Genomic DNA, 144179 nt, shown 5'->3' on the forward strand with positions numbered 1-144179 from the left:
TGAATAAAGATTTCCCCTATTATAAAAGACCCAACTGCCAGTTTATAACAATTTGTTATCAGGGTGGTTAAAGAAAAGTTGTCAAAACAGCACCATCATCATTTTTGTTGGTGATATTCACTGAGCATCTACAGCTGTTCTGCCTCCTTTTTGCAGCAGGTTTTGCATCCACGGTTGTTTTCACTCTGAATCAAATTTTAAACACTCTCTGCTTTGCCCAGAAAGGCAAGGGAGCCATTTGCAATAATCACATTTTAATTCAGATGAGGAATGATAATCTAAAATCTGATCAAAGAAACTTACTGAGGGGATTTTATGTGCATATCTTATCATTTTTGGTAGGATTGAGCTCAAGAGTGTGATTCTAATATTGTTACAAGGAATTGGCAGGAGCAGAGTACACAGAGTTGGTGTGGTTATCACCAGGAACATGGATTTGTGTTTTGGCGCGTTTTTTCTTCCTCAAGAAAGAAGATTGTAAACATTTATTATGCTTGCTTACAGGAATAATGGAGGATGAAACATAGGAAGAGAGTTGTTTTAAGCTTTTGCAAAAATAATACTGTTTGACAGAAACAAATCATTTACAGCTTGGCAATGCAGGCAGCAGTGTGGGTAATAAGAGATTAAAAAATTGGAAGCTGCACGCTGGTTTGCATGCAATGAACCTGTTGACTTTGTATGGAAGAGGGAATGAGAAAAAGGTGTGTTATTGCTTGAAGGTGTAGAGCATTTCACTCATGACCATGGAGGCCTCAGCCTTTCAAGACTTTTCTTTCACTTGGGCCTTCAGCCTAGCAAGGGCCTGACCAGACCTGTGTGAATCTGATTCGTGTGATCAAATGAGCCAGGATTCTGCATCATTCTGGGCTCCTCTGAATCTCAGTGGGCAACTTCTAGTGACGGATTCATCATATTCTACATTTGTAATTTTCTAGATATGTTGTTTTCTGCGAGTGAGTAGAGATTATACAAGGAGAAGGTCGGGCCGTGCTCCCAGGAACAGGGACAGGAGCAGAGGGAACGGCCTCAGGCTGGGCCAGGGCAGGCTCAGGGTGGGCACAGCAGGAATTTCCCCATGGAAAGGGGGCTCAGGAACTGCCCTGGCACTGCCCAGGGGGGTCTGGAGTGCCCATCCCTGGAGGTGTCACCTGGAGGTGGCACTCAGAGCCCTGGGCTGGGGACAAGATGAGAATTGGGCCCAGCTGGGACTCCATGGCCTGTGAGGGATTTTCCAACCTAAATTATTCCAGAGTCCTAAGGTCATGCACGGTGTTCCTCAAATGGTGAAAGGAAGACAAATTTTTATCATTCTGTCAAAATGGGCCCTTCTGTAATTTCTTTTTTCTTTTTTGAGTTGAAGGTGAATTGGATGGATTGGGGTGTTGGGTATTTCTATTTTATCTGGTGTTTTAAGTATAACATGTAGGTATCAGAGTAAGCAGGGAAATACTTAGTTGTATTACTTTAATCACATTCAATCTAACATCAATAAACCCTAAGTACAGAATTTTTTAAAGAATTCTAAAACCAGAGAATGGCTGCATGGTTCTTGTCTGGGTCATTTGGGTTAAACCATAACAGCAATAATAAAACATACCATGGATTAATTGCTGTTTAAATTAATTAATTTAAACCTGGATTTGAAGAATTTATCATAAGTCAAAGGAAAAAATCCACCCATCAACACAACTAACATAGACTCTAGTACTTTAAAAATCCAAATATGTAAATCTAACTTTTAAAGATCCACTACAGAGTAAAAGAGACAGTCTGAAATATAAATTTATTTCTGCAAAGTCATTCATGAAAGTAATAAATCCATAACCTTTTTTTGGGTACAAAATTACAATTTAGTTTGTTATTTAATTAGAAAATTGTTATCAAATGGAATCAGGTATAGACATTTTTAATGAAACAAAAAGGAAATATCGAAGGTAGTACAGAGTTCATCACCTTGAAACAATACATTGTGGATGAAAGAAGTGGGCATGGACTGGAAAAGTGACTATATTCACTTGTGAAAGAAAAATCCACCTAATACCTTCCTGTCCTCATTCTGGCATCTGTCAGCAGTGCCTGTGGAGAGGGGAATGGCCTGGGTAATCAAAATTATGCTTTTCTTGTTAATTAAAAATGCTAATTAAGATATAGATACTCATCTGTAAATGGGTCACTGTCATTCAACTGCATTCATTGCTTTGATGATCTTTATGTATCAAAAAAAAAAAAATTAAAAAATAAAGAAAAAACTTTCACTCAGTCTTTATGGAATGGTCATTTTGGGATGTTCCTCAACATAAAATCCATCAGCTGACCCTGGACACACAGTTTCTGTCTCTTGGGAGCTGCATTTGTGGCGAGCTGTAAATTGTTTGTGTTTGGCCAAATGAAGTCTTCTCAAAATTCGTGTAAAATATTTTGACTGTATTTTGTGCTCCTGTTTAGTTAAAATCTGGATAAATTTAGTTAAAAATATGGACAAGATGGTGGAATATAGTTTAAAAGGTGATTGAAACTCCTTAAGCAAGAAATTTTTTGTGGTTTAAATGAAAAAAAAATTCTAACATCTTTTCCATATTTTCATTGTGAAAATGAAATATAGACCAAAATAATGCCAAGTCCTCTTTTATATATATATGTATGTATGTATGTATTATGTATACATATATGAGCAAATTTATTTATTTATTTGTTTGTTTGCTTGTTTATTTATTTTATTTTGTTTATTATTTACCTGAACTAATAATCCAACACTAGTCATTACGCCTGAATATGTAATTTCTAATCAGAGAAAAGTTTTCATCTGGCTGTGGTTTTGCCTTTCAAAGTGCCACATGGTTTCTGTTTTTTCCCAGATTTTGTAGAAAGAGTTTGGGTTAATGCATGGATTCTTAAGAGTTCACAGGACAGAGGAAACTGAAAGAAAATGTGAAAGAAAGTTAGATCAAAGGAAGAAAAAGTGAGCTGCGTGTTAATGTGACACTGTAGAACTAGTATTAGATAAAGTGGCATTTAATTTCTGCCTTCTGTGCTGAGGCAAAAATAAATTAAAATTTCTGAATTAGCTTCATTAGGATGGGTTTAATATTTCCCTGAAAATGCTGTTTCCACCACTCCTTTCATACATGATATTCATGAAAGTTAGGTGCATTCATGTTCTCTGCTTTTTTTTTAAATTTAATTCAGAAATTTAAAGTTTTATTTCCCTTAAATTTTTATTGAAGGCAGTAGGAGGTGTTCATCCATCTCTCATCTCTGCTTTTCCTATGGTTAATTTATCAGGATTATCCAAGTTCCAACATCTCCATCTGGACAGTCAGGTGTGTGGGAATGCTCGACTGCCATCAAACCCAGCAGAATTCCTAAACTCTCATTTCCTTGGAGCAGAAATTCCTGGGTTTGTTTTGGTGAGGTCCGACACCCAGCAATGGTGTTGGCTCTGTCTGAACTCTGCTTTTCCAGCTCAGAGCTACCCTGCCTGGCATGGGCTGAGGGAAATTGCCCTCAAAGAGCTTTTCTAGGCTGTGGCCAAAACATCAACGATCTCTCTGCTGGCCAAACCTGGGCACACCATAATTATGGCATTGCTGGGATCAAAGTCCCAGAGAGATTGGGACACCCTTTATAGTCTGACTTCGGAGAAAATAATAATTTAGCAGCAGCTTTTGACAGGTTACCACGAAAGCTTTAATAAAAAAGTGAAAAAATAATGTACAAAAGAAAACATATAAGGCAGGTAGAACCTCTTCAACCAAAATTTAATCTGCAATAAGAGAATTGTCTTTATAGGCACCATGAAAAGTGTTTGGGTTCAGAGACAGCAGTCCAAAAACAGTTGGACCAAATGAAAGGCAGTCTGGAATAGCTGGAATGTTTCAATGCTATGTGGTAGAGGCATGGAGAGCTACATGATTTTTCTTGTCCCATAAAATTACTGGCCAAAGTCTGGGCTTGAATAACTAAGCAAATACCAACAGATATTTAATCTTGTTTGTTTGTCAGAATGGTTGATCTAGATGAGAGTTTACACTTCTCAACTGAGGGTTTTGTTGTGAATGATGTATCACTAAGGATCTCAAGTGAAGGAGGCAAATTTGAAGCAAATATATGATTACTTTGGGTTTCTGATGAGAAAATACAGTATTTTGAGTAGCTTAGTGTAGAGAGCAGCTGTTTCCAGAGTGAGGATGAAGCACTTGCAGTCCTTTTGAAAGGGAATTGTTTTGGGAGATATTGCAAAAATAATTTGGTGTCCACTGCAGAGCAGGCATAATACCCATTTCACAAATGTAAATATTCTCTTCCCAGAGGTTCTGTGGTGACCTTTCATTTCGAATTTTTGCCCTTTGCCAGGATTTTGAGATAATATGAGCCATGAAGTTTGAAATACAGTGCTGCCTTTATCCACTTCAAAAGCAATACCAGCCACTTTTAACATATAAAAGTCCTCTTGGGACAAAACCTCTCTGCTTATGATAAATTTTGTTTTCTCTCTGTATTCTCTTCTTTCTTAAGAGAAGACTCTTGAAACATTCGCTATGTCTTCATTGGAAATTCAGGTACTAGGAGGATAATATTGGCTCTCAGCTGCAATAATAATAATAATAATAATAATAATAATAATAATAATAAAAATAATAAAAATAATAATAAAGTATAGCAACACTACTGGACATTTTCTGCACTTTACACCCTTTCCTCAGCTGGGGCAGGACATCTGCAGTGCCTCAGCAAGACAAAGAGAACATTTCTGGTGAGGTCTCTGAGGACTTCTTTGGTGGCACTTAGTCTTAATTGAAAACTGCCTTTCATTTCTTCTGAAGGCATCATTCTACACAATGTATTTCTTTATGGGTAGAAATTATAAATGTTATTTCACAAAGCACTTTAAACCATGACAGATAAAAATGTAATATAAAACAGTCACAGCTTCCTGTCCCACCTGATCCAGGCTGAGCAAATAACACTTCTAATGCTTTCCATTCTTTGTTGTCTTGTGCAGTATATTTTTTTTAATGTATGCAGAAAATTTTCATGTCATTATCTGCAAGATAAGGAGCAGTGTAAAATTTCATAAGCATCTCTGAAAGGGAAAGAAATTTACCTCACAGTTGTCTAGGCAAATATTTCATCCTAGGAAGAAATTAAAACATTGATTCTGGCTTTGCTACTTCCTAGGCAAATTATTTGCAGATCAGTATTTGGTCTTTAACACAGAGTTCATGTGGATGATTAGGTTCTTCTATTATAATGCCCTCATTTTCTGAGAGTTGAACACAAAATAATATCACAGAAAAATAAGATTATTTATTTGTTGTCTCCTTATTTCCAGAATTCTTCTAATCCACTCAAGTGTCAGATTTTTATCTGCAACATGTGTATCCAACATTTCAATGCTAAAATAAAAGAGTTTAGGGGTTGATTAGTGTGGGAGTTCTACGCACATGATGGGAACTTGACTCAAAGTAAAAGACAATGGAAAAAAATCTGGTGGATCAGGCCATAAATGCAAATTTAGCAACAGACATCAATTCTTTTTACTACAGGTCAGCAACAATCTGTAAAAAGGGCACAAGGCAAAGATTTCCAGTTTTCTCTGTATGACACTTGTGAATCCTGAGCAAGAAACACTGCTCCTTTTTACCAACATGCACAAGAGGAATGGTGCCTTCCTGAGGCTGTTAAATAACAGGATGGGCTTACTACACTTCTCCTTAGACTAACTTCAGTCTATTTAAAATATCTCAATATATTCTATCTCAATATTTTGAAATAAACTTGAGATCAACTTAAACAACAACAACGACATAAAAACCCAACAAAACAAAATGAACAAAAAACCCCTTGCAGTTTGAATATAAAAGTTTCATGATAAGTCTGTCTGCCATGAAATCCAAGTGATTAAAGAAGGATTGTTATTCAAATAGAGTATCAATAATATTCATGGCAATTTAATTTGATTTAAATTTTTAATATTTCAGCATGAATGTTCACTTTTATATTCATTCTGTTTGCGGGTTTTGTTTAAACATGATGAGGTATCTGAATCACAGAATCCCAGGACATCTGGGGTTGGAAGGGACCTCTGGAGATCACCTTGTCCAACATCCCTGATCAAGGAGGTTCACCTAGAGCAGGATGTACAGGATCAGGCCCAGACAGATTTTGAATATTTCCAGGGAAGGAAGAAACCACAGGGAACCTGGGCAGCCTGTTTCAGTTTTCTGTCACATTCAGAGTTAAGTTTTATCCCTATCCAAATGGAAGTTCCTCTGTACCCTGTTTCCCCATTGCCTCTTGCCCTTCCTCTGCATGGAGATAGAAATGTTTTACTGACTTTTAGCATGGGTTGTAAATCAAGATAAGCCTCTGATCTTCACAAAAGTAAAAAAAAACACACAAAACCCCCAAACAAACAACTAAAAAGCCGCAAACCAGACCAAAACAGACTGTGAATAATTTGGTGACAATCTACCAGAACTTAATTTTACTACATGCAAAAAAAACCCAAAAACAAAAACCCACCAAAACTTAAAAAACCTCTGTGGATATAATAGTGATTATATTATCATATATGATATATATGATCATATATATTATATGATAGTCATTATATGATTCACAAAATGGATGCCTAGAAAATGTGTAGACAGATGTTTGACATAATGTCTTCCTCACTTAAAACAGAGTTTTATTTCAAAGACATCCTGTTTATGTCTAGGCTTTGAATACTTCTAGCTCTAAGTCTTTCTTGTTAGTAAAGGCATTATCTTGAGGTTGCCATCTAAATTAAAATTCATGGGGTTTTAAAGTCTCAAAAACTTATCTATGGCTATTGTGCTTAAAATAGGAATAGGGTTTGCAATATATGTATAATTCAAAGTCGTAATTTTTTGTTTGTTTGTTTTTGGCTGATGAAGACACTGAAATAAAGCCAAACAAAGGGTAAAAAAGTGCAACACTTTCAATACTTTAGCTATTAAGAATGGCATTGTAGTTGTCTGAATTGCAGTGTTCACAAGATCACACAGTTCACAGAAATTATCGCTTCTAAAAATAAAAAAAGAGACAAAAGGAGAAAAAAGAGCTTTACTGAAGGAACTAATTTAAAAGACAGCACATATGCACATATTGTCTCTTCACAGAAAACATGTTTCCATAAATATAAAGTAACTGCTACATGCAAACATTTCAGGCATTTTATTTCTCCTATTAACATGGAGAAAACAAAATCAATTTTTTATTTTCCAAAGAAAAAGAAAAAATCTACTTTGCTTCATGGGAGGAAATTATGAGCTGGACTTATCTTACAACAAACTGTTTTATCAGGATCTGTGGATCCTTAGGGAACAATGACTTCTCTATACTTATCTAGATTTGAAAATTCAGCACATTAAGGAATATCTTCCAACCAGCTTTGCATCAAGGGTGTTTGACACCACAGCAGACAGCAGGAAAGCATGGAAATTGCACCTTGGGAATTGCACTGAGACAACTGTGGCAAAGTCATCTAAGAAAAGACCAGTGGCCAGACATTTAAATAAATCAAAATCCTGTGATTTCCATGGCCCAGAGTTCATAAACTGAGTGAAAACTGACTTGTTGCCTTAAGAAAAAAAAAGTCTGCAGTCTGTAGTACTGTACAAAACCTCTGAGGAGGTAATTCAGGATAATGAAATGCTGATAATCAGTTCTGGGACCCCAGAACTGCCCCTATTACTTTATGAGCATGCATATTGAAAGACAACAATTTGTGTTTTCAAGGTGCAGGTTTAGTAATGTTGTGCCATGTATTTGAGTGCTGTGCTGATGGTGCAGTTGATTTACAACAATTTATCAGAGTCAATTAATTATTTGGATGGATATATGAGTGAAGAGCAATGTCAACACATGAACATTTATGCAGTTAACACATGTAAACATTGATGGGAATAGCAGAACTTTTAGAGGAGAAAGCAAAGTGAAGCAAAAATTCCTTTTTACTCTATTATTTTCACTATCCATTTCAATCATTTTGCCACTATCTTTTCTAGCTGAAGAAAAATGTTCTTTTCAAAATTTAGAGGTTCTCTTTGAAAAAAAAGGGGGAAAAAAAAGCAATTTTCACTTATCTGGAGAAGGGCCTCCAGATTTACACAGGGAACTGAAAGTGTAATTTCTGTAAAGACAAGTGTGGGATGTCAAAACAATGTCTCAGGACAAAGAGTCTTGAATTCAGTATTTCTGATTTGGAAAGAATAAAAAACATTGTTTCAGCAGTTCAGCAGATCTCAAGGTCATGTCCTTAACTGGAATTTCCACTGAACCTGCTGGTCAGTCACGGACCTGGAATTGCTTGAACATATCCACTTCTGAAGAAAATCCAGTCCTTTCTGATGTTAAATTACACTTAATGGTGTGGTAGAAAGTTTTGTCTAGTCTACTTAAGTTTTAGCCTTAAAAGTGTCGAGCAACCACAGCCATGAGTCACTCCGAAGTTTCATTGTGACTTATTTTTTCCCCAAGAACAATCTAGGAAATAATGTTACATTTTGGAATGAGGTCTTAGTATGATTCACTTACAGGATGAGAGGTCTGGATGACAGAGAAACTGTAGTTTTTTTAGTTGAGATAGGAAAGGTGTTAATCAGCTGCATAAATTGCTACTTAATCACTACTGGAAAGGCTATAAATGAAATATATAACATTATGTCCAACATTTAATTACCGTATCCACTTGAATTTCAATAATTTCATTATATGCTTGAATTTCAGTCATCCTGTTTCACTTCATTCATTTGTACTGAACAAGGAAAGCTTTGGGTCATGAGAGAGAAGTGGGCAAAGTGTAATTATTTGAATGCATCTGGACACCTGGTGCCCACCAAAGGTTCTCTCATTCCTCAGCTGGACAGGAGACAAAAAGTACAGCAAAAAGGTGAAGATAAGGGCAGGGAGAGATCCCTCAGCAGTTGCTGTCATTGGCAGAGCAGACTGGACTCTGCCAAACTGGAAACCAGTTTAATTCCTTACCAATCAGATCAGAGTAGAGTAATGAGAAAAAGGCTTGAGCCTTAAAGCACCTTTTTCCCACCACTTCCTTCTTCCCACTGCTGAATTCCCTTTTCCCCTGCCCTGCAGTGGTGCAGTTTTTCAGGGAATGGGGGCAGTTCATGCCGTGGTGTCCCTGCTGCTGCTTCCTCCTGAGGGGCTGGACTCCTCACTGTCTGCCCTGCCCCACTGTGGGGTCCCTCCCATGGGCACAGAGTGCTCCATGAACTTCTCCAACAGGAACTTTGTCCAGGAGCTGCAGCTCTCCAGGAGCAGCGTGGTCTAGCAGTCTTGGGGTTTTCTCTCTGGTTGACATGATCCTGAGGTGTGTCAAAAGTCTTTTTTTTCCAACCCAGCTGTCCAAGAAGAAATCAGAAGTTTTTTGCTGTCGTTCTCAAAGCTGTTTATTATTTTTTATCTAAAACATTTTCTGTCTGGCTTGCCTGTTCTGCAGGTCAGTCCGAGGCACACTGCCCTCCCATGGGGCTGGTGTTGTCTTTTATACTATAAACTACATGTTGATATTTACAGTTGTGTCCCAATACCCATCACCTGTGTTAGACAGTGACTTTCTACTCTAAACCAATCCTAAAGTGCCACCATCACCAAGAGGATGGAGGCTGGGAAGAAGAAGGGAGAAGAACAGGACAACGCCCAGATCCCTCCATCTTGTCCCCTAGACCCCCAGAGTAAAACTCTTCAAAATTCCACCTTGCACCCTGTGACAACCACTGTTATGCTACTGAAAATTTTGTAACTTGTAATGCTTCATATAAAGTTGGCAATTTGCTCCATGGGTTGAGATCGAATTTCCAGGTGTCTTTGGCTTCCTGCCAGGGTCTCCGAGCTCCTGCCAGGATCTTGAGCCATCCAGGGCATCAACAGGGATGCCCTGGGTTCTGACACAACAGGGTTCTCCACAGGGTCAGTCCTTCAGTGTGGGAATCAGAAAAACAGAAACTTCCGCAGACATGGAAGGGTTTGATTTGTAGCCTTGGAAGAAGCTTGGATTGATGTAAAAATATTGCACACAGAAAACAAAAAGGAAAAATTATGTAAATATATGTTTGTATAATTATGCAAAATGATGTAAAAATATAATAGACAGAAAACAAAAAAATATAATGCACAGCAGAAAAACCATAAACTCGTATTTCTATGGTTGTAAGTACGAATATGCCTTACGTATTGGGTAAGATAGTGAAGGGTTTACAATGTAGGGGTGTGGTTGTACAGAATAAGCTAAGAGTTTAGAAATTAGAATAAAAGTATCTGTGTGCATGTGAGACAGAAGCCATTGGACAAAATTACCCACATTGCAGCAGAAGTAAGTAAAGATTAGACAAGTTAGAAAAGCAAAATAAATCCTATGGCAGCTGTCTATTGGGTGAGAAAATTCTATATTCCCTTGTAATGAAGAAACTTGTCACTACTCTTGAGCTGTGGCTGAGTGCTTGCTCCTTTAAAATCTCACAGCCTCTGAGACTGACATTTATCTGAGCAATAAATCATTCTTAGCCTGAAAATAGTCCCAGCCCTTCATTAAAAGCAGCAACAATGGTACTTCAGGAGCTGATTTCTCCAGCATGGATCACTTCCATGTGGTCAGTCCTTCAGAAACTTTCTTTGAGCTCCTCATGTGGGTCCCTCTTATGGGGTCAGTCCTTCAGGGATGGATTTCTCCAGCGTGGATCACTTCCATGGGGTCAGTCCTTCAGGAAAAGGCTGCTGAGTGGTTCTCCCATGGAATCAGTCCTTCAGGCACATCCTGCCCCTCTGTGGGTCCCTTTCTGTGGTGTCACCCCTTCAAGAACTGGCTGCCCCCTCATGGGAGGTCACAAATCCTGAGATCAACCCTGCTCCATCGTGGGTTCCTCTTCCCACCACAAAACAGGATGAAAAGCAGGATGCTCTACCCCAAATAATATTGACAATTCAAATATTCCCTCATTGCAGGACACTGAAGAAAATATCTGCATTCCACTACAGGATCATTTTACTCTCCATGATGAAAAAGACACTATACAGTTTGTGGATAAAAATAATATTTTAAAGTAATGTTAATATTTTGCATCTTAATTCACAGCCTTATAACTATGCAGGAAAAAAAAAATTATTTCCCACAGTTTTGTTGTTTGCTTGTTTGTTTTGTTTTGTTTTGGGGTGTTTTTTTTTTTTTTTTTTCCTGGACCAGTTATCCGAAGGAGACAAATATAAAAGACAATTGAAACTTATTTTATTTTTCTTTTCTATTTTCTATGCTCTATACTTAATAAGAATGGAAATACTGATGTTTTCTTTCGAATCACATAGCTATGAAAGTATTCAAAAAGCAGGAAATCTTATTGGGAGAAAAGAATATTGAAAAGAATATTTCTTTTCAAATCAGCTACATCAGCTGTAAAATGAAATATCTGAGAAACGTCACATTAGTCACTGTGTACAAATTGTAAGTATCATTCTTTTTGTTAAACACATAATTGCAAAGTGCTCAGAACTATGAGATCCATCAAAAAATGTGATTAATTACAGACATTCATGTAGGCTGTTCAAGAAATGCTGTGATTTTGCCAGTTCTTCTTGAAGGCAATGATTTCAGCCTTTGTAGTCTTTCATTGCAGTAATAAACAGGGCAAGAAGAAGACCTGGAAAATAAATATAAAAAAAATTAATAATTAAAAAATCGTTTCAGCAAGGCAACCCAAAACTAATGTGAAGGCACCCTTAAAGGCAATCAAGGATTCTCCTGATGTGGTAATTTCAGGGGCAGAGAGGCCAGTGACAACTTTTACATCTATGACTGTGGTTTGAAAGAGGCATTTTGGAATGGAGGCAAATATCCTGGGCCCCAGATATCTCCAGGAAAAGACCAATTCCAGCCCAATCTCTAATCACTTTTGAAGAGTCCTGAGTTATGTAGGTATCTAAAGGCTTCATGTTCCCAAGAACAGGAAGGGGACAGTAACATATCAACATCTGGTACATTTTCCTCAAAGGGGAAAAAGGTATTTCGGTGTGAGCTCTTGGCATGGAGCAGGCTGTCCAGGGATGTGGCTGAGTCACCACTTCTGGAGGTACCTAAAAAATGTGTAATTTTGGGTTTGTGGTTCCCAGAGATCTCCTTTCTACCCTTTACAACAATGGGTGCATCATTTCCCTTTCTCCAACCACCAAGGACATCACCTGTCTGTCACGACTTCCATGGGGAGTGGCTGGGACACTGCATCATTCCCTCTGGAGTCCAGGATGCACCTTGTTAGGATCCACAGGTTTGTGCATGTCCATGTCCATGTCAAGCCTGACTTTCTCTTGTGATGGGACCAACTTCACTCCTCCAGCCCTGGTCTTGATTTTCAGGGACTTGAGCAATGTGGGAAGGTGGATTGCTGTTGAAAACTGAGGGAAAAAGGTTTGTTGAGCACTTTGGTGATTCCCCATGTTGGCTGTCACCAGCTTTCCTGTCTTATTGACAGGGCACCAGGGGGGACACCTTTTATTTCACACTCATTTTCCCTCCAGTGTTCTCTGTAAAAGCTCTCATTATTCTTCAAATTCCTTCCCAAAATCTGCTCCAGCTGTGCTTTACCTTTCCTGAAACCACCTCTCCACATCCTTGTATTCTTCCCAGGACAGACATCCCTGGTCTCATTACTTGCATATTTCCTTCTTACACTTTATTTTGACCCAAAGTCCTTCCTGAGCCATGCTGGTCTCTGCCTCTGTTGCCCAGTTTTTTACATGTCAGAATCGAGACCTCTTGCACTTACAAAAAATGCCCTTAAAAACTGCTGGTTTGTTTTTTCTCCTTTTTCACCAAGGACAGTGGATTACCAAGGAATGCCATCCACTAGTCAACAAGTTTGCTCCCCTAAAATTCAGGATCCTGACTGTACTCCAGGATCATATCCCTCATTATTTTGTGTTACACCAGGGCACAGCCACTGTAGCAAATGCTGCCACCAGCACTGACATCCCTAATTAATTCTTCCATGTTGGAACAAGCCCAGCAATGCTTCTCAGGTGAATCCCATCACTCCCAAAGGTTTATCCACCACTGTAGGAGGCAAAACCTGGATTGTGTCACTGGGCACACTTTCACCTGCTCCTTCCTAAACCCCTGACTCTGACTGGAAGGGTAGAGGACAGCACCCCCAGTGCTCCACATCCTGTTAAAACTTTACTCAAAGGGACACACAACCTGTTCTAGTTGTGCTAAACTGCCACGTTGTTGGACCCTGTGTGGGATTTTAGGAATTGTAGGAACCATCAAACCCCCTGGCAGGCAGAAAATTCCTCTAGAGAAAATTATCTGCATGGCAAATGAGTGTTTTGGTGCCTCCCAGTAAAAAAATCTCCAATAACTGGTGGTTTCTATGTTTTTTTTTAAATTGCTGGTGGGAGTTTGCAGCAGCTTTGCATGGTTGGCTTCTCCTGGATCCTGTCCATCACTCATGTGCTCCTCATTCACCACCCCCAGAGCACAGACTCTGATATGCAGGAGCAGTTTAGGGGACAGGCTAAAGGTTTTCCTTCCTCCCCAAGCATAAAAGCAACATGGTTTAGGACTTCTCAGCCTCTTTTCACACAACAAAATAGATATTTATAACCAAACTGTCTAAATAATGACATGCAATAGGTTAGTATGATTATCCACAGTACATCCCAAGCTTATCTAACTAATAATGACAAATGCAGAAAGGCTCTGTGGTTTTTATTTTTGTTTTGCTTTCCCTGTGTAAACATGTCTTCCTTTGATAACAGAATTTGACAGTTTCTGTATTATCATTATAAATTTCAAATTTTACTGTGCTTTTAAAAAGCAAATTGCATGGGAAGAAAGCCTGTGACAGAGAAATGCTGACACATATATAGTAAAATAATTATCTTATTTCTTGTAAAATTGCAGAATAATTTTTTACTTTGCACAATATGGCAATCCAGCATGATTTTGAGCATATGCTAATTTAAGGAATTTATCACAAGGAAGGAGACTCTGTTCCTCTTGGCTTTCTACCCAGGATTATTATGGAAACTCAGGGAAGCAGGGAAGGCAGCTGGCTCTTTGTCTGAGGCAGACTTAGCCTTCCTTGTGTCTTGTGATGACTCCAGTGAAAGGAATTGCTCAGCAACTCCCCTTAAGAACTGTCCCAATAACGCCTCCAAATGGCTTTTTTTCCCTATCCTAAGGTGTATATTCCCCAGTACATTCTGATATTTGATCTTTGATTTGTCATGAGGTGCTTGCAGTGATGAGATCTACCTTCCCCCCATGGTTTTACAGCTCAAGTCCAAGTGCTTTCAGTCATGCCCTGTGCATCAATTTATTGCTCTCGTCATCCTTGCTGGATAAATTTATTTAATTTGCATTTATTTAATTTGTCACATTTCAGTTTGGCCCACACACCACACCAAATTGGCCAATAAAGCAGTAGATCCACTTCCAGCAGTCCATATTCCTTTTTCTGTCTCCACATAGTCACTTTTTTATTTTAAAGATGTTAAAAAACTTGACTTTTCTTCTGTATGCAAGATGTTTCTGGGTAAACCTGTTTTTTTTTTTTTTTTTTCTCCAGCTCTCCTGCTCATGATGTGCTGACCATCCTTTATTTCTGCAGTTTCTAAGTACAATACCTCTCAGGGGAAATTATAGCTTTAAATGCTGATTGGGTATATATGCCAAGGGGTAGACATGCAATTATATACATGTATATGGCAAAATACAAAATGCTAATCTCCCCTATTTAAGATTTTAGCACTTGGGAAAATTTTAGAAGCTTAGAGGCATAATATGCTATAATTTTTCCTAAATCTTTTTAATACAGTGACGTGCATGTGAGGCATTGAACACAAGCTGTGTCTCAGGTTATAACTATTTATATATCATTTCTATTTTAGAGCAAGTGCTGTCTTCACATCAGCAGACTTCTTCCCTCACCTGTCCACAGAGCAGACTGCTGACAAGTTGTCCTGATAACGCCCTAAAAGCAGAAGGAACAAAGCATATAAAAATATGGCAATTTCTTTTTTTTTTCCTTTTAGATAACAAAGCTCAAAAAAAGATCTGACATGCTGTTCCAGGACATTAATTCACTTGGTGTGAAACTGTGATGTTGCCAAATACTTTCACATACCTGTGCAAAAAGCAACAGGGATGAATGGAAATAAAGAACTCAAGTGTTAGATTCGAGGTGCTAATAAAATACAGACCTACATTTTTAGACACAAGCAGTTTCAAGAAACTTTTTTTCTTTTGGTCTGAGAGTGAATCAATCTTGCCAAGGGGACAGAATCAAAGTGGTTTCAAAGCCACCTGGAAGGTTGCAATGGGAGATCTGTACAAAGCACAAACTCCATCTTCCAATTTGCCATCTTTTAGAGCAGGGATAATAACACAGGCAGAGGTGGAAGATCCAAACCCCTTCATAAACAGTAAATGGGAAAGAGCTTACCTGCAGTTGGTATGCTGCCATAAATATTAGTAGTTATTATCTGTTTTCTTGAGGTACAACCGTGCATTTATTATTTAACATCTGCGTAAACTGTTCTGCATGTGAATGTCTGATTCAAGATTCTCTGAAGAGTATTTTTTTAATTTGTGAGACTATAAAATATAACTTCTTTTAGGACTTTCATATATGTCACAGTTTAATTTTATTTCAGTTAAGTCATGGTGATTTCACAAGGCTAAAATGCAAAATGCCCCTCCAAATTTCTTGGTTAATTTTTTCCTGAGAGTTCCTCTGTTTGCATCAGTATTGGGTTAAGCCTCATGTACAGAAAGGTAGCATTATTAGAAGCAGAAATGCAACAAATATTGTCACAACAATTCTTTAATTAAGATGGGGAGAAAAGGGTTGTAGTAGTAAATTACACAGAGAGTGGGTGTAGCCCAGAACTGCTTCCTATGTTTGTAATGAATTCTGAAGATGAAGGATGAAAACCCTTTCTTTTTTCCTTTTTTTTTTTCTTTCCCACTTTCATTTAACAATAAAGGATGTCATGAACACCTGATTCTCTTCTGTTTTTTGCTGGGATTTTTTAATAATTCAATACAGTAATGAAAAACAAGTGTTATTTATTTGTGCATCTACTCATTTCCCACAGTTACAACATTTTATTCCTTTGCTCTTAATTAATGCCACTGCTCAAAACACCTGTAAGGGGCACTCATCCTGTGTATCTGGCTGCACAATGGGATGACATGTAAAGATAAATCACAGTTTTATAGGATTTTGCTGTGAATTTCAAAACACAAAACAATGCATCCCATTCTTCGGCTGATGGAATGGGATGAGACAAAACTACAGCCAGGAAAGCTACTATTAAAACAAATTTTCTGTGGCATTTAGAAATAGTGAAAGCAACTCTCTGGCTTTTACAAGAATGCTCTAAAATTTGGTGAGTTTAAGTTTTGCTTCTTGATTTCTTGGAGGAGGAAATGGCTGCGTGACCCACTGCTTCTGAATGTGCCTTTTTTTTTTGTAAAGAAACAACGCAGGATCCTTCAAATATAAAACCCCATGTGGCTAGATCATTGTGCTGCTTTAAATTGCCCATGGCCTAAAATTCTGGGAGAAAACACTTGGGATGCTTCAAGTCAAGCACAGTGCACATGCAGAGCCAGAATTCACAGAACCTTGGAGTCATGGAGTCATTTGTGCTGAAAAAGACCTTAAAGGTCATTGATTCCAATGTTAATTGAGGTTGGATTCACTGATCTGAGGGGTCTTTTCCAATCTAAATGATTCAGATGTTCTGTAGTGATTAAGAGATGAGATCTCACTTGTTGGGGTACACAAAGCAGAGAGTACTTTGGACCTTGTCAATGTAAGAGTTTTGATAACAGGATGCCTTGGCAATAGCAAACAGAACCTTGAGGATTAAATCAAGAGTGCAAGAAGATCAAATCTGACTGGTTTACCAGGGAAAAAGAAAATTACATCAGGCTTCTGCAAGCAACAGAAGTTTAAAATACGTAAATTTGTTTATGTGATGATTAACCCAATCACTGTAGTGAAACATTACTAGTCTTCCTAGAATAAGTATATAAGCAATTGTACTCCACAACAAATTCAGATTCTTTAACCATCTCAAAGTTTTCCCTCTCTCTTTTCATAGCTGATACTCACTTTGGTTTGCTTGTAGCAGATTCCATCTGTGAAAAAATTTCATCTCAAGAAAATTAAATGCTTTGGTTTATATTCTGTAAATCCAGAGGCTACACTAAGAGGAAAATTGCCAGTGAATCCCAGGTTTCTCCCCTAGGAGAAACACTGCACAAGATGCCCCATGCTCTGCTGCTACCCAGATAGACATTGTTCAACTGGAAATTGCAATTTCCCCCTTAACAAGATCCACAAACGTGGTGTGTTCATGCAGTGGGCACTCTCTGCTGGGTTCCACTATCCACAACTGTGACACGCAGTTTTGGGAGTCACCTATGAGCAGAATAAACATTGCTTTTGTGTTGCTGATTTCAGGTCCCTTCCAGCCCAAACCATTCCATGATATCCAGTTTCAAATACTTTGTGCAGACATGCAACATCTAACTATCTCTTGATCCAAAAAGTGAATATCCATCCCCTAAAAAAAGTTTCATACCAGGTGGGTGAGCTGTGCGAGCTTTTTCACAGTCAGCTGGAAGGCCTGAGCTCCACTTGTGCTGTGTCAGAGTTTCAGTCGTGCTGGAGCCAGAGCTCTTCCACCCACCACAGGCCTAAATCTTGGCTTTCACACCTGCTAGCAGCCAGGCAGACAGGCTCAAATTAAATCCTGGGACACAGCCTTGCCCCAGGCCCTGTTGTGTAGGCATCCATGGCAGCCTGTGATCCAGATTTTCAGGTTAGCTGGATTGCCTGCAGTGGGAGATGACTAAATGAGCAGAAGCTGTTCATTAGAAGAGAGAATTTTTGAATAAGTACTGTACCCTTCCTGCTGAGGTGCTGCAAGGAGCTGTGTTCCACCAGAACATCTTGTGAGAGAAAGTTGCTCACTCTTCTGAGAAGAAACAGAGCTGAATTCTCAGGGTTTAATCCAGTGATTGCCTTAAAATATAATACGAATATTCCTAAGACTTGGCATCCTATTTCCTCCATCACAAAGTCCACAAAATCTGTCTGTAAACACAGGATATCTTCACCCTGGGCCCTGTTCCTGAAAGAGAATGGAGCTCTCTCTCTGTGCACAAAACCTGGCTCATATTTGTGGGTTTTAACCTCTGAGTATGACAGTGAACATAAAATGGGAGACAGATCAAGTGTCCTCATGTCAAATCTCGCCACCTGCAAGGGCTTTCTCTAACAAGTGCATCATTATGACCAACAATACCTTCAGATCTCCCTCCATACTCAGCAAAAATGACTCTCCCTCCTTATTGTCATGCCAACAGTGGGTATCTGTCATGTTTTGAATACACCAACACCCACAGGCAGCTGATTTGGGCTTCTGTGCAGCCACCTCAGTTTGCCAGTCACCTACTGACTGGCAAATATAAATAAATAAATAAATGCTTATTTTTGTCCTTCCCCATCTTGGTCTTTGCTTCCAGTTATGCAGAGCTCCAAAGCATCCCTGTTGCAGTTGCATTTTTGGCAAGGAGGAACCCAGATCTTCAGATATTTCACATGGGAATTGGGAAGTACAGCATCATTTAAGTGAAACTGCCCCCACACTTCGTAAGAGCTACACAGTGATGTTAAAGATCTCTTTTTTTGGAATCCCAAATAAATTTCAGGCCTGGGAGACACAAAAGTGATTATCCTCAGCCCAAGATTCTTGTTCTCTAAGAGCAAGCTCTTAACATTGCTTTTTTAATTTTTTCCCCTAAGCCTTATTCACACTTTTATGATCTGAATGACAGAAGTGTGAGGTTCACTTGCTTGTTTTGCAGCTTAAGGAGTAAGAAAGGACAAGCAGCATGTGGGTGTGACACAGAGGAACTCAGACAGAGCTTCAGGGAAAAGGTCACTGGAGCAAATAGTAGAGGAAACTGCTCAAATGAGTGAGAGTTGGTGACAGTTTTTGGTGTGACAGAGGCAGCAGGAAGTCAAGAAAGAGAGCATTGCCTTATGAAAAGAAAGCAGAATGACTCACGTGCCTGTTGGAAATAACCTCTGAAAAGCAGAGAGGCTCCTTTTGGGCCCATGGGTGCAAACAAAAAACAAAACAAACATACCCCAAAAAATCCCCAAAAAAACCCACCACAAAACCAAAACAAAAACCAAAACAAAAAACCAAATCTCACAGCCAGCCAGCCAAGTCATGTGTAGTTTCACTGAATCTGAGCACCATGACACCAAACTTAAGCAGCTGAGACACGGGGAGGACATTTTCCCAGCCCTCAATATGCTTTTAGCTTCCTGGGTTTGACAATCCAAGTGTGAATCAGGGATTACTGAGTATTAGAAGGAAATCTACTTGAGCATGGCAACAGCGCTCGCAATTTCATAAATATTCTAGCCCAGCTTTGGTGGTGAAGAGTGTCTTTTTCAAGTATGTGCACGGCCTGTGAATTGATTATCTCCACCTAATGTTCCTCTTTAGGGCCTCTGCTCAGCTGCAGAGTGGAGAGCAGTTGATCAGAATCAAGTATTTTAGAGCAGCTGAAAGCAGACGCCTGTCTGGGAGATCACGTGCATGTAGATGTCAAACAAAACAACTAACAGGAATTTACCTGCTTTATCACAGAAATCCTTCCTTGCCCAAGAAGCAGGAAGGTGTTGGCTTTGCTGATTTGTCCAATTTTGAAAGAATTTTTAGCAACAGCTTTGTCATCTAGTCCAGAACATACTGATACAGATTACCACAAGGGGCTGAGATGCCATTTTATTTTCTCCAATCATCTTTAGCTTTTCTCTTCACATTCAGAGGGCAAAATATAATAATTTTAGAAGTGGATCTATTGTTACACAGCTGCATAATGGGTTGTTTACAAGCTGCAAAACTGGGCACAACAACAATTTGATAATAATGAAATCACTGGATTTTGTAATAGTTGGATTTTTTAATTACCTGAAGCTGGTTATGTTTCAACCAGGGTACTGGCAGTTTATAATTGTCAATGAACTGAAGTCTGAAGACCACCACAAAATTCTGGAAATTCAGTCTGACATCGTAGTGTTTGATACAAGAGGGGGCAGCCCTTGCACATTACAGGTCAAATTAAAGTATTTTCATAATTTCATCTCAATTTTTGGCATTTTTGAAATGTTAATTTTTGCTGTAAATTTGTTTGCTACAAGAACTTGAGGGGTAACAAAGGGATTTTTTTCAAAAATCTCACAGGTTATATATAGTAGCCCATTAGGTTTATTCTGTTTCTTTTTTATAATTGTGTTTAGATAATCAAGGATTTTAAAGATCTGTAAATATTTGTTTTGTAAGATTTTTATTTATTTATTTATTTATTTTAATTAAAGAATCACTGCTATGCAATCAGGAAAGCTATTTTGAGGAGGATAAATTAGAATGCATGGTACGGATGGAGACATTGCTGAAGTCTGAGAATATCCAAAACATTGAAAAATCATATAATCCTTAACTACTTGTCATTTTTCTGCATTTTAAGGTAATGAGCTTTAATCTGGAGTTACTTGGTGCGGAACAGTTTTCAACAATGCACTATAATGAACTAAATGTTTTGCTCCACAAATTCTTTTTAAACATTGATGCATGCAATATTGGTGGGCTAATTGCACATTTCTGGGAATTATTTTATTTTTTTGCCTTGAATGCTTCAAGGATGACTTTGTCACATGGGACAGGAGTTGCACTGGGAGATCTTTGAGAGGATCCAGCTCCAGAGAGTCTAATGATTAATTCTATCCAACACTGGGGCTAAGTAACCATATTTTATTCTCCTTGTTCAGTGTTTTATCATCAGAGTCTGCAGGGTGTTTATGTATGTATCTTATTTGCATTTCCACCTTTCTTTTCTCCATCTTTCTCCCAGACAGAATGGATTTTGCACCTTGACTGGACAATGGCAGTATCCTGATGTTTAATATTTATAAAACCTGTGTTGTTAGGGAGATCAGAGGTACAAAGGATTTTTGATATCATAAAATCATAGAACCAAATTACCCCAGAATGGTTTGGGTTGGGAAGGACCTTAAATCCCACCCAGTGCCACCCCAGCCACGGCAGGGTCACCTTCCCCTGTGCCAGGCTGCTCCAGCCCCAGTGTCCAGCCTGGCCTTGGGCACTGCCAGGGATCCAGGGGCAGCCCCAGCTGCTCTGGACACCCTGTGCCAGGGCCTCACCATCTTCCTTGTGAGGGTAAAGATGCTCCCTGCAGTATCCAAAGCACAAATATTACAAAATTGTCAGGTTTGGGAGGCATCATGTAGGAGTGTGCCCCCTAATGACAGAGTGGCAAAGCTAGCTTTGTCCCCCAAAACAGGAAAGAAGCCCAGAAGTTTCTCTCAACGATCAGGTGAAAAGCCACCTCATAGGACCTCGGAGACTTCACCAAAAACTCGAGGTCATCTAATTGGATAGAAGCCAAAAAGTCCCACCTGGCCCATCAGGTAGAAAAGAGGAGAACAAAAGAACTAAATTGCTTTTGTGAATGTGTTTATACCAGGGGCAGACCTCTGTACCTGTCTCGGATTTTCTGTTTGTTATTTTGCCTTTTATTAAATCTTTTTTTGTTTCTAACACTGCAGCAGAAGTCATTCTGCTTATTATATGCCCCCAAAGTAATAGCTGTGCTGTCCTTCGGTGTGTTAGGTTTCCTTTCGAGGGCTTATGAGAACTGGCCCAAGAAAAAGAAACCAAACAGCATCACATATTATTATAATAGTAACAGGAAATAGATAATTTGAATGTAAGCAGGAATGCAATTCACATATACCATCAATGACTCAAAACCAAAACGAAACGAAATAAAACAAAACAAAACAAAACAAAACAAAACAAAACAAAACAAAACAAAACAAATCTAACCAATAAAAACCATCAAGAAACCCCTTCAAAAAATTTAAGAACAGAAGAACCAAAACTGCCAAAGAACAAAAGAACCAAATTTAAGAACAAAAGAACCAAAATAACATTTTATTAATGTGGTTTCATGTCCACATTAATAAAATTATTTCTGTCTCTTAAGTCCAGTTTCTAGTAAAGATTTGGTGACTAGCTATGGATAGAATGTGCTGTTGATGCAATCTGATGGACAGCAGATCTGAATTTTAGTCCATAGGATGACAGAATATTTGGGGCTGGGAGAACTGGAGTTTGTGGAAAATATGTGAGCTTATATTAATTACAGAGGTTCTTCTCATAGAATCTTTGTTTATTCTTTAACTTACAAACAGTACTCTTCAGGTCAAACTTCTGACATCTGCAGGCAGACAGCATGATAACCCAGCCAAGATATTATTTATTTTAGACTTCAGCCTTACATTAATTTTTATGCCAGCAGAGACCTTCAGTAGTAGGCTTCACTGAAGTCACTTCAATCCAATACATAATTCAGGAGAGGTTTTGCAGTTTTATATACGTGTTTACTTATACCTGTATGCTTTCCTTTTATATTTATACGTAGCTTATTCACTGCCAAAATACTTTTGCAAAACTTTATTCTGACGGTGTTTATTTGAAATGGTCAATAAATAATGTGTGAGTAAGTGTATGAAATTATTACACATCCCTGCTACAAAAATACATAAATTAGAATCACATAACAGATTTCAGAAAAATCTATACTGGAATGCAAAACAGTTTTTTTTTGACAGGAGACACTTTTAGGCATTTAACACACTCATTTTTACATGTCAGCAAAATAATTCTTGGGGAAAAGAAGTTTTAAAGCAGCTGTCTGTTCTTTTCTTTCTGTAGGATTTCAAGATTTGCTTAATTTATCCAGGGGGAGACTCCAGGTAGACTCCTGATAGTAAGTAGAAGAGAATATGTATTATTCAAAAGATTGACCTATATGCAAATGAACAGAGCATAAACATTTTAATCTGAAAGTGCTTTTGCTTATATCATTGTGAAACCACCAAAACTGCACCTCTGAAGTTCAAAAAATAATATTGGCTTTAATGAATTGGTTCTGAGTGGTGATTTGAGACAACAGAGTCTGATGGATCGAGCTGTGGTCTGAGAGCTGCAAACCCTGGGTTCCTACTCTTGGTCCTGGCATTCTGCCAGAGGAAAATTATAGCCCTTTTGAGTTAAGGTTTCTTTTTCTTATTAAAACTGTAGATTGTATTATTGCAAAATATCTTTGACAATTGTGACTAATGCACTTATGTGTTTAATATACGTATGAGAGTGATTACAGCACGTTTGTCTTCATACATGTGTCTGCTTTTGCCATGTAACACATTCATATTTCTGCAAAGAGATATCATTTCCTTGTAAAACAAATTGGATGTTTCCACTGTGAATGTCCTCTGGTGTGTTTTTACAGACATAAACCACATTTCTGTCTTCTTAATCACTGCAGACCCTTATATGAATCAACTGTTTCCTTGAATAGTGGGATAAAAATAAGGACAAAAGATGAAATATTGTTTCTATTATATTAAATGTAAAAAATTAAGTGGTCCTCTCCAGAATTTGGCTGGGGCTGCATACAAAGAACCACTTCCCCCCCCCCCCCCATTTCTTTAATAATTTCTGAATCTATTAACAGGAAACTATCTCATTTGTCCTCATTTTTGTCGCAACTTTATAGAGGAATTATATTCTTTTTCTTAAGTAATTTTAGCATTCTTTCTTAATAGCTTGTGTAGAATTTTCTCTAACAAAGGACATATTGTAAAAGGTGACTAAATGACTTCTTTCTCACCATAACATCTTGAAAAATGCAGGTAGTCACGTTGTACAACACTGAGCAGTCTAATATTCTGAAGGTCAGAGGATATATATATATATATATATATATACACATATATATATACACACATATCTCACTTGAAATTCAACAGAAAGTACATCTCTCCCCGTCACTTTCATCTCAATAAATCCCAGCCTACTAAAAAGCCAGAAAGTGATAGGCATCTGCAGAGATTGCCTGATCCCAGACCCTGATGAGTAGAAATACAAAAATAAGGAAATGCAAGAACCTAGAAATTTCAAATTACAGCCTTTGAAAAACATTGACACAGATTAGCAGGTTTAGTTTAGGGGGCTATTTTTTTTCCCCCTTGTAATTATCACCCCCATATTGCTTCTATTGATATATTGAAATATTGCTTATCAAAAATTGCTGCTTAAAGAGGTCCACATTTAAAGCTGAAGAAAAAACATTAGGGACAAGCATCTCTTGTTTTTTTGTTCATTTGTGTGTGTGTTTACCCTTTTTTTTTTAGTTGGTTTGTTTGGGTTTTTGTTTGCTTGTTTGTCTTGGCTTTTTTTTGTTGTTTTGGTTTTGGTTTTTTGTTTGTTGGGTTTTGGGTTTTTTGTTTGTTTGTTTGTTTTCTTCTGGTTTGGTTTGGTTTGGTTTGGTTCTCTGGGCCTTTAAATCTCCGAGTGTTCATTTGCTCTGCTCAAGTGAAAGCAGACATTAACCTCTCAGACATTCTTTTTGTGACACATTGCCAGGGAATGTGTTTCTTATGACAGAAATGTAGATCCATACTGAGAAATAAACATGGACTAAAATATCCCATAGGAAACAAAACTGAGGGGAAAGAGGAAAAGTACTTTGTCTAGGTCTTTTATTATATTCCTGGCAATTTGTCTTTCCTCATGTCTGTTTTTATGTTTTTTAGTCTCTATCATGGAGCCATGGGATGGTTTGGCTTGTAAGACACATAAAAGAGCTCTTTTTAACATTTCAGCCTTCCATAACATAAGACAGCAACTCATTTAAGGAATTTTCTGGTAATTTCTTACTTCAATTTGTATACACAAATATGGACATACGCTCCTAACCCAGCAAGCCAAATTCCAAAAGAATTAAAGGAGAAAATCTCAATATATTGAAGCGCAGTGTTTACCCCAAATTGCAGTTGTTAATTTGTACTGGTTTAAAACCCTTACTCTAATTTTTTACTATTGCATGAGGTCTCAGTTGGTCACAAAATCAGTTTCATTTGGTATTTGATTTAACCTGCATGCCCAATTCAGAATACAGCATACAGCAATTGAAATATTTTGATGCAGAAACACTCCTTCATCTCTTTTTTTTTTTTAAAGCTCTTCCATAGAGATTTTTAAAAAACAGCTCTAGACCACTGTAATTCCCATAAGAACCCTATTTAGGAGCCCATCTGGCCATGCCTGAAGTTTTCTGTGACTGTCTTTCCTCCTGGCAATATATACACCACTACCTCTTATACTCAATAAATTATTGGTCTTTAAAGCAGCCATCAGGTTTCTGGTTTTCTGTTGTTGATGAAACACAAGACTGAACAAGCCAACTTCAGTTCCAGATTGCCTACACTTTATGGGATTTTATTGTAATTTTATAAAACTGAACTAAACATCTCTTCATATAAGAAGCAAAATCTGTAGCCTTTCTGCTCAGGGATATTAAATAATGAGTTTCTTATATAAGAAAGTAGAAGATTCAAGACTTAAAATGCCTCCAGAAGCTTCTGCTCTGCTTGCAGACTCGTCCCCCACGCGGCTGCTCTTTAATAAAAAATAATAAATTTTGTAGGCAGCTCTTCCTCCAACAAAAATCCCCAATGGAAAAAGAAACAAATATCAACACAATCCTTCCTGCTGCCCGTTGTTGGGGTGAATACTCTCCACCTGGGGTGAAGCTCTCACAGATTTTTTAGCTTACACTGAAATAAACTATGTTTCTCCCTAAAGCTCCAAGCTACCAGCTTGTTCAAGTCTAAATCCCCAGGAAAAAAAAAAAAGCTTTAAATTCATTCTGGACATTGCAGCTGCTCCTGTTTAACCCTACACCTAAAGGAAGCCCAGCATGGTAATTTTTGCAGTTTCTCTCACAAAATTAGGTGTTCCCACTTTTCATTATGACCAGGGATGCCAGGCATGGTAATTGAATTCTATCCCACCTTTTGGTACCCCTAAAAGCTTTGCATCACTGAGGTGTTGGCTATTCCATGAGTAACAAGAGTCAAAAAAAAACTAAAAAAAACCCACAGCTCATGAGCTGTGTATTTGTCATCCTACAGAAGAAACCCCATAATACCAATCATACAAAGATAAATCTCTGAATATCAATAATACAAAAAGAATTTTCTGAATATTACAGCTTGGTTGTTTTCTGACACATTCTGTGTAATGACTGTACCTAACTGCAAATGCACCTTTTAAAGATAATTTTTAAAAAGAGATGTATTTTATGTAATTTCTAGAAGCCTAGAGGAACAGCAATTATATAACAGAAAAAGAATTAATTAATTCCTATCACAAAATTCCAATGTGGCTTATTAGAAATCTTGCTGAGGGAGGAATTTGAAGTACTGCAATTTTATTTCACACGGGAATACAAATTTCAGGTGCTTCCTCAAACAGTTGCTACATTCAGAAAGTCCAACTTGTCAAATAAATTTCCTGTGATGTCACATCTTGCCTGTAGTTGTTCAAAATCTGCAGCTGGAGTTCAAGAGAACACATGTGGGAAAGAGGTCATAGAGATGAAGGTTCCACCTCATGGAAAATTGAATTTTAAGTCTTTGAGAAAATCTGGTGGGAGATTGGAGGTGATCTTTACAAATTCAAAGTAATTAAACTTCTGGAGGCTACTGTCAGACGAGTTTTCCCTCTCCATTCCCATACCACTTACATGCATTACTTTAGTTTGAAAAATAAATCAAAATCAGGATCTGTATGTTTTATCCCGACTTTCTGCCTTTCCCAGCCCAGAGGCTTATGTTCTATTCTTGTGGAAATCAGATCAAAAAGATGGGACAATGAGCATTGAGGATGTTTGTGAATACAGGAAATGCAGTGGTGTCCTGAGGATCCAGAAACTGAACAGGTCCCAAAGCTCTGGGACAGCTACTGCTGTGGAAATGCAGAAATTTGATATAATTCCACACAAAATCTATTGTCTTTCCCCATCTCTTTCCCTGTACTCCTTCCCAGCCTTCAACCATCCTGTTTTGATGTTTCTTTTAAAAAGAATTTGTAGCTCTGGCACATGGGTTAGGCAATTATTTTGTCCATTTTGAATTTTATTTATGAAAACTGTGTGAACAGAAAGACAAATTTGTTTGCAAGCCTTGTGCTTTCAACAATAAAAGGTCAACCATTAAAAAAAAAGAAATTACAGTATTTCTATGAAAACACTGACATATTAAGCTCTCCTGATTTAGTTATTCAGATATTCTTGTGTGAGAGAGACAGGACTGGAGGAAGCATGAAAATAAATATTATCAAAAATAAATGTTACTGCCCAAAGTGTAAATATACTCAAACCATAAATTTTACAATGTTGTATGCCTGTGTATGAGATACCACTAGGCATTTCTATGTCTTTTTCTTTTTCTTTTTTTAAATTTTATTTTTACTGTGTTAAACTTGAAACTTCTATAACAAGGTCTGCCACTTGTCAGTGGTTCCCATGTTCTCCTCCATCAGTGAAGGAACTCTGGGGTGATTTGGGATTTGTTTCTTCAGGCAGCATCAGGGCATTTATTCCACCAGAAGCTGTGGAAAATATTCAGTAATATTCAGTAAAGGCCACATGAGAAGGTACAGATTCAAACTGGGAGACACTGCTTTAATTTTTTTTTTTTTTAATAAATTGCAGCTCACATGTCTGGAATGATACCTCTTCCATGGCCTACACATATGTACAAAGCAGAACATTGATTATATTGGTGTGGGACAGTAAGAAATCTACAAAAAAGATGAAAAAACAAAGGAAGAAATCTATAATAAAATATTTTACTGGAGCTAGAAATTTTTACATCAGTTTTTAAATTTGTATGTAAATAGGGAGGGAACTAATTTATTGTTCAATTTCAGAAACAGTGAAATTTTTGCAGAGTATTGGTAACATATAGTCATGAGCAATATAAGGAGCAATAGGATTAAAAAAAACAAAAACACAAACAGCAAAGAAGTACCTAAAGAGAAATGTTCCTTCTGCTTTCTGCCCTAGTTTTCTGTACAGGAAATTTCTGGTATTTCAGCAGCAGGGCTGAGGCAAGTTCTGTTTATCTGCAGTTCATGATACACAAAGCATCTGGCTCTAAAAGGGGCTTAAATAATATTTTCCTAGCTGGGGAACTGATGGGAGAAGAGGATGGATTGCACGTGGGAAAAAGGTGAAAGAGAAGATAAGGGCAAGGGAAGGAAGAAGAAGGCAAAGAGGGAAATAATAAGTGCCTTAATATATGTGATGAAAGGTGAAAATACAGGGAGAATGTAGGGGAAATTCACAGAAGGATCTCAAAGCACAGGGGTGCAGTGAGGGAGGCACTCCACGGGAGTCAGCAGATACCTGCCCCTTTCCCATCAGAAAGAATCCACACAATGGCAGCCAGGATACATTCTACTGAATTATCTTCACCTGTCATAACAAATTATCAACTTTGCCAGATTCCTGACTATGAGTTCTTAACAGTAAGCAGGGAAAAATCCTGCCTTTTTTTTTTTTTCCAGTGTAGGACTAGATGCTGAAGTGTTTTCAGAGCTTGCTTCAAGATACTCACCCCAAGGCATCTGGCCATCACATCTGAGAAATTGTCTTTTCCTGCTTTGCACAGTCATGCTGCACAGGTCAGTCTACAGTGCCCTCTGAAAAAAGGTACCTCCTTTCTTCTTACTGTTTATATTAAAAAACCACAAACAAAAATACAAGCTATTTAGATAATTTTGAGGAGAGGTTTTGAAGAGGAAACTCATTATTAGTTTGATCTCTAATGTTAACAACTGTTGGACGTGTGAAAGATTTTAGCAGAAGGGAGCTGAGTGCCTTGAGAGTTTTCCTAGCAGGGAGTTCACACCATTAGACTTAATTCATCCTATGGATGTGAGAATTACATTTTTTTTACTGCTAGTTGGATAATAAGGCAATAAAGCTTTCTAAAATGTTAATGTGTCAGATTGGAATGTGTTGAACTGGGTGATGAAGATGAGTTAAAAAGAGATTTTCCAATAGTGAAGTTGGGCTGCTTGAAACCAGTGGTTTGAAAACACAGTGAGGTAATGGATCATTAATGATGATGGAATGATGTAACTGAACTGATTTAATAGGGTTTTAATAGGGTTTCACAAAAACAGTAGGTTTTGTGAAAGATGGTAATATACTCTAATTTGTACACATTATATTGTTTGAATTTTCAGACCATACTTTCCTTTTTTAAGAGAGGTCCTCATTATTTTTTTAAGATTTTCCAGTTTTCCATCTTCTTATAAATATCAAGACAGTACTCACAGCAAACTACCAAAACATTCCTTTGACTGACTTAGAATTAATTCTAGTCACAAATTTATATTAACCATGAGTACTGATTGCCATAGTTATAAGCCTAAACCTGTTTTCTAACTACTTCCTACAATTAGTCAAAATAACAAACATAAGTCAGACTGCATGAATATAATCTCTGTTCAATCCAACAGTCACTTGGCACTGAAACAACCATATTTTTTATTTAACAAGTTAATTTATTTTACTTCATTTCACTGTGTCACTCCCTTCAGCAATCATTTTCAACAGACAAATATATATATATATATATACACACACATATATACATGAACATATATATATTACATATATATCTCAATATATATTTTTACATATTGTATGTATATCTCATATGTATATATATAAACCTGCACAACAGTTATTTTTAATCCCATTTTTATGCAATTAATTAACATAATTTATGCAATTAATTAATTTACCCAATTAAGAGGAAATGAAATGTTACACTTATAAGGGTATGCCATGGGGAAAAAAAACCAAACCAACTTTAAAATGTACTTTCTTTGATGTTTACTAACTTCTCTCCCCCTCCAGTGCAACTATATTTTCTAGAGAAAAAATAGAGAATAAATAGAGAGCCTTATGTACTCTTTTCTTTAACAGTATTAGGAGATTTGAAGCAGAACTGTCCTGCTGAAGAAATTCAGTCTGGCTCCAGGGGAACTGCCTGAGAGAAAGGGAATGGCTCTGGTGAGCCAGAAACTGTTGTAGTTTTTACAGGAACAAGAGCAACCAACCAACCAAACAGGTGGGAACAGAAGATAGGAAACAAAGCTGTCCCTGAGCCATGAATATCACCAGTGAGGTGTGAGACTCCAATTCTGCAGGAAATTCTATTTGCTTAATTCCCTTGCCATCATGTCTATCATGTTTTACCAAACACAGGCTGATAACTAGAATAATAAAATAGTACCAACATCTAAAAAAAGCTCACTCAGAAGAGAGGGAATGACTAAACCCAGGAAACTTAATGTGGTGTTTAAAGCCTCTCATGTGGGTGGAAAAAACCCCAAGAACGTGGTGGTCCAGACACATAAATTTCAAACATGAAACAGGACTTTAAATGCAACCTCCTTTGAGAAGGGTGTAGAAGTCAAGAGTGTTCATAGTATAACATCTAGGAAATTAGTCCTGAAAACAAACATTGGGATACAGAATCACAGAATCATGGAATGGTTTGGGTTGGAAGGGACATCAAAGCCCACCCAGTGCCATCCCAGCCATGTCAGGGACACCTTCCCCTGTGCCAGGCTGCTCCAGCCCCAGTGTCCAGCCTGGCCTTGGGCACTGCCAGGGATCCAGGGGCAGCCCCAGCTGCTCTGGGCACCCTGTGCCAGCCCTGCCCACCCTGCCAGGGAACAATTCCCATTGCCAAGATGCCAGCCAGCCCTGCCCTCTGGCCCTGGCAGCCATTCCCTGGGTGCTGTCCCTGCAGCCCTTGGCAATTGTCTGTGTCCATCTTCCCTGCAGCCCCTGCAGGCCCTGCAAGGCCGCCCTGAGCTCAGCCCAAAGCTTCTCCTGCCCGGCTGAGCAATGGCAGCTGTGCCAGCCTTTGCTGCCAGCAGAGCTGCTCCGTGCTCTGCCCAGCCTGGAGCCTCCTCCGGCCTGGCTGCAGCAGCTCCAGCTCCTTCCTAAAGGCAGGAAGAAAGACCCTTAGACATTTAAGCAACAGCGGAAAAGTTACATTTGGAGTGTCAGTGCTGTGAGGGTGCTTTTTGCTAAGTGGAATATGTGAGGGAAGATATGTACAGCAAATTTAGCAAGTAACATATACACTTAGAGTCCTGAATTTGAGACCTTTGCATCCCAAAGGCTGCTCTGCCTTGGCAGCCATTGGATTGTGCTTTATTTTATCATATTAGAGGAAGGAGGAAAAACTCAACAATCAACAACGTGTACCTCAATCAAAAATATCACTTGTCTATTCCTGTAAAATCAGGGTAAACTGATCTCTTTTACAAGAAAAAAACACAAAACAAAAAGAAATAGCTGCCTCTCCTCCCCTTTTGAGTGCAGAAATGAGACTTCTCATGCTTTAGAACTTTCTGAGCAGCCACAAGAAGTCCATGGTGGGTTTCCAAGCCCAGCTTTACCAGAAGTCTTGAAAACATTTCTATCGCTGGGTGGATCAGGACTTGGAGAGTGGAAGAAATCAGACTGCAGATTTGAAAGAAAATCGCCTGTGGATTGATCACAAACAAATGTTGAATATTAGCTTCATGAAAAAAGAAATAATCTAAATTTTCTGATGAAAAAGATTAAATATGAGTAAGCAATAGCAGAAATACAAATTCCACAGTGTATTTTGCACAGGGAATATCACGGTCACTAGAAATTTTATCAAGAATTAAAAAAAAATAAATTCTATTTATTTACTACACAAAATGAAAATTAATATAGGCTTAACTATCAGATTATTCCTCTGACATTTGATGATTCTTTGGCATTCCCAGGCATTTTGAAAGAAAAGCCAGTAATACTAAGCTGCAATATCTGATAATATTAAAAAGTGAAGTAAAAGGACACAGATATAAAACCATAAGGGTCTTACAATAAATTCCAATCTTTAGGGATCACTGAAGCTGTGTGTTTACAAATGGTATGCTATATTAACAATCTGAATTAATTAGATAAAGACCACAAAACTACAAACTTCTGGGGCAATATGAACATGTTGAAATAAACTAGCCAATCAACAAGGAAGTAACACTATGAAAACAGCAAACATATTTATAATGGCAGCTATAAGTGCAGAAATGGAGACTGGAGTGTTAATAACATAGCTAATAAAAGATAGACATGTTTATCTGAGCACTGATAATGCAGTTTATGATATACTTTTTCTGTTGGGCACAAAGTGTGAAATGCTGTGGGGGAGTTAATAGTATGAAACATGATTAATCAACACACAGCAAGAAAAGCATCTGCTGTATAAAAAAGTGTCCACTAAAACATTATATAAAGTGTGGTAAAAATTAAAATAAACAGAGCTGATAGTGAGATTGCTAGTGTATGGGAAGTTGAATAAAGATGAAGGAAAAGAAGGCTAATGAATATAGATCAAAGCAAAATTGCATATTTATTGATGAAAATAATCTTAGCAAGAAGCCCAAAGCCACTGTGACAGTGAAAACTGATATTTAGCATAACTGACAGTTTAACACTACTTTTCTATTGCTAGGATGTAATCCATGCACCCTACCAGAGAAAATCAATTACCACTAAACCATGTATTTGTGGCTCAGGAAAGGTGCTGCTTAAAAGAAAAATTGAGTAATCTGAATCCCTCTTACTTTATCATCTGTGCATGGCACAGCAGAAAGATTCCACTGCACAACTAATCATATAAATAATCCCATTACATCAGCTGTGACTATACATAAGTTACATGTATATTATGGCCTATTTTAAAATATATCTACTCTTTGAAATAGGCTGTATGCATCAGAAATTCTGACAGGAATCAGAGAGCCTGTTTCAGTGGTTCTGAGGGATGTAAGCAAGTAAACACACAAACACTTGTTTTCATTCATCCTGCAGCTTTTAGTGAAATATTTTATGTACATAAATACATGCAAGCAATTGGTAATATATTTTAAATTTTATTTAACTGAAATCACAGCTTTTTAAAAAATAACTTGTATTTTTTATTTAATCACACCTCTTTTTAAAGTGTTTTTTTTTTAAAGCAGGTTTTTTAATGACAGAGTAGTTCCTCTGCTTTCAGCAGGAGGGGATTCCAGAGTGTGCTTCCAAACGTGGAAGCTCAAGTTTACACTTGGACAGAGAACAGTGCATGTGAGTTCTCCTCTGGAAATGTCAGGTCTCCCATTGGCAGTTGCTGCAATCCAGGGAATTCATCAGTACTGAGTTCATCCCTGTGCAATTATCAACCTGATGGATGCCATATTATTTAATGAGAGATAACTTTAAAAGTGAGCTTTCAAAGTACCTTTCTGGAGACTTTCCTGGGAAGACCTGCAAGCCCTTAAACCTGGACAACTGACCTCAGACATGGAAGTGCTGCAGAGAAATTTGATACCCAAAGTCTGGTGAAAACACCTGAGTTCAGCTTCTTGGTGGCTCTGTAATTAAAACAAACAAACAAACTTTCCAAAAATCTTTTCCAAATGGAGCTAAAGAAATTAAAATGATCATGCCAACCTACCCACCCAGCAGGGAAAATGATGCTAGTCATCACATCCTGGTGGTAGGTTTGAGGTTAGGAATCTCTAAAGCAGAAAGGAGGAGAAAGGTGAAGTTGCATTTACTCAGATATGGTCACATGAATCTCATTTTAAACAAGAGAATAAGAGCAATTCTATAATTCATGGAGGGAAAGGGGGTTTGGGAAGAAAGAAGCTGGCTGCAAACATCAAGAACTCTCCAGAAAGCAAAGGAGAGAGCAGCAGAACAGCTGTGCCTGTGCTCAGAAAACACCAGGGATGGAAGATGCCACTGACCTGGATTTAAAGAAGCAGAAAAGTCATCAGGGTTAGGTTCACTTACACTTCCTGTAACCCTGCAGATGCAATAAGTTTACATCAAGTAATTAATAACACAGGGATAGAGCTTATGCAGTTGAGATTTATGTTTAGATAACTAAATTTAGGATGACCCAATCTACACACCAGCACACCAAAAAGGACAAGGACACAGCTCAGCTGCTGCTCTGCACTTGTGCTTTTTGACTCACCCTCCCAATAAGTTCCTGGGTACAGGAAAGTCCCATAAAATGGTATAAGCTCAGATAGATTTGGGGAGGAAGGAAATTTTAATTTCATGAATGAAACCTGTGCAGCTTGTCCATTCTGGACAGAATAAAAAGCCTTGATCTATTTTATTTATTGGCAAAGGTAGAGCCAGTAAATCCCTCTAAGAGAGAATTAATGTTCTATAAGAGCTGGGTATAATGAACCCAGCTTTCCTAAGGACAGAGCTACTGTTGGTGATTGATTTTCATGTCTACACAGTGGCTAAGAGCTGTTGAAGTTTTACTCTTGGGCTGTGCAATTATAAATTCTCCTTTTCTCTCCTTTCCAGCATTGCATGAGCTCAGCTTTCTTCACATCCAAGGTATTTGCAGTCCATCTCCTCTCATCTCATTCCTATTTCTGTAAATAATAAAAAAACATAATAACATGTAAGACCTCTATTATCTGTGAAATTGGGAAGAATCAAAAGTTATTACTGAATGGGAGATGCTGATAAACAGACAGCGATTAATAATTATGAAGAAACCAATCCAAATATGAAAAGCAGAAATAAGAAAATAGGGGAGAATGTGGTATATATTGTTCTTTTGACAATATAATAACAGTATAATCTCTGCTTATCACCTCTCTGAAATCCACGTTGCTAAACTTATTTCACAATAGCTACTTTTTGTTTGCAAGTTATTACAGTTTCCAAATACCTCCAATCTCAATTTGAGAGCCTTAAGTAATTTTAACAGTAATAGAGTCTTGAATATTTCTGAAAAACAGCCACAAGAATAATTTAAAAACAACAGCGAGGATGAACACTACAGTTAAATCCCATTTGTATAAATTTATTTGAATTCTAAATAACCATCCTTTGTATAAGGATATTTTAAGTACCTTTCAGGCTACATTCAATCATTTTTGCCAGTTACTCTGGAATACTCAAGGATTTGACTTCAGTGGATTTATATTTATTTTTAAATACACACATATATATATATGAGAAGTGCCCTTCTGACTTTGCAGAAAGGACAAAAAAAGTGAAGGTATATATTTTTCCTAATGATTTTCATGAGTTTTCTAGAAAGTTGCTTTTATTTTAAGCATTATTAGACAAGACTTTTAGAATAATATATTATACATTCTTTCCCAAGCAAAGATGATCATTTTTCTTTCTGTTTATTAAGTTGTTATACGGTTCATGCTACCTTTATGTACTTCATATTAAGACTTCAATAAGTATGAAGGTAGGTCAGAAATAACGACATTTCTGTGCACTGACAGACTTTATTTGTTCATACAAGCACAGTGATGGTATGAAAACATGTGGATCTTCAAAACCACTTCATTTTACAGATTTTTTTTTTTCCTTCAGGTGCTCTTTCAGGACTTTGTTCTTACAAGTCCTGTCCCTGTGACAGGAACTTTAACTTGATTTAAAAAAATCAACTTGATTTAAAAAAATTTAACTTGATTTAAAAAAATCAATACCAAGGCATGTTCCATGGATGTGCTCTCAGCTGGTGAGGTCCCCTGAGCAAGCACAACTTGAAGGTGACAAAAAAATGAAATGGAGGAGCTGGCATGGCAGGCTGGGTTCATCCCAGTGCAAAGTGCATTTGGAATATGACACAGTTCTTTTCCAATCTCCACTTTGATGCTATCCCAACAAGAGCTTCACAAAAGGGTTACTCTTTGCCCAAGTGTGTTGCCCTAATATTAAAAGAATGATGGGACAGAAATATGTTGTAGTTTAAAGCACAGGGAATAGTGTATTGTCTTACTAATCATTATTATTGCAATTCATTATTCTGTGCAGAAATTTTAGCTCTTGCTTCAAGATCTGAATAGTCACACCTTCTCTCAGAAGTGCTGCAGAAGGCCAGTTTTGGTGAAAAATGGTCCTGTATTTTCCATAGGGCTGCAAAATTCTACAGGAAAAACAATTAAAGCGAGCAGGCTTCATTAAATACAGAGGCTGACATTGCAGTCAAATGGCTGCATTTAGTGGCAAATTGTGCCTTAATTTTCCTCCTTCTCTTGCTTGTTGCAGACATAAAAGGAGATCTTGCTCTGGCAGAGTTTCTGTCTGAGAGACTCATTAAGCCTGTTTCTTACCTCTAAGAAAAAAATGGATTAGGCTTACCTCTTTCAGAGGCAATCATAATTTAATATATGTTGCTCTTTCCACTTTTTAAAAATTCTTTTTGTGTCAGCTGGGATCTTTGTTGGACCTCTCTGCTTGTTTCTCATTCAAGGAGTGTAGAGGACTTTGCATGAAGACTGCAGCTCTTTAAACTTGTGTAGGTCAAGACCTTTAGGATTAATAAGGGGATTTAAGGTCTACTCTCTTACTGTGATTATATCTTCCATTTCATTGTGCAACATGAATGAAACATCATGACAGACAAGCTGTAAACTTGCCTCTATATTTAATATTCTCTGTTTTGTGGAGCTGGCTCTGAGATAAACCTGAACTGTGACCAGAGTTGCCAAGCTGTGAGCAGAGATGTGAGAAGAATTCTCATTTTTTCTAACCCTGAGCAAGAATTCATCACTCTTAAAGCTCTTGATGTGAGCTGTCAAGGGGTAGATGAAATAAAATATAATATTATTTACATAAAATGCGAAATTTTAGAAATGTGATCTGTGCAGGAAAGCAGGTGCCTGAATCCACATATTATCAGTTCAGTTTCCACATGCATGAAATACATGAAATCATCAGTAAATGTGCTAAATACTCAGGATATGAATAAAATGCTAAAACATACTGGGAGGAAATATTCCAATTCTTTATAAAAGTTATATTAAAGTAAAATATTTTCATCATCATCATCCTCATTATCATAATCATCATAATCATACTTTCTTCTTCTTCTTCCTCTTATTCTCATCATCATCATCATCATCAAAACTGTAACACATAGATCATGAATACAACAAGAGTTAGGTGTAAGAAAATATTTTGTTTTCAGTGGCAAAAAGGGAATAGAAAATATAAATGAATAGCATGTTCAGTCTTGTTAATGAATGAACTGGAATGGATTCCTGTAAATGTAAGAAAAGTAACTAATCACTCTGTAAAATAAGCCTGTTAAAACACAGTGTCATCATAGCAGAATGCATTTTAAAACTGTTTTGTAGATACACAGGATCCAATCAAAATTAAAAAAAAAAATAGTCTAATTCTTTCAGTTTCACCTCTTTTTAAAAGTAAGTATTTATTACATTGGAAAATTTAATTTTTAGAGTGTTAATTTTTTTACATTTTAATTTTTGAAATATGACCTAAGGTGAAAGCACCCTCTAAACCAAATATCTGATAAATTTATCATTTCATGACAAACAAACAAACAAACAAACAAACAAAAACAAAAAAAACCCAACCCAACAAACAAACAAACAAAAAAAACCCAGAAAAACACCCAGGAAAGTTGAAATACATAATTGTTTTGAAAAGAAAACTGTAGGGAAAAAAGTAGACATTTATTCATATTTTGATAATCATTTGATAATTTCACACTAAATAGTACAGGCATCAAAACCTTTGCTTTTTGCAAGTTTTATTTTGAAGGACTGAACTTTTAAAACCCTTATCTTTCTGTCTGCCCATTTTGCAATTCTTTTGGATATTTGGACATCTAATAACTGAGGATATTATGCTGGGAAAGCCTACACAACCTGTGATCTCCTGGTGGCACAGGCTGGGATTGGTGCAAACTGATTTTATATATATATATAAAATTTAGTTAATGAAAAAGTCTGTAAATTCCAATCTGTTATGTTACTCTGAATTATGAAAACAGCCTTTTCATTACTCATAATCTTGTGAAATTAGCAGTTTAATTTTATGCTAACAAAATGAAATCTATTAATTTCTTCACACAGTGTTGCATTCTACTTCAGAAATGTTTTATTACAGTGTTATTTCTTTTTCTCTTCAAAAGATCTACAATTGTTTGCCATGCCATTAAATCTATTATTCCAGAAAATAATTTATTTAATGATTTTACAGTGTATTACATTTCTTCTTAAAAGACAAGACAGTCTTTTCTTCTTTCCTTGAAACTGAAAATTATTTTACTGACTAAATTATTTGTTGTTATTTAATAAAGAAGTTGAAACTTGGATCAGAAACAAAGAAATCTGATTTGGCTTCAGAACTCTTAATTCCCGTTTTGGCAACATTTAAAATGTGAAGGAATGGGAGGAAAAAACCCAAAACCTAGAATAAGAAATAATTTCTTATTGTGTCTTCATCAAAGTTATTCCCTATCACAGAGAGTGCTTTGAAGTATTATATACCTGAGACTGGGGATTTATCTGTGTTTTGAAGCTCATTTTCATCATGTTAACCTAGTCTAAAATATTAAAATATTCTCAGATTTACAGCTGTTGTTTTTTATAATTAATAGTAAATACAATGTAATTTCATCTGGCTCTACCGGTTTTGTCTTTTTTTTTTTTTTTTTAACATTATGACAATTTATGAGCACTCTGGTTCATCATTTCGATTTTTATTGTAGTGAAAGTATTCTATAACCAATCTGTACTCTTAAGTCTTTCTGTTAAAAGTACAGCTTGACAACACTAACAAAATAAAGAATTGGTGGCTTTGGTTTTTTTTTTTTTTTTAACCATTGTGATAAATCTCTGGAATAAAAGCAAATTGGGAGCAAAGTAAAAATTCACTCTCTCTACCAGGGCACTGGGTTTGCCTTGCTACTTTTGCATGACATTTGGTTGATTTACCTGGTTGTGTTAGCAAATTGTTTTGCTGAACTTCTTATTAATAATCTGGGTGAGTTTTATTCCTCTAAGGCATAATAATGAAAGATGTGATGAAGGCTCTTTTAAGATCAAGATGCTGTGGGGGATCTTTCAATATTGTGATTATAAATTCTCGCTCTAATTGTAACAAGAAATTAAATATTTTCATTTTTTTGCCCTTTCTGGTAAAGGATTTTGCCATGGTTCTGATGTAAGAGATGAAGTTCACCTGAACATATGCAATTTCTTCCTTGTATGTCCCAAATCCCTAAGAAGTTATTGATCTGAAACCTGACAATGAAGTAAACTTAACATGGAAACAAAAACTAAATACACTTTCAGTAATTGAGAAGTTCTTCAACTGAAACATTTTATTGTGATTCATACATCTTACAACTACAAGATATCAAAATTAACTCTTGTACAACACCAGGCCTTTGTATTTTCCCAAACTGAAATAAAGTATTAGCTTTAGAAAGAAAAGACAAATTCAATACATGTTTAAAAATATCCAACAACCCAGAATGCTCTGCAGTTTAGGTGTTCTGTTAAAATAGTAGATTTTGCTGTTAAAATGCATAAAATACAAAAATTATTTCCAATCCATGTTATGTATATTTGACTTCTTGTCATCTGATATTTTTGTACTTAGAGGCGCATCATGGTATTATGGTTTTCCTAGGTATTTTTCGGAGAAAAGATTAAAAATTTACTACCCAGTTGTTTTGAACATTTTGACATTAAATAAAACTCATTGGAGGTAATTCATCACTTGAGGTTAAATGCTGAGACTTATCCTAGAAATGTTGAGACATTTGTAATGTAAATTTTAGGTAAGGAGAGAGAGTTTTTAAGAAATATTTTAGGATTTGGGGACAGTATAAATCTTGACATTTCTAAGTAATTTGTCTTTCATATATAATTACATCATCACAAAAAATCTTCATTGCAAATCTTCAATTCATTTGCCAAAATCCTTTCATCAAACACTTGTTTGGTTGGCATTTGCCCTAAAAATTCCTTATATTGTTTATAAATTGTGCAAAAAATCAAAACACCAGTTTAAAAATATTGTCTCATCTCTCCCCCTTTGCTGGTAATGAGTCATGTATATCATGAATCAAAAAAATCGATTTCTGAATTGTCTATCTAATTCTCTCTTGTAATTTCAGGTTCACTCTTCAAAGTTATTTTCATCTGCCTGAGAGAAGAGGCAACAACATTCTTGTTTTTAGGACATCTTTAAAACAGGATATGAAAGAAAAAATTAACAAGAAATATTGAGGCCACCTCAACAACTCCAGACTTTATTTTTTTAATGGCAGCTTAACCATTAAGTGGCCATTATTCAGATAGATATATTTTCTAAAAAAGATAGATTTCTATATTTCTAGATTTCCAGATTTCTATAGATATTTCCTTTTTCAGGCCTTCTTGCATAAAAAGGACAATAAGCTGAAAACAAGGTGAAAGTACTTAGCACCACCTCAGACTGAGTGGAATAAGAAAAAACCTGCTGAGAAACCAGGAAAGAAGACTGTAAAAATATTCTGTAATACATATCAAACCTGCACTGGCATGACAATCACAGGTCCACCACCTCAGGAAAATACCAGTGTACAATGAATAGGTAAAATAAAGTAATTTATGGCTGGGTTTGAAACAGCAAATATGTGCAAGAGAGATCCTTTTTTTTTTTTTTTTTTTTTTCTTTTTTTTTTTTCCTGGACATGAGGAAAAAACAATCTCCAAGCACAAACTATGCCTCCTTATTCACTTCAGCACTCAAATTTTATTTCAATTAATTGCTCAGGAGAAGAAAAGAATCAAGGAGGAAAATTAAAAGAAAATTACACTTCAGGACCACTGCTTAGCGGTGGCGTAAGGTTCCACACCACAGAAAATAAATGTCTCAGAAAAACAAACTTTGGTAAATGTGATTTTGACTTGTGTCAAAACTAGATAATGTACTGTATGATTTTCAGATATTCCCTATAATCAGTATAGCTATTGATGATGTAAAGAAGGCCAAGAAAATCTGGGAAAATCTGGGTTTTTTAAAGTTGATGTCCTGAATCTTTTAACTGAGCTGTTCTCAACCAAAATGTTCACTTGCTTTACAATTTGAGAGACTGAGACCCAGCAGATAAATATATAAATAAATCAATCTTTCTTATTTTGAAAATAAATATCTGTTATTTTTGTTCAGAAAAGGGCTTCCATTTCTCCAGTCCCATACTGACAGAAATGTTGAAATAATGGCTCTAATGGTAGCAGTTTTTCATAGTCTTTACTTTACAAACCTTTGTATCTTGGTGTTTGAAAAGACTTCAGTGCTTACTTGTAGGAGGATCCCAAAGGAAAAAAAACCCCATAAAATAAACCAAAAAACCCCAAACCAACTAACCAACCAACCAACCAACCAAGAATCACAAAGCCAAAAAGCACAGAACCAAAATTAAAAAAAAGTAGTTATTGATAAAATGGGAATTATTTTCCCTTCCAAGGAAATTATTCCTTTTGCTTATTTTAGTTGTTCAACTTCTTAAATGAAGATAAAAGGTGATTTGAGTGATTTGGGTAACCCCTAGGTCTTTTAGTACCTATTAAAATGCTGCTGACATTGTCTTTGTTTGGATAATTTCTCTGTGTAGCTGTCAGGACCTTAGAAGCCATCACCTAAAAGACAACAGTCCATTACTCAAGACGAAAATTTCTGCAGACAGTAGAAGGAAACAATCCTGAAATAATTTAATCTAATATGATTTTTTTTTTGTTTTGTTGTTTTGGTTTTTTTTTTTTTCCATAAATATGAAAAGAAAGAAAACAAACTAACTTTTCCACTCCAAAAACTGTGTAGTGAAGGTTGCTGCATCCTATCACATCGTAAATCACAGGTTTAACAAACTTTTGGGTCATTTTTGTTTCAGAATTGGCTTTATCTTTTTTCCTAGGAAGTGTTTCATAATTTCCTGGCAAACAATGGACACATTGTTAATTATTTTTAAACTTTCATATAAATTAATACAGATACTTTACCTGCTCCCTTTTAAGGACCACCTGGACTGTATCTGATTAAATTGTCAGGCATATAATTCTTACAGTCTGCCCTAATTATACATCTAAATTTACATCAAATCTTTATGAACATTACTCTATTATGCTGCTACCCTATTTATAGAGTTATTACAGGCTTAACCTTGGCCTACATTGCTAGCTGAAGATTTTATTCCAATAAATAACTCAAATGATTCTGCCACATCCATACCATTATTTTTGTAAGCTCATTATCAATTATGAGTAACAGATTACATAAAATAGCTGTAATTGGTCATTATTATATTGCTGTCAAATATATTTTTAACAGGCAGCTTTCTTAAGGTCCAGTTTATTGATTTCTTAAGTTTTTCCTCTGAAAAATAAAGGCAAGTCTTTAGAAATAAAATTAAGGGTTCTTTAGCCTACACCTCAGCAAATTTTTAGGAAAGTGAGGAAAACAGAGCCTTCTGCTTGTATCAAGGTTAGAAATAGATAACCACAATCTTCTACAAGTTCCTTGTCACAGATGAGCAGGAGAAAAATTTATGTCATTACCTATAGTCTTGCTTATTGAAGAAATACAACGAAAATATATTGTCACAAGCCTTCGAGTCTTGGTTTCCTCCAATAAGTTCCCTTACTGAGGGAAAAATATTTATCTCTGCTATACCCTTAAAGCATTTTCTTTATGAAGAAAGGAAAGAAGAAAATAAAGCCACAAACGACCCCCCCCCATGTGAAATACATGAATTTATTAACTGCAGAGAAGTGTCTGAACTTCATTGGATAACTTCAGAAAAGTTAACTGAAACGTTTTGTAAAGAGTTATTTAAAATAAATACTGGTTCAGTGTAAGCTCCATTTTTAACTCTCAATAAAAAAGAAATTTCCCGTCATGAGATCTCCCATAACTTAGGCAACAGTGATTCATTGGCTTCTTCATTAGAATGCTAGAGAAAACTGACCTAGCTTTTTTTCTTCTCCAGCACTGGTACCAGTTTCCATCCTTAATTTTATTAACTGTTTCTAGCTGAGAGGTTTTTGGGTTTTTTTTCATTCAAAATAATATAACCTCAATTTTAATTTCCCCAGTATTTATATTGATGCTATTCCTGCACAGTAAATATTACATTTTTTCTATAAAAGTTCATAAAGATTAGATCTATAGCACTGTGTCTAGGAAAAATTATTCCATTAGTCTAGTTTCATTTAGCTTTGGAGAACTCCTGTCTTATAAACTCGCATTTCATACCTGCTGCAGCATGAAATGAATTTTAATAGTTCCTCTAGTGATATTAGTCAAAAGTAATTGTTGAGGTAGAAGATAATTTCAGTTGAGTGGAAATGTGCATGAACTGCAACATAATTAATTTTTTTTAATTATTATCTACAAATTGATCATTTAAAAAAAAGGAAAAGAAAATTCTCTGGATGTGTCCTGTTTGTGGTACAAGCTTCCTCCACTTAAGTCCTGGGCCAGTTTGGGGTTAATTGGGTTAATTTGAAGTGTATTCTAGTAGAGTCAATCTCTTCATTCCTCCATCTCTGTTTCCTAGCTGCTGTTTGACCACATCCAGTTGTTGACTGCTGTTGAAGCTGCACAAGGGAATCCCAGAATTTACATAAAGTTTGTTAACCCATGTAGGATTACTGGAATGTTACTGTCTGTGGTCCACAAAGTGATGAAATGAAACAAATAATAGTAAGGGGCCTCCTAGCCACTTTTAAACATTTTTATATTTTCAGGCACTTTTTTTTCTTTTTTTAATCTAACATTCTAAGCTGCAAGTGTTCAATAATGGAGTGAAAGGACTTAGTGGTTGTAAAAAGCTTTCACCCTGTATCTCAGATTTAACATATTTGATACCAGCCCAGCCCAAATTTGGTTGTTTTTTACCTTAGTAGTTCATAAATTACAGAAAGATGAAAACTGCATTACTTAGGCTGCACATTTAAAATATGCATTCCACCACATGAAATGCAGTTAAAAAAAAAAAGAAAAAGGAAAAATAAAAAAATAGGAAAAAAAGACAAAAGGATTAAATATATCAGTTGAAACATGAGACAGAATGTAATTTTTGCTAGGCTGCAATGGAGTATAAGAAAACAAAGAATGAAGGAAAAAAACATGGCAAAATTTAGCTTGGATGAAGAGGAAAGGGAATGTTGTTGGATCCTCTACTGTGCAGTTTCTAGATATGCCTGATGTCGCAATACCTTCCCACCATGAAGGGCTGAGAGGGTTTCTTGAAACAGAACACAAAGCATGGAAAATGCATCCTAATTTTTTTCCAGGTTCATCATCTTTGGGAAACAGCTATGGACTCACATCTCTTTGTGGAGTGTATGAAAGACAATTCACTGTTTTTGTTTCACCTTATTTGACTGTAGGGAATCTATGTGAGTGCAATATAACAGACAGAAGTACAAAATCACAGAAATTAGAGATTCCTATGATGCTTACTCATGGGATACCAATTTCCTTTTTTTATTTCCCTAAGGGAATTTTCCTTAAGATTTACATAAATTCCACGTGTTGAGATGTTTGCCTTGCTTCATAAGCTGAGATTGCTCTGCAGTCTAACAGAATGCTCAGTTAGTCACCTTTTCAAATGCAGACAGGGTGTTTTCCTTGATGCATTTTGCCCCAAATGTACAAACATATAGGACTAGTTGAATACACACTTGGCTGTGTTTGAGGAGCACTTCAAATTCCTCTCATGATTTCTGAATTGTACCTTTTGTTGTTTAAACACCAACAAACCAGAACAATAAAACAAGCTACTAATATCAAAACCATAATTTGCCTCCAAATTCCTTAATTAGAATGAATAAGTAGTGTTTAAAGGATATATAATTATTGCTGGAAAACATTTCTTTTTAACCTTGACAGAAGACACTTTTCATGCAAAAGAAAACTTTACTATCAATCAGAATCTGGATGACTGAGAATTTATTTTGATTAGACCTAATGTATATTCTTAAATGAATGTATGAATGTAACAAGGATTTTTTTAAACTTCACTAAACAAATAGCATTGGACTTATTATAGTGAGGTTTAGGCAAACCATTAATGTCTTCTGCCTTTAAATTTGAAAATCTGATAATTTTTTCCTACTTCCAGACAATTCTCAATCTGTCACCTTTTGTTTGTCCTGTACTTGCCTTTCAATTTTTATTTTTTAAGAGTAATTGAGAGAAAAAACATTCTGTTATTCTGGGAAAATTCTAAAGGTATACGTGATAAACATTTTGCCTAATGGATGGTGCTAAATTACACTTACGTTTTGCTCACCATTATTTCGTATCCTTACTGGATGTTGTGAAAAGAATATTTAAAGCATTTTCAAAGGTTTTCCTGTGGTTTCTCCTGTCCAATTTTATCCCACCATTAGGATGTAACATTATTCAAATATTTTCTGCTGAAATAACTTTTAAAAAAGCTTGAAAAAGACACGACATGTATAAATGGTTTTATTTTATAGTGCCTCTGATTTCTCCTGCTGCACTTTTCAGCCACATCCAGAATATCTCTGAAACATTAATTCTGTTTGATCTCAGAGGTAGTTTCAGAGAATTACAGAAGCATTTAGGTTGGAAAAGACCTCTGAAATCATCAAGCTCAATGCTTGACTTATCACCCCCTTGTCAACTAGACCATGGCACTGTATTTCCAGTAATTTTTTGAACTTTGACCTGGACTTTCCAGAGTAATTTCTTCTGGTTCTGTAATTTTCTCTGGTCCCATCACCTTCCTTTCTTTCTCTCTATTCTATAACAGAATGTTTACTAACCCCATTTAACCTTTTGGCTGTCCTACTGCATGTGTACCTGAATTTACTTAAGAGGGAGGAAAATACAGGTGCAGACTTGCCTCTAGCTGGTTGCACTTTTCTCAGGATGCTCATGAATTCTTATTTAAATTGGGAAACAGATCAAAACCACAAGTTGTTTATGACGCAGTGTTTGCTTTCTAAAAATTAGGAGCCTCCTGCAAAATTAGTGAAATTTAATATGAACAGGACATAAATTGTGCAAAGGTCACTAAATATTTTAAGAAAGGTTCTGTAGTCTCACTGGTTCCAACTGTATCATTAGGTCTGTGCTTGGTTTTGCTTCTATGTTTTGAATGGTTACTATTTTTGGTACAACAAATAGCTGGTGCACATGCATAATTCATTTTATATAGGTTCTCAATAAAGATTTAAATCAGAAATATTTGTTTAATGCGCTTAAATATCAAACGTTAAAAAAATAAAAAAAACCAAAACCAAACAAAGCACAAAAACTCACACAAAGAACCTTAAAGCTCTTTGCTTTAAATAGAAATTGAACTTTGGATACTGTAGGCCATAATCAAAAGCATCCATCTGCAAGACCAACTTGAGCATTTTAGTTATAATTTACAGGTCATTGGCTCCTTCATTACAGGCAGCCCTTGGCAAAAGCAGTTTCTGATACAAAGGCACCTACAGTAACCAAGATGCAGCAGTTCCCCTCTGACTGCAGAGCTGGAATATGCACTTAATAAACATTTACATTCCAACTTGATCTTGCTAAAGAAAAATCAGCTTCTGCTGGGAAAAGGAAGTGAAGGAAGGGACAAATAAAACCAGGCAACGGCCTCAGTGCATTTCAAAGACCCATATTTTGCAACATTAAGCTTTAGTGCCACTGGAGACCCATAGTGTTTTTATGGGCAGAATACTTTTTTGGAACAGCAAATGTATGGAATGGGAAAATTTTCACAGCACCTGACTTCTGAGAGAGTAAGATAAGCAATGTACTTCATGCTCAGTAATTACTTGCATTGATGTAATTCTTTTTACAGTTTCACTGAAAATTCTGAGTATTTTTAGAGATTTTTTTATTTATTTTTTTTCACCTAGCAAAGTCTGCAACTTAAGGCAGCATAAAAGGAAAAGCAAATTACTGCGCAACAGTAGACAAAAGACAATATTTTATTTTATTTTATTTTATTTTATTTTATTTTATTTTATTTTATTTTATTTTATTTTATTTTATTTTATTTTATTTTATTTTATTTTATTTCAGCTTGAAAACAACTTCACCTGCATATGCTCTGTTCTACAGCTTCAGGAAGTAACAGATGTGAAAGGCAAGCAAAGCCACAGTCCTGGTGAGGATGCTCTGTGAGAGGAAGGAAATGATACATCATCAAAAAAAAATCCCTCTGTATTATTCAGCACATTCCAGAGGTCAAAGTACTTATGTTACCACTATGGGGATTAAATTTTAGACAGCAACCAGAGTTTAAGTAATTTTTAACTCTCATTCTTCATTCTCTATCAAATTTCCTCTTTTTGCATGTGTATGTGAAGACTCTGTATAAAAATGTGGTTTCATTTTCCTTTTTTTTTTTTTTTTTTTTTTTTTTTTTTTTTTTTTTTTTTTTTTTTTTTAAGCTAGATCACCCTGGGTCAGGCATATCAGATATTCTATCACATAAACTTACAAACAAGAAGAAAAGTTCTGTGACTCACACAGACCTGTCCACAATATTTCATGTTTATGGAGTGCCAGACATGACCACAGGGTTGGACATAAATGATAAATGAGATTTTTAGTCTCCTTTACTTCATGACTCTTTTTAATTATTAGTGAAATAATACACAAACATCTACTAATACAATTTTTTATCTAAATTTTTGCTACATAGACAGAAATCACCACTTTACCTTACATTTAGAAACAAACTTCAGAATGTGATTATTATGCAGAATAGAAATTATTTTTTTTTAAGATGTTAGATTGTTTCCTTCTAAAATTTACAAATTCCATTGAAATTCAAACAGGAACCAAACTATGAGAAACTTCACAAATTAAAAATTAAAGCTTTCAGCTCCAAAAATATTCTTGTATTGCAGACTCTGTTCCAACAAATATGTTGGATTTTTAGACATTCTTTATCTCACGATGAGTAATACAGATCTGAAAAGTGCATTCAAAATACTCAACTTCATAGCCATAATTCATCTGAGACAGATTCAGATTTTAAGTAAAGTCATAAATTGAAAAAAAAATATTTTAAAAACCTAAATATCTGTTTGTGAAACTTACATTGCAGTGTATAAAAATAGAAAACATGTGCCAAAGATCTTAAATATCTTTAAGTTTGGTTCTTCAATTCACTACACTAGGATTAAAAACATTCCACTCATTTTGTGCCTCAGTGTATTCACCACATTTTAATACATCTGTTTGTGTGTTAACTTTGCACTTTAAATTAAAGGTATTTGCAAAATTTTATTACTTGTTTCGGTAAACATTGCATCTGTCTCTACTCAGCCTTTGGGTGCCTCTGAAGTGCATTTTTTCTTTTTTATTTTTCTTTAATTGTAACATCCATATATACACTTTTCACAGTGTTTTAAATAGCTTCCTTCTGAAGTCCTCCTTCAAGACGTGAAGGAGGTGACCACCCAAGATTTTCCCCTCTGCAGATCACCTTGTCTTCTGACAGCACCCTGGAAAATCTCCTTACATGGCCAATTACCCAAACTTTCCTTTTTTCATCACCTCAAGGCATGCAGCAAATACTGCCAGCATTGTATTGTAAGTCACTCATGAAACAGAATTAATTCTTGCAGGCTCTTTGCCCTAAAGAGGGAAAGTAGCAGGTATCAGGTGAGGCCTAGGTCAAGCATTATTCAATGCAGAAAGTGGTAGATGATGTGGACTAGCTGAGGGTAATTTTTTTCAGACAATCAAGACCCCCTTGCAGCTTCAGGTTTTTCAGACAGAAGAGAACACTTTGCATCTTCAGAATTTTACTCAAGACCATTTTTCGCTGCTCTGGCAAACATGGCTGTGGGGCAGTGAATTGCCCAAGTGTACAAGCTGCGGCCTCAGCACCCATCCCCACGCTTCTGGTCAGGGTTGTGAATGTCTCCAGCTGAACATTTCCTTTTTTTCCAAGAAACCAACTAAAAACCTACCAGGAAGCATGAATATTTAAAATATTAAAGCTGTTGTTGTGGGAGGAAACGGGATGGGGAGTGCTGGGTTAGCTGAGGGCAAGGCAGACCAGGGCCTGGTGGCAGCCAGCCCTGCATGCTCCAGCACGGAGGCCAGAAATTTGTCCTTTGTAGGAAAATTCCAGCTTCTCCCATCTGCTTCAGCTGATCTAATTTCTGGCATGAAGGAATAAGGCTTTTTGTAAGGTGTGACCTGCACCTGGTGAAAAAGGGATCAGTGGCACCGTGACAATGTCTCTTCCTGAAAGGTGGCTGTGCTCAGGTGGGGTTGGTCTCTCCAGGCAGCACGGACAAAACCAGAGGACACAGTCTCAAGCAGCACCAGGGGAAATATAGGTTGGATATCAGGAAAAACTTTTTTACAGAAAGAGTGATGAAGCACTAGATTGGCCTGCACAGGGAGGTGGTGGAGTCATCACCCCTGGGTGGGTTTGACAAAAGCTTGGATGTGGCGCTGGGTGCCATGGTTTGGTTCAGGTGTTGGGGCTGGGTTGGACTGCATGATCTTGAAGGTGTCTGCCAACCCAGTGATTCTGTGAATTCTTTTCTGCCAGGTATTAAGATGTCACTCCTATGTATTCATAGGAAGGGCTGCATTTTTCTGAAGCAATCATGGCAGGCTTTAATTTTCTTCTATGAGTTCAGGAATTCCGGTACATTCCTGTGCTGCTTTGACCTTTCCTTAAGGATAAGCAACTTGACAACCAAAAGGAAGCAACAACTCAAAAATACCCCAAAAAACAAACAAACAAACAAAACCACCCAAACAGACAAAAACATATAAAAAAATCCCAAGCCATCAAACAAAGAGAAAAAACCTCCAACAAAAAAACCCAAACTAACCCTAAACTAAACAAATAGGCAAAGACCCCCAAACAGATTTCTTGGCAAAGGCAACATTTTCTGGGATGATCTTCAGCTGACTGAGCAGCAAAGACGAACTGACCATACTAACTGAGGAAGTTTGTGGGCTAGCAAATAGACTTCAAAAATTATTTTTGTCAGCATCAATAGTGCTGTCCCTCAGCTAACTACATGATAAGCCTCAAGCTGTGTAATTGGACATTATTTTTTTTTTTTTTGCAGATCATGGCCAACTTAGTCATAAAAGAAATGTCTTTAAACTTCACAGTCTGCCGACATTCTTATTTCCCAGAGCTTATATTTTCCACGCTTCCAAAATGAAAAAAATCAATTATATCCAGTAACAACAGGATTCTTAATTGATTAGGACCCCAAAACTTCTCACAGACTTTCTGGAACCTTCAGAAACTGAAGTGTTTGGATATTAAATGATGAATCTGGACCAGATACAGTGTGTTTCTTGCATGAGGGGATTTGTGCATGTTTGAAAATTGGGATGCCTCAATATGAAATACAACAGTGAAATACCCTTGTCAGTTTACAGCCAAGTGTTTGACAGAGTATGGAAGCGAATCATCCAGGAAAAACTGAGTCATTGCCCTTTCCAACTGAGCTGTTATCTATAAACTTTTTCTATATATTTGGTATGCAACTGGGAAAAAAGTAATTGACAGAATTACCTAGGTTTACCTATAAAACCTGGTCTCCAATCAAACACATTGGGTTACTATTGATAATACTTTTGGAAGGTGAGACCTACACCTAGTGAAAAAAGAGATCAAAAAAATCATCACAGTTTGCTTTGTCAATCTTTTGTGTTTTCTGTTGGTTTTAGGTTTTTTCCTAATTATTTTTACTTTCATTTTAAAAAATACAGTTTAAAACACCATCACGAAAAACAAAATACATCTTGTAAAATGCACAGCTTTAAAAACCCTTGAAGTTTTGATCTGTCAGATTATGAAAGTTTTACTTCAAGGTTCTGGTTTAAATAGGTTGTTACAGAGGAAGAACTGGAGAACAGTATGGAGAACATAAGAAAATCTAAGTATAGAACTGACAACTACTTTCATAGCTGGAATGGTTCTGATCAGAGATAACCAGAAGTCATAGATAGATATGATTTGCTACATTATGTGATGCAGAGTAAGGTTTAACTTTTTTGAGGCAGAGCACCGTATAAATTTACTCTATGTTCAGGAAAATTAATAAAAACTTTTTTTTTTTTTTTTACTTCCATTGCAGATTATAGGCATATATATGACGGACATATAAAAAATCCAACAAAAACCCAATCCAAACCAAAAACACAACCCCCCAAAAAACTAACCCCCTTAATAAGCAAAAAAAAGCACACCAAAAACAAACAAAAACCATGCTTAGCAAACAACTTCTCTGCCCACAGCACCTCCCCTACCAAACAACAAAATGAGCAAACAAACAAAAAAATGAAAGACCACCAAATAACCCCACCAAAAAAAGTGCCACACATTGGGAACAGATTGAATTCTGTAGCATAAAGAAGCACTAAAACAAAGTTCAGTTGAAGCCTCCTTGATTAAAAAGAACCCCCAATCAGATGTGAACTTATATAATTTTTCTGCAAAGACCTTTTCTTCTCATAATGTAATAGAGGAATTCACATGAAGACTCATTAGTGTTAATTCATGCAGTTCTTAAAAAAAAATCTGTGATATTTCAGCTCCTCTATAAAACACAGCAAATTAAAAATTTTATAAAGTGTTGGTGTTTTCAGTAAATATTTAGTCCAGTGCAATTATTCCCACGGTTAAATAGTCTTGTATATGTTCAATAAAATGACTGCAAATCTTTTTATATGTTCAGCTTGTACCTCAACCTAACATTTTTGTTTGGATTAAATGAATTGGACAGTTTCTAAAACACAGGATATGAAAGCAGAGGTTACAAAAGAGGAATGAGAAACACCAAAACACCTGCTGAAGATGTAATCTTTGGTGACAATGAAGACTCAGGATGGTGACATTCAGCTGTGACTGATCACAACACATTTCAGAGATGGCTGAAATATAAGTTGTAATTCTCATCATCATGAATACAAGAGGGAAATATATTTGGTAGGCAGCAGGAATGCTTACAGGAAACATACCTTAAACATCACTGATAATGTGGTAGGTGAAATCTTCCAGGAGTTATAAAAGCTGTTGTGGCTGGGGAAAAAAAAATAAAAAGGTTAAACATTTTTGAATTAGTCCTTTTAGAACAAGAACATTATGATTATGGGAAATGCTACCAAGTGGCACCTAGTCCTCTGAGGCACATTTATTTCCACCCTGGAACAGCATTATTGTGCCAGAATTAGATGACATGTTAAGAAAACTTTGAGACTACTTTAGAACTATAAATATTTCCAGGTAAAAATCTGAATCCTATTGTGGATACGAGCCCTAATGTTCGTACTTTAGCCTTTGGGGCTTAATAAACTTCAGGAGCAACATAAACACATCTCAAAATGTCTATCCAGCCTCCCTCATGACAGTGAAGTTCTGATGGTTCCACGTGCATTTGGCTTCTTTTGGGGTTGTAGACTTAAAGAATTGTGCATTGAGGAAGGAGAAAAGTACAGGAAAAGACCTGACAGCAGCACATACACGAAAGCACAGGCAAAATTTTGGATGGATTCTTTTCGCTGACAGAGCTATGAACAGAGTTAAAAAGTGTAGCACTCTGTAGAATGAAAGTAGAGGAACCATGATGTGCACAAATACTAGGAGATAGTCCAGCAACACCCAAGGCTTTGATTTGTGGTCTGCTTTCACATTTGTCTTGCTAGTTTCCTGTCTTTCAGCCTGTGACATGTTACTTACAGCTTCTGTGACTTACTGTGTGAAGTGAGGTCACTGGAACCAGTGATAAAACCTAAATTTATTACCTGAAATAGATATATCCACTTTATGCCAAGGCAAATGACTTTTATTTTTGTTTGATATCAAGCTCAAGAAACAGTTTATTGCTACAGGAGATTTCTGTTGTTTTAAAATGGCATTGTATTTTAAAAATAATCAGAATTAAGGAAATTTGAAGAAAACATAACATGGTCTTCATCTTGATGAACAGCTATTTGGTCCTTAATTTATGCACACAGGTTATTAGATCTATAGTGATCATGATCAAAACCCAACAAATGAAAATGTGTGCTTGTGAAATTGTACCAGAGTGTGCAAGAACTGAGATAAGTTATAGCTGACCAAATTAGACCATATTTTTTCACAGAGATAACAGATGGCTTCCCAGCACAAAACCAACATGTTGGAAAATATTCAGTTCCTCCTGTGAAAACTCAGAATTTTACAAAATCAAACATAAGAGAATGGTTAGAAATGATCTATCAGTTGCTCCATTCTGTGTTTTTTAGATATAGCTCAATGAATCACATTCTAAAATAGTTAGCTCTTGTTATTTGTGTTTATATCATTCAGTACATGTGTAGCATGAACAATCCCTGCTCAACTGAAACTTAGCAAGTTTCTGAAGAAATGGAATAGTATCTTTTAAAAGAAATAAGAACAATGGAAGCTGGTATCGGCAGTGTAGCATCTAAGTTAGAAGAAGAATTAACTCCCACACACAATAAGATGGGATTTATGTTGGTCTGTGGCTTCATTTCTGAGTTGTCTCAAAAATATTTTAGGTTTTTTAATGCAGATGTCCAAAACAAATGAAGAATAGTGAATTCATTTCACTTCAAAGGAGTTAGGATGCAGATGTTACATTCAGTGGAAGTGTACCATATGTGTATATATCTCCACATAATATAAAGTCCCATGTAATATAAAACTGTGACTTATGCAATTCTCAGATAAATATAATATATGCTGTATATGGACATATTCCTTTAGGGCCATGGTCTCCTTTCAGAACACTGCACCATAAATGTGTATTGCCTGCTCAGCACTTGCTCTGCCAGAAATTAACTGTGATAAATGTCCACAAGTAAAAGGAGTCATACTCTGAGAAAGAGAAATGTAGCACTGATTAAAGACAAATGCTCAGAGAGGTGCCTGCATGTGCAAGGAAATGTTTCAATGCCTGGCTTGTTCTATAAATTGACCATCACATTTGACCATTTCGAATGTCCTGACCAAAACAAGACCCTAAACCACACTGCTTCAAGAACAATAGTCAATTGTAAATTAAAGCCTAATTAGTGATCTCAAAGAAAAAACTATTACGTAAACTACCGCAGTCTAATCATAACTTCTTCTTTATTGGAAATCTCACAGAAAGATATGAAGAAAAAAAATATGTCTTTATTTACAAGATTTATAGTTTTTCTCATGAGAGGAACAGATTTTTTTTATTTATTATTTTATTTGCAGGTGATTAAAATTCTTTTAAAAAATTAAAGATAAAGGAGAGCAGCAAGAATGAAATTTCACATTCTGACCTAGCTCTGTAAATTCAAAGAAACGTCTTTGTTCAGAAAAACATCAAGTAGAGAAGGGACAATGGATTTCTTTTCTCCAGCAAAAAGATTTTTCTTGACTCATCAAACTTATTAAATATCTGCATTCTTGATTTATTAGCTTCCTTTAGAAGGGATAATAATACTGAGCAGATACATCATTCAATCAGTCTCTGACTAGCTGAGTGCATGAATTTTCTGTGTTTTAAGTCTTTGCAAACACAGTAAGGTAAGGTAAGGAATATGGTAAATTCAGAAAACCCAACAGGATGTTAGAATAGCTGTCTCATTGAAAGGAAAGGTTGGAATTCCAGCTGAGGGTAACATTGTGCAACAGCCTCTGAAATCATTGTGTGTGTTGGCTGAGAAATGTAAGAAACTGCAGCAGTTTTCCCAGAAACTAGAGTTTTGGGCTTCTGGGTAAAATAATCCAGTGAGTGAGGGAACCATTAATTAATTGAGAACCCAGTACCTACAGGCTAACCGATTCATTAGAAATAAATTAGTCCTTCTGGAAGATTAATCTTGGACTGTTGGTTTCTGAGCTGAAATCATTCAAGTCCCAGCATAAAAGAAGAGTAAAAATAACATTTCCTTTCTGTTTAATACAGCAGTGGGTGAGCAGAGGTCGTGAGGAGTCAGAGAGAAACCTTGATATCCATGACCATGGCTGGAGCAGTTTTCCAGGACAGTAATGGAATTATATCTCTGCACTGCCTGACTTCTAAAACTATCTCAGAGTGTTGTGATGGTTCATTGGGATTCAGCTGTAGTTTGTTAAAATTACATCAACATCAGCTGTTTACCTTTACCAAGGTATAATCTGTTTAAGAGAAAAAAATTCTGCAGGGCTACAGATCAGATCAGAAAGCTGTGGAGTGATCTTTGTGAAATGAACTGGGAATTTTAATTCTTGCTTAAAGTTTAAAAAAAATTACTGGGAAATAAATAATACCATGAAGTTACTATAGTTAAATAATTAGCACTTGAATTGAAAAGACTGCCCATACTCCCTTACAATTAACTTGCTGTCACATCTGCTTAACAAGATGCAATTTTCACCCACACATATATTTTACTTTCAGTCTGTGACTTTTGCTGCACAGACTTTGAAAATAAGGCAGTATGAGATGCAATACTGCATTCAAGAACGCTTAGAAATGACACAGTGACAAAGTCACTTGACAAGAGATTGTAAAAAAGTGTCTCAAACCAAGATATTCCCTTTTATAAGTTAATTTTGCATCTTTGAGTTACGCAACATTTAAATTGCATTGGCTGTCCTCACACACAACTCCTCAATTTAAGCACTGCTTGAGTTTAATGTTCTGCTTTTCATTTTGAGAACTATGAAAGAAAAGGGATAAAGTCTTGTTGAAAAAGAGAATGAAATATATGCATTCAAAGTGTTATTTCCTCTATGATATACACTTGCAAGCAATGTACTGAGTACAGTTATTCTGATTTTTTAACATGACTGATTCTGTAAAGCCTCAAAAGAATTTGTCAGACTATATTCTAAAGGACTCTGGGAATCTAAGTATGTTGTAAATCTAGTAATTTTCTATTTCATAAATCCTGAACATTATAATGAGAGGTGAGAGACTATTTTCAGGTGACTTAGCTTATTAAAATATAATTTCTTGGACTTAAGACTTCTTGCTAAGCATGTTAATAGTTTCTCATAAGAGACACTAGCAATGCTTTCTGGTATCAAAGTAGGAAAAGAAAATTTGAAATGTAATTAAATTAGACTGGATAAGTGTATTATAAGATTATTTAAAAGAAAAAAAAAGTAATATCATGTCATCATGACATGAAATGATAACCAGTAATTGAAATATAAAGATGTAGGTATTGGGAAAAAGAAGATGAAAAGGCTTTTGTGCCTAATTGAAAAGCATAGACAATTTCATGGCAAAGATAGGAAAGAAAAAAAATGTAATGATTGGAAGAAACAATCTTTGCTGAGTTTTATCAGGGAGACACTGACTTTATAGGAATCTTTACTGATTATGATAGGAATTAAATCTAGTTCTTTAAGAGCAGTTGCTTAGCTAGAAGAGGTGAAAGTAATGACCAAAAAGTAGAAACACAGAAAGAATGAAAGCATAGCTATAGACATTAATAAATTATATATACTTTCACAGTAGAGAACCTGCAGTACAAGCTTTCATGAACAAAAAGAAAAATAATAAAGAGATGAAGGATGACATAGGAAAGCAGTTGAAGAAATGTTTATAACCAAACAAAACTCCAAAATGTGTGCAACTTTTAACTTTTTCTTCCACTTAGCTCTATCAGAGATGTATTGTGTTAAAATAACTCAGATTTATCATAGCCCAAAGCTACAATAAAAAAAAGTTACTACCAATAATTCCCATCATGAGCTAATGCATTGACTGAGGTTGTATCCTAGCTGTGGAAACCATATCTTCATCATTTTTTGCCATTTTTGCTCCTGAGGAGACCTGTTAATTGCACATATATTATGCTGGAGTATTGATTGTTCTATTCTGTGAGCACAGGAGAAGAAATCAAGATCAACTGGGTCCTCTGGGAACAGGTAATGAGGCTTGACTTTTCAGAGTTGTGTTCCTGCTGCAGTCATCAATATGCACACAAGGCACAGGATACTCTGCCTCTGCTCTGCTGGGAGAACAGGAAAAAAGACATGGCAAAAATATTATTTATCAGTATTCAAGAGTTAATTTTCATGTGGACAACATAGATCAAAGCTGTAAATCAGTGAAAAGACTTTAACTCCTCCTTATGTTCAAACTGACAGCTACTTTAGATTTGGTGTTAGGGGGAAATTTTTCCCTGTGAGGGTGGAGAAGGAGCTGGAATGGAATTCCCAGAGAAGCTGTCCCCTGGGTCCTTGGAAGTGTCCAAGGCCAGGTTAGACGGGGCTTGGAGCACCCTGGAGTATTGGAAAATGTCCCTGTCCATGTCAGGGGGTGGAATTAGATGAGCTGTAAGGTCCTTTTCAACCCAAACCATTCTGTGGCTCCATGATTTTAACCATATAAAACATGGTATGGAATGCTCTAATGCCTGGAAATGCTGACCAGAGAACCATTTAACCAGAGCCTACTCTAAAGTCTACACCCAAAAGGAGATAAAATTTATAGAAACATAAAATAAATGTTCTTAACACAGTTGTTTGCGTGTCCCAACAACCATAACTCAATTTTTAACACTTTCCACTTCGTGAGGAAAGGTGAGCTCAGGCAACTGCTTTGTTATGAAGACCCTGTTTTCTAACAACCACACTTTTCACTTTAGGTTGCAGGCACACCTCCAAACCCGTCTTATTTTATCAACACTTCTTCAATGGGAAGTGTCATGACCTTCATGACCCTTTTTAAGAGCTTATCTTTGAGTTGTTGAAATCACTTTATTGTTTTATCTCATTTTACCACACGTTGTTTCTCTCATTCAGTGTTGGGAGATGCATCAAGATTACCAATATGAATAGTGAAGAAAAAATTATTACGTTTTTTGAATAATAGAATTTTTAGCTCTTCAGATGGAGGACCTCAGCAGCTGCTGCCCAAAACTAGCAATTTAAAATACATAAAGGCAACCCAAGAGTCAGAAATAAACAGAGAACAGAACAAATTTAAAGGCATTTCTTACCGGGTTAGGTTAGCACTGCAATCTTTTAAAATCAGAACTTTGCCATTAATGCTGCCAACTAATTAGTAACCAGTCATCCAAAGTCAGTCTTACTATAATTCTCTTAAGGGCAATAAAAATGCACCAGATATTAATTTGTGTCATTATGTTCTCCTTTGGGATCATCTGAGGTCTCACATTTTTATTGCAATACATGAAATTTTAACAAGTGTAGCCTTAGAAAGCTACTATGACCTTTCTAGCCTACTTTTGAGTATTTAAAACTCAAAAGTATTGTTTTTGCATTTGATTTTTCAGAGACTGAATTGGGAAAGGAATGAATCAGTGGCTATGTTGTTCTTCCTAATTTTGATTGGACAAGCTGATCTAGAAATATGCCCAATTTCCAAATGAAGAAGGGGTTTTTAGGTATTTTATATTCTTCAGGGCTTTTTTCTTGTCAGCACTATCAGTCTCTTGCACAGGCACCTTCTGAGTGCTCCACATTGGAAGGGGAAATAAAAAACAGAAATGGGAACAGGGGAATCAACAGCTCTGCAGAAAACGTTCTGAAGCTCAAAGTGGGTGATGAATGACATTTAAAAAGTCAAGAGGGTGACATTTTAAGTGAGTAAAAGTTATGTTGGTGCACTGAAAGATAAGGTTTCATATAACAGGAGTATTCATCTCTGCTCCACTCTGGACTCATCTGGGATGGAATTTTACCTTTGTAAACTCCATTATAAGACAGATGTGCTCAAATTGAAGATAATCCATAGCACTGCAACTGCAGTGCTAAAAGATTTCACTATCCAACACATGGGGGAAGCTGAAGCAGCTGCCCTGTTGTAATCTAAAGAAAAGAAAACTCAACTGTGGGGGGAACATTACAGTTTTTGTAGTAGCTCTTGATTTATTATAAGAAAACATTAATCAGCACTTTTTTTTCATGTGGAGATTTTTAAACATCAGGAAATGTTTCTTCAGAAAAGCTCTGCATTTTTTGGGGATTACTTCCAGAAATTTAGAGTTCTTGCTTCTCTCACTCAGTGGAATAATTTTCAGTGAAATTTTACTTAATGCAATTACATACCTACTGTTAGAAAAATAAGCTGAAATTAAACGATGGAGCATAATACATCCTTCAAAGACTGATTTGTATTGGCAAATATGCACTTAATGGAAGTTTCAAAAACATTTACAAACATTTAAAATTTTATGGAAAGCAGTTCTGATGGCCTTTTACATAAAAAGAAATAAATATGAACATATATATAGGGTTAGGCATTCTACAGTGTTCTGTTCTATTCTGACCTTGTTATTCTTAACAAAAATATTAGAGAAATCAAACTAAACTAAAGGAAACAAGAAATCTCAAAAACTTTTTTCCTTTTTTTTTTTTCCTTTCACCTTTATTTTTCCTGGTCAAAATTCTTCTACCTGTCCAGTTATCTGTCTCTGTGCCAAATTTATTCATATGCACATCAGGCAGGACCAATATTTACTGTTTAGGGGACATGAATTTCATTTTAATGTTTGTTTCTGTGCATTGCTTCAAAGGCCCATGCCTTTGAGAATTTGGATCAAGGAATAATATCTGAATCACTGATGAGTTAGCACGCTCTGCTGTGTGTAATTTCATTCGTACTCGGTTTGATTCCCTAAATCCCACTGTGTGAGGGTATGTAAGTGCCTTCTTTCCCAGATGACAAATTATCATCTCACTATAAAAACATATGATGCCTGAAATTCAAAGGAGCAGCCAAGACTTACTTTAATCATACAAGCACCATGACTTGCCCGGAATAAAAATCAGAGCTGACTAAACTCTGAGTTACAATTCCCTGTCAATCCATCACCTGGGATTAGTAAACTCATAGCAGTGTAAAGATTGTCTTGTAGGAAACACATTTCTGAGGGATGAGATGCTCTGAAAATGCAGTGGTTGTCAGAAAAAAAAAATCTAATTTATGATGACAGCTTTCTCTAGAACAGGTAACCTTCAAACCAGCAGAGATATTCACCCAAGATAGAATTTCTTTTAGAAATTCTGCCTCAAATCCACAATGATAGGTGTTGTTTTTGGTGGGGTTTTTGTTGTTGTTGTTGCTTGTTCGTTTTTTAAATGTTTTTTGGTAGTTAAAGAATTTGCTGTCAATTCAACCAATATTGTCAGGATGAAGAAAATCTCTCAGGAGCATCTCCATTCTAATCATACTTATTAGTGCAATTTTTGTTTTAATTTCTGTCTTGTATTAGTCATGCATATTTTGAGGACTGACACAACAGAGGTTTACAAGTGAAAGCTCAGCCTAGTTCTTTGTTCAATCACGTAAATATTGAAACAATTTTTGAGATTCTTTTTGCTGCAGACAGCACAGGAATACTTTTTATGATATTCTTATGCCTCTCACATTCCATGGTTGTCCATCTGTACAGAAATTGCTACAACTTCTGCCAAATGTTATACTGCTCCATCATCTGCCTTGCTGCTATAATAACCAACTGAGTGTTTAAATCAAAGAACAACTGAAGGGTAATATTTCTTTGGGCATGTCCAATGTGCCTCAGTCTCTTTAATGCCAAAGAAGTGGTGTATGACAGCAGAGAATTCCCCAAAACCCAGCACCTTTACAGGCCATAATTCCAGCTACTCCCTTAGCCAGTCCTGTAAAAGCTCTCTGGACCTGAGGAGAGATGTGAAAATCCATTGCATTTAGGATGTGGAAAACCAAACCATTAAAGGGCATTTCCACAATATGTAGGTTGTCTGTTTCGTTTGTTTGTTTATTTCCATTCTTTATATTTCATTACACCTCTTTATAGTCTCTTTTTCCTTCTCAGCATTGTTCATGATTTTTTCCATGACGTTTATGTCATACCTCCAATATAGAAATTAAAGCAACCCCCAAGGAGAAAAATATATTAATATATTTGTATGTGTACATTTATTTGTCAGTATTTCTACAACATTTCAATAAAAAAGAAGAAAAAGACAAATTTTTACAAAGACAAAAACAAGTTAACTCCAACAACTTGGAGACATCCCTGTAAAATACCACCTTGACTCAGATAATGATTCACTGCCTTAATGTTGAACATCACATGTTACTGTAGCCATGAAACTGCATTGAATTAATAAAGAAATTATTCTGCTGCTTTCACCATAAAATGTGCAATATTTATCCAAGTGTAGCTTGTATTCTGATCTAACTTATTCCAGTCTAGATGAACAGATTTTACTTTTAAGTTGCTGCAACTATGCAGATTTTGAACTATCTGATCTGGTTTCATCTGATCTAAAAAATCCAGCTCAGTTTTTCTTTACTGAGAAGCATCTAAACACAACTATAAATCTAAGCAGAAAAGGTCATTCTTAACATGTTTCCTGATTTAAACATCCAGTGGATTAAAGAAGCAGATGGGCAGACTGAAAATGTTTGTTGATATGCCAGAACAAAATGGATGCCACCTGAGCTCTAAAATAAATCTACTGCTATTCCCAAGATCAGTTCCCTCTGGCCTCAAAAATGTAAAAGCTAAAAAGATCAATATCAAATTTTCAGTGATGTAGTTTTTCATATTGAAGAACATGCTCCATCTGTTGGAATCTAATTTTCAAGGGACTGGAAAAGACTGGCAGAAATTCAGCTTCCTTTAAAGAGCCCTATGTCAGTGCATTAAGAACAGGTAAATCAGGCATGGAGTTCCCTTAAATACATGAAATTGCTAATCTCCTGCTTTGTGTCTTCCCTTGGTAGCTAGATTTCCTCCTTGGAGGTGCTCGGATGTCCCAGCAACATTCATCACAGTGATGCCTTTTTAAGTGTATATCCATCACCTTAAAATTAAAATGACAAATGGTATTTAGTTGCTGCCTTAGGATTTTAAATTGGTTTAGCAAATTAGCAATGGAGATGGAGAGGATGCTTCTTACAGAGATTTATCTGGTACAGTTTGAGAGAAAGTAATTTCTCCTGCTCGCTCAGTCAAAATACTCAAAGATGAAATCATTACACTGCATTTAGCATGCGGCCCAAAGTTTTAATTGGACTTTTATCATTGCCTTGGAACAGAAAACAGAAGGGAGAGCAAAGAGGCTCCACATCACCAAGGTCCCACAGTCAACCTGCCACAGACATGATGGACATGACACCTAAAGTTTTTGTAGCTTTTTAATATAGTTTTTCATGTATTTGTAGCCTGGTAGACCGTTAATACATAGTTATAACTTCCAGTGTTTTTCCTGCACTTTCCCATAGTTTAACAAACTTAATAATACAAGCTTGAAATTGTGCTTAGTCTTGCTTTTAGACTAACAAGGACACTTGGTTTTGCATCATATATCAAAGTCACAATAAACTGCAGAGCTCAAAGACTGGGGGGGACTCCAGTGGTGCAGAACATGGGTGGAAATTACCAAACCAACTGCTCTTCTAATAGGACAATATTTGTTAGATATACTAATTAAGTAACCTTATAAAAATTGTAGAAATACTGTATCATGTGTGCATATCCCCATATGGTGCACTTGCAAACTTTCAACTAAAAATTTGCATTTATATTACAATTTTCACACTGTTTGGAAAAGTTTTGTCCTTTATCCCAGGCAACAGATGCCTGGCCTAAGAGAAGCCTGATAGGAAAAGATCCTGTTTAAGATTTTCTGGAGAAATGAAAATTAATTAAAAAAAAAAAAAACAAACAAAAAAAAAAAAAACAAACAAACAAAAAAAAAAAAACCAAAACCCACAAACAAAAAATATCAACCAAAAAACTCCAGAAAAGTAAAAGAGAACTAGTTAGAGTTTAAAGGAGAAGTTCTGGAATCTGGAGTTTAAAATATACCTTAGCCTTGCCTTGCCTTGACTTGCCTACACTCTAATTTTTTTTGCAGCTTGTGATGCTTGTGCATATTTCCCCCAGGGTCGTTCTCCCTCCGAGGAAAGGCTTTTGTCCCCATCAGGAGCTGTGAATGTGCTGCCCACCTTGTTGTCTGACCTGAGGAAGCATGCTGAAATAGGGTCCAGTCGAAAAAAAACACCTGAATTCACACCAAGTGCGATCAGATCCTCCTCTAGGTTGAGGGATTTTCTCTGGAAATGTGTCCCTTGCCTTCATGGAGGGAGTGGGCAAATGGAGCTTTGATCTTACTAGAAGGATGTCTTTGATCTCTACAAAAAAACTACTTAAGACTTATCTAATAAAATCAGCAATATATTAAAATACTTAAAAAAGATGAGGTTAGCAGAATGGAGACAAGTGTTTGGAATAAGATCATGATAATTTCTTTGCACTATGTCTTGAATCACTGTTTTTTGTGACAGAAACACAGCTGATATCTCTGCTTTTTTTTTTTTTTTCCCCAGTATTTTCCTACCCTGGCACAACTGTTAGAAATTCACTGTGAATGTTTTCATGAAATTTGATCTTCAAGGGCAGTTTTCATGTTGTGTCGCCCCACAGCTTTGACAGAAAATGGAATGCCTCACAGAATGAATTTTCTCAAGAATGAGCAGATGTGGTATATTTTTTACATTTTTTTCATCTCTGTCATAAGCATACTTATGAGTAATTTAGTATTTAGTGGCATTTTCTAAAAAACAAGGATGGGATGTAACCTAAATCAGTTTGGGCTCAAGGGTCTGAAAGCTACTTAAATCTGAATAAAATAATTTAGTCTACCTAAACTTTTCAAGGAAATATCCTATATGTAGTGAGGTAGAGAGTCTTACCCATTTCTAAAGGAATAATATAGGTAACAATAACCATAAATAAAATTCCTAATTCTGGAAGAGAGGAGGGGGGAGAGAGAGAGATGGATTTCAATACAACATTTCAGTTTCTTATTTGATAAATAATTTTTATTTTAGTAATGATTGAAATATTCAACATAGAATAAAACAAATTATATCACATTGAACTCTTTCTGCTTTTAAGCCAATTATAATTTTCAATGAGTTCTGATTGTGGCCAGCTTTCCAAAGAAAAGTCACTATTAACTTCTATTTATAATAGGTAAAAGAATCTTTAAGAAAGGTGTGTAGCCTTCTTTTCTTTTGAAAATTCTGAAAGTTACTGAAAGTAACTTAATAACTTTACTTTCTAAATGTATTTAGAAATTTTCTAAATTTCTAATATTTTGTTAGAAATTTTTTTTTAAATTCTCACAATTCTAATCTATGCATGGAACAGCAAACTCAATAATTGCAGTTCTATAAAGATAAAGCACAGGTCTTTCAGACCTTGGAAAATAAAGGTGTTTTTACTTCCCCCCCCCGCCCAATGTGACCTTCAGAGCTTCTTTACAAATTATTTGAGAAACAGAAAATTATCTTAATTTTTATGACAAATTGAGAGCAAGGGTCACAAAGCCAGACTGAAAACAGTATTTCAGGTAGCATACCAATCAACAGAAGTTGTTTCATCTGGAAAAATTTCTGTGGGAATAAGAATTTCAATAGGTGATAGCATCAGTGAAAACAGATAATTTATAGTAAATTAAATATGAGGCTACCTGTGAGGTAATAGCAAAGAAAAAAAAATCAAAACAAAAATAAACACAAAAAGAGTAACTGAAAGTAGATCAATTATTCAGGCATGGTTATGCTAATCCATAATTCATTATTATCTCAGTTTAAGTAAAAAAAAACCTTTCCTATAGATGATGTGACTGTCATGGCACAGAAGAAGGAAAAACTGTGGGAGATTCAATTGAAATGGTGGAATTCTGGTGGGAGGAGGGGAAAGAGGAAAGTAGGGCTTGCTGTGAAACACACCCCAGGTTAGGACAATGGTGAATATCCATGTGTGAGAAAAATTATTTTGGGGCAAGATGGAATGAAAGGAAAGGGAAAAGGTTGGAGAAGCAACAGTTAAGGTGTGGAGTTTGGCAGATTGGACAGGAAACCCTTAGGGATGTTTATTTGAGTCTCAGTTGTTTCACATCAGGAAACAGCTGTGAAAATTGCAGCTCTGTCCCCTGCTCACCTGGTTCCCAGGGTTGGGCCATTAAAAATAAGTAATTTACAAATGGAGTTTTATGCAATGAGGTAAAACGTTTCACTCTCATTGGCAGGTTATTCGTGTGGACACACTTTTTGCTGTAGTTGCTGTAGATAAAATTAATTTGTTTTATAACATCTACAAACTATATGCAAAAACTAAAATCAGCCCCATTCCAAAAGGATGGAATTTTTATTCCATTCTTTTTAAAATGTACATTTTTTGGGGAGCAATCTCAGCTTTATCCTTCTATTGACATGCTTTATGAGAGAGTGTATGATCACAAAGTCATACAAATAACTTTTTTCACACATGACATTCTGATAAAATAACCTGACACTGGAATGAACCTGGGTCATCCACTTACAGACATTGCTGCCTGTAAATTCACTGCAGATAAAAGAAGAAACAGAATGATTGAAGGACATTTCTATAAAGAGAGGAGTGAAAAAATAATGTTTGACTATGGCAGAATAAAGTTTTCTTAGGTGCATGTATGATTCTTTCTCTACAGGTCCCATGAGAGACTAGGTAACCTGTATAAATTAACTTTGTTTTCTGAAAATTCCTTTTATTCCTGGTGAAAGTATCTGGATGGAGAAGAGATTTGTACAACACAAGGATTTTAAATAATTTGTGTGACCATTAATTCCAAAAGCATCTCATGGCACATTAACAAAAAAAACCAACCAAACAAAAAAAACCAACAAAAAACCAAAACCAAAACAAAAACACCAAAAAACCCCCCAAAACAAACAAAAAACAACAACAACAAAAACAAACAAAAACCAAAACAAAAAAAAATAACCAAACCACACCAAAACAAAACAAAAAAAACAACAAAAAACCCCCCACAAAACCAAAAAACCCAACAGGACAAAACAGAAAAGCCATTATTTCTCTGTGTGCAACTATTACACTCTCACTGAAATCTACAACAAATTTCTGTCTCTTGCTTGCTGTGCAAGCAAGCTCCACATGTATTTGACAGAAGGAATAGATATTTGACAGGGCCAGGAGGTAATTCTGAGTGAAATGTTGAGGTACATAGTCCCAGAGGTCTTCTTATGAAATTAGTTACATGGGAAATCAAAATGAAACTAAATGAGACATGGAAAGTGAACAAAACCCAGGGGACAGTGGAGATGCTGTTGCTGGCTTTTGCTACTTACCCTTTACTTCCCTCCTGGAGAAAATCAGGTTACAACCTGATGATACACAAGTTCTAAAAGGAGATTCACCACAATAATCAGGTGTACCCTTCCCTGTGTGTTTGTGGGTGCACATTCACAAGCACTCATCATTTTAGGGATATAAATTGGGGGCAGGAATGAGGAATCAGGGATATTTGTTCAGTGGTGGCATTTCCCCAAGCATGATGGGGCCTGGGGATGGCCTGCCCATGGGAAGTGGAGAAAGGATTTATTGTACTTGCAGGGACCCTCGTGGCAGGAAGGAATGATGAATCTGACTCCATGTTCTCAGAAGGCTAATTTATTATTTTATGATACCGTGTTATATTAAAGAATACTATACCAAACTATACTAAGGAATACAGAAAGGATACTTACAGAAGGTTAAAAAGATAATAATGAAAACTCATGACTCTCTCCAGAGTCAGCTTGACCTCAGCTGGCCAAAGAGTCAAAACAACTCACACCAGAATCCAATGACACAATCACCTGTGGATAAACAATCTCTGAACACATTCCAAAGGAGCAAAACACTGGAGAAGCAAATGAGGTAGGAATTGTTTCCCTTTTTCTCTGAGGCTTCTCAGCTTCCCAGGAGAAAAATCCTGGGTGAAGGGATTTTTCAGAAAATGTGAACGTTACGTGTATTCCTTGTTTTGCTTGCAGACACAGCTTTTGGTTTATTTATTAAACTGTTTTTAGCTCAAGCCATGAGCTTTTGTGTTTCTGATTCTCTCCCTCATCCCAGTGAGGAAGGGTGACCAAGCTGCTTCCTGGTAGTTATCAGCCTACTGGGATTAAAACATAAAAAAATCAAATAATAGCAGATTTACAGAAGGAAAGGATGAGAGAATATGGATTGTTTAGCCCAGAGAGGAGAAGCTTTGGGCTGAGCTCAGGGCGGCCTTGCAGGGCCTGCAGGGGCTGCAGGGAAGATGGACACAGACAATTGCCAAGGGCTGCAGGGACAGCACCCAGGGAATGGCTGCCAGGGCCAGAGGGCAGGGCTGGCTGGCATCTTGGCAATGGGAATTGTTCCCTGGCAGGGTGGGCAGGGCTGGCACAGGGTGCCCAGAGCAGCTGGGGCTGCCCCTGGATCCCTGGCAGTGCCCAAGGCCAGGCTGGACACTGGGGCTGGAGCAGCCTGGCACAGGGGAAGGTGACCCTGCCGTGGCTGGGGTGGCACTGGGTGGGATTTGGGGTCCCATCTGACCTTAAATCACCTTTCTGCTTTTCTGTGATTCTTTGATTCTTTGATTTACTGTGCATTAACATGGATTTTGAATATATTCCTATCATAATGCACTTCTACATAACTGTACTGATCAGTCTTGAGTAGAAACTATGACAAACAAGAGGTTTCAGATATCTTCCCTGAAAGCAATTTAAAGACAAATGGAGGAAGAGTTGAGATTTTTAAAAGATTGTTATTTGTATCCAAGAAGTAAAACTGCTGTTCAGAAGGAATCTTCCTCCATGGGCCTGGTAAAGGGGTTTAATACATTATGATCACAGAATAATCTCTCTGTATAAGATCAGTGGTATCTGAGTGGAAAAAAAAAATTTTTTTTGAGTGTTTAGCACACTGTACTTAAAGGTAATATGAATTATTGTCATGCCTCCATTAGTATTGATTTGTAGTCCACTAATGTCTAAACCAGAATGGAGGATCTTCAAAGGGCAATAAAATCTAAAAAGCTTTCAGCATGAGGTGCAAAGTCATTAAGTGATTCAAAGGGCAATACAGATCATTTATCATTTTACTTACCTGTGCAACTATGATACTGTCCTAATTTAGAGTTTAATTCATTATCCTGAAGCATGGGGATATTATCATTGCATAACTTATTTAAGATTTGAGGGTTTAGGTAAAGATTTTAAAATATTTTCAGTCTGTCATGCATATGAATATGGTAACAGAGGATCTTATCCATTTTTGTCCTGTAGCATTGTGGGGAATATTATTGTAATCCTGTATCAGTTTCAGTACAGGGAGAAGTATTTAAGCACCATCAAAATGCGGGATTTTTATTTATTCCATTTGCAAGACTGTATGTATCCCTTTGGGTTGTTTTTCTCTCTTTAATATAAATAAATATATAAATATATATATATAAATATATATATGTAAACACCAGGAAAAAAGTGTGTTTAAAAGGACAATACTTTAAGAAGTATTTCAAATATATAGAAAGTACAGGAAAGTTGATAAGGTTATTTGGTTATTTTTTTCTTCCTTACGGCATACCTTAATTAATGATTGATAAGATTTATTATTTCCTTTACAGGCTTTGGATTAAAGCTTCAAAGAGTGAATACAGGGCACAAGCTTTATTGAATATTCATTATTTGTTGCTGATTTAGTTTGGTTTGGTTTGGTTTGGGTTTTTTTGAGTTATTTGTTATTGAAAGCAATAGCATTTTCCCAGATGCCTGTACCATGAACTAATTAAGTCTGATATTTTATTTTACAGAGAACACCACAAACTATTAAGACATCTCCATCTGTAAAGAGGGCTAAGTGAAACAGCCTGGAACACCTTTACAGAAAAACATTCTCTTGCATTATTCTGAATATAAAGTAATAAAATTCAGTCAGGCTTTTATCCTGTCTTCTGCACCATGAGGAGCCAGTGTCTTCATCAAGGTAGCAGATAAATATGAAATATATTAAAAGAGAAAACTTATGGGATCAAATATATCTGATATTTCATTTTGTGATCCTACCCTGAGTTTTTTGCTATTGTTCATCATTGGGTTTTTAAGAAAACTATTCAAGTAAAAAAAAAAAATCATTAGGTCCTTGCCACAAAGCAAAAGGAAACTGGAACATAGAACACAAGGCATAAAAGCTTCCCTCTTTAACTTCATAGAAAGGAAATAATTTTGGTAAAATTCTGGCAAAATTTTTTTTGACAAAATTTTCTCCAACTTCCAGTAGTCTTTACACTAAATAAAAGTTTCAAGGACTATTGTTGCACAATATGATTCTAGCATGAATTATTGTCCAACTTGTCTTTCTAAGTTCTTTAAAAGGGTCTCAAAGAATTTTATGTTGTTAGTGCTTTCCCCCCTTCCCCAAATATTGTCCCTCTGGAATTAATGAGTGGTATAGATTACTCTTGGTGTTTTTTGTTTGTTTGTTTGTTTTGGTTTGGTTTTGTTTGTTTGGGTTTTTCTGGGTTTTTTTTGTTTGTTTGTGGGGTTTTTTTTTTTGTTTTGTTTTGGTTTGTTTTGTTTTGGGTTTTTTTTTTCCCTGGTTTTTGGGGGGTTTTGGGTTTTGGTTTGGTTTGGTTTTTTAGGTGTGTGTTTTTCTTGTTTGTTTTGTTTTCGTTTTTATCTTTTTATATCACTCCTTTTCAGGATGGTAATGGAACTGAAGAAAAAAAACCCCTTTGAATACATAAAGAAAATTCCTAACAGTCTTATGGTGATGCAAAAAGCAATTTTGATCTAGATTATTCTGCAGTACAATTGAAAATATGGTCCTTCTATGTATCAACATTGTTTTTATATGCTTTTATGCCATGTATATTTTCAAGTATCATATTATTCCCCCTTCAAACTGAAATACTGGAGGCTAAATATTTCTATGTTCCAGACTGAAGAAGTAAAAAAAATATTTCTACTAGACCTGCTTTTCTGCTTCTATAAGATTCCTGGATCACTTCTTTTATTAGGAAATATGTATAGAGATTTAAAGAGTTTAAAGAGGGTTTCAGCTAAATGGAACCACTGCAGCGTAAATTATGTTCAAAATGAGGAAATCCATACTCTTTCCCAAAGTTTCGTTAAAAGATTTTGAGCCATGGAGAGGAAATGACTGAATGAGCCCTGTGGCAGTTTCAAATAATTCCTTTATTCATGGGAAATATTCTGCCTTGAAAAATAGATGGGAAATTGAAAGAATATAAACACACACAATTGAGACAAAGCTGTGGAAATGACTGCATTTTCAGCTTGCTAAACAAACAAGAAAAACTCACTTTAGACCTAAAAAATTACATTGTTTACTTTTCTCAGCAAAATCAAATACTGAAACAAATTAACCTCAATTATATTTTATTTTAAAAAACACCTCTGTTTACAATTAATTTCTACACTGACAAAACTTCCCAGAAATGGAAAAAAAAGATAGTAAGTTAGCTTTCCTCAGTTTAAAAGAGGATTTTCTTATAGCCCCATATAAGTCCATGTTTTCATTACAGAATATGATAAAAGTCTTTTATCTGAAATCCTTATTTATTAGTAGCTGTACTGAAGTGTACTGAAAAGTGTGGTGGACAAAAAAAAAAGCCCTGAACAGTGGGAGTTCAGGGGTTTGGAGGATATTAATAGATAGCAGGCTCAGATCTAGACTTCTTTCTCCTGGCACAGAGGTGAGGAAAGATCATGGAGACATTTTTGCCCACAGTTGTGTGTAGTACAGCATAATAATTAGATTACTCAGTGCTTAACCTTTCTATTTTAAAATAACTGCTCTCTAATAGCTGGAGAGACAGCAGAAACCTGTCCTGAAAACCCCTTTTCAGCATCCTCCTCCTCACAGTAAACCATATTTCTTCATCTCTCCTCAGTTAAAGAATATTGCCTGTGTCTTTCATAGCAGTCCTTGTCATGTACTTTTCAATTAATACCTTGCCCAGCTGTCATTTTAATGCAATGCTACAAACTTTGTCTTATTTTTTCAGGCAGATTGACACACACACGCACACATATTAAGAAACCATACTCTTCTACTCACTACTGCTAAAAAAAAAATTCACCCTATTTTCTTTTTTGTTGTGCTTAGGGAGATTACAGGTTGAAAAATCTCATGGTGTCTTCCTAGATTTCTGATTATTCAGGCCTTACAATTTAATTTTAATTGGTGCTTGTAAAAATTCAGAATTGAAAAAGTGTCCCTTAAAATTCCTTATCCTATGTAAATGCAAAGATGCTAATTAGCTTACTTTATATGAAGTCTCCATATCTCTATCACCTTCCCCTTTTCAAGAACATGGATTGAATTATGACCATGATATTAATGTTGCCTGATTAGCATTGAATTTTATTGGCTCTGCCTTGTTGTCCTCATGCACTCTGTGGCAGAATTCAAGGAGAATCACTTAGAAAAACTGCATGCTGTTTTGTTTTTTTTTAAAGTGACTCAAGGCAAGAGTATTAAAAATCATTCATTAGCATTGTACTTTTTATATTTGTGAAGAATCCCTTGAAATGAAATCTTTCTGTGAGATCTGCCAGTGAAATTGTAAACCTGGCAGGATTTGGTTTCTTTAGCTTTAAATCTGGAGGCTGATCTCAGTGCTGCCAGACACAGTTTTTCACCTCCCATTCTACTTTAATTTTCTGCAACAACCTGACTGAATTTGGAGGGGCTTCTGACAAAAACTTACAAAAAAAAAAAAAAAAGAAAAATTCTACTCATTATGATACTCTCTAAAGATTGAAATTTGAAATATTGAATATTGACAGACAATATGATTTTGGTGGCTGCAAACATGTTTGTTTGTTTCTTTGTTTGTTTCTTTGTTTTTAAATTAAGCTTTCTTCTCATGTTAGCTCTAATTCCATTCTACAGATTGATACCCATGGAGATATATAGATCAAAAGAGTAAAAATGGAAGTCACAAGCCAAAACTAAATAAGAAATCATGAAAATTCCACTTCTCTGTTTTTCTTTCGGTTTTTGGAAAGTTACTAGGATTAGAATGCTGATTTAGCACCTTGTTGCATTTTGATTCTGCTATTCCCCTGCTTAATATCAATCAGAATTTTGAAAAGTAACATTAAGTGTATTGAAAGATCATCTTGATTTCTCAATCAGAGGTATATTTCTGAAGAGAGCAAATGAGATAGAAACTGATCATTCCTGAAGATAAGGTTAATCAAGGAAACTGTCATCAATACAGTAAAAATTACCTCTGTAATTTTTTTTAACTCCTGTAAGAAAAAGAAAACAATGGCAGAAGCATTTTGTTTATATTATTTTATTAGTCAAATTATTTTTCCATTTGAATTTTGCTAAAACACAGTTTTTCTCAGAGGACAGAAGTTGTGTTTTGTGTCACTGAGGTCAGAGGTGGTGTGACAAAAACCATGAATATTCTGATCAGTGTGACGTGTTTCCCAGAGAGATGTGGATCCTCCACCCTTGAAGTTTTCTCTAAAAGTCTTGGGATATGGTCCTGGTCAGAGCCTGGCCTGCTACAGGTCTCCAGCAAGATGGCTGGACAAAATGTCTTCCATAGGGACTTTCAATTCCCAAGAGTTCTGTGATTTTTAGTGTATTAGGGGCTAAAATTTAATGTTTCTCTAGTTCAGGGTGTTTTGGTTTAATGGCGCTTAGTTATCAGAACTCCTCTCCCTTGGTAAATCACCTAGATGTGATTAATCTCAATAATTTAATTTTTCAGAACCTGAGCCACTAATTCAGTTTATTTTCAAAGTTCTTTCAGTCCTAATGTCACAAAAAAGTGATTGATGAGGTCCTACCCACGCTGTTGTTTTGCTGTCTGATCACAACACCTTTACCATGGAATTATGATCTGAACATGGTGTAACTGCCCACGACACAGTGTCAGAGCCAGGACCTGGGATATTTTATCAAAAAGTGGCTCAAAGAAGCCTTTTGTGAGAAAGTTTTCCTGGAATAAAAGGCAATTTTGCAGATTTCAAGACTCCCTTCTGTTAATAAGGTCTGCTGCCCCAGTTTTGGATGTTGGCATGGGTCACTGAGGGAGGTGCACACCTTACACTCCTCCCCAGGTGAAACATTCACTGTCCAGGTGAAATCTGGCTGCTCAAAAGTGGGAATTTCCAGCCCTTCAGGCCCAGCTCTCAGATTTTGTAATGAATTAAAAAAAAAAAAAATGGTGTGATTTTGTGTCACAGCAGAGAATAAAATCAGTTTAGATTAAAAATTAGAAAGATGTTCTTCCCTGTGAGGGTTGTGCGGATGTGGAATGGGTGAATATTCACATTATTTGTATTGGAATTAAAAACATAGACAGCAGTCTTTGAAGAGTAGCTATTTATAAATTAATTTAATTAGGGACAAAAAATAGTACCTTCCTCCAAAAATGGTTTTAAGCTTAATTGCTAAGTGGCTGACCTTTTATTTTGTATGAGATTCTGCTTCAAGTCAATTAGCAATAATGGCCAGTTGTACTTAAAGTGAGGAATATGACATTTAGTTTGAATGTGCATTTTTAAGTGTTAATAATTGCAGGCAACAAGATGCTTTAGAAAGTATAATTTTACTGTAGTGACAAAAATATATGATTATACTTTTCAAAAAGCAAGGTCCTTGGTTAGAGAGGAGAGTACAAGAGAATTTGAATTACAGCTTACAAAGCTGCAGAACTCTTTTATTAAAAAGAGTTCTCAACTCTAGAGTTATATTGCTGCAGTGCAGACACACAAACCCTTGCTTACAGTTACAGCCTCACTGAACTCAGAGGTGTTAGATATTCCTTCATTATAGTCATAATTTCTTTACCATTTTCAGGGTTTTAAAAAAATATATTATTTAGATTTTTATTATTATATTTTTTTCTGTTATTACCAGCCAAAAAACTGCATCCAGCCTCATAATGTGCCATTTGAACAGCAAATGTTTGCTTTATAATTTGTAAGCACATGCTGATGAAAAAAAAAAACCAAACTGATGGAATATACAATTTCAGGCCCTCTGAGCATTATACAGTTAAGAGATATGTGCACACTTTTTCTAAATCTGTATTTAAGTGTTCAGATGTCAACAGACTTCTTAGGAATGAGATGTCATGGTGTTCAACTTTAGCACTTTACACATAAAATCTTAAATATCCCTACAGTCATTGGACAGTGTTCTCAGATAGCATCATATTGTAACACACTTTAGACACCTGGGGATTTATATCTCAGTAATAAGACCACTGTCCATGAAGTCTATTTTCATTTATTTTTATTGTATCTTAGGAAAAAAAAAAATCTGCAATTCACTCTGAAAAAAACCTTTGACCATGACAAAAATATTCCTAATTTAAATAAATGCATTGTGCCCATGCAGCAGGAATGCATCTGGGTGCCGCTGAACTTTGGTGAGAATTAGCTGTTTGTCTTCATTTCAAAAAATTTATGTTCCCATAATGCTAAAAAAGGAAAAGAGAAAAATAATTGGCTTTTTTTTTCCATGGAAATCACAAGATTTTATGTGGGTCATATATATTGTCTTGTAAGTTAAATTTAGAGGACATTTAGAAATATTTTTTCTCTTCCCTAGAGCTGGAGATCACCTGCTGGAATCTCCTTATTGCTCATAATTAGTAACAATACTCATGATTAGTAATAACCAATAATAGATAATTGTTATTTATCATTAGTTCTTTGCCATTAGTGACAGTGACATCAGTTCCTTTAGTTCAGTTTACCTTCCTCAGTTTGGAGCTTCTCTTTTCCTTATTTCTCCCTCTCTCTCCCCAAAAGCTACTTCAAAACTTCAGCCATTGCTAAAGAGAAAGAAAAATAATTAAGAAAACATATGAAAGAGAAATAACTAAGTAAACATTTTAATGACCACTCCTGTGCCTTTATATTTGTAGTTATTTATATAATAAATATAACTATAATTTATAGTTATTTATAGTTGTAATTATAGTTATAGTTACAATTACAGCTCCATTTATATATTATTGATACTTGTATTTTCATGCAGTTTCTTCCACTGCTGTATTGCCATTGACATATGCAAATCCAGAATAATATGCAAGAAAGAAACAGAAATGCATGTTTATGGAGTTCTAGTGAACTTCATGTTTTGGTTTTTTTGTTTGTTTGTTTTTTTTTTTTTGGTTTTTTTTTGTATTGGGTTTTTTTTGTTTGTTTTTTTTTTGTTTGTTTTTTTTTGTTTTGTTTTGTTTTGTTTTGTTTTGTTTTGTTTGGGGTTTTTTGTTTTGGTTTTTTTTTTGTTGTTGTTTTGTTTTGGGGGTTTTTTTGTGGGTTTTTTTTTGTTTTGTTTTGTTTGTTTTTGTTTTTTGTTTTTTTAATAATTAAAGAGTTTGCTTTCTCCAGCCAAAGAGGAAGAATATGAGCACAACAGTTGCAGGCTGTGAGGGAGTATCCAGAACAACAGAAAAAAAGCTGCATTGGCTAAAAACTTTCCATTTTCTCCAGGCTTATGACTAAATTACAGCAAAACACACATTGCTTGGATATGTGCCAGTGTAAGTGGCCAAAATAAATCCTTTTAAACACCCAGTTCAGAGTCTCTCAGCCAAACTGATGCTCTACATGCTCAGTAAAGGACTATTTTTTGGCTCTGCAATATGGGGGAATGTCTTAAAGTCTGATTCTTGAGAAATAACTGGCAATTCCAACTGTTTTATTCAAACATTTGCAACTTATGCCTTTGTTTTTCCCAGAGTTTTTGTTTTAGAGATTTTTTTAAGGGTTTTGTGACATTTCCAATGTACAGCAGATGCAAAGTGTAGAGATGAAAAAGGCTACAAATTCCAAACAACAACAAAAAAAACCCCTTGGCATGTGGAAAGTAAATCCATGTAAATAATAGATAGAAATGCATAAATAAAACTTAGCATTGATTTCAAGCAACTGCTTTGCCATGCTCATCTTCTTCAAATTAGGAAAAATTTATGTTTTACAATAAAATTATTGGAATTGTTGGAATTCATAGTCCGTGGCAGTTTAGATTTCCACATACTCTTAGTGGCTAACCTGAATTAGTATATGTGTTCTTGTTTTGCATTGATTCATGTGGACTGAATGAAATACAAAAACTGTAAAGAGAGGAAAAAAATAAAAAAGAAGACATTTAGAAAATCTTTATTATCACGGATATTTGAGCTATTGTAAAAGCACTACTTAATTCTACTTGTAAAGATATGATACCCCATTGAAGGTTTATTGTTATAAATGTATGTGATAACTGAATTTCAAGCAGCACTGTTGGAGTTAGTCACATTCTATGAATGAATTGACATTATCAGTCAAATGAACAGAATTTGTACTAACAATTTGTTTTATGCTGTTGTTTAGATATAGGCAGAATACAAAAAACATCAGGGGACGCAGCCAAATAATGTTCCGTGCAACTGAAGTGAAGGAAATTAAACTGAGGTTAGGTAAATTAAACTGAGTCATTGATGTTTGAGTTTTTTGATAGTTTTCAGAGAGAAATCACTGAGTGAGTCAGGGAGCTTAGCCGTGTGTCAGGTGCCAAGCTTTCATCAAAGAAGAGGGATCTACCAGAAAGGTCATCAGCTAAATTGAGTCTTTGGGTTGTGGGCTGCTTTGCTGTTGCTCTTTGCAGCCTGAACTTTGTAGATCTTGCCTTGAGCAGCAGTTTGAAATTCCTGTAAACCGTTTATGAGCATGCTTAAATGTCAGCCTTCCTGGGAAACTGCGTGGGCATGCATGGGTGAGAGAGGGGAGGCATGGAAACAAAATCCCTGCGCCGACAAGAGGGGCTTTGGTCAACAGTTTCCATCAGATTCTGTGTTTTCACTGAGTTGTTTTTATGGAGAAGCAGTCTGTTTAACTTTCTCAGTGCCTCATTTCGAAGAAGGACATCTCTGCACTCACAGAGCATCAAGGCAGAAGAGGTGAGCTCTCAGGAAATGGGGGTGTGCTCTGTGCTACTCTGCAACAGCTTCCTTCCAAATTGTGGCTGTGTGTTCCTGAGAAGCTGCTACTCCTTTCACTATTCATTTCTTAGGAATCTAATTATTTGATCCTTTTAAAAAATCCAGATATTAATTCCTGGGTAACTGAGTCCCAAAAAAAAATGCAAAGCGAAAACCACAAAACGAGTCAAAAAACCTTAACAGATTTACCCACAAAGGTTCCACCTCCTACCCCTTCCAAAAAGGTGAAACAATCCACACATAACTCAGAACCAATTTTGACAGAGAAGCTGCCTTTCCACACAGCTACTCCTGAAGAAACTGGGAGTTAACTGGGAGCTCCATCCAAAGCTTGTGCACAGGGAGTACAATGCTGCAGAGGTTGCTGCCACCCTGCTGTGTGAGGACAGACAAAGCACGACACAAACAACACAATTCCAGCCCCACAGCACTCACCTGCAGCCTTCTAGGTCCCACAAAAAACAGCAGAAGGGAAGCCCTCAATAAAAGGACAGAAAAAGGGAAAAAGGGACCAAAAAAAAAAAAAGAAAAAAAAAAAAAAGAAAAGAAAAAAATCAAATTTTCCTCTTCTTCCCTAGCACAACACAGAACTGAAAGCCAGGTTCACTCTGTGAAATATACGAGTAATGTCACACAAAACAACCCTTGCAAAGAATGGGAAATTGAAACATCATATCACAGATTTAATCACTGAATTCTAGAAATTATTTGAATACTTCATTCTCTGCAAGACTCTGTCCCTGATTGTTATCCCAACAATAGATGATGTGGAAAACTTATTTCCTCAGTACCAAAAGCAAGAGGTTCCTTAACCTGAAACTACTTTTCTGCACTTAGCTGGAGTATGATTAAATCTTTATGCTCTGTTAAACAGTGAACAAATCTCTTCATGTCTTTTAAGGAATCTCTACAACTGAAAAGATATCAAAGAGATGGGGCAGCATATTTGAGAAGAGTCATTAAAAGATGAATATGTCTTTCTGGTGTATTAAAATATTGTAATTTAAATAATAAATTGCATTATATTATATAAACTATTAAAACTATGTCTATATTTAATGTGTGAGAATGTTATCAAATTTGTGCATAAATCCCTTTTTTTTGTATATGATTTTGCATATAAAAACCAGTAGCTCATGTAAACAGGTGGTTTTGTGCTAATTCTGGTTGATGGCATAATTTCAGTTTCCCTTATCTCATTCAAACCTAATTTGATATTGAAACTATTGAGAGAAGAAATTGTTTATTATCAAGATGCTACTTCAAACTAAAAGCACACCATGAAGAAGTGCTACTATCATCTACTCAACTCATTTTGTAATACAAATTTAATCCTTCCAGAAAGCTGACAAAAGGTGACATTAGCGTTTAGGATGGTGGATATTTGTTAAAATCTGAGAGTGATATGTTTTTATAATTGTTATTTATCAATAATTTATAATTAATTCTCTCCAACATTTATGACAGGAAAAGTAACTGTTTCTCCTTTCTTTATGAGAAGCCACTCCTGCGGAATATCTGAAGATATATTTTTCAGCAAAATTCTTATGCTTTTAGGTAATAATCTTAAAAAGCAGATATGATACATGTTTTTACTAACACTGCAAATCCAATCATATTTCTAAGGCCAAACCCTACACTCACACTAAATATGGACAGACATTCCTGTGTAGGCTAATTGCTTCCATTACTCCATTGCTTGCTTTATGTTCACAAAAAACCACAAGACTGTTAACAAATATGCCTTGTTCATGAGGCTGGGAAGTGAAAAGAGCAAGAAGTAGCTGTGACAGAAGTAATTAAATGATGCCTGGAGATGACAGTCTCACACCAAGTGTTTGGACACATGCAAAGTGCCTGGATGTTTCACTGAATTTCTCCTGAGGCTGCTCTTGTGGTGTCACTGAAAACCCAAAAATTGTCCTATTTTCGCAACGCTTTCTCTGCAAAATCCAGCTGAATAAACTGGGGTATTTTGAGCACCATCCCAGGTGTTGGGACTATTACAGAATCCCTGAGGTTGGAAAAGATCTCCAAGATCACCCTCCTGTGCCCAATGTCCACCTTGTCCCCAGCCCAGGGCTCTGAGTGCCACTGCCAGGTGACACCTCCAGGGATGGGCACTCCAGACCCCCCTGGGCAGTGCCAGGGCAGTTCCTGAGCCCCCTTTCCATGGGGAAATTCCTGCTGTGCCCACCCTGAGCCTGCCCTGGCCCAGCCTGAGGCCGTTCCCTCTGCTCCTGTCCCTGTTCCTGGGAGCACAGCCCGACCCCCCGGCTGTCCCCTCCTGGCAGGAGCTGTGCAGAGCCACAAGGGCCCCCTGAGCCTCCTTTGCTCCAGGCTCAGCCCCTTCCCAGCTCCCTCAGCCTCTCCTGGGGCTCCATTCCCTTCCCAGCTCCCTCAGCCTCTCCTGGGGCTCCATTCCCTTCCCAGCTCCCTCAGGAATTCTCCATTCCCTTCCCAGCTCCCTCAGCCTCTCCTGGGGCTCCATTCCCTTCCCAGCTCCCTCAGCCTCTCCTGGGGCTCCATTCCCTTCCCAGCTCCGTTCCGAACTCCATTCTGCATGAAATTTCCATTTCAAATATCCATTCTCCATTCTCTGAATCAAATACAAAATACTTTTCCTTATGTGAAAACTGTGCCCAATAAGTCAGATTCAAAATTTATCTGAGGCTGAATTTCCTTCAGAATGGCAGGGTATATGGGGCTGCAAATTACTTATGTCAGGCAATTTGTAACAAACCGAACAATGCAAAAGATTTCTTTTTTTATTGTGAGTTGCACATGCAATCCAGCTAAGATAAATGATTGTGTTTAGCTCAATGGATTCCTTGGCTCTGGCTCACCAGCACTCCCAAGACTATTTATTGCAGCAGTTTAAAATATTATCCATTTTTATAGTTCTCTAAATCATTTTCTTATCAGAAGATGGTCTCTGAATTGGAAAAAAATATTGCAGTTGTGTAGTTCATGAAAAAGTCATTAGAAAAAGCAGAGGATGGTGAAACTAGGAGCAGGAATGCTACATAACAATCCTCAAAGTAACAAGTTTATAGACTCTGTGTGACAGATATTTACTGGTGATGAGAACTGACAGTTCCCCACAAATTCACAGGGCATCAAGGGTGATCAGCAGTGATTGAAATGAAATCACAGTTATTTTGCTGATCCTGAAAATCATAGAATATTTAAAGGAAAAAAAAAAAAAGAAAAGAAAAAAGATATTTTCCTTTTTTTTTTTTAACTGAAGAAGATTCTCAATAACAGTTTTCCAGAGCAAAAGATGTTTATGTAGTAAGGAATATGTGGGATAGATGTTCTCACTGAACCTCTAATCAGGACATAATGTTCAGTAAGAAGAAAATAATTTGTCGTATTTTAGTTTTAATAGCCATTTAACATTATGTTAAAAAATTATACGATCAGGAGTGTTGTTGAAGTACAAATATACTGCAATTTTTTAAACATAGACACAAAAAAATCAGCTTTTTAATTTTCCTAGTTTCCTACAATCTGCTGTGAGTTTTAGTAGCCTCTAAACTTCTGCAGACTCAAGGAAAATAAAGTCTCATACTAGTTGTTTTGTCAGACACAGCTGATCATACGTAGTCATTGCTTGAACTGCTATTCTTTGTTTTGGAACTGCTATTCTCTGTTTTTACACAGAGAAATTAAAATCTTATAATATCACTTTTCATTTCACATGCAAATAGAGGTACTGAGTCTTTCAGGAGAAGAAAAACCCCCACAAAAAATCAGCAGGTTTTTGGTTAACCAAAGAACATATTTCTGCCTCTAATAATGAAATTTCATTCTAAAAGTTCATATTTCACATATCAGAAGTAGATATAAATATGCTAATAGTTCTTCTTAATGTCATGTTCACAGGAGCTTTTACATTGTGAAATCAGTTAAATATGTGAGATTCTAACACCTAACACTTAAATCCTGTTTCTTTTCAATAGTTATAGTAACCTGATTTATATCAAAATTAATATTCAAATAGGGTGAAATGCTGGGATTTTTTTTTTCCTTTTTTTTAAGAGTGCTTCACAGCTTTAATTTTAGAAATATTGAATCAGTAAACAGACACATTGATAAAAAATCCAATTTTTTATAATTTGGAACTTAAGGCAGCAGCACAGAAGAACAGGCATAAAGACAAGAGTTCAAAGTAAATCCACAGCAATTTCAGATTTTAGACATTGAAGCAGAACAAATTAGAAAGTGCAAACAAAAATCTTCCACAAAGCTATTTATTTTCTCCAAGTACAGAATTTCCCTCACCCCTCCTCCTCTGCACACTAAAATCAGAGAGGCTGAAAAAACATAGAGAAACACCTCTCCTTTGAATTGTTTAAAATATTAAAATCCAGTTTTTCTGTAGCTGTTCCTCATGTAAAAGTACTTAATAAACTTAATCTTTCTTTACAATGCTTTTCAAAACCAAATTTAGTTCTCTGCAAAGTTGTGAGAATTTTCACTAGCAATTGTTCCATTCTTGTTTGAATTGCCTTACCTTTATAACTTGTTTTTTAGTAATGGACCACGAACACAGTGTGGGGGCTTGCATATTTTCATTTGTTGCTCTTAGCTTATTTTTATTTTTGATATTTAAAAAAAATCTGACTCTAAATCCTAGAGATTCTTCAGACAGTATGAGAGAGAAACCAGTGAGTTACAGTGAAGGCAAATTACCTTTTATATTTATTTGTTGAACCCATCAGACTCCTAAACAATTGTCCAGTTGTCCTAATGGGATTGGAATAATAGATTTGTGTGGTGAGGATGAGAAGTTTGGACTTCTAAATGCATTTTATCAGGAAAATAAAAATAGGAACAAAAAAAGATTAAAAAATCCTTAAATATAAGAAATCAAATATTTCTATGACTTAGGATACCTCTGTAAGTGCCAGGATCAAGTCTTCTGGGCTCTGGCAGCCCCACCGTGCTCCTAAAAGCACTCAAAAAGAGCTGAGGCCCACAAAACATGACAGTGTTCCTAATCTTGAAATAGAAAAGCCAAGGTGTTATATGCCAACCTGTTCTACCCAGCTGAAATGCAAGGAATTTTAATAAATATCACCACATGATCACCTCAGCCCTGAGCAAGGACAGAGGGAATGTCAGGTGCACGGGAGTGTGTTCACACATCCCGCTCCGAGTGCATTTTTTAATCTTAACTCGTGCTCACAGGACCATTTAGGTTGGAAAAGACCTCCAAGGTCATCCAGTCCAACCTCTGAGTAAGGGTTTATGCAGGTGTGAAGGACGAGGCTCAGCTGGAAGAAACTGGAAAGCTGATGGCTACAGAGAAAATACCAATTTACACCTTCCTCAGCACCTTCACTTTTCTCCTCATTGCTTGACCATCAGAATAGCCCAAGCATTAAAATCAAAGAATCACAAAATCCTTGTGGTTGGAAAAGACCTCCAAGACCTCCCTGTGCCCAATGTCCACCTTGTCCCCAGCCCAGGGCTCTGAGTGCCACCTCCAGGTGACACCTCCAGGGATGGGCACTCCAGACCCCCTGGGCAGTGCCAGGGCAGTTCCTGAGCCCCCTTTCCACGGGGAAATTCCTGCTGTGCCCACCCTGAGCCTGCCCTGGTCCAGCCTGAGGCCGTTCCCTCTGCTCCTGTCCCTGTTCCTGGGAGCACAGCCCGACCCCCCAGCTGTCCCCTCCTGGCAGGAGCTGTGCAGAGCCACAAGGGCCCCCCTGAGCCTCCTTTGCTCCAGGCTCAGCCCCTTCCCAGCTCCCTCAGCCTCTCCCGGGGCTCCATTCCCTTCCCAGCTCCCTCAGCCTCTCCTGGGGCTCCAGCCCCTTCCCAGCTCCATTCCCCTCTCTGGCCACGCTCCAGCCCCCCAGTCTCCTGTCAGGAGGGGCCTTTCCCAGCTTTCCAGCCCCTTTATCCCAGCCTGTGTGTTCTCATCACTGTCCTCTTCCAAAAGAAACCATTTCATCTGTTCCTGGGGTGTTTGCTGCTTGTGCAACATCTCTACAACCTCTTCAGCCAGCTGTGGAACACAAGAAATGGCAAGGCACACAAAACGTGGCCAAAGTATGTCTTGAACCATTTTAATCTCAACCTAAAGATGAGCACATCACCCACGCCAGGTATTCAACACTCATGGCAGGCTGTCACTATATGGTTTTGTATTTATGTTTGTGTTCTGGGTTGAGTTTTTTTGTTGACTTGCTTGGGTTTTTTTTGTGGTTTGTTGTTGTTGTTGTTGTTGAAGAGTTTGTTGCTTTTGTTTTGTTTTGTTTAACATGACAAATGTAATTTTGAAGTGAAATTCTTTTATAGAGACAACAGCCATATCAGTAGAAAGAGTTATTATGCAGGGAAAAGTTTTTGTTTTGTTTTGTTACGTTCAAAATCACAGGTTATGCTGTTTCTCAAACCATTTCCACTGTCATACCTACTGTCCAGAAATTAAAAACACATGGAAAGAACTTGTATCAAAAAAGACACCAATCAGAATGAAAATCTTCTAGTAAAGAAGTTCCAAAGCTCTTTCATGTGACAATAGGAGTCACCTACTAGTGAAATAAATAAATAAAATCTGAGCTTAACTTTCAGATCCTTTTGGTTGATATACAAAACAGAGAGCTGCTGCCAGAAAGGAGGAGAAATCCTGCATAATGTGCAATTCTGACCTTCAGTTATTTGGAGAAAATAAATGTGGACCCCCACTGTGATGTTTTTAGGGAGATGCATCTTTAGGACAGAAAAAAAAAATCTTTAAGAAGCACCTTTGAGTGATATAACTAATCATGTTAGATTGAGCTGAGTTTAAGTGCTGTGCTGGTAGCTCTCTGATTGCACTGCTTCTGCTCTTACCTATCCAACAGATGTAATTTTATGTCAGCAGGAGACTTTTCCACATCCTCTGGCCAATTTACTGGTACCAATTCACAGTTGCCACTGGGCAAGGCAATTTGCAAACATTTGGTGAGCTTTCATTGATGAGCTCCTGAAGCTCTGTATTCTCAGTCACTAGAGCTTCATATTGGTTCAGCTGGGACCTGGTCAGATGTGTAATGGCTACAAAACAACTAATTTTCAAAACAAAAGCATTAAAAGCAGACAGGAAAGGGGAAGTCTGAATGCCTCCAAGTTTTTGTTTCCCTGTTGAGTTACATTGTTCTGACTAGAAAATTAATACTTATTGCTTTTGGTGTGTTCTGGGAATATGAATGTCAGCATGCATTCAGGAGGCAATATTATTAATATTTCTTTTATGCTCACACAAAATGTTGTTATAATTTCTCAGGAAGTGAATCATTTGATGTGTGACTCTTCTGGTGGGCCACCGACTACAGCAATGCTTTGTGGAGACATTAAAATTTTCTCTGTTCATCCAATGCTCAGCTCCTCAACTATGGGCAAAACCTGAACTAAATAGCCCCAAATTGCTGTAATCCCTCTTCTCTGGCTGTCAGTTTATCACAGGATGGATTTCTCCTGCAGGCACCTCTCCTCAGTGGCATTCTGCTGAGTTGTGAGCACGAGGGTTGCATTGGATGCTCTTCTTAGGGACCAAAAAAAACTGAGGCTGCATTCACAGTGAGACACTTCAGCAGGAAATGTTTTTTTCATTTCTGGGCTGATTTTGTTTCGTGTGACAAGCGCCATGGATTGATTTGCTTTAATTGTTTATTGTGCAATCCTTACCAAAGTCATTCCACTGGGAAACCTTTCAGACATATAAATAAATAAATTATCCCTTTCCCAATCGCCTCTGAAGCACACACCTTCTATTGACATTTTCTTGGTTTCTTTTAAATGCTTCCTAATATTTGGGTCTTCAGGGACCCTCTGAACCTTTCAGTCTGTCACGACATCCTTCTTTAGTCCTTGACCCATATGCAGCTCATGCTCTAAGGGCTGTATTCAACACCTACTTTTCTTGTCCCCTCTCCTTTCTGCAGAGTTTTATCCTTTCCAGTTTTTTACAGGGATGTTTTTGCATTGAGTACAACTGTGAAATATTAATTAAACACTAATTACAAATATTTTATGCTTTGAAATTATTTAAACAGGTATTAAGAAGCCTAGAAAAGTCATGGTTGTTGCAATGTCTCCTCCCTCCTCCATCTCATATTGTGGAGCTGTTCATAACATGTCTGTAACAGTATAAATCACAAAATAAGAGTAATGTGCAATTGAGAATTTGAAAAAAACAGCAAGAAACCTGAGTTTCAGGACTCTGTTAGTTTTTTTATGGGTTTTTTGTTGTTTTGTTGTTTTTTGTTGTTTTGGTTTGTTTTTTTTAACTTTTGGTTTTGTTTTGTTGGTGTTTTGGTGATTGTGGGTTTTTTTTGTTGGTTTTGGTTGGGGTTTTTTGTTGTTTGCTTTGCTATTTGTGTGAGTTTTTGTTGTTTGGTGTGCTTAGGTTTTTTTCGGCGGGAGAGTTTGGTTTTTTTTGGTTGGTTGGTTGGTTGGTTCGTTGGTGTTTTTTAGTTTTTTGTTGGTTGGTTGACTGATTGGTTGTTTTGGGGGTGTTATTTTGTTTGGTTTGCAGTCCCTGGCTCAATTTCTGAGGATATACATCATCACAGGAAGATTGTACAGTTCAGTGAGATATTCCTTACTTACAGCTGTAGTTTGATCAACACAGTTAGGAAGGAGAAACAGTACTAGAGAAATTTGGCCTAAAATGATCAGTTACGAGTCTAACTTTTTGTCCTGGTTCTGTTCAGAGTTACAAACTTCAATATTTAGAGTTTCCTGACATCGGAGTGATTGCTCTGGTACACCGGTGGAGGCACAGGCAAACCTGTCTGTATTTGGTTGTGTAATTTTCAAATTATCTATTTTATAAATTATTTGGCTACTGCAGCGCACTCTGGTTACCACTTCAGTTTGCAAGCACTCAAAACCAAAAACAAACAAAAAAAAAATTCTTTAAAATTACATTTATTCCCACTGACAGAATGTTTTTGTTGTCCATTACTGTCTTCTGACTTTCTTGGTCTACAAAAGCAACTCTATGTCTTCAATATTTTTGAGATACTTGCCATATTTTCTTCCAAGATTTTAGTCAGCTTATATGATAATTCTCATTTGCCTACATCCAAAGAGAAGTGTTGTCAGGAGGAGAAGCTCACATTCACCAGATCCTTGTTGCATTGATATATTTTGATATATTTTCCTCTAACCATTTTAGTAAATGATTTTGAAAAAGCTCATAAGTAAACAACTTTTGTCCAAATCTCATAATACTCAGATCTGACCAAACAGATCTTCAAGATTTTTTTTTCTCTACCCAATTCTGGAAACAACGAACGATTTCTAGACAATTTCCCAAAATGAGCGATATTTTTGGAAAGACACAACTTCCAGTGAACTTTAAAATTTCAAACTTGTTTGGATAAAACAGAATAGAATTCCATTTTCTTATAATGAAAACATTAATTTTTTTTAATCTGTTTCATAACAAAAAAAAGAAACATTATGCATTTTTGAGTGTCTTAAAGTACAAAAAAAAAAATCTTTCCAGTGATATTATATTTTTACTATATCCCTGGGTTTTTGTTTTACTTTCATTACAGAAACCTGCAACTTTGGACCCTCGGGAAAAAAACAACCCCTTGACTGCACTCAGGTTAAGTTTTTATATTAAAGAGTGTTCTGACTGTTCATTCTGAATATTCTTCTCATTGTAAATTATGTGACAGCATTTCTCAAACTCAAGAAATTTTGATACTTTAGAAGGTTTAGAAGAATTTATCATGTTCTCACTTTGCTTATTGTACATTCCTGAATCATAGTTAGGCTTGTGAGAAGGGTGAGGAAAAGGTTGTGAAGACTGTGACAGAAGGACATGAAGTTCTCAATAAAATGTGAGAAACAAAATGTTAATATTATTAAAATAAGATCCTTGACCCATTGGACTTACAATGAAAGATGAACAGCTTTGTTAATTTACAGACTTGTTCAAATTTTAAATCACATGTGGTAAAACCAGAAATTTAATTCCTTTCATTAATATTTCATTAAAAATTAAATGCAGTAAAGCCATTTAGATATTTGGATATTTGTAATGACATTTTAAAATAAACATTGTCATTTCCTACACCAACATATCTAAAATTAAATGCCTACTGCCACATACTGTCACTGTTACATAAATCCTAATGCTGCACTCTATATAAAGCTATTTACAGTAGTGGTTTATTAATGATCTATTAAATATTTCCACCTAAGTAAGTGTTGGAAACATACTTAAGATGGCACATGAAATACCACTACACAGTTAATTAATGAGCATTTATACTTGTATGGTTTAATACAATGAAGTTAAAACCAGCTGTTTTACTAAACCTTTTGTGATCACTGTTTGCAGGTGATGACACACATTCTCTACTCCTAAACACTTGAAATATGTAAGATAAGACTGTGTAGAATTTCATAGTCTAAATTGCAATATATAAACTATTTATGCCCTCAAGTCAATGTGACATGAGCATTAGTTAGAGAAACAATGATTTGCATCTGCTTTGGCATTTTGAAGTATTTAAAAACTCACAGAACAACTGTATTTTGTACCATCACCAATTATTTTTATAATACAGTAAATACTGCCTGAAAATTTCAGTTTTGTTCCAAGACAAGAAAGTGGAAAAGTTAAAAGTATAAAACACAGGTCATATTGTCGAGTTCTTCCTTGTTCACTCTTTTAATCATTCTCTGTTGCAGATAGGCCGCAGCTGTGTCTGCTTGTTGAATGATTTGCAGCTGTGACCCCCTTGTCTTTTCCTCCTCTCTGAGAAATCCACAGCAGCATTAACCAAAGCTCCATTGAAAACAAACTGCTTCTGCAGGGGAATATCATCATGAGAGGTTGTTGTGACACCCCTGAGGGATGGGATGGCATCCAGAGGGACCTGGACACCCGTAGGGGATCCCGTGGGGATCTCAGGAGGTTGAACCAGGCCAGGGCTGGTGCTGGCCCCGGGTCAGGGCAGCCTTGGGATGGATCCAGGCTGGGCTGAGCAGAGGGAGCAGCCCTGGAGGAGCCCTGGGGGTGCTGTGGGGCAGGGCTGGGACCCCAAAGCTGGGCTGTGCTGGGACCCCAAAGCTGGGCTGGGCTGTGCTGGGACCCCAAAGCTGGGCTGGGCTGGGCTGGGACCCCAAAGCTGGGCTGGGCTGGGACCCCAAAGCTGGGCTGGGCTGGGACCCCAAAGCTGGGCTGTGCTGGGCTGGGACCCCAAAGCTGGGCTGGGCTGGGACCCCAAAGCTGGGCTGGCCGAGCCCAGAGCCCAGAGGCCTGTGCTGGGCCCAGCCCCGCGGGGGCAGCAGGGCAGGGGGGATTCTGCCCCTCTCCCCTCAGCCAGAGCCCACCTGCAGAGCTGCCCCAGCCCTGGGCCAGCCCAGCAAGGAGCTGGAGCTGCTGCAGCCAGGCCGGAGGAGGCTCCAGGCTGGGCAGAGCACGGAGCAGCTCTGCTGGCAGCAAAGGCTGGCACAGCTGCCATTGCTCAGCCGGGCAGGAGAAGCTTTGGGCTGAGCTCAGGGCGGCCTTGCAGGGCCTGCAGGGGCTGCAGGGAAGATGGACACAGACAATTGCCAAGGGCTGCAGGGACAGCACCCAGGGAATGGCTGCCAGGGCCAGAGGGCAGGGCTGGCTGGGATCTTGGCAATGGGAATTGTTCCCTGGCAGGGTGGGCAGGGCTGGCACAGGGTGCCCAGAGCAGCTGGGGCTGCCCCTGGATCCCTGGCAGTGCCCAAGGCCAGGCTTGGAACAGCCTGGGACAGGAGAAGGTGTCCCTGCCATGGCTGGGGAGGAATGAGATGAGCTTCAAAGTCTTTTTGAACATAAACCCTTCTATGGCCCTGTGATTTCATTGTCTTTATTAATGGATACCTAATAAAGCCTAATATGCCTAGTAGCTCTTTCCCCTTTAATCATGCTTTAGCAACAGCAGAGTTCCTTTTTGCAAGTACCTGGAGCAGCTGCTGTGTCCTCTACCACTTTCCAAGTGTTTGAGAAAGTGACTCTATTAACCAGCCAAAGCACACTGCAGCAAGGCTTAATGCTTCTTCCAAATGAATAATTTTCCTTTTTTGAAGATAATGAAAATATCTATTTTCTATTAGGATCTATTAGGAGACTTGTAAATTGTACATGCTTAAATATGGAACTATACAGAATGCCTGCTTTTGTTCTCCCTTGAGACATCTGAAATAGTTACATATACATTTATTCATAGTTATGAAATATGTTTCCAAATGTAATCCATAATATTTATTTTGAAATAAATTTGATATCAGACACCTAGATATAAGCTAGCAGACACAGACAAACACCTGCACACCAGCATAAAATAATTTTATTTGAAGCAATGTGAGGACCTTTTGCTTAGGATGTTTGTCTGTTTGAATAATTGGCAGAGCTACATGTGACAAGCTTTGCATTCAGGACATCAAAGTGCATGTTTCAATCAGTTCAAGCTGCAGAAAGCAAGGATAAATGACATGAAAAACATGGCTTCCAAAGTGCTTTTAATTGTCAGGAAAAAGACAGGCAGACATGAGTCTCTGGGGGCTAAACACTTTCTTCTGGCTTGTTGAAGCATGCAAATAAATAGATGCAATTTTTTTTTCTTTCTTTCTTAAAGAAGATATAAATAAATAAAAAGTTATATTGAATGCCCCTTGCCAAAACCATAACAGACATGAGAAATAGGAGGACACTTTCAAAGCAGTGTTCAAGTCTATCAGTGCAAAGCACTAGTCTCAGTCTCCACACACAACTTTGAAATATTTCCCAGAGGTTTTGTCTGGTGTTCTGTCATTCCTAAAAAAAAAAAAAAAAACCCACCAAAAAAACCCCCACAAAACAAAAAACAAGAAAAAAAAACCAAAACAACAAAACAAAACAAAAAAAACCCAACAAAACATTTCATGGCAAAAATGAAAGAAAAAAACATCAAAGGCTGAAAGAAAATGGTCTGTGCAAAACAAGACAGTGAGCAAAGTACCTCTGGCTGGACAAACAGATTTTGGTGCAGTAAAGAAAAAAAATATACCTCATAAATATTTTGTTTCTGAGAGTAACCTGACCTCATTCTACTCCAAGGTGACCCACTGAGTGCATGAGGGAGAAGCTGTGGATGATGTCTTTCTGACCTTGAGGACTTCAGGAAGGACTTGGACACTGTGTCCCACAGTTTTTTCCTGGGAAAACCATGAGAGGGGTTTTCCTCTCATGCCTTGGACAGCTGTGCTGTTCCCTGTTTAAAACAACACTTCCTGGATGGATGGTCCTAATGACCAGTTGCAAGTGGAATTCACTAGTGGTAGTCCCCAGTACAGGGCCCTGTGGTATTTAACATCTTTATTTATGATCTGGGCAGGCTGCATGGATGGGCTGAGGCCAGTGGGGTGAAGTAAAAGCAGGCCAAGTGCCAGGTCCTGCCTTGTGTCACACCGACCCCATGGAGCACTCCAGGCTGGGCAGAGGGGCTGGGAAGCTGGGACAGGCCCTGGGGGGCTGTGACAGCAGCTGGACAGAGCCCAGGGGTGCCCAGGCGGCCAAGAGCCGATGGCCCCTGGGCTGTGCCAGCCGTGGGTGGCAGCGGGAGCGGGGCAGTGCCCGGCCCTGTGCTGGCCCTGCTGAGGCCACAGCTCCAGTGCTGGGTCACCTCTGGGCCCTCACACGGGGAATGGAGGGGCTGGAGCGGGGCCAGGGAAGGGAACGGAGCTGGGAAGGGAATGGAGCCCCGGGAGAGGCTGAGGGAGCTGGGAAGGGGCTGGAGCCCCAGAAGAGGCTGAGGGAGCTGGGAAGGGGCTGAGCCTGGAGCAAAGGAGGCTCAGGGGGGCCCTTGTGGCTCTGCACAGCTCCTGCCAGGAGGGGACAGCCGGGGGGTCGGGCTGTGCTCCCAGGAACAGGGACAGGAGCAGAGGGAACGGCCTCAGGCTGGGCCAGGGCAGGCTCAGGGTGGAATCAGGAAAAACTCCTTCAGTCCCATTCCTTCCTCCTGTTCAGCCTGGGAGGTTTGGAGTGCCCATCCGCGGATGGATTTAAAAGTCATGAAGATGAGGCACTTGGGACAAGGGTTGGTGGCAGTGGTGGATTAATGGTTGGCCTCAGTCGTATTAGAGGTCATTTCCAACTTAAACAATTTTATGGTTCCATGATTAGCTGAAAAAGTTTGGAGCCAGTCTGCCATGAACAGCTGCTACAGAAGTTCCTGTGCTCTGTAGACAGAGGACAATTTTACGAGAAATAAGGAGTGCTAGGAGGGGTTTTCCTCTCATAACTGCTGAGCTCATCCTTTCAAGATGCAGATACAAGGAATGAACAAGCTCAAGGACTCTGGGAAGACCGATCCACAATGTGGAGGACTTCCACATCTCACAGAATATTCCATCCTGTAAGTCAGCAGCCCAGAAATTTCTCAGCAACACAAACGTTATTGGTTTGTTTGGCACAGAATGACAATAACACTTGTGAAAGGAACGTGATTTATTCCACTTCTGAGAAGAAGCAACACCCTTGACCAAGTGCTGCCTGAACCAGCATCTCCACGGCTTGCTGCAAAATAAAGCAGGAAAGCTCTCAGATTTAGTTTCAGAGGTAAATCACTCACTGCACTCTGATATTTATGGCCTAAATACAGAAAGAGGAGTAAAACAGAAGGATTGTGGTCCTCCATGAATGGGAGAAAATTATTGTTTTTATAACTCTGCAGTGAAATAATGCTTTTCTGCAACAGGTTTATAACTGCTTTCATTTTAAAAATCCAAAGTTTTATCATGTTACCTTACTCAATAGTGAAATTTTAGGGTACTACTCAAAAATATAATATCATTAATATAATATAATTAATATAATTAATATAATATAATATAATATACTATAATATAATATCATATAAATTATTAATTATGTGAAAGTTTAGGGGCATAAAATTGTTCTTCAGCTGAGACTCATATTCCTTAAATGTGTGTGACATAATGAAAACATTCTATATATTTGATAAAAACACAGGAAATCTTATTCAATAGAAAGCAAAAAAAACCCAGAATAAAACAAACCTGCTTTTTTTAGACATTTTCTTCTCTTCAGGCTTATTTTGATCATAATTTACATTTTCAATACTTTAGTTGCAAGTTCTGAGGGTGACTTGCTAATTATTTTTCTGAAATCCTTTTAAAATTTTATTTTATTCATCTCAATTTCATGCATAAGTTTGGTCTTCAGTGAAAAGCGATGCAGGATTATTTTAAAATATACAGAAATACCTATAAGCACAATTTTTAATGTCTGAAGATCACAAAAGAGTTGTAGAATGATACTTTATTCTCAAGCTGAACCTGTTAAATGGGAGGTCACCCTTATTTTCAGTAGGCAAAAGGGGAAGTAAAACACCCTGATTCTGCAGTGAGCATTGGTTTCTATGAAGTTATATCTACCAGAAGAGGAAATAAAGCAGAGAGGATACTCTCCAGATGCTTTTTAAGCCAAAAGAGGTATTTTATTGACTGTATTCCTTTAGCTGTTATCACCATTTTGTGTCACTCACTGTTATTTTGGTATTATAAGAATTCATTGCACACACTTTAACTGTGGTCATACTCATTGCAACAATGAGCTGCCATAAAATAATACGTAATATACTATATTATAATTTTAACAATTGCCAGCAGGCATACAAGAACAGTCATATGCATTTTTATTAATGAATCGCATTAATTTAGAATGGTTTATTCTGTTTATGCATCAACAGAGAGATCATACAACTCAGTTGCCACATTTTATGTGTGAACAGCTTTCCAACCTCCTCAAAAGCGTTCAACAGCCACCTGATTGGAAGAAGAAAGGCAGCAGAGCAGTCCACAGCTGAGAAATGAGGCAGGATTCTGCTAATTTACTCATTCCAGGAAGCTCACCCTGCACAAGCAGTGCCATTTGAACAAATTGTGCTGCTTGTTAGTAAGGATCAGGAACCTGAAGAAATGTAATAAATTTAAACCTGCACAGGGGTTGTAGGGCTAGACTTAAACGTACCTGTTGTCAAAGTCACTTCATCAAGGAGGCTGAACATGGGCTGTGGAAGAAGAAGTGTGTTATTTTCTAAAAAACTTTTTATTTTCTAAAAATATTTTCTTTTCTAAAAAAAAAAAATTATAAAAAGTAGAACTAACATGTAGCAGCTTTATGCTGTCTTTGAGCTTCTTTGTATTCTGTAAAGACATTCATAGAATCAAAGAATGGTTTGGTTTTTTTTTAAGGGACATTTCAAGGCCATCATGTCCAACCCCTGTAATGAGCAGGGACATCTTCAACAAGGTCAGGCTGCTCACAGCCCTGTCCAACCCAACCTTGAAGGGATGATGCACCCACCACCTCTCTGAAGAGCCTGTTCCAGTGTCTCACCACCTTCATCATAGAAAATGTCTTCCCTTCATCTAGTTTTAGCTCTTCCCTCTTTGAGTTTAAAAGCAGCATCTCTTGTCCTTTTATTACAGCCCCTGATAAAAATTCTGTCCCCATCTTTCTTGTCAGCTCCCTTTAGGCAGTGGAAGGGGCTCTAAGGTCTCCCCAGAGCCTTCTTTTCTCCAAGCTGAACACCCCAAGCTCTCACAGACTTTCAAGTAATTCATCCGTACTTTAAAATCAGTTAAAATATTGTTCTGCAGAGAACGTGGCAAGAAGGGTTTTTTTTCCTTTGAGGTATTAAAAAAGTTGTAAGATGGTTTCCACAGCAACTCTGACATTACACACCAATATAATTTTCAGGCCTCCTGAAATTTATTTATTTATTTGTGCCTGCAGCTTTGCCTCTGGCATAAACCTTTGCTACTGAGCTGAAGCTTATGATACGTGTCATGATTTTTTTCCACTGCCAAATCTAGATCTGACCAGCTAGTTTAAAAGGGAGAATTCTCATAGCTGAAAGAAGAGGGAGGATTAAAAGAAAAAAATAAACCCAAAAACTTACTGTCAAGCTTGCATCTACAAAGAGATGGATGCAGAAGTGAGTATCCAGTTTTCAGAGTAGAGATTTTTAGCTTGGAGGCCAGGCTTAGGAAGAATCCACAGTGGCTTAGTTTAAACTTCATGTACTGCATGGCTTGTTTTACAGGTGAGTGAAGGTTGTTACAAAATGACTGCTTCAGGACCTGAATTATTCTGGAATGTAGAAAATATAGAAGCAGCAAAATATGGCCAAAAAGAAAGGCTGAGGAGAGCAGCTGCTGCAAATCTTGCTAAGGTCTGAAGCACCTGAGAAATCAGCTCTTATTATTTGCTCTGTTTCCTGTAGAGATAAATCTGTGTGGAGTTGAATGAGGTAGAAATTATAAACTATGGTTTTTGGTGGAAGGGTGATTTTTGTCTTCTTCTGAGTTCATGAGGTAAGAAGAAGGAGTCAAGGAAGAACCATGGTTCCTTTGCATGAAGCTGTGTAAGAAAAACCTTTCTGAAAAGTAAAAACAGAACTCAGCTGTGTGCTGAAACTAAAATTGCACAGACATAAAACTTAACTTTCTTTTTATTTTTTCTTTTTTTTTTTTAATCATAAGTACTGCAAAACAGTTTTTCATGCAGGTGGTGAGAGACAATTGTCAATAGAATAAACAGCTCATACAGTAGGCCAGAAACCCCCAAAAACCTTATGCCTAGGCTACATAAGCTTTTCCTAAAAATTACAGTTATTCTATTCTTCTTGAATTTTTATATCTACCTACCTAATACTCTGTCTCTCTACTCTTTTCTCTTGTTTGTAAACTTCATCTTGAGTTACTGGCACAGTTCAGATGACACAAACCTCAGCATATTCTTTTATCTTGAGCAGCAAGATGCTGAAATTATTTGCATATATTCTAAAACACTGATTCTGAAGGCAGCATAACACCAAACCTGTGTAAGGCCTGCCCTTCCAAACTGCACACACTCATCTGTGACATGGTGGAATCTGGGAAATAAAAGTGGAAAATCTGAGGATAAAATGGCCCAGAGGAATCCAAATAAAAATAGATGTGTATTTAGTAGTTTTGACTTTGGAGAATGGGAAAAATCTCAACCAATACAATGTGAAATTAATACAATGAGGATTTTATTGAGGAGGAAGTTACCTGGTTGGGTAAGGTGAAATAGTGACCTGTCCTTTTTTTGAAGAGGCAGCAACGAGGATTAGGGCTCCAGTCACTGCTGTTTGTGATTTATCTTTATATCTTCTGCCTTTTTCTTTTCTAAGAGTCGTGAAGTATGAGGTAGGTTTTTAGACTTACACCAAAGGACAGATCTTGGTTTGCTTCTCATTTTCTTTCAACTAAAGGAAGAGAAAACTTAAGATTGTTAAAAAACCAGAAGGCTATTTATTTATCTATATGAAATGCTTGGTTGTCACAATGTGAGGATTTTGCTCAAACTGATCCTTCAAAAGACACTTTATGCATTTTGCTTTTTTTAGAAGGAGCTGGTTTTTCGGGGAGGGTCCAAGAAATCCTTCCTGAGTATTATGCAGACAACACACCCTGAAAATTTTGCTACAAATTTCTGTGGTAGCCAGGCTTTCATGACTTGTAGCATCAGCACTGCTGTGCAAATACAAGGGAAAGCAGATGAAGCATCCTCTTTGTCTTTTCTTGTGGAATGTCCCTTAAATGTATCATGGTGATTCAGTATTAGAAACTCTAGCTGAAATAATTTCTCTTGGATGCATGGTTATTATACAAATATAATACAAATATATAATACAAATATGTAAATATATAATAGCAATATAATACAAATTATATTGAGTTAGACTCTCTTTTCCCTCCTTCCTCCCCCCGTAGCTGTTTGCTAACTTTTAACCTTTTGAAAGTTCTTTCTGCCTCACAAAGTAGGCTGCAGGAGCGCTCCAAATAGGCTCTTGTAAAATAAGGGTGCACAAATCCAATTTTGCACTTCAATATTCATTTCCCGGCTGTGAAATGTTAAGGTCAAAGCAAGGTCAGGATTGATTTTTAACATGTCAATGAAGGTATAGAGTTATAAATGCCTCTTTAACTGTGTGTCAAATAAATTTTGGAATATAGATTATCCACTTATAAACACACATATTAATATGTAAGCTGCTTTATCAGGCAGAAATTTAAATAACTAATTGTTTTCAGGCATTCAAAATAAATTCAGCTTTACAGGGTGAGGCTGAGTGTTAAGTACAGATTTAACTTTTTGATAAATGGTGACTTTAATGTAAATGACATAAAATGGTTTCAGCCTCACAGGGAGCTTTAGTCCTCAAGTAATATCTGCAGAAATGTCACCATTATTGAAAGAAGTGAGGCTTTAGGTAAACTTACCCTAAAATAAAACTTCTCTCCTCTGCCCAAGTTCATGACCACAGGCCTGCTTGGATCAATGGAGAATGGAGAAACACAAGAAGAATTAGGAAGAAATCTAACAAGAAGCAGGATCTAAACAGAATCCTCTTAACTTTATAGAATGCTGTGGGCTGATGATGGAGAATGGCATCTGAGATCAGTGACTGAAAAAAACCTCCTAAAATTAAATCGTGTATCAGCCAACTGACTGAGAGTGGGATTGAAAAAAATGCATGTTGGGTTTTTTTTTCTTTTTTTTTTTCCTCTTAAAAACTGAAATTATTTTATATTCCTGCCTCAATGTCACTAGCATATGATTATTGTGTTTTGCTACAGATTTTTTTTTTTTCTGGGAAAATTGCCTAATGTCTGTCACCATCTACATCTGGCTGATGTTCTTAGGCACCTGTATAATTCCCTGGTTTTGGAGTTTCCTTGGCAGTACTGTGTATTTCTCTATAACCAATACATCTCTCTCCCTTAGCAAGGTACAAACATGCTGGATTTTTGCCAGAATGAACATGGAATTAAAAATCACAGTACTCATAGGCTGAAATGAACTGTAATAAGTGTAATTAGAGCAATTTTTGTGTGTTATTCTTCTGTATGTTTGAAATAAATTATTTCATTATACCTTTTCTTTCGAGAACTTTTTTAAAATAAAAAGGTAGTCCAATCCTCTTTTGCAATGAACAAGAACTGCAGAATAGCTGTAGATAACTGGTCCTTGCTCTAATTCCTTATAAAGGTCTGTGTGATTTCGATTGTATATTCTGCATTCATAAGTGCCAAGAGCAAACTTTTTTTAAAGATTAATTCAGCACTCCTGCCCCTGAAAAAGTATTCTTCTTTCCTTGCAAAGGAGTATGAGGAAAAAAGCATAGTTATGACACACAGAATAGTAAAGAAAATGACAATTTATTGATTAATATTGATATTTCTATTGGCACTGATGTGTCACAAGTAACAAATACAGCTATAAGCTACGCAGAGAATATACAGAAAAATGGGAAGCTGTGACACCAGCTCTGCAAGGCTGGACAACATGTGCTAACAGGTCATCTTATGCACATTCTAGGGAAAGGTAAATTTAAAAAGTTTTCTTTGCAGGGGGATAAAAAACAGTATCAAACCCCTGATGGAAACACCTAAAATAATGAAACCTGGTAAATAATATGAGAATATATGTAATTCCATTAAGAATGGCAGACTGGAGCAAGAAAAAGATTATGGCAAGAGGACAAAAATTGAGAAAATTGCAAAATTAAATGTTAAGAGAGGATTATCTAATAATACATGTTTATTGACAATTCCTGATAACAATTATGTAAAATTTCTTACTAGCTCAGTCATTTCTCAGTGGAAATGCTGAGAACCAGGAAATGAACTGGATAGTGGTAAAAAGAGGAAGAAATTAAAGCTGTTCCATAGACATGTATACACTCCTAATTAATAAATAAATATGGACAAATGCCAGGACTGGGGATAAAATGTTTATAATGTTCATCATATCAGGCACACCCAGTGAGGAAGGCTGAGTCCAGAAAAACACAGGATATTATCCACATTTGTCTAATGTGAAGATAAAATAATATTTTCATATTGCCAGTTATGAAATAAGTGCAATTCTCTTTTTTTTTTTTTTGTTTTGGGGTTTTGGGGGTTTTTTTTGTGTTTGTTTTTTTTTTTTTTCTTTTCTTTTTTTTCTTTTTCTTTTGAGTTGTAGAAACATGGAGTCCAACACAACTGAATTTCACAGAATCCCAGAATGGTTTGGGTTGGAAGGGACTTTAAAGTTAATCTTGTTCCATGCCCTGCCATTCTTCTTTATTCTGTATGCCCAAATGTTAAAAAGTATACAAAAATCAGATCTAGTAGAAAGAGAGGGACTGTCTACCCTAAAAAATCATGCACAATATGTATTCATGGAAATTAAAGCTTTGGCTCTGTAGTGTCTTTTTACCAGGCACTGGCACTGTATTTGAAAGTATTAATCTCAGGACTAAAACCTGAGATTTAAACACAGGAAAAAATCCTAAAAAACCCATAAATGCACTGTGGATGAAGTCATACTCCACAATAAAAGGTTTTGTCCCCAGTGAAAAGAAGAAAATAAAGCTAAAGTGCAGTTCTTATCAAAAAGTCATAAATTATACTGAGAATAGTGACCTATTGAATACTCTGCTCAGATTACTTAAATAGCAACAGTGTGAGGAAGCTGGGGCAAGGATGATTTGCCATTCTGATCAGCTTCTTTTCAAAAGATCACATTTCTGGATGGGACCCTCACACACAGGGAACAGTACTGCAAGGGAGTGGTTGAGCAGAGGGATTTTTTTGTCAGTCAGCTTGTAATACAAATTTTGGGTAGAGCTACTTCACAGTGCACACAGTTCCATTCTGAAAACATACCTTATTTCTCTTTGAAAGCCCATTTTTTATTGTTTACATGATTTCTGGAAATGGATTTGCTAGATCCAGGTTGCCCAGGATCTTCTGAAATTTTGTTATGAGTGACTTGACTACAGAAAAATGGAAAACATTTGTCCAAGCAGAGAACTGGGGTCAATTCTCCAAATTTGTGGCCATTCACACAAAAAAACACCCTTTCCCCCTACAAACCTGCTATTGTCATTACTTAATGGGACCAGATGCTATTGAATTAATTTGCCATATTTGAAAACACAAAGCCACTTACACATGTAAAATTAAGAGGATTTGGAAAGAATATTTCTGCCTACATGGTAATCTTTTCTGTGGCTGGTTGTGCCATGCTAATCCAGAAATGTTTTTCTTAACAAAATGTTAATGTATGAAATGAAATGTTTTTCTTAAACCTTCAGAGAAATATTTGATCATATAAAATCAATAAATAACTAAGAATGCTGCTCAATAGCAGCACAACTCATGAGAAACTTTGGTCTATAAGCGTGCCACTGATTTTCTTCATGGGTGTCTCATGGGTGTTATAAGACACAAATTGGTGAATTAATATAGAGAAGGTAAAAAGAATTTTACAGGGATATTTTCTAGAGATGTCTTAAAAGTATGAGAAAACAGAAAGATGTTCTTGACTTCTTGACACCAGAATAACTACTGTCAAAGATGGAGAGAAGAAAAAAAATGGAAAAAAAAAAAAAAAAGAGAAATTATGATTCACTTAGTACAAAAGGTCCAGGGAAAAATAAAAATTTATGAATCAGTAAAGGCCAAAAGGAGAAGTTGGGAGAAACAGCAAAGCAGCCCTCCCTGAAAACAGCAGCCAAGTCACATTTTGGCAGCTCTGTGCAGACCCTCAGCTGCCTACCAGAGTGACAGAGCACTTAAAAGGGCCTCAGCTCCTTCCCTCATCTGCCCTTTCCTCATCTGCCCTCCACACACTTCTGTCGAAAATCACTGAAGGTTTTCACATGACGATTTCCATGGCTGGTTTATGATGTCTCTGAAGTCTCTAAGGAGAGAGTTTAACTGTTCTCAGCAAATGACCTCAGCACTTCCAACTGTGAAAAATATTTTCAGATTGCACTGATGTGTGTATTAATTTTTTATTTTTCTGTGCTGCAAATCCACTTGGTAACAGGAAGCTCACTGCTGGCTTTGTCATCTGAACCGCCATTTCCCATCATTTTAAAAAAATGCAACTAAAATCCTTGCTCTTTGCCAGCAATCCCAGAGCCTGACAGACTGCAAATGAGCCCTCTGGTTTTCCAAGCACATCTGTTGCCTTTGTCATGTAAAAACTAATTCCAATTCATGCCTGTAAATTAAGTAAAATGATAGTCCTAAGGACAACAATTTAGCAGAGCTCAACAACCAGATATTATCAGTATGGTGTAACTGTGCCATGTTCACCAGGGCTTTATCTCTTTCACAACCTGCATGTGTTGATCTAGAACAAACAATAAATTGCAGTAATTTAATTGATGCCAATTGTACCATGCCTTAGCTCCTCACCATGTTTTCTACCTACCTTCCAAAGAACAGGAAATAAAATAAGATTGAAGAAATTCTAGGTGCAACTAAATTGCCTGGGTTTTTGTATTTCTTTTTTTATTGCTTCCTTGTTTAACTGGGGATCTTTTCGGATGTTCTTGTTTTCTTTTGGTTTGTTTTTTCATACCTCTTTGTTTATGAGTATATGTCACAATGAATTGTATTAGTTCAAACATGACTGTGATTTACTTTGTTTTTTGTTTGTGGTTTTGTTGTTGTTGGTTTTTTGTTGTTTTTTTGTTGTTGTTGTTTTGGGTTGTTTTTTGGTTTTTTGTGGTTTTTTTTTTAGTAGTAACTCTTTTACTCTGTGTTAATGTAAGCTTTAGCTGAGCAGATTAGAAAATGTTTGCCTGGGAATGAAATTGAAACATATCTAAGTATGCATACGTGCATAAACTTGCATAAACATTTGTATAAACTTACTACTTTTGTGTTTGGCTTGGAAAACATGTTCAACTTCTACTGAAGTCAGCAATAAACTCCAAATATCCAAAGGCCATATTTAAAGTTAGCATGAAATGCATGCTAAATGATTGAGTGCAAACTACCTACTACTGGTTCTATATAGACCTGCTGCAAAAAAGTAGCTGTTTCCAGAGAGAAAAATATATATTTCATTTGGATTTTGCAGGGAAAGTGTCTAAGGGTTGTAGCAGAATGATTTTTGTCAGTCTAAAATTTTATAGTTTAAAAAAATAGTGAGGTGTTAGGTACTGAGATTTCATTATTTTCTGTAAAATGTGTTAGATTGTCTAGTCTAGAAAAATCTTAAACTGATGATTTCTGAAGCTCTACTATTAAAGTGGATATCTCAGATCATTATTTGAAGCTGGCATTTCTCTGCATCTGGAATAGTTGTGCTAGAGTTGTGCTTCTTCTAGAGACAAACATGCAGGTGGACATTTTGCCTCACATTGTTCAGAACTTCACGGGACTATAAGAGGCATTTTAATGTAAATAATACCAGAAGCCACACAGATATTTGGGCAAAAAAATTGCTTAGCAAGGAACTAATGAAAATATGACCTGGAAACAGAGAAAGTTTTACTTGTTCAGAGCCTAAATTAGTGTCAACCAAACCTCATGAGAAATTGACACATTCTAAAAAGTTGATGTCTCCAACCCTTTTGAATTTATACTCCCAAACTGACTATAATATGCGTTTCCTGGTCTAACTTTTCCTGCCTCTTCTTCTGATATCCCAGAATTCAGATTTTATATAATCACAGCTAAAATCTTCAGTGACTCCTGTAGATAGCTTCTAAACCCTCTTTAATCCTCTTTTTTGGTCAACTTTTTTGTTCTTTACTCATCTGTCAAGGTTCAAAGCATAATATCCTTCTCACAATCATGTACCTCCATGTATCTACTTTATAGTTTCTGTAGTCATCTTCTTTCACTAATATTTTTTGTCAGTCCAACAAAGAAATTCACCTTACCTACTATAACGAAACTTCTATTACTTTTCAGAACCCAAGATAGAAAAAGAATACGCTGTGCAATTCATCCTACCAACAACTGGAAATCTAGTGAGTAATAATTCTAGCACATTTATCATATTTCCAGGAAAGCTGATGCTTAAAAAAATGTTATAGGATGATTAGGAAGGTAATTTTTTTACCAGGGTAATTTAGTCAAGACTGTCAAAATAATGGATTATAAAAAAATTAAATTAAATAAACCTCTGGATCATAAAATCCTAGATTAAATTTTACATGGACAGTTTTGAACATACATAAAAGTCCAAGAAATCAAGCACACACATGCATGAGACTAATCTCAAACACAAATAAATTTCATCAAATACATGACAATTCAAAAAGGAATTTTCAAACTGTCTTAGCAAAAAAATAAAAGGCAAAAAAAAAGTAGAAAACAGGGAAAACATAAAAAAGAAGATATGTAGTCAAAGGCAAGAATTATGATTATAGGTGGTCGGTTTTGAAAACAAACAGAAATTAAGGTCCCAAAGTCCTTACAAAGGGTAGCACACACTGTATTTTGCACAGCAGAATAACAAGGTAATTTAACTTGGATAACAACTGAGTAAATTGGAATATAAATGAGGTTAATTTTTAGGACAATATGAGTAGGGCTTGTCAACCCTACTGAAATTAGTAGGAATTATTAACCTTACTTAAAGGCAAATAAGGAATGAGCTATTTACTGGAATAAAAGTGAGAAATTATCAAATAAAAGTTTTCTTCTCAGCTTTATCTTTCTTGACTGTCTTAAATGTACTAGACCAGGAAATGTCTTCATGCTCTCCTGAAACTACACCACACAAACCTGCTGAATAATGCATCAGTCCTTGGTCATCTTGGGTCAATAAAACTGTTTTGGGGCTGGAATAATATTCACTGTGAGAATTGGACTGTTTGCAATATACACATCTGGGGACTTTGTTTTAGTCTGAATTATAAAGTGAAGCTTTTGTTGTAAGGTGAAGCATAGGCTTACACAGTGCCCTAGAGAATTTAATATAGGAGTATTAATATTTATCTAGTCCTACTAATATTGTCCCAAAAATTAAAAGTACCCTCTGGAATAAAGCTATTTCAGGATTCACCAGAGTGCTCAGAAATTCCTTTTATCTTACCCTACTTTTCCCTGAGAAAGAGTTATGCATAGTTAAAATATTGACAAGGCAAGAGGCTCTCAAATTGCATTTATTTTACTATCACAGGTGCCACTCATACCTATGGTCTAATATTGATATCCTGTGTATGATTCTGTAAAGATTAATTTTACATGAATGTAAACCTACAGCAAGATTCAGACACTGAGACTGCAATAAACTGATTTTAAACTGAAACCAGGGAGAAAGGCAGTTTTGGAAACCATCAGAAAAGTTAAAAAAAACCCCAAACCAAAGCACACTTCAGTGCTTGACATGAGCCTGACATAGAAATATTTATGTACATCAAGGATTCTCTGCTCCCCTCCTCCACTGCCAGCACTGCTGCTCTTCACCCAATTCCTTCATTTTCACCTCTTCAAGTGACAGCAGTGCATATTAAAAAAAAAAAAAAAAATTTCTGCTTAGTTCACACTGTGACAGTACACAAGTATTTAGAATGTCATTTGAGTGTACATTGGTCTCTATAATAATTCTTGGGGTTTTTTTTACTATAAAACCTTTGCTGTTTACCTGCTGTAATATTTATAGATTGCTCCATTTAACCAAAGTGAAATGGCTGCGTTGCTTTTTGGTGGAGAAGCACCATCAAAATCAGTGATAAAATGGAAGAATTTAAAATGGATTGGTGCATTTCCTCGGTGTAAAATATCAAACAGACTAAGGCCATCAGTGCAAATGCTGTCTTTAAATTCTTTATGTAAAGAATTTATGTTTGTAATTTTGCCATTGCATGCCACTGTGGACTTAAGTGCATGACTTGAAGCAGCAAAGAACCATATCTTGTTATTCTAACAGAAATGACTCTTTTGTTTTAAAGTAAAAATTTAGTTTTGTAACTTTGACTATTAAGTTGCTGCAGGAAAAATATAAAAAAAAATCTGTGTCAGAAATTCTGAAGGACAAAAGCTCTGCTCAAAGAAATCTGTTCTCAATGAATTTGAGATTACATAATCCAGATTATTTTGGTTTAACTGGAAAATCTGACATTCCAGGGCAGGTAATTTATAAAACATTCAGCATTAACAATATGACTCTTTATTCTGTCAGCCTGGTATAATTTTCTGCCTCTGCTTTTCGGCTACATATGGTCTGTCCAAGCTCAGTTAAAATATATATATATATACCTTCCAATTCCTTATTTGAGAGAGAAAAATTGCACTTTAATTTTATATACTTTCTTTTCTTATTTTTTCATTTTTTTCCTGCAGCTACAATATAAATATTTACTCTTTGGAAAAAAAAATAACCTGCATGCTTACACACCTTGAAAATGAATGACATTGTAAAGTGGCAACCCAAAGCTGGTAAAAGTATGGATGTGATGAAAATGGTGTGAGCTGTAGAAAAGGAGTTTAGAAGTTTTTAAAACCTGTTGAAGCAGTCAGTTCCTCAGTATATTTCCAGCCCCAAGCAGTAAAATCATGGGTCACAGTGTGTTAACACCATGGCTTTTACCAGACACTCACTTGCCAAACCCACCACTGCTGAGAGAAGGCTGCAGCATTTGGGAAACCAAGGAAAACCTTGAAGTCCAAGCTCTGATTTTACAAACCATGAGAAGCACACAGAGACGAGCAGGAATCTTCTTCGTTTGGTGCTTTGCACTGATTGCACTTTCCCTTTTAAAGTGATATTCAAAGAAGGACAGCTCGATAACCTTCCAACGCCTTCCCCTTGTAAACACCATGTGGTGACACTGTGTCTGCTCACAGTCTGTCTTGCAGGAGGAGGTGGTGTGCTAAGAAAGATATGAAAGCAACTCTCCGAGAGCTGAGGAATGTGTTAACAAAAATAATTGCTTTTTTTTTTTTTTTAATTTCCCCATCAAGACACTGAGAAATTATTATCAGCTCTGATTTTCAACAAACTTATCCCCTTAATATAATATATTAATACCATGTTTTAATATAGCTATAAATATCTTCAGGAATGATGAGGAAGGAGAAATTATATTTCAAATATTTTTTTAAAATGGGCTAAGAGTAGGTAAGATAAAAATTTGTGCCTTTAGTGAAAGTGAGTTGAGCAGCACAGAACAGAGCTCTGAGGCTGCAGCTGTCTACCCACAGTCCTTTCACATTTACCTGTTGCACAAAATAATGGACAGCTGTGTCTCAATATGTTCACTAAAATGCATCAGGAGGTCTGGTTTCTTCAAGCAGAATTTCAGGGCTCTGAGCTTGAACAGAATATTGTTCCTTCTTCTTAGGGGGAAATGGACATCACTTTATTGAAACCTTTGTATTTGTGGTATACTCTGCAAAAGTAGCAAGGGCATGAAATTAGAATATATGAGCTGTAGCCATCAGAATAAAGCAAGCAAAAGACCCCAGTCTATATCAATCACATCCAGTGAAACACCAAAGAAAACAACAAAAAAATGTGTTAGGAAAAGGCTATATCCTATTCATCAGCTCATCATTCTAACTTTAATAGCTTTGATGTCAAGAAAATGCTGTCAGCAAACTTGTGTTTGCCAGGTATTGAAAGGGCAAAACAACAGGGGACAGAAATTTTCCTACCATGCACAGGAGAATGATTTTCATATCATGGGGGACTCAAATGTGGAATAATCATGAAATGACTGAGGGTTTTTTTTACTGTTTTGAACTCAATGGGATCAAACTTTGTTGTTAGAGAAGTCTGGGAAGTTACACAAACAAACACCACTTTTAAGGTCATCAAATATTACAGCCTAGAACTGCAGGTGATAAAAGTGCTTCACAATTTTATTTTAACAAAAGTAGTAGCAAAGTTAAAGACAGTGTCTTGATTGTTAACAAGATTAAAAATTCAGACAATGAGCTGGTGCCTAGAAGTTAAAAAAAAGGGCAAATGTTTTTTCCCATTGGACATCTACATTACCTAGTATATCTAACATTCCTCTACCTAGACCTGATGGCATTCCATGATCATTAAAATTCTCTAAACATTTAGAACTATTTTTTTGCTTATATTCAAAATTTTCATATTTGAAAGTGCCCATACAATCAAAAGGTTGAGGAAATGCTGAATCCAGGTACACTGTTTTTTTTTTTTCTTTCTACTCAAATCCTTATGATACATGGTTTCATCTGAGGGTTCCCCTTCATTTCACACACAGAAAAATGAGCAACTGCTCTCATTCATGGTGTAAAGAAGATCTGATTTTTTTTTTAAGTCTCTGGACTAGTTCTGTACCATCCCAGGGAATTAACTACCCCTAACAATCTTCACTATGACCCTGTAAGTATTCCATTAAACATCACCTGGGCACGGTGGAAGAATCAGGGAGCTGCTGAAGTATATCCTTAATAAATTGTGTCCCTGAAAAGTTACTCAAGTGTTACTGTCAACCAAGCTTCACATCCTTCATCACCCTGATAATCAGCTGGCTGCTGAAGATCATATATAACACAGGTCTGCCATTTGCAGGGCTTCTCTTGAAAGACTGATGCCCCCAGTGACATAAATTGTGACCAGGAATCTCAGGCAGTGAGGCTCGTGAAGAAATATGTGCTGACATCACATTTCCACACTTTACTGTAGCACTGACATTTATGCCGTTTATTGCCAAGTGAGGGATGAAGAGAAAATAAAAGGCTAATGAAAGATGTCATTTAATTTCCATGGGATGCAAGGCATGAATTCAAATGGGAGTGTAAAAGAGATCTGCCAGAAATGCAGCACTGAGCCACCCCAAAACCTCCAATGTGAGAGTCCTGTAGAGATGCACCCCTGAAATTCTCTGTCAAGTACATAAACACAAGCAGAGATCATATAAACATGCTGGACACACAGACCACTCTTTCTGGGATCTGTGGCACCAGCCAAATTTCACAGATCAGTAAGTAAATTTTTGTAAATTTTTTTTTTCCTCCAATATACAGGGAAAAGAGGCTTTTTTTATGTGTGGGGAAAATCTGAATGGGTGAGGGGGAGACATCCAAAGAACGGGACAATGGAAGAAATCTTTTGGCCTTCAGCAAGGGAATTTGACTTCTGCAACAGAATTAAGATAAAAATAAATTAAAACACTTTCAGTATTTCAATTTGTAATTTTGGAATGTACAGGTGGCTAATCCCCAGATTTTTTTCCTATAGAACACATTCTGATTTTCTGAAAATGGCATACCAACAGAACAAAAAAACCCAAACAGCAAAATGGGAATATAAAATCTCTTTCTTCCTGCCATACTCCCACACACAACACAGGTTGATTTTTGAGACATTACAAAGAAATAGTTTTTCTTACATGAGGGATGTCAGGTTTATTGCACCCTTGAAACACTTTTCATAATGCCTGTATCTCACATCTTATCAGAGTGGAGTAGGATATGTGCTGCCTGACTGCCTCCCCCCCAGTCACTCTCAGAAATAATCTCACAAACATCACACACAACAAAGCTGACATGGACGCACTTATTTTAGCCAGACACAGCCTTCACACCTTTTCATTATCCCAATACATTAAGAAAATGAGAGAATTTCTTGTGTAGCCTTGTGACATTTGTGAGAGGCTGTTCATGCAAACTGTAATAGATTTTGTAATGCAGGTGTGGCTGCCTGGACCAGAATTTCCATTCTGAAAGACCAAGAATACACTTTCTTTTCCATGTGCATGTGTAAAAATCATGGTTAAATAGAGTTTTCAATCAGTTTGCCAAGCAGTTACACACTGAAAGAAGGTTGCCTGCTCAATATTTCCTTCAGTCTAAACTTTTGGCTTCTATTAACTGAATAAAAGCTCTGACAGCTTAACAGTCTCTGCTACAGGTATGAAGTGCTCTTCTGGCCTGGTACACAACAATGTTACAACAGATTTTTTTTGAAGGCTTTTAATCATTCAGCACGAATTGAAATTTTCTTGTTAAATGGTAGGAAGCTGTCTTTGTTAAGAAAAATATGTTTTAGGCAATAGTGAAAAGGTTTTAAAATGTGAGTGTACATAGATACATATATACACATACATATATAAATATATAAAATATCACAGGTAGAAGCTGAGAAGACAAAGGTAGAAAAAACTATATCAGCATTAGATCAGCATTATCATAGGTGATCTGCTGGATTAGAAACCACGTACAGAAACTGTGCTCAGAATTCACGGGAGCAGGTGGATTTCACCTCTGAGTGCTGAAAGAGCAAGGAGAGTATGGCACTACAAATACCATGTAGTGATAGCTGAAGGGAACATCTTTAAGGAGAGCAAGCACAAAAAGTCTTCAAAGCACATAAACTATTTTTTTTTGTTTGTTTTTTTTTTAAATCCCTTCATGGTTTAATATGACAAATGGTAGCACTTGGTCCAGAGTAGCTTTGAGAACTCTACTACTAATCTTGAATTTCAACAAACAGAAGTGCAGTTGTACATCTGAGGCAGAATGACTTTGTGAAGGGGACCAGAGGTCCAGGCAGGTAAGGGACAGGCTGACTGGTTGGGTGGATGCTCTGATGAAAAGGGCTTGGAGGCTGTGTGGTCACCAGGATGAAAATGACCAACATCCAGGTTTTCATGTAGAATAAGGAAAACCTTACAACCAGCAGGTCAGGGGAAGGCATTCTCTACCTCTGGACTGCAGTAACGGGGCCATAACTGAAACATTCTGCTCCATTTTTGAGACATTTTGAGAGCAGTCAAAGATTTGTTCAGCAGTGGGTTAACAAATGGTTAGGGAAAGAAATCTGCCCTATGAGGAGAAGTTAAAAGAGCTGTTAAATATCTTGTTTATTCTGACACAGTGCAGGCTTAGGAGTACAATGATCTGGCAGGCACCTACAACTAAATGTCGGAATGATGATGAAGGGACACTTTTCTGGGTAGTGCCACACAATAAAAACAGGGATGGTAACAACGTGTTGTAGCTTAGGAGGTTCAAAGTAGACAAAAACCTTCGACCGAGGGGAGTACACTAATAGGAGAGCTTAGCAGGAGAGGTTGTGAAATCCTAAAAAACACCAAGTCATAGAACAACTGAGTTGGAAAAAACTTTTAAGAGCTTTGGGTCCAACCATAAACCTCATACCCCTCGTTGGAGCTTCTCAAGATTTAAATGGACAACCATAAATATAAACATAGCAACAGTACTAGATCTTACTAGATTTGAAAAGAAGCCTTCAAAACTGCTCCCCAGATGCCCCTCCTCAGCAATCTCCCCAGTTATTTCCATCCATAAAGCAGTTTCTTCCTTTTGGGATGGTGTGTCTGTAATCTCTAACACCTTGTAAGCCAATTGTGCACTCTGTGAGGGTTTTGGTGAACTGTCAAAGTGCAACATACTATAGAAAGTTCTGCCTTTTTCTGTTTTGGTTTTTTTTATTTGGGTTTATTTGGGGGTTTTTTGTTTTGCTTTTTTTTTGTAACACCTATAGTTTTTAAGCTTTTTAACTGATTTGCCTCTACTGACCTGAGATTTTTGCAGTCAATCATTTTACATTAATCTGCATTTTATTTCATCTCCATTTTTCTTATCAGATATTCAAAACCAAGGACCTGCTGGAACTCTTTGCAAATGTATCTTTTTTTCCACTAAAAAAAATGTCTTAATCAAAAACGGCATGAACGTCTACATGACCAGGTAGTACACCATAAATGCTGTTTTGTGTAAATGTGAATCTCTACAGTTGACTTACCTACTTTGAAATTCAAATCGATTCATCTTTTTCTTAAAGAAGACATTGTTTATCCATGTGAGACTCTTGCCCTTCCATGATCCTGTAATTCTGATTCTATCCAATGGTGTGTTATCTTTTTCAAGATGTTTTGACAAAGATTGTAGCTGAATTAACTTTTGAAAATGCTAAGTATGTTCAGATCAGCTGGATATTATTCTTGTCCAAACTCTCATTATTGGCCCAAAGAACTCTGTAAGTTTTGCACAACACAGAAGAGGACAAAATGGTTTTTTTTCAAAATAATGTTCCTGTAACTATGAGTTAAATTATATGATTTACACTGTAGTCTATGCTTCAACAATTTTATCCTTTATGCATGCAGATAAATAGGATAGGACACTGAAAGCTGAAAATGTTTCTTTTGCTCATAAAGCTTATCTACTATACACAGGTCTCACTAATAAAATGAAGAAAATTAGTATTAGATGAACTAACTCAAATAATTTTTGTTCCCAGAGCTCACAGGGTTTTAGTTGTGGACTAAAAATTTATTTTGCCTTAAAAGAAAAACAGAGAGAAAAAGATAGACAAAAACACAGAAGAAAAAAGGAAAAGTGTTGTGGTGTTTTTTTTGTTTTATTAGTACGTTTACTGTTTGATTTGTAGTGTCCTTATGCTGTTTCCTTTTGTCCCTGCCCTTTTCCCAGAGCTTTCCTCACTTCTCCTGTTATTAGATGCCAGTTTCTATTTCTTCAGACTTTAGTAATTCACTGAAAATATTCTCTTCCACTGAAATTTTGTATTGGTTTGTACATTGTATTCCCCACCTTATTTTTCACTCCCAATCTTCCTGATTTGTTAAAGATTGTACCCTCCCCTGAGACCTGCCCCCATATATACATCACTGTCTGCTCTCAGTTCCGGGTCTCAGGACGAGGAAGAGGGGAAGCTTTACCATCAAATAAAGTTACCCTGGGACCCGTGTGCTTCTCTTTGTTTATGCTGCACCAACACTGGTAGCTGGCATTCAATGGAGCTCGGGAGAGGGGGATTGTTGCCCCCCTGTCACCATCTATCCATGCCCAACCAGCGGAAAAGGAAAAGGATACATAAGGACAAAAACTTCTCCCCTCTGTGCATGCCAATGCGTCCCGTTGACGCCCTCCATCAGCTGTCCTTGGTGCTCGGGGTCCCCCAGAACATGGAGCTCAGCACAGGGACAGACACTGGGGCCAGGGGAACACCTGGGGCCCTGCCCTGGCTGGGGGAAGTTTGAGGCAGTCTCTTGCAGCACATTCTGCATTGCTGCATGGCTTTGCATCCCGTGCAGTGCTGTGCTGCAAGGCCTCAGCACTGAGCCTGGGGAGAGCTTTGGGGCTCTCAGAGGGACTATGAGTCATCCTCACTGTCTCTGCTTCTTGTTCTTCTTGCATTTCTTGTTCTTGCTCTTCTCCTACTTCTTATTCTTCCTTGTCCTTCTTTCTATTCTTATTCTGCTTCATTTGCTTTTTCATTTTCTTCTGGTTTTTCTTAGCTTTTCTTAAGCTTTTTCTTACTCCTTTCCTTATTCTAACCCCTTTTTGAATTTTCTTTATTCTTAATCTTATGTTGATCCTTATCATCATTCCTTATTCCCAATCCTTTACCTTACTCTTTTTATTCTTATGGTTCTTCTTATTCACATTAGTATGATTTTTCTTATTCTTAAGCAATTTCTGACGAATTTTCTTATTCTTTTTCTTATTTCTACTCTTATTCTCATAATTTTCTGTTCTACTTCTTTTTCTTCTTCTTCTCATTCATATTAATTTGGTTTTGATTTCTCTTATGATTTATTTTATGCTTTTTGTCTTTTACTATTTCTTACATTTTCTTTATTTTTTCCTTATTTCTACTCTTACTTTGATTTTTTCTTCTTATTATTCTCATTCTTATTCTTATTAATTTTCTATTCTTATTCTTATTCTCATTCTTATTCTTATTCTTATTCTTATTCTTATTCGAATATCTTATTTCTTTTTCTCAAGGTTTTTCCTTCACTTTTTCTTGTGCTTTTTGTTATTAATTTCCTAATTTCTACTCCTATTCTCATTATTTTCCTACTGTTAATCTCATTCAAATTTTCATTGCTTGTCTTATTCTCACTTCTATTTAGTACTACTACTTCTGTGCTTCAACTTCTGTTTTTGTTAATACTCTTATTCTTTACCTTTTTGTGGTTTGGGGGGGGGTTTGTGATTTTTTTTGTGTGGGTTTTTGGGTATTGGATTTTTTTCTTTACTACTACTATTTCCTAAACCCAATTTCCTTTTGTTTTCTAAGAGTTGTGTGTGTCGCAGTCTGGCAATGTGAACTCGTTCCTGGAAGCAACACCTCCTTTCTGTGCCCAATCGGCATGGATAAAATGCCAAAGGACCAGCATGGAATCCTTTCTGGATGAGAGGAAATGGCCTTGGATCCCAGCAGGGAAGGAGCACATTCAGATTGGGATACAATTGTTCCCTGACAAGGTGGTCAGGCCTTGGAAGAAGTTGCCGCGGGGAGGTGCTGGAGTCAGTGTCCCTGGAAGGGGCAAGAGCCGTGTGGATGTGGCCCCTGGGGACACGGCTCAGGGGTGCCGATGGCGGTGCCAGGCTGGCAGCGGGAGCGGGTGACTCTGACGGTGCCTCGGCAGTGGAGCATGGGCTGGGAGGCAGCGCTGAGCCCCTGGCAGCAAGTGTCCCCATGGCCGCGGCTCTGGGGCTGGCACAGGGCGCCCTTTGGCCTCGGGGAGCCGCCCGGGGGTGCTGGGGAGCAGCCGGGGCCGGCCGGGCCCGCAGGGACACGCGCAGGCCGAGGCGGCCCGTGCGGCTCCCTCAGGGCGCCGGGCAGGCCGCGGGCCGGCCGCCATCGGCAGGCCCGGTGCTGCTGGCAGCGGGCGCTGATCCTCGGGCCGTGCCGCCAGGCAGGGGCAGCGGAACAGCCCCCGCAGCGCCCGCAGCGCCCGCCCCGAGAGCCAGCGGCGTTTCCTGCGGGGCAGCCCCTGCCCAGGGCTCGGCTCCAGGGCCTGGCGCTCCACACAAGCCTCCCGTGGGACGGGCACGGAGAACCCATCTTGGGTTAACGCTGCCAGTCTCTGCTGCTTGGCCTCTTCGTCCTCTTTGCGTAGTTCCAAGATGCCCACCTCATCCTACTCGTCCTCTTTCTGCAGCCAAGCCTTAAGCTGCAGGCTCTGGATGATATCCTGTTCCCACGTGTCCTGCGCCAGCTCTTAGTCGCTGTCGTCTTCCCAGATGGAGTGCACAGAAGGTGCCCTAGCATTATTTGCCTTCGGACACCTCTGGCCAGTGTAGTCTTGCTTTCAGGAAGTTTTGGCCAATGCACTCTTCTCAGTGCGTGTGTTCTTTAGAACTACTGGCCTCTCTGGGAATCATCTCTTGTGGGCTCTGTTCTTCCCAGTGCAACATTTTTGCGGAGTTAGGCCACTCTCCTTTAAAAAGCCCTTCCTCCAAAAAGCCTTCTTCCCAGTCAGAAACCTCTTGTTGGCTTCTTCCTGGCACAGCTGATGCCTCCTGCAAACTTCCAACTCCAAGAGTGCCCTTTGGCTTATGCCTTCTCCTGGGGACAGCGGCTGCTCAGGAGATTCTTCCCAGTCCGAGAATTCCTGGCAGAGGTCCTTGTCTCCCAGGGACAGCTCTTGCTCCCTGCACTCGTCCCAGTCCGAGACTGCTGGGGAGCACTTGACCCCTTGTTGCCTGCCTTCTCCCCAGACTGAGAAGTCCCAGTAGCTCCCGGATTCCCCTTGGCACAGCTCTGGCTCAAGGCCTTCATCCCAGTCCAAGAGCTCCAGGGAGCTACGGGCACCTCCTGGGGACAGCTGGCGATTGCAGCTGTTCTGGGTGTAATCTGAGGTGACTGGCTCACAGTTAAGGGGTGAGTGCTGTGTGCTGTGAGGAGAAACTCTATCATGCACAGTTACTGCAGCCCAGGTGCCCTCTGCTCTCCCCACAGCTCCCTGCTCCCCTCTGCGCTGGGCCCATCCCGCAGCCTGGGCTGCCACGCCGGGCAGAAGGAAGAGGCCACAGGGCTTGTTGCTGAGGGGGTGGAGCACAGCAACCCCTGACCCTCCAATCACATTGCAAGAGAGCATTCTCCACCAATCAACAGCAGGGAAGAGTTGAGTGACAGATGGTGGGAGGGGCCAGGGTTGGCTGGTACAACCCCCACCTGGGGTATAAAAGGGAAGCATTTCTCTGAAGGGAGCCATGAGGGAGGCTGTTTCTTGTTATTTAGTCCTTTTTGTTTGTATTTCTGTTAACCTTTTGTTTTATTGAACTTTGTGTTAAGGTTTAATAAGCCTGTTAAAAGTTTTAAAGCGAGCAGTCGTTTCTCACACAGCCCCTGTTGTGAGCTGTTCAATGGAATGGTCAGGAAGGGCTGGGCCTGAGGGAAGGGGCAAAGGAGACCTTGTGTCAGAGCAGTGGTGTGGGGTTTATTGAAATGGGCATGGCAGAGACAAGGGGAGAGAAAGAGAAAGGAAGTGGCGGAAGGAAGGAGGGGGGAGGGAGGAAGTGGTGGAAGGAAGGAAGGGAGTGGCGGAAGGAAGGAGGGAGGGAGGAAGGAAGAGGGAGGGAGGAAGTGGCGGAAGGAAGGAAGTGGCGGAAGGAAGGAAGTGGCGGAAGGAAGGAAGGAAGTGGCGGAAGGAAGGAAGTGGCGGAAGGAAGGAAGTGGCGGAAGGAAGGAAGGAAGTGGCGGAAGGAAGGAAGGAAGTGGCGGAAGGAAGGAAGTGGCGGAAGGAAGGAAGTGGCGGAAGGAAGGAAGGAAGTGGCGGAAGGAAGGAAGGAAGGAAGGGGCGGAAGGAAGGAAGTGGCGGAAGGAAGTGGCGGAAGGAAGGAAGGAAGTAGTGGAAGGAAGGAAGGAAGGAAGGAAGGAAGGAAGGAAGGAAGGAAGGAAGGAAGGAAGGAAGGAAGGAAGGAAGGAAGGAAGGAAGGAAGGAAGGAAGGAAGGAAGGAAGGAAGGAAGGAAGGAAGGAAGGAAGGAAGGAAGGAAGGAAGGAAGGAAGGAAGGAAGGAAGGAAGGAAGGAAGGAAGGAAGGAATAGAAAAATCCTTCTTTCACAATTATCCCTGTGGTGACATGGATAAATAAAATTTTTAAATTTCATAGAAATAATTCCTAGTATTGATTGGGAGGCGAAATGGTAATGTGAACTTTTTAATCTTAAAAGTGACTGTGTAAAAAGTGAAATTATTGAGACATAGTATATATCAAGAACGAAGAACCATCAAGAACGAAGAACCTCAAAAATACAGGAAAGCTTTCATGGTTATTTGACTTGCTGTTGCGGAGGAAAAGTGTGTAAAACTTTGTCAAACATAATGATCTGTTAAAAATCAAACTCAGTCTGTTCCTGACCTTTAAAAAAAGATTGTTATGTGACATTGATGAAGCTGAGAACAATTCTTTTTTGCAACCATCATCATGCCATACAACACCTGGGTTATTTTCCTGCCTTATGAATTTTATGCCTCTTTTGACACTCTCAATTTATGAGTTATTGTCCTTCAAGTGAATCATATGAATTTAATATGAAATATTAAAATTAAAGCAGCATGTGCATGTCATTGTACCCTCACACAGTCAATAATTTAATCTATTTTGTTCACAAAGGTTTTGTAGAACGTTTTCCTAAGATGAACAAATGTATCCATGCACATCTTTGTTTTGTGCACTTAACAGTGTTTAATAGCCACGTTTTCTTTGTACATTCAGCCTAGCACTTGTATTTAAAATTGATGCTGCTGTAACAATTATTTGTACTCACAAAAATGAAAGTAAGATCGGTGTGTTTTCATATTAGTTCTTGTGCTTGAAAGTAAAAGTTTGTGTTCCTTTTTCGTGTTATATACAAAATTATAAAATGCTGACATTTCCTCCTTTTGGTAAAATTTAGAGATCTAAGACATGAGTTTAGGTGAGGTCATATCTTGGAGAAAACCTTTTGACTTTGAGACACTAAGAAATATTCCAGAAAGATTCAATTAAATAAAAAATAATCGGTAAGGTCATGAATTGTGTTGATGTTGAAGTTCTCCCAATGTATGTTTAACTGGTAAAACAGAGAATGAGGAGATAAACTCCTGTGGTTTTAATTGACCAAATTCAGATTTGTCAGATATAATCTCCGTGTTCTTTCTAGAAATCAAACACCAGGAGAACAAGTAAATTTGCTACCACAGAGGACATATCTGTCATTAAAGAGGACAGAAATTTTGCATGAAAGATGGTCATTGAAAGCAAAATTTTTGTGGTGCAGTGGCAATGACAAAAGACAGATTTTCAACACAGCGTGCTCCATTTTAATATGGAAGTCCTAAAATTCAGGTTCCCAGGAATCATGCAGCTTGCAACACCTGTAAGATAGTTTTCAGGTTGTGCAGACAAAATGGGACTTTAAACTTGGAAGGTTTTTTCCTGGTAAACACTTAAATACCGTTGTCAGATGGGTAGTCTCTATTTTGACTAAAATGGTTCAGGTTTGGGGCCTGTGGGTTTAATTTCTTTTAACAGAAGCCCTTTGTTCCACTTAGTGACCAACTACACCATGAATTTAACATCTATTTGATTAGGATTTATATACCTGTGTAAATAAACTAAATATCTATATAGATATATAGAGATATATATATAGATATATACAGATATATATAGATATATATATGTAAAGTGTAAATATGGGGGACTTCTTGCACAAGTCACAGTTCTGTAAGATACAAAAATTCCTTGGTTCCTAGGATTTCACAGAAATAAGAAACTTCTCATGTTTCTTATTTCTCTGCAGGTCAGATCTCTTAACATTTTGATTCACTCACTCTGCTTATACATTATTCAGGGTCAGATCCTCAAAACCTGCTCAACTTGCATGTATCTTATACTCAAATATTAATGTGCATCATTTTACAAAATGAAAAGGCTTTTCAAGCAGAAATTGCCTGTTGTTGCAGATTCACACTGCTTTCATTAGTCAGTAGTCAGGTGTGTTTTGCAAAGACATGACATGATTGTGTCACAGAATGACAGAATGTTTGGGTATTTTTAATTTTTTATACTTGCTATACTTTTTATCTTTTTTTTTTTTTGTTTAATTCTAGTGGAGCATAACTTGTACATTGGAAAGTAATATTCTGCTTTTTTGATCTGCCTTGAACAGTCTAAAATTCCAAGTCTCAGACAAAGTATTCTTCTTTGTACTGGGGTATAGTGGATAAATACTGGAGGACAATAAAAAAAGTGAAAAGTCACGCATTCCAATAATAAAGCACTATATTCTCTCAGGGAAAAAAAAAATAAAAAAAAGAAAAAACCCAGCAGAATTTGAAAATATCTTTCTATGCACTCTTCCTTCTGCAGTGATTTCATGTATGTGTAAGTAACAGACTTGAATATAACTCTCTCTACATTTTCCAAGAAGAAAGATGAACTTGGTGACTTTCACAATATCTGATGATTATCTAGCCTTTAGTATTTTAGGGTAGCATCAACCTTTTTAGCAAACCTGCTTTCAATGCTCCAGTTAGTACCAGGGGTAATCTCAGAACAGATAACTTAAGTTCTTTCTGAATGAAATTGTGCATTTTCAGTCACTTCTGGGTATTAAGTCCACAGGGGTAGTTGGAGCTGAAATAAACCTTCTCATCACAAATACAGATATCAGCACCAACCTTCTCTATCTACAGACCTTCTCCTATGCTACAACAATTTGGTAAAATAGACCTGTTTTTTTGCTACTGAAACTGAATTTACACCAAATATAGTGATGTGTGTGCATATGTGTCCACAAGAGAATGAGAAGGGAAGGTTTCAGCTTCAAAATCTCCACTTTTGCAGGATAGAAACCAAAACAGCATTATCCCAGCTGCATGGTTTCAAAATTTTCAGTTTTACATATTTATGTGGGCAACAAAACCTTCATCAGCTCTATAGATTATTGATTTGCAAATCAATATATATTTAAGATGGGTACAATACACTTACATTTAAGAAAGCGGGGTACCATACACTTATTACAGGTCTTTTTTTTGTGAGAATGATTTCTAAAAAGAGCCCCTTCTGTGCTGCAACAATTCTTGTGCAACAGAAAAACAAAGAGCAAATTCTAACACACTAGGAGAAAGAAAAAAAAATCGAAGTAATAATGGGTTTTGGGATGCTCATTACTTCTATTTTCGTGATGGGTTTTCAGATGGAGATTTTGGCAGAGCCAGCCGTGTATTTTGATTCTTTAACCATATATTTGAAGCAGGTTAGTCTTGCTTACTACTCACCTTGAGGAGCAAAAGACATAGAAGGTTTTAATGTGTTATATTTCCAAACAATATATATCTATATATATATTTGTGCCTTTAAGAATTATCTCCAAATGAAAACAGACTTCCCTTGGGGAACATTGTGAACTGCTTCCATGTCAGTTCACAAGGCGGGTTGGGAAGGTCCCAATAAAATATCTGCTTATTCTTCCAAATCTATTCCTCCAAAAAGCATTGACATCTTTCTTACACAGCATGGAACAAGCTGGTTGGGTGACACACTTCAAGACTCAAACATTTATGTATCAAACAGCTGGAAGTTAACATTCTCACAATAACTATTTCCTGAGATACAAGAGAAAAAAAAAGCTTTTGATTTATTTTTCCCCTTCAGGGCTTATTGCTTTGGATTTCTTCTGATGTGTTAGTGCATCTGTGCATTAAACCCAACAGATTCGAGCACAAAGAAACACAAAATTATATTTTTTGTCTGTTTTTTCCTCTGTCCCACGTGGTTTTTATGTTTTTCCTCATCCACATGTATAAGGGCAGTTGAATTTGAGTCATGGAGTGTTTAGGGAAAGTGTGGTTGCTCTCCTGTTACATTTTATCTTAAAAAAATCAGATGCATTCATTTGTTTTAAGGCTTAAAAAAATTAATAATTCACAAAGCATACTGGAGTTCAAGATATTAGTGAGTGCTGGCATCCAGCTATGCTTTTTAGCAGAAGGAAAAAATAGAGGTGATTCCCAAGGCATAAATATTAACCCAGGACAGAGGACAAAAATGGAGGAAATTCCGGTTATTTTCTCCAAAGCAGTAAACAACATGACTAATATACCTTAAAATAATGTCTTATAAAGCAATATGAGATTCCATATTAATTGAAAAATATGTATATGTTTCCACAAAAGAAAAACCACCATATAGGCTTGAAGAAGTAGTTATTTCAGTTGAACAGATGAAGTCTCTGCCCACTTAAATAATGAAGCAGAAATAAAGATTCATCTCAAGGCCAAAAGAAATTTGGAAAATGTACAGGAAGATGTCCTTTCAAATCACATCCTTGATTTTCTCATACTTTGTATGCAGAACACTTGACATTATTTCTTCCTGTTTTTGAAATTCCACTGAATATAATGAAATCCACATTATCAAATTTTGAAGGTTCACTTTACTGTACCTCTATTTGGTATTAAACTGGCCACATTGTCTTGGGCACTAGAAGAAGAAATAACATGACAGAAATATCATCAGAGTAGTCAACAGATGAATTAAATTATATCAGGGAATAATCCAGTAATACACATTCAAATAAATGAAGTTCTTAAACTATTTGTGTCTGGTAGAGGCCTATCCTCAATTATCATTGGCACATCCCTTCTCTTACCTCCAATCTGTTTATGTAAGAAGGTTTTGAATAGCACAGATTTTCTCCTCAGAATGTGACAAACAAGACAAAAAAAAAAGAGTTTAAACCTCTTTTCTCTAGTAAATTATAAGATACTTATGATTATCCCTGCAGTACTTTCTGAAATTTCCCATTCATATGCTGCTTGCAAAATCACTCCGGTGAGAAAACAGATTGCTAAAATAAATAAATAATATTCTCCAAATAAATGCAGAGAATAAGATCTTGCTGTCTTAAGAAAATATTAATTTAACTGCTTGATTAATTTACTTAATGTGGAAGTTAAAAATAAATGCATGAATAAGAAAAAATATTTCAATATAATCTATTGGCACACTCCTAGTGTTGAAAAATTACATGGTGTGAAGACCACAACAAAATTCCCAAAATTAAAAATAATTTAAAGTAATAAAAAGTACTATCAAATTCTTAAGAGAAATAACATATCACAAAATATAAAGAGATATATAATTTCTAATAACGGAAGAAGACTTTTTAGAAACAATTATGTGTATAGCTTTCAAATAACAGCTAAGAGAGAAGGTCCACAAAATACAGATATTAACTTATTAAAGGAAATATAACCCAGGAGCTAAAGTTGAAGAACAAACATTGTTTCTTCGGCATGCATGATATGATTCCAGAAACAAAAATAGGCAGATGAAAACCAAAATAATATATAAATTACCCCTATAAACTTAAGTAGCTGCACGGGACTAGGAGGAGGACAAGGAATTAATTTTATACTTATCAAGTTAACCAAAAGAAGTCTCAAGCATTTGAGTGGATAGAGGAGTCATCTGTCAACTTCTCTACCATTCACAAGTGGGTATCTATTGCTAGAGATGAAAGTTATCTATTAATTGTTTACTGATGCTCCATTTCAGGGAAATTAAAACATACGTACATAATTACTTTGATAAGACACAATAAGATGCAACAAATAATTGCCTTTGAGTTTGTCTACTATTTTCTACAGCTAAATAACACATAACATGTAATCTTTTTTTTTCCTCTATTAACAAACATGAAGAGCTGTAAAGTTAGAAATCTCTGTACTTTCCATCAAACTACAACCAGATCGAATGAACAAAATCTCTGGAAGGAGAGCCAACTGTGTTCTAATTTCAAGTGGGAATAGAATTTCATACAAATCATGAATTACTTTTTCAAGTTGAACTGAGCTTACTCCAAGCCATTTCCTGGCTAATTTATTTATCCAGAGTTCACAACATCTGAACTCCCCCGAAGAATTGCTCCTGTGAAGCTTTATATCTTGCCTACACTTCAAAATGCTGGCTTCATCATGAATTACTAATATCTGCTCAGATGCTGTGGATTTTTCTTCCCCTTGGAGTGTGACAACATCTCCATTTGAAGCAGATTCTGCCAATAGCTATATGAGAATCCCCTCCAAATGTGATTATAAATGATCCTTAAATGCTGACTTTGCTAATAGTGATCAGCTTATACAAGTGGAGGAATTTGTGCTCCCTTCCTGCATCCTCTCAGGATCTTTCAAGGTCAAAATATGTCAAGGCTGTGCCATAGAGATACTCTCAAAGCAAACAAGAGACAAAAATGCTCATTAGGGGGCTTCAAAATCAAATTATGGGAAAAAACCCCTTTGAACCAATTGGAGCCAGCATATTGTCAGAGTGATGCTGGTAAGAGATACAAAAGAGCAGCTGTTTGGTGGTACCACAGAGATTTACCAGCATATGTTTTGGTGTTTTTTCTCAGAATTCTGCTTTCCTGTTCTGCAACACATAGAAACTCCTCTGCCTCAAAAAGCACTTTGAATTCTTCATGAGCAGTTGGCCTGATGCGAAAGTTGTTATTTCTAGAAGCACAAACAGCATGAAAGTACATTAGTTAAGAATGTAGTTCTCTACAACAACCTAACACAAAAAATTTATACATACTAGTAGCACAAAAGTCCAGGCAGTTCACAGAGAAGTAACAAATTGTTTAAAATATTTCAGCTGTTATTTTGGAGGAAGATTGAAAAAGAAAATTACACATACAAACATCAACACAGGGCCCATCAAGCTCTGTCTATATCTTTTAATGTCCAGTTTCTAAACACACATTAAAACAATTTTATGAATGTTTGCTGTTCTAGCTAGATTCTATTCTTGTAATAGGTTGGTGAGGCCGTCAAGGCTCCATAAAACATCCCAACACAAAATTTTGGGTATCAGCACTGTTTGTTTCAAGGTCTGATATTTCTTCCTGGATTACTCACAAAAGGAGTGAAATCTAAATCATAGGTCCTTATTAAAATGAGACTGTTTTATTTTGGATACTTATTTAGTGAGGATAATATTTAACACTGCATTGTGGACTATAAAAACCCCTTCTGAACAATAAAGAAACAGTAAATGTCCACTTAAAATAAGCTATTGCTGGAACACTGGTGATGAGACATTTACTTTCTACAAACAGAATATGGCACCAACCAGTAATATATTTATGTGAAATTGAAAAATTAAAGACCAGGACAGGAGATACGTGCTAATAACAATGTGGTAAACTCAGAGATATCACTCTGCCTGCTTCAAAAAGCATTTTTGAGAATAAAATAGAGTAATTTGGGCTGAAAAGGACATTTGAGAGCACAAATAAAAAAATTGCAAACAATGCAATACTCATTTATTAGCAATTTAACTATCCTAAAACTTTGTATTTCAGCAACTCTCAAGTCTAAAATGTCAAAACTACCAACATCAAATACAAATGAACAGGATCAGGTAGTTTTACAAGCTGGTTAAAAATTAAATTAAACCAAATATATATATAAAAAATGCCTGTTATTTGCCTGTGAAATGAGAAAGATAACTAAAATTTGTAGGGGAATATGTTGTATCATGACTTTGCAAGTGATCAACTCCAACTTATTACAGCAGGGATGGATATGCTAAGACTGAAATATTCTGGAAAATTAAGAGCCTTGGAAATTTGATCTTGAGGTAAGAAATTTGGCCTATCTAAGAGACTAAAAGTACAGGAAATACATATCAGTCCATGGTTTAGTTTTCTTTTTGAAAAAATTGACAATTTGAATGTTGCTGACGTATATCCGCAGGAGATATCCCTTTTCCCAAGGGAATTATGTATAATCATGTTCCTCATGATAGATTTCCCTAAGTTTACATTTAACTGAATAAAAATAAAAACAGTTGTTCATTAAACGGTTTAATAATTGGTTTGGCAGTAACTGATGTTACCAGGGCAGTGACATGAAGTGTCTCTGAGCAGAAGCAGTTCTAAACATTTCTGCAGAAATGGCTTGATGGTTGAACAACAATACAACAAAAATCAAACCAAACAAAACCGAACCAGAACACCTCCTTCAAAAAAACACCCCAACAAAAAACTCCCCAAAAACCAAACCAACAAACCAACAAAAACCTCCAAAAATAAACACCCCCCAAAAAGAAAAACTCGTGAAAACAAAAACAATAAAAAAAAAAACCAAGAAACCAACCAACTGTCCAACAACCAACCAACAAACAAAAAAAACCACCAAGAATCCCACAACCAACCAAAACCCCAAACTCAAATCTACAGCCCTCAAAAACAGATGAAACCAAATCAGGGAAAACCAACCAACCAACCAACCAAACAAACAAACAAAAAAAAGCCCACAACCCCAAAAACCCAGAAGAAAATCCCAAAAAAATCCAACAAAAACTCCCCAAATCCAAGCCAACAAACAATCCCAAAATAAACCCTCTTAAACATCCCCAAAACCCACAAACATGGAAATGAAAGAAAAAAACTAACCAACAATCAATCAAGCCAACAAGCAACAAAAAAATTCCACCAAACATTCCACAATCAAAACTCCCAAACCCCAACCAACACCACCCTGAAAAACCAAATCACATCAAACTAAGCCAAACCAAACCAAGTAAAGCCAATCACCCCTCCAACCCATACTAACACAAAAGAAGAATGTTTGCATGGCAAATTTAGGTGACCAGAATTTTTTTCCCTGAAGTGTGACAGACCATTTAGAGGGGCCAGAACAGAAGGGTTGATTTGTCTGCTTCTTTTGGAAGGTGACCACTTCTTACAGGATGGTGTTAGGGTAATAGATGGTGTTAGGGCATTGAAAGAGAACAGAAACTTCAGATTTATCCTGTGCAAAACATCAAGTTGTCACACAAAACCCAAAGTAAATTGTATATTTGCATTATATATACAGATTGTTCATAACCCCTGAATGTATAAAAATAATATTTTAAAATAAATGTATAAAGAGAATGTTTTATAAATACCGGGAAGTTGCATAGTTACCTCACAATGCTGAAATTGCCTTATAATCTATTACCCTAACACCTTATTTTTATTTTTTGCTCTGTAGCATAAAATATTATCAGCTATAGAGTTGCTTATAAAACACACCACTACAAGAATTTGTTTTTCAGTGCTATCTTGTTACCTCCTGCTTTCTGTCTGTGGAGTATATTCAGATTTTTAAGACCATGTTCCTTACTCTAAGGCAGATATTTTAGGCCCAACAAATGGAAATGAAATAGTGACCCATTATACACTATAAGCTGTACATTCTGGCCTCAGGTGCTATAAACTCTTAAATTTTCAAGGGGACTAAGGTAATTGCTGACAGCCATGACCTCCATCACTACAAGGTTTGTAAAAACACTGAATTCCCACTTGCAATTTTTTCTGACCATGATTGGAACCATCAAAAGCATTCAAAGACAACAAAAAAAATCTGATAGGAGGAGGATGTTTTGTATAAAACTCTTTTGCCTGGGGGTGCTACTATTTTTTTTAAAGCGATTTCAAATTAAATATAACTGTTTGCAATACCTAATTATTTCTTAGGTAGTTCTCCAGAAGTGCCTCTTCAAAGGGTTTCAGAATTAACCTCTCAGGTCGATTTATGCCCCATCTGAGACAAATACAAAATCCCGTTTCCACTAAAAAGGAAAAATGGTCATACTCAACTAAAACTGCCTGACAAAAACTATTTCATACGTTCAATTTGCTCTCATAATTTTGCCATATTCATCTAGGGAGCACCTTGGGAGAAAACAAACTGTTGGAACTGGATTTTATTTGAAAAGCAAAGTGACCTCTTAAGAAGATTGCTGTTGGAATGGGACAGACAGGAAGAGAGTTATTCTCTTCTATGTCTTAATAGATGACTCTTTCAAATTCTGGGGGAAAATGTGGATACTTGCTTATGAAGGGAAGATTGATGTTGAATGTGGTCCAGAGAAGACAGAAGCTCAAACCACACATAAAAGTCTACAGTGTAGGTTATTCTAATTTATATTGCATTTAAAATTTGGCAGCATAGGTTTCTTAAAGGCCAATACTACATTTATTAAAAAAGTTTTTAATGTTCTAATACAGTGGTAAGGAAAGGTGGATCCAGAACTTTGATGAAGTTTTCTACATCTCCTTCTACATCTTATACACTCACTACTTCTGATTTTTAGAAGTTCTCTGAATACAGATCCCAGCCCAGAGGACAAAAAAATTATTTTACCAGGCAAACAGAAGTTGAAGAATGAGAGGTACAACACTTCAGTTTTATCTGTTTGACAGCATACCCAATTTGTGAATGTAATTCAGCAGAATTTACTAAGATTCAAATGGATATTTTTAGAAAAATATTCTTGAAAGAGTAATCACAAACTAATATTTGAGTAAATAGAGTTTGAAAGTACTTTAATGAATACCATTCTGAATTTTATTTTAATCAGCATTGTCATTGACCAATAAAGATATTTGTATTAATAAACTTAAAGATTTTGATAGTCATTATTGTCATCATCATCATCATCATCTCCAGAGGTTTTAATTTAAAATTTCCTTTTCGTTAATTTCAAAGGTTAAACTTACTCCATGGAATACTAACAGGAGTCTAAGAAATAAACCCTGGTTTTTGTCCGTATATAATTTACCTTATTAATGTTTCCATTTGTATCAGTACCTTTTTCAGCTATTCTCAGGCATTTACCTAAAAAGAGTGCAGGAATTTCTTTAGGAAGTTGGATTATTACTAAAGCTGTAAGAATGAATCACCTTATAGGTGAGAAAGAAAATTCAATCTACATTGTCTCCTGTCCCCATAACAACAAGATAAGTCTTATAATTTAATTTAGTTTCTGCTTGGTTGAATGTTATACATTTAATTCGAGTCAAAAATTGAAAATCTAAACATAATCTTATTCTGAAAAAAAGTAGGTAGTACAAATTATAAATTAAATAATCTCTTTCTGTAATAGCAAAAATATTAATTGCAATTTTAAAAAAAAAAGCCCTTCCATTTAAAAGACCATCTTTATCTCAGATTCTTTGGCTTTTCCAAAAGTCTTTATTTTTCAACTTTTAAAACAGAAATTAAATTTGAGTATGTAAACTTAAATATACCAATTCAGCATCTTCCTGATTTTTCCCTTTCACCCTATATAAACTTTATTGTCGAAGTTAACATGAAATGGAACTTCAAAGAGTTTCTTAAGAAAGTTATATTCATCCATTCAAATATCTGTAAATTCAGTTTTCTTATGCATGGGAAATGTGTTATGCAGAAATACATTTTTAAAACCAAAATAAAGAATACTAGAGACGGAGGGGAGCAAAAAGGGAAAACAGAGAAATAATTACAAACAAGGAACCTACAACATATTTTATTTTCAAAACAAATAGAAACCACAGGCAGAAGGCTGTATTTGATTAAATTTCTATAGAGAACAAGACATTTTATTATGCTGTGCATTGTACGAGTCGTTTCAATAATAAAATGCAATTTAGTTTTACTACCACTGGCCTGTACAGTCTCCTAACGAATGGACATGATGAAAATAATACATATTGTTTATCATGGTGAGTTTGCAAGCCGTGAAAGAAATTTTAACCACTGGTCATCATTGCTCAGCCACAAGAAAACACAGCTGGAAATTGAAAGAGCCGCAGTGAAGATGAGGAGAACAAAGAGTTTCTGGATTTTGTTATTCACATTTAAGGGAAGTGCTGCAATAGCTACTTCATTTGTGTGCTGAAAATTATTTGGTAGACAGTTTTGGATTTAAGATGCCTCACTTCTACAATGAAATAGTTCAGCTTCTCAAAACTGTTATATTGGTCACCTTACATTGCTGAGTTATTTACATGAGACTGAAGAAAATGTATTATGAGAAGGGAAAACCTAAAAAAGCCCCCCAAACAGACCAAGCTTCTGAATTTGAGAGGAAAACAGATGTTGCTTTCATTTAAATGACATTTTGACCAAAACAATTAGTACCTTGGGAAGGGAGGGAGGTCTTTAATATGTATCAGTGTGGGCATTTTCAGCATCTGGATAAACTACACTACATCTGCTGAACAGATGCAGCAATGGGATAATTCTGAAATTCAGCAATAGTTAATCTTAAGGTGCCTTCTCCAATTTATTCCATGTTCCCTTTGGAATGTGAATGCCATTTGTTGGCATGCTGAGTAATTATGAAGTGGTATGAAGTTTAATTTTTCTGTCATTCTTAACTCACTTTCCCTGCATCCAGAAAATAAATCTCCCTGTGTTCAATCCTTGCCAAAGATTCGCATGGCACTGGAAACAAATGGAATGACATGAGGTCAAACACAGAGTGAGTGCTGAACAGCAAATCTCAGCAGTTAAGGAAGCTGGGAGATCTTCCTAATGTGGAACTGGGCAGAAGTTTCTGGTTTCTGCATTCACACAGCCAAGATGAGTCTGAAATAAGTATTTTTACATTCCTAGGCAGTGTATCTGCCCCAGTTGTTTTAGAAAAACTATAAACTATCTTCAGAAAAAAAAAATCACCAAGAATTTCAGGGAAGCATCTTGAAAGTAACTCCTGTGAGGAGCAGCTGAGGGAGCTGGGAAGGGGCTGAGCCTGGAGCAAAGGAGGCTCAGGGGGCCCTTGTGGCTCTGCACAGCTCCTGCCAGGAGGGGACAGCCGGGGGGTCGGGCTGTGCTCCCAGGAACAGGGACAGGAGCAGAGGGAACGGCCTCAGGCTGGGCCAGGGCAGGCTCAGGGTGGGCACAGCAGGAATTTCCCCATGGAAAGGGGGCTCAGGAACTGCCCTGGCACTGCCCAGGGGGGTCTGGAGTGCCCATCCCTGGAGGTGTCCCAGGAAGGGCTGGGGACAAGGTGGGGGATTGAGCGGAGGTTGGTCTTGGAAGCATTTTCCAGCCTCAAGGATTCCATGATTTTGTGATTCTGTGGTTAGGAATACACTGATAGTTAGCCACTCTGGAGAAAAGAATGAGAGGTGATGAGCTCAATGGAAATTATAATTTCTTACCAGCTTTCCAATTTCTTCTTTTTGAGCCTGGTCCTTTGCGCTTGGATTAAGGCCTACCCCACTCTGATGATGCTTCTTTTGGCTAGTAATAATTAAGAACATCGTATTAAAAGAAATCCAGTCAGTCTTGGAGATCCTGCACAGAATGGATGACAGCAGCTGCCCAGGATCCTCATGCCAAGCAGCCAACACCCCTCACAAAACAATTCTGCTCACAGAACAGTTCTGCTCACAGATGCATTGCTATTACCTGTGGTTGCTTTATAAATCATCGAGATAACTTTGACAGTGATAACAACTTGCTTTGCCACCTCTGTGGACCCTGATCCAAAATGTCATTCCAAGCCCAAAGAGTTAATTGAAAAGTTTTTTCATTTTTCAGTAGAAAAGGTGTCATAACAGATCATGCACAGCATGATTTCAGATAATTCACATTTTTATTTCATTCTTTAGTGCCTGCTGTAAGCAAGAATTTAATACACCCACACATGAGAAATACGTCTAGAATTTTTTTTTAATTCTTTCCTTTGTTCTGTGTGTTTGTGTGTTTGTGTTTTGGAGTGGCAGAAGGAGCCAGAAAGATTTACAGACTTTATTTTCTGATAAGTCTCAGAATGTAAAAGGTCAGAATTTTCATCCACCTGGAATCTAAAAAGCAATACAATGTACATATAATTCTCTCTTAAAATTAATACAATTTGTTATTATTTTCATGACTATCTCTTAATATTACCTTATTTTTTAAATTCCTTTTCCTCCCACCACTATTACACTGAATAATTTTAGCCCCACTATTTTCAGTATTTTTAATTTGAGCACACTCTTGGATCAGGAAGGTAAACAGAATTTCTTATCTACCTGTTGCATCATTTTCATCCCTTTTGTTTCCACTAAGTAAAGTTAGTTTTGCAACATCATAGCTTAAATTTGCCCTATGAGAATTCCAAGGAAAAAGAGAGAAAGATAAATTTTTTCACAATGTGAAGATGCCAAAGGGAATACAGGAAAAAAAAATCCCCCCAAACAGAAAAAAACCCAGCCCAACCCAATAAAAACAATTTACCCCATCCCCCCACCCTGAAAAAAAAAAAAACAACCAGAAAACCAGATAAAATTAAATTATTTCCATATAATGAGTGAAATAAATTCAATTAATATGTAAGCTCTATCAAAATACTTTAGTAATTATAGCAGAATTCTATAGGTTTTCATCCAGTTGAACTTTTTCTATCAGCAATACAGAAAGATGAAAGAGAGATAAAGTTCCAATTTCCCATGAAAGCTTTCTCAAAAAAACTGTGGCACTGTGGGTATTAAAGCAGGAAATAAATACCAAGACAAATTAGCATGCAAGTCTGCCTACAGCTGTGCAACTAAACTTCTTGGTGGAAAATTTAAATCAGTTTTAGACAGGCAATCCATGTTTATTTGTTCAAATAAACATGGATTGCCTGTCTAAAACTGATTGTTCAAATAAACACAGAACTATTCAGAAAGCAATACTGAAAATGAAAACACAATGAAACAAAGAACTACTAAAAGGATTGAATGGAACTTATAGGGAAAAAAAAAGCCCTAAAAAACAATGAAGATAAAAACTTAAGTAAGCAAAACTGAGAAAAGATGACTTGGAAATTATATGGAAATAACAAATATTTAAGTATTTTTGACATTTGCAGAAGTTTAAGTGCTGTTTACTCCAACAATCTCTTATTTATTTACAATTTATATAGGGAGCATCCAAATTACTTGCAGTTGATTTTACTAGGTTAGGCAATCTATTCCACAATATTTGTTGCAATGGAAGCTTTTGGATGTTACTGGAAGGCCAGTCAGGTGCACTTTACCTCACAATTGTTCTAACACTGTTTAAAAATAAACTTGAATCATGTAAACTTGAATCACAGAGTATCCAGATTTGGAAGGGGCTCATAAGAACCATCAAGTCCAACTCCTGTCCCTGCACAGGACAAAACATTAAAAAGGACTAAGTTTATCTCTCAGAATGTGCACTCACTTCACATTTGCATTTTTTAAATGCAAAAATACATTATTATGGAAGTTATTTTTGCTTCCCATTATGCTAATTTTTTTCTGCTGACCAGTATTGTATCTATATCTTCTTTATTAGATAGACAATTTATACATTGCATGCATCACATAAAGTTGATCAATTGGTTTTTCAGTAAGTTGCAGACTTGGCCATGAATTAACCACTAAGTAGTATGAAATAGTATTCTTCTTCTCAGCCTGGATTAAATGCCAGCTACTTTGATCAAACATGTAAAAAAAAAAAAAATCTATTACTTCCTAATGAACATAATGTTCTACAATCAACTTGATTGGTGTTATGCAGGGAATTACAATTTTACTCATTGTTGTTGGGAATGATATATTCCACTGCAGCATCAACCAGGCCACAGAGATAAGAGGCTTTAAGAGTTTAATTAGAAAGGTTTTTAGTCTTAAAGATATGCAAAGAAGATTAATACTAGTGGGCTTGAAAGCTACATGGGATCTCTGATGACAACTCCAGCTTTGAGGCAAATGCTTGTTTTCTAATTAAAACCCACAGTACTAAAAATGCTTTGAAGAGATCTGTGCAGACATTCTTATTCTCCAGCTGCTGTGACAATCAAAATATTGACATTAATCTAGATCTCTGCTCCCAGAGGTGCTGAGGGCAACAACTGGGATTTGTTCCTTTTGCCCGTGGAAATTTCCCCCAGAGGAGCTGGAGCTGTCTGTCAGTCACAGCCATCACCATCATCCTCCCATGGTCATTACACACATGAGCTACCACTAAGAGAAAAACACATGCACCAGATGATTCTGATAGAAAATTCTTGACATTTTCTGCCATCTTGACAAAATTCTGCCATTTCCTCTGCTTGTGTTGAAGATGGCAGACTGAAATGATCATATTCTATGATAGGAGCCATTGTGAAACTGTGGAAACATGATGTTAGTAATTAATGAAATATTTTTTTCACTTATGAGCTTTAAAAAAATACCAAATAAACAATGACACAAAGCTTTTGTGAACTACAAAAATAGGACAGCAGGACTAACACACCAAAAATAAAAACAAACATGCAGGTACTGAAGAGTGAATACAAGCTTTCTTAGACAGAAGCAGTGAGATAAATCTGAGAAGTATTAGGGAGGGAGAATAAGAGTGACCCAGTCTAACATCTCTGAAGATTAGTTTTCTAAATGAATTCTGTACTTCTGTGTGACAGAACAGAGCGACGCAGCTTCACATTCTAATTCTGGAGCCTTCTCATAGGGAGAATGGTTGTGGCAGATACACCTTGTTCATACTAGACGTTAAATAGAAACCTTTAACAGATGTCTCTCTGGCACTGTGAGCACTGCAAGTGCTGGAATAGCCTTGGCAGATAAACACTCATAATTACATGTCAAACAAGGAGTCCCATTTGAATAAACAAAACTTTTTTATGCCACCGAGGGCTCCAAATATTGCACCGTGGTATGTACAGAATGTGCACCAAAAATGCCTGCTCTGAAAGGAAACAGGATGACAAAGATTTTCATTATGAAAAATGGTTATGTTTTCCCTATGAAAACTGTTAAGTTTGTTTCTGGAAAGTCTAGACAGCCGTGGAAGAAGCAACAGCTCACAAGGAACATATGTCTTTTTTACCTAGGGCAGCTGATATCAGCATAGTTTAAAAAATAACACTCCCAAACAAGACCTGTTTCTGTGGTGGGGGAAAAAAAAGCATGAAAACCTAAAGAACTTAATCCTAGGCAAAGACAGAAGAATTACATTTTCTTTTAAAATCAATGAGCCCATGATATTCATTCATGTGAAGACTAATGTGTTTGAAGGCAGAGAATTCAGCTACAAGGCAGAGGAGAAAGTAGCATAACCCATCAAAATGACTTAAAAATGAGCTTAAAGTAATAGCAAAGCAGGATGTTTGAAGGCTTTTAGCTAGAACTGGTGCCACAGGGATACCCACCCCTGGGATTACACTGAGTCCAAATGGAAAAATAAACTGCCTGGCAGAAATTGACCATTTATGCCTGTTATCTCTGATGAGAGAACTAGATACATGCAAACATTCATATTCTGATGCCTTTTAATCCAAATTTCTGGTTTTACCCTGCAGGGAAGGAGAAGCTGCACACAGCAAGAGCATGAGGCTTATTTAAAATCTGCCAAATTCTGCTAGCATTTGTAGCAATGTTTTCCCAAAGCAACAACTTAGCATCAAATGGAGGAGAAGTATTGATTTGCACAAGACTGGGGCTGGGTTTTGCAGTGGTTTCAGTGGAGTGGCACCTTAGGGGAGCTGGAGCACAGGGCTGGGCCACAAGCAGTATTTGAGCAACTGTAATTGATGCTGAACTCCTGCTAATCCTTCCCCTCCAAGTGTCTGTCACTCCCTACTTCCTTTGCAAGCCAGAGGCACATATTTTTTCTTACTGGATAAAGCACTGGACTATAAATTAATAAATTTATGGAGGAGTGTCTTAGCAAATGGTGTTCATTTTGTGGACATTATGAAAGATGTGGGGAAAATGAAAGCAATGGCATCACTGAACTTCAGAATAACAGGCAGGGTGCCCTGGGCAGGGGCCCAGCCCCGTGCCCAGCTGGGGCTGCCATGGCCCCACACAGGGACACTCCAGGCCCTGCCTGGGCAGCTGCTCCAGGCCTCTGCCCCTCCACGGACACAAGTTCTTCCTCCTGCTGCTGCCCCTGCCTGCCCTGCCTGGGATGGCCACTGCTGCTGCTGCTGCCCCTGGCAGCCCTGAGCAGAGCCTGGCCGTGCTCTGGCAGCCCTGGCTCTCACTCACCCCCACTCTCTTCCTGATGCTCCCCAGGATACCAGGATATATATGTATATATATAAAAAGAAAGATATTAGATAGAGATCAGATAGAGAGAGATGGGTGTAGATAGATATTGGTATATCTTGGCTTGCACAAAGTAGGCCGTGAAATCTCAGGCCCTTCCTATCTCTGGCATCATTTTGAAGCCTGATTATCTTTCATCTGCTTGTAACTATACCATGCTCAAAACACATTCCAAGTCTCTTCTTAATTCATAATGAGCTTGGTGTTTTCATTTCATTTCACTATGAAATCAAAAAGGAGGATCCACATCCCGGAGAGCATCACCAGGTCTGCAGGCTCCCCCAGCACTGCCAAACCCTTGTCCTCTTGGCCAGGTGACTGAGCTAGGAATGTTGTTGCTGTTCACAGCACCGCAGTATTAAATCAAAAGGCACAGAAGTTATAAGAAAACAATTTTTTTTTTTTTTTTTTTTTTTTTTTTTTTTTTTTTTTTTTTTTTTTTTTTTACTGTAATGTTATCTCTGTGCAGTAAACTGCATCAGTTTACTCTCTCATGAATGGAAATAATTTTCTTGTTAAGTCCAAGCTGCTATGAAATGGAAGTTTCTGTGTGTAGAAAACTGTCATACACATAAATCGTGACATCATGCCCACCATTGCTTGGATCTGTCCCTCTTACCCATCATTCATTACCATGTCCAGATGCCTCTTGAACCTTTCAAGAGATTGAAAACTCGTAGTATTTCTGTTACAGTTCTTGGTCACTGTCACAATGCAAAAGTGTTTTATTTAATTGTTTGTTAATTGAATTACTCTTTGGGTTTTAACAAAACAGTTTTTATTCCTGCATAAGTTGGTACTTGCACTCTGAGCAGTGAATATTTAGTGTCCTTACTGCCATTCAGAAATAATAATAACTAAAAAAAAGTAATATAAAACCGAAGAGGAAAACCAGAGAGGAAACGGGGGAAGGGGAGAAAAGGACAAAGAGAGAAAAAGACTATCGAAACATTCACTGAAGTTATTAAAGACCCAGAAAAAAAAGCAGATTTTCTACTAGTTGAGCTTGTTTCAAGTACCTGAAAAGCGGGGAAGACCATGAAAGGAAAGTCTGAGTAACCCTAAGCAAACATATCCCTGAAGATTTGTTTCTCTCTGTGACAACATGTACCTGCAAAAGATTTATTCCCAGTCTTTATTCCCCCAGGATGCTGGGCTCTGATCCTCCCTGCTTCCCCCTGGTTTGCCGAACGTGTCACTTTTGGCTGACTACCCACCGAGATGCAATTTAACCCAGTGTCCTGAGGCAGCCCTGCACTGAATAAAGAGGAATTCTTGGTAGTGCTCTGTTTCTGGTTGGTTTAGTACAGAAATAAAGGAAAAGTGGAAATGTGGCAGTGGAAAGGAGAAAGAGAAAAATAAAATAGAAAAAAAATTCAGGACAGTTTGCTTCAAGTGTGGGGCAAAGATGAAAGAAATCCATCAGAGATTAGGTTAGACTCTGGAATTATTATTATTTCATATAAACTAAAAAAATTAATTACCAGTGGAATGAGCTATACCTAAGGTTATAGAAAATTCCTAAATCATGTTAAAATACTCTTAAATATGTTTGAAATAAGAAGATGGAGTAAACTTCAGAAGCCAAGTTTTGTGTGTGTGGTACAGTTCTGTAATTTTTGCATTATCTTTTTTAAAATTACTTTTTATCTTAAACCCAAAAATTTTAGTATGAACCTTAGAAGTTCTAACAAGGAAAAGTAAAAACCTAAATTAATAGAGCAATACTCAAAAATTACTTAGGTCTTATTAAGTGATATTATGATTAAATAAAACATTGTTTAAATACAAATAAAATATTTGTATTTATATAGTTTAGAAATATTTATATAGGCCTTTGGTGACAGAAATATTATAAACATTGTGTAAGAAGCTTTCAGCCTGACAAGACCTGCAAGCTAAATATTTATTTCCATGTTGGATGCTTTTGTGAATTTCTTATACCTTCTCAAAGTAACACAAACAACTGATATTCCAGTATACATAATATATAACAGAAGTGTAAGTTATACTTAATAACTTTATTTTTACAAATAATTTATTAGCTGGAGTGAGTTAGAATGGTTATTTGGGTTTTGAATTCTGAAAATTTCAATTAAAAAAACTAAAAAATTAAAATCATGGTGCCTAATTAACAATCTACAAGTTATTTATTAACTAGATATTTAAAATAGAATGCAATTAATTCTGGTGAAGTCCTAAGAGCAGGACTTGACAAGAGTTATTATGAATCAAAATGAAAGAAGGCTATTTGACATTTTCATATGGTTTGAAAAAAAATCGTCTGGGCAAATTGGTTTCTTGTGTTGCTGCAGGAAGATTTTTCTGATTTTTTTTTTCCCTAAGCTCAGAGAAGAGGGCATTTTTGTTAAGAGAAGTGGTAGAAATTAGTAAAATCTCAAATTATTCATTCATGTGTGAAGGGACAGAGACGGATCAGGCAGGGCCTGCAATTAAACTCTCAATATTTTGAAAAAGCACAAATTTCAGTGAGTATATAAACGGGTATTTCCCTCTGATTCAGTCAAATTCCCACAAATTTCAGAAGATGGAGGGGAAAAAAAATAAACGAAAAGAGGATAAGAAATATTGGGAGAGTCACTCCCTAAAACTGCCGGGGCTCTTGTACCAGTGATTCCCTTGATGTTAAGATGATAATTTATTTTATGCACCACCATGAATCCAATGGGATTATAGGGGATTAACCTGTAAAAAAGAGAGTGCCAAATTGGCTATTTCTCAAATTCAATAGAAAAAGTATTTTAGGAAAAGGAATCTAGAGTTCCAATCCAAAATTAGCAGTAATTAAAACTGTGGAGTGCTTACATGGGTGATGCAAGTTTATGAGACCGATCTAAATATTTCCACTGAATTGATTTCCAGGGAAAAGATATTCCTTAAATATGAAGTTCTCAAATTTCTGTCATGCCTACAAAATTCCTGCAGTTTAAAATGTTCCAGTTTGTGGCAACCTGATTATTCTCCAACAGAAGGCCTATGGACTTTACATGTCTGGTTTCAGAAAACATGAAACAAATCCAGACATTTGCCATGTAGTCTAATTATGAGGAAACATATTGAAGAATAACTATTTTTTTCCCAAGACTTTCTGATATTTTCACTGTAAGAGAAATATTAGTCTAGGTGCAAAATGAAACATCTTTTATGTAAGAACAATCCAAATAAATACCCTAAGTTTTTAGATTTTTCCAGAGGGAGTAACTTTCGTATAATCAGAAGTCTTTTTGTCCACCACGATCACAGGCAAATTTATTAATTAAAATGTTCACATTTACTAGGAATATTCAATTTAAACCCCACAACCAAAGAAATAAACAAGATTTACAACACAGTCCACATTGCAAAAGATAAACTAATACAGTATGTCATAATGCCACAAAGATTTTGGGAAAGCTCTAGATTTTAGGAGTGTTGCTAATGAAACCTGACTGCTGCAGGAAAAGTGGAGTTCAAAAACCATCCTGTGTATATGATAGAAACTCACAAGCATAAATTATGCATTTCTTTTATATATATAATTCAAGTTTCAGTTAGACTTTATAATTCATCTCTGTAAATGATATATATATTTCATATATAACACAGCACCAGAGTGTTATCTTCCAGAAATATAGTCTCACAAACAGCAGCAAGTGCACAGTCAAAAGACCAAGAAAAAGCTATTACTATTAGATTCAGTGTAATTAAACTTGGCACAGCTGCTTAACAATATGCATACCATAAAATAAAGGAGTGGGAAAAGCAGCAGTAAAAGCACATTTTTAGGAGCACTTTGGTGGCATTTTCAACTCTTCAGGCTCCACTGAAAAATATTTTGGGTTCCCAGTCTAAGAAAGATGTAGATAAATGGGTGTGCATTCAGCAAAATGCTTGGGTAATCAGGAACTTGCTCTGTGAGGAGAGGCTGAAGGAAGTAGATTTTGTTTTGAAATGGGGGGAAAAAGGGAGAAGACTTAGCATCAACTTTGTACTGCCTATGAGAAAAAAGAGGGTTTTTTTACTGGCATGATTTCTGATGGGAAATACAGAAAAGGGGGAAAAAACTGTATAAGGGCAATCAGTGTTGCCAAGACAGGTTGTTTCGTGACTCTGTTAGTCAAACCCCAGGGGAAATAGGTGAGAATTTTGTGTTGAGCCTGCTTTGATGGGGTTTGGGTCTAAAATACCTCCTGAGGTCCATTCCATCCATGATCCGTAATACTGAGAAAAGTGGTGAGGAAGATGAGGAGGATTTATTACAAACTGCATCAGTGACAGAGTTTAGGCATTGGCACAGTTTTGTCAAAAATCCTGAGTACGAAACACTGAGAAGTGTGTGTAGTTGAGTAAGGAAAGGCACTCTATTTTCATCTGGTGACTGATGATGATATTGGTTAGGGCTCATTTTGCAACATTTAAAGCCATGGTCACAAGTGAAAAGTTCAGATAATGACCAGAAGAACTTTAAAGAAACATCAAGAAAAGTCAATCCTAGGTCTGCTGTTTCTAAATGGCTGGAATAAAAACAGCTTACTAGGGAAGAATTAAACTTAACTTATATCCTCCCTACAAATAAGGCTTGAGATACATTAAAATTTAACTTTTTAGATAGATTCACTGCATTGAGAATGGTCTTTTGTTCAGCTGGAAAGCAAAATCCACTAATGATTTTTTTTAAAAAATACTCTTTTTTCACTGGATCTAAGCCAAGATACAAGAACTCTCCTTTGAGGCACCAAAATTCTATTTCCTTGTAGACATAAATCCTAGCAGTGCTGTATAATCTAGAATGAGCAAGTGTTTTTGTTTTGCAATACAAGCTTGTCTCTAGGTTAAATCTCAATTCATTTTCTGAACTAGGCTGTAAACACAAATATGTTATCTTAAGTTTTTATTTGAGGCATAGATGGACTGAATTAATTCAGACTGCATTTGCAATACTGAGGTCCTCCTTCACTCATTAGAAAACCCTAAATAAATGACTCTTTCTCTTAATTAAGTGGTTAAACATCTGTGTAGGTGAACTCTAGTGCAGTTATCTCAAAATGAGATCCTGCACTCCCTGTGCTGTATTTTTTTTTTTTTTCTGGTAGCTTTGAGTCCTGCTTTACAAACCCAAGATCCTTATACACAGCATTGTACAAAATATGCTCTGCAATTAGGCAGCATATGGCATCAAAGAAAAATTATATCTTTTACTTCAACTAACAGCAAATAAAAAAAAAATTAAAGAACAAACTGGTAGAGCATGGTTGTTTTCTAGCAGTTTAAGAATTTGGAGAAAATTACAAAGAAATATCAATAAACCCAGGGTACTGTAACATCTTGTCACTTCCAAATTTGAGACTGCATTTTTTGCCTAGAACTGATTGTTTCAATTAAGCAGTGTTCCCATTCCTGCATAATTATCTCCATATAAGCTGTCATTTTACTTTCAAGCAGCAGACTGGAGACTACTTAGTTCCTAACTAGAAAGAACAGTTGTGTTTTTAAGTAAACAAAGACATTGAGGACAGAAAACATTCTTATGCTGCCTGCCAAAAATATTATAAATGTGCTGGGATTTTTAACAGCCATTCTATTGCAATCACTGATTAAGTGTGCTATCAAATATCACAGACTTACATATTTTAGGCAAATTTGGAGGATTTCTGATGCTGACAACTGTAAAGGAGATAAATGAAGAAAGATTATACATTGTAATTACACTATTTCACTGTGTTAATGACATACTAAAGGACTCAGTCACATTTTCTGAATATGTAATCCCCACTAAAACTAAATTAACTGCTCCTACATGGGTCTTCACAGATATTTAGAATTCATATGTCAATCAGTGAAATGAACACACTTTTTTTCTTTCTGTATCAGAAACTGCAGGCCACACAAGATGCTATCTTTGTAATTATTTTCGTTTTTGTAGTGCCATATGGCCAAAGATTACACGAAGTTATTTTGCAAACTACTGTGCTCTCCTTGAAGATAAAAAAAAAAAAAAACCAAAAAAACCCCAAACAATCAAACAAAAAAAAAACCAAAACAAAACAAAAAAACCCCAACCAACCAACAACAACAAAAAAAAGAAAAAAACCCAAAAAACCAAACAGATATAAGAGTAGAAAATGGGTATAGAATGAATCACAAAATCAGAAATTAATAATGTTCATTTATTGCTCAGTGTTTCCAGCTGGGAGGGTCAAATTTAAACACACTTCCAAAAAAGGCAAAACCTCTTAGGTTAAGCAGAGAAAATGTCAATATTGTACCTAAACATTGATGCACACATAGCGACTCACAGCTTTCCAGAAACTGCAAAACTTTGGTCTGGGGTCATGCTTCAGAAACTTTTATAGTCTCATGGTGAGGGCAGCAGGGATATGAATATTGCAACACAAGACAAAGCCAAGAAAAATGCTTAATTTTGTCATAGAAGGATGACTCACTCTGTTTAAGATCACGTTTTCTTGCTAAATAGACAAATTTTAAAAGTGTGGAGAGTAAAGCAAGAGAGCCAAATGAAATGTGACTCATCTACCAGAGTTCTGAGAAATTATCAGCTTTTTAGCAACCTACATAAGTTGTTAAAAAGTGTTTAACACTTACATAAGTGTTTGAGACATAATAAGAAAAAAAAACACTGTCTCCTAAAATTGTAATACAACAATTATAATACAATGTTTGAAAATGCTTTCCTAAGTCAGTCTGGCCTCAAAATGTTCAGGTGTTTATCACCTTGATAAATAAGGGGATGTAAATAAACTCTGAAGTTGTCAGAGGAGAAATTTTGGTAAAATTGGGATAGAAACTCTTCATTTTCAGCAGCCCATGGTGCTGGCTTCAGACTAATTGTCAGGCCCTCACCATGTCAAATTGCTCAAAGAATAGGAAAAAATTGCTTCAAACAAATGGGTGCACCAGGGATGAGGCTCCAGCCTTTTTAGCTCTCCTGGTAAATCTGCACCTGACACTGCAGACAGCTGGCAGGGCTTCAGTGCACATCTCCTGAACCTCTCAGGGGGACAGGATAACATTGCTGCCGGGTTGATCCTGACAAAACCACCTCGAGTGGGAAGATCAAGCAGCTTTAAAGGGAAAAAATGTGATTTTCTGGCTGATCCTCAGCATTGGAATAGTTTTGGCTGCACCCTGAGTCCCTTTCTGAGCAGTAAATCTCCTTAGGGAGAAGGCATGCATCAAACAGGGCTAATAATCATATTTTTACTGACTTGGGGACTGATTTCATGGGTGGGGAGAGCTTAGTTTAGTAAGACCCTAGTCCCAGCAAAGCTCTTAAGTTTTTTCTTAACCCCAGCCACATCAACATTTATATTAAAACCTCAGAACAACTCATACTTAAAATTAACACATGCTTAAGATATTCAGTCAGTCAAATCTCAAGAAGAGAAAAATTGGTATTATCATTATATTAGCCCAAATGAAACAAATTATCAAGCTTGTGTCACATGGTGAAAGCCATGACAAACCAATGTGCTGGATGCAGTCTGAAAACACAAATTTTCCAATTTCTCTGCTGAGATTCTTGCTGAGGAAATGAAAGTTGCAATCCTGCAAGCACTAGCACAGGCTGAATGTGGGCATGCATGAATGTTTGCATGTGGGTAATAGCAGATGCGTGAGCAAGTCAGGAATTTGGGCTTCTATACTTTTGATTTTCACTAAAGAATATTGTGGTTTGTATTCTGTGTAAGAAGCTCAGATTCACACAAAGAAGTACAGATTTATTTGTATGGATTAGGATGTCAAACACGAAGTTTAAGTGTCTTATTAGCCAGCAGATTGACACTCCTTCAGCATCAAAACTTGGGGTGGGACATTCACAGTTATATTTTCAGAATTGTTTAAAAGTATTGTGCCAATTTTGGATCACTTTTCCTGTCAATCTTTAGAGTATTGATAGGGATAATAGTGTGATTTTTGTATATATATGTATTTCCACAACATTTCCCTCTTTTAATATTCTAAAGGGTCCCTATGCCCATGAATAAACAAAGTTAGAGACTTAGAACTGTAATTTTATAGTCCTACACTGATGCTGAAACAATATGTTCTAATCTAGGAAGCATATCCATTTTCATAAGAGATAATATATATCTCCAAGGGTTTTTCTAATTACATTAAGCCCATTTAAATCTCTGATTACTGCAGTGAAAATGTGTATTCTTTAATGGATCAGACAGAGCAGCTTCCAGAAGCAGATGAAGGTACTTAATTTAGTTTGCAGTTTCATTAATGCAGACTTCAAAATAATTTAGAGACATAATCAACAGTGGCAATTCCCCTATGGTTTTATTAGATATATCTTTAACTTTTTTTGTTTGTTTGTTTGTTTTAATTACCATTATTTATTGCTTGTTCAAAGGTTAAAAAAATGCATTAGTTTGAAACATCATATGGAATTCTTCTGATACACAGTATTTGTAATGTAGCATATATTTGGAATCTGGAATCTGTTCTGTTTGCAAAATTAGTGACAAGTAACAGATAAAAATATGAATTCTGTCATACATCTCTGCCTTATGCTGCTGTAGGAAAATAATTGCTTGTTAGCTTCCTCCTTCTCATGTAGGTGTTCTGCCTAATTACTTGAGATCTGTTAATATTTATCCTGGGCTCCACTTAGATCCTTTACAACCCTGAAAACATCCAGCAGTTATAAAGACCCTGGGACAGCTCCTGCCATTGCTGAATCCCTCACTGAAGAGAACTTTTTACCTTAACTGTGAGGTAGCTTGGATTTAATCATCTAGAAAATGCAATAACCCTGTAGTTAGGGAAGATTTCATGTTCATACATGCTTCACAATAGCATTCCCACCCATAAAACCCCATAAAAGTGGAGGGAAAACCCTCAAATTTATATTCTGACCCAGCACAAAAGTTTAAGAATTGAATTCATTGTCAGGACTGGAGAAATTGTGAGGAGAGGGGAAGGGCCATGAGTTTAAAAGCAGCTGGGGGCACTCTCACCTCCAAACTCATCACAGATCATACATAAAAGCATGTTTAGCCTCAGAAATATGGGGGTAAATGCAGTGTAAAGAATGGATAAATCAGGACAGGAAAGCAATCATTTTTCAAAAGTAAAAAATATTGGGATGCTGTGCTCCCCTGCAGTCTGCATAGGCAGTGGGATCCCAATTAAAGTATTTTTGGATTCAATATTTTACTCCCAGTTACCAGTTTGGTTCTTTTATGAGAGAATTATTTAGGTCAGAAGGGACTTTAAGGCTCATCTCATTCCAGGCTCTGCCCAGCCTGGAGCCTCCTCTGGCCTGGCTGCAGCAGCTCCAGCTCCTTCCTGGGCTGGCCCAGGGCTGGGGCAGCTCTGCAGGTGGGTCTCACAATGGCACATACAAAGAAAAAGGAAAACTTTTGTTGTTTTTCAAAGGATTTGAAAGCCATCTCTAAGACTCTTTCATACATAGAAAATAAGGCGCAGGGAAAATCAGTTTTGATCAATGAAGTTAAAAATTGCATTATAACCGGGTTAACCTGCCTCACCTTTCTACCAAGAAGTATTAGACAAGAAATCTGAAACAGTGTGCTGCTTCAAATAATCATGTTTACGTGGAGTGGAAAAGCACAGGCACAGATCTGACACCACTCTGAGACGTTGATTTCAGCAGAGCAGCTCTTACCTCAGTATCTGCTGGTGACGAAGACATGATTTTTTTGCCCTGCTGTGCTGACTTTGTTTTGAAAACATAAAGAGACTGAACGTGTTGGAAATCATCAAGTAGGACACCAGCACAGAAATGTTTGTGCTGAAAAATGGCCATGGGAGCTCAGCTGGTTTAGCCTCAAGAAGAAAAGGTTAAGGGTGATTTAAATTCAGTTTTTGTTGCTGTAAGGGCAAGAACCTGATGCAGAAGACAAAATGAGGCTCAGAGCAGCACAGATCAGAGATTAGAGGCACACAGGTGGCACAAAGTGAGATTTCCACTGGATTTGTGAATTAAGGAAAAGCCTTTTCAAGGTCAGGATGATTAAGTACTGGAACTACTCCCAGAGAGTTGGCAAAATCTCTGTCTTGGAATAATTTCTTTTTTTTTTTTTTTTTTTTTTTTGCTTCTTGACCAGTCAGGACCCTGAGGATACTAATCCAAGTCAGAAGTTAATCCCTGCTTTGAATAACACAACCTCCTGTGTCCTTTCTGGTCTACACAGTTCTGTGATCAATCCTGGCAAATCCCCTGCACTTAGAGAGCTCAGACCCTCCCAAACTCATAACTGTTCATTGCCAGACCTCCTTGTAAAAGTGTGCTAAACATAAAAGTGAAAATAAGTTCTTGTTTTATAACAGGATTATAAACTGATCTTTAATCTATGAGAGATGAGGATCCTTTCCTTCCCATAGGTTTAGTTGTAAATCAGAAACCTGTCTTAATGTGTCCAATGTTTGGTGTCTTCCCTTCTCCACAACATCAGAGATGGAAGAGGGATATTAAAATATTCCATTTATGTCCAACAAGGCTTTAGTGAAAATGTGAGCCTATTAATTATTAAAGATATATTACATAATTAACAATAAAATACAATAAATATTCAATATATACATGTTTTATTATATATATAGTGTAATATTAAATATATTATATCTAATAATGTATTACCTGACAAACAACACCAGAAGACACTTTATGACCCTTTGTGAAACCAAATCACATTGCAATAGATGATTTTTTAAGGCAAAGGTGAAGTTACAATGAGACTTAGACTGTGTGTTCAGCTGGACTGTTTTTTCTTGAATTAAAAAAAGACTTAAAGGAAAAGAAGTATTTATTATTAATCTATGTTCCTTTAGTCTATATATGCTTAATTAATATGTATTTGTATAAGTCATCAATTTTGACACAGAACCAGAAAAAAATTTACTCCAGTCCCATTGACAGTGTCAGTCCTTGAGGATTCCCTTGAAGGTCAGACTGTGAAGCTAATGAATTATATAATTTCATATAATATTATAGATATTTATATAGTATCATATAATTATACAGAGTGGTTAAAAAAATTCTATTTCATGCACTATGATGTCTTTGTTCTATGAAATATAACCATCCATGTGGGTGACACATATTGCTTCTGGCCAAGCAGAAATGAGTCAAGACTTATTTTTTGGTTGGTTTTTGTTTTTGTTTTTTTTTTTTTTTTTGAGGTTTTTGTTTGTTTGTTTGGTTTTGTTTGGCGCTTTTTTTTAAATTATTTTTTGGGGTTTTTTTCCAGTTGAGATGAACCTATGACAGAAAGAAAAAATAATGTTAATTTTGAAACATTATTTATTCAAATCTGGTAGTCATGATAAAAAATATTAAAGCAATTCTCTTTAGTAGTTCACTTACAAGGTATATTTAATTGGAATATTTTCAAATTGTCATGTTTGGCCTGGATCCTACAGAGAAATCTTGATGTCCCAAAGCCAGTCTGAAGTTCTCCTGATTTCTCAAAGTATTCACTAATAAATGCTAAGCTGGTGTAAAAATCTAAGTATAAGATTAATCTAATTAGTTAAACCATATGAAAAAAAAACAACCTTACCAGAGGGAAATGTTTTCTCATAGATGGGTCCTTTGGGCAAATCAAGACCAAATAATAAATAAAGAAATTGAACTGCCTGTTTCTGAAAATTTGGACCACAGCAGTTTTTCATACCATCAATGATTAAATAATTGGGAGCATAAGATAAGGAGTTTTTTAAAAGAGAAATTTGCTCTGTGTAGTCCATCTTGCTACAATTTCAAAGTTAGAAAATTGTAGTTTCTAATTATAGCCATCTTTTCAACTCCTTGAATCCCTCCAGTTTCCTTTAGGCTATTTGGATATTTTTAGGACAGAGCTGTGTGTTAAGTAATATAAGCCTATTAAATGAAGTTCCCATTTCCTACTTTAATTTCTAATGTTTTTTTTTATTATTTTAAAAATAGATATGTGAACAATAGAAATTATAGATTATCCTGAAGAAAAACTTCCTCTATTATAATAAGTAGTCCTATTTACTTAGAAATCTCTAGGTGACATCAGAAT

At 36.8% G+C, this 144179-nt stretch overlaps 7 long non-coding RNA genes across 12 annotated transcripts; 4 read left to right on the forward strand and 3 right to left on the reverse strand.

Annotated features, from left to right (window-relative positions):
- Positions 1-26620: 26620 nt before the first annotated feature.
- On the forward strand, positions 26621-30177 carry LOC135289277 (uncharacterized). Its single transcript, XR_010352058.1, has 3 exons — positions 26621-26683; positions 28573-28689; positions 30005-30177. It is a non-coding gene; the product is annotated as an uncharacterized LOC135289277 (long non-coding RNA).
- A 927-nt stretch (positions 30178-31104) lies between these two features.
- Positions 31105-49013, reverse strand: LOC135291080 (uncharacterized). Its single transcript, XR_010353946.1, has 4 exons — positions 48874-49013; positions 46987-47065; positions 33354-34515; positions 31105-31581 (listed from the first exon to the last, which is right to left on the reverse strand). It is a non-coding gene; the product is annotated as an uncharacterized LOC135291080 (long non-coding RNA).
- Positions 48346-68721, forward strand: LOC135291079 (uncharacterized). Its single transcript, XR_010353945.1, has 4 exons — positions 48346-48490; positions 63211-63365; positions 66462-66589; positions 68514-68721. It is a non-coding gene; the product is annotated as an uncharacterized LOC135291079 (long non-coding RNA).
- On the forward strand, positions 49056-50223 carry LOC135291081 (uncharacterized). The gene is made up of 2 exons (XR_010353947.1): positions 49056-49174; positions 49999-50223. It is a non-coding gene; the product is annotated as an uncharacterized LOC135291081 (long non-coding RNA).
- A 19664-nt stretch (positions 68722-88385) lies between the features above and the next one.
- On the forward strand, positions 88386-96610 carry LOC135290331 (uncharacterized). 5 transcript variants are annotated; one of them, XR_010353078.1, is made up of 4 exons: positions 88386-90104; positions 90838-91272; positions 92044-93676; positions 93785-93909. It is a non-coding gene; the product is annotated as an uncharacterized LOC135290331 (long non-coding RNA). The 5 variants fall into 5 exon arrangements; XR_010353079.1 differs by having other exon boundaries at positions 88386-90017; XR_010353076.1 differs by lacking the exon at positions 88386-90104 and adding an exon at positions 96022-96610 and having other exon boundaries at positions 90215-91272; positions 93785-93913.
- LOC135290332 (uncharacterized) lies at positions 91157-111749 on the reverse strand. Of its 2 annotated transcripts, XR_010353083.1 has the most exons (8): positions 110349-111749; positions 109258-109412; positions 104730-104902; positions 95991-104383; positions 94776-94972; positions 93641-94615; positions 92707-92746; positions 91157-91230 (listed from the first exon to the last, which is right to left on the reverse strand). It is a non-coding gene; the product is annotated as an uncharacterized LOC135290332 (long non-coding RNA). The 2 variants fall into 2 exon arrangements; XR_010353082.1 differs by having other exon boundaries at positions 109258-111749.
- An 8636-nt stretch (positions 111750-120385) lies between these two features.
- Positions 120386-128234, reverse strand: LOC135290942 (uncharacterized). The gene is made up of 4 exons (XR_010353774.1): positions 128107-128234; positions 127249-127330; positions 123778-123887; positions 120386-120778 (listed from the first exon to the last, which is right to left on the reverse strand). It is a non-coding gene; the product is annotated as an uncharacterized LOC135290942 (long non-coding RNA).
- Between the last annotated feature and the right edge of the window lie 15945 nt (positions 128235-144179).

Source organism: Passer domesticus, chromosome Z (genome assembly GCF_036417665.1).
Source record: "Passer domesticus isolate bPasDom1 chromosome Z, bPasDom1.hap1, whole genome shotgun sequence".
In the NCBI taxonomy this organism is placed as follows: Eukaryota; Metazoa; Chordata; class Aves; order Passeriformes; family Passeridae; genus Passer; species Passer domesticus.